Here is a 144,179-nt window from a genome sequence, read left to right as displayed (position 1 = left end):
AAAATAATCATAAACACAATGTAGTTACACGAATGTCTGAGCAATATCTGTTACTTTTTCACCTGTGTACAAACAGATTTTTTCACGAAAATATCGGACATCGTCACTTTTTCTGCGACTAACACAAAACTCTGCTTCACATGGGGTTCTGCCCATTGAACATGTTAGTTTCAGAAAGTTGCTGCCCCGCCATTATTAAAAATTGCAAAACCAATGTTCTACAAACAACTGTTTTTCATCAGGTGCATCGACACTGAGATAACCCTCTCTGTGTACAAAAATCTCTTTAATATTCTTCGGTCGTTCACTTTAAATGTTCCCTCCTTCAATAACACGGCACCGAGCCAGCGTTAGATACTTTTTATTAACAGAATATTTTACTTATTATAGCACCTACACGTACCACCATAAGGTCGAATATCACTCAATCTGTGTTCGAATTAATTCAGAGCATTTAGCAGCGAGACTTAATTTTCATCTGAATTGAGATTTCTCTTTACATTTCAAGACGATCTCAAAAACCTTAAGACCGATTTAACTGCGGGGCCCTAAAATGGAGCCCTGAGGCACGCTAACTATAATTGCAGCTCGGGGTTAAAGGAGTGGTATGAAAGGACACTCCTCTCATAAAGGACCTGGAAAACCTGTGAATACCCATGGGCAACGCTATCTTAGCCGTCTGATACTCCTTATTGCAACGATCGAAAGTTCATTTTGAGAATAGTGAAGGCTGAATTAAGTTTGCAAACCCACAATGTCTAGTTTTCTGTCTGGATTGCTGCGCAAAAGGTTAAGCTATTCAGCGTTGTAACTAAAATGGATGAGCGGGTTTTAGCGTCGATATTAATGTTTTGCACTTTTCAGATTAAAGTTCTTTGAACAAAGATGAGTTAGTGAGTTATTTGCTAATGGTTCGGACTAAGTGCGTCATCAGGGTTGTTACAACCACTAAATGATTAAGAAGGACCAATAAAGACTTAGCATTTTCTATTTACCCGACATCTGGTTTCGTTTCATAAATCAACCAGAAACAATACTCCTGTTTTGTGATGTGTGTACCTAGATGTGTTCGGGTCATACTATAGTAGAATAACAATCAAAAAGTAAATGTGTCTAGCAAAATAAAACGTATTATAAAGTAGTTAGAAATAACAATTAGTCCGATGTCGGAAGCAAGCCTCGTTAATGCCTTCCAGGCACTAAAAGAGGTTATTTAAACAATTCATAACTCCGTCCCAGTCGTCAACCCTTCGGCTGCTATGACGGGGATGGACTGGCCACCGTTAATACGTAATGGGGTTCCGGGGGTCTTACCAAGTGACTTTATGACGAGTTTTATGAAATTATATTATAGTTTTGGCGAACTCGTGTAAAAGTTACTCGTTTAATAAGTATCAAAAGTTACTACAAATCTGAGATCTTTATAAATTTATATTATTTTGTTTAAATGATTTGGAAAAAATTTAAAATGGTTCAGTGGCTGTCTAACATGACATGAATGTGTTCTTCTCACACAGTAGGTTGAGGGCCTTTTTAATAAGAAAATGGAACTGCATACTCACCAGCTTGGAGAAGCCTCACTTACTCACACTTAAGGGAAAAGTGTTTCCGTCAAATTCTAATGCCCGTTTTCACTATCAATCCCTAATTGTTAAGTGACCCCTACGGTAACACGTATCAGGAATTTTGTTTTCATAGGGAGTCACTTAAAATTAGGGATTGATGGTGAAAACGGCCATAAGTCAATCATTAAACTTTCCTATTTTTTACACCAAAAGAGAGACATCAGTAGTGATGGACCTCTGTATTTATCGTCATTCATCAATTATAATGAATACCGCATATGCAATGTTTACAAAATATTACTTTTCCAAACTGACCTGCACCCATGGTAGGGGCATTGAATGTTCGACCAATAGCCCCTGTAACTTTGTCAAACCCGACTGTCCGTTATAATTCATTTTTAGGGTAAATTGCTCGACCTTTATTTTAGTATATTCGGGGAAAATATTCAATTTTTCGAAGATACTACCGTTATGGTGGTATTTTCCAGGTTTATGGGTTTGAGTAAAATTTTAAAAGAATTATTCAGTTTAATGTTCCCGGTAGATAATAATAATTGATTGAAGAAGAAAACATTTTTTTTAAATTGGAAACTTATTACAATGAAATAACTACTAAGTGTGCACAATAAGTTTGAAAGAAAGAAAGTTACGCGGTATCCCAATGCGAACCTTTGCGAACGCACACTTTTTACTGAAGTACCTCCTAAATGTTTATTTTTAATCTTTTGTTTTTCTTATGTAATCGAGAGTCTTTTGTAGTATGTTTGTAATCTCTGAAATTTTTTTAATATCATCAGAATTAATGAATGTCCATTAAAAGTGTCACGATGCCTTCACAAATCACAGACAACAGATTAGAGAGCATAATATCCCTAATATGATAAATGCGAAAGTAAGTCTTTCTGCCTGTTACGCTGTCACGCCTAAACCACTGAACTGAATTTAAGATCGTTTGAGTCTCGGGAAAGGACATAGAATAACCCTTCATCTGGCAGTGATGCTTTTAAGCACAAGCGGGCTAAAACGGACTTAAGGTTCGGCCAAACCAACGCGATCACCCGCGATCAGCCGGCGTGCAGCGATGGCGACCAGACTTAAATGAATTGATCGCCATCGCTGCACGCCGGCTAATCGCGTGTGATTGCGTTGGTTTGGACGAACCTTTAAATGCATTGATCGCCATCGCTGCACGCCCAAGTAACACGCAAGCTGTATATTCACTGAAGTTAAGATTGATTTACGTTTTAAAGTCAGACTATCACTTTAAATCAGTTTTGACTTAGTTTAAATGCTTTTGAGTANTATACAGTGTGAGTCACGTTAAAGTGTACATATGAAAATAAATAAAACTAGACCTGTTTTTATCGACAAAAAAGAGGTCAAAAATGGCAATGCCAGATTTTGTATGGAAGGTGGCGTCTTTTTTTTTTCGCGCGGCCATCGACCAAACTTTGTTTTTTGATTACAAAATAGTGTAATAAACCAAACTTACATACTTACCTTATGATAAATTATTTTAAATAAAGACATTAAAACATCTCCTCACAACACCATTGCACTGCAATACTCTAAACGAAAAATAATCAAATCGGACAATAAAATGCGATAAGTTTTTTCGAATACTTTCAAACAAACAAAATAAAACGTTCAGCCTTAGAATAAAACGTAACTTTGGCATTGTAATTCTGAAAGCTGTTTCAAAGCTGTACTAACATCTAATAAAATGCTTTTTACATTAGAATATACTGTCTAACAACTTTACTAATGTCTGTCTTCAATAACATTATAAGCGCTGGTTAGCAGCACTAATAATATTTAATAATGCTCAAAGCCGTATTATTTGGGGCCCAAATTGCGCTTACAAGACACTTATAGACTTTTATACGGCTGATATAGTGCTACATATGCTGCTCATATACTGCTCTGCACGTAGGTTCATGCTGTTGTACGCTTCTTATAATTGTGTTTTGTGTTACTTGGGCGCCGGCTAATCGCGTGTGATCGCGTTGGTTTGGCCGAACCTTAAGAAAGAAAGAAGAAAGATATTAGGTACCTACTTATGACAATACGATACCGCAGTTTTTAGCTGGATTTACCTTCGTACAAAATCACATTGTAGATAATGTTTTCATAATTGACAGATATCTAATAATCCTTCGCCCAAATAAACGGCATTCAAACACAATTCAATTTAACTCGGAACAGAGTTATTTCACGTCCAATATATCGGTGGTAATTATTTCCCACGAATCATTGGGGATCATAATTGCTCGTCAGTTTTCGAATCACGTGGGTGGGTAATTATTGACCACGTCACAGGCGTTTTATGCATTACTAGATGATCTGGCGTACTTCGTAAGCCAATACGAATGCTGCTAGAACATCAGACAAAATAACTTTTAACTAGAGCCTTATTCGAAAGTCAACTCATAACGTTCAAAATCAACTTGACAAATTGACATGATTGATCATTGGGCTGAGTGTGAGTTTACGTCAAACGCGCTCACTAGTGAGTGTGTTTAAAAAATGTATGAAAATTTTCGTTTTTGAACGTTTCCCGCTAGGGGCGCTGTACAATCCTTCATATATTTAATGTCATTTTTTGACGCGCTCACTAAACTCACACTAGGCCCTCAGGTTAACCTGCTCTCAACTATACTCGTGCCTACAACTACACCATCTCATTGACTGCTATTACGAATTGACATAATATTTCAATGGAATTCCGCAAATTCAATTAATTTAGTGTCAAACTTATAATTAACCGTGATTAACCCACTTGTTACGGAATTCACTTTTTCTATCACTTACCTTAAATCAGTCATGATAAATTTATCTCAAAACAATCGCTCCAAAATTGTATAGTAATTTACGTCAGTGTACTTATAAGACTTGGACAGTACTGCGACACACCTCATCTTTCAAATGTTGCATATAAAAATTGTTTATACTACCCACATTAGTCAAAATATTTATGTAAAAACTAGCGTTCTTTTAAAAGAACGCTAGTAACAAGTGGGTTAATAGGTAATTGATTCAATAGAATCACTGAATCACACACATAAATCAAAGGTCCCATAGCACAATTTTATTGAAAATCTTTAATTTTAGCCCAGACGTTGCCATCAAGTATTAAAGCGACCTAAATTAAAGCAATACAATACAAAATTCCTTATAAGACAACACTCGAAAATACAAAAAATATTTTCTTTCCTACTTGCCTTAAATTGCCAGCCTTAAAAATTCCTGAAGCCAAAATTAAACATTTCTCGCAGCCTACACAAAGAAGTCTAGATCCAGTCCAAAATTAAGGCTAGGTTACAGAGAAAATGTCTTTAATGAAACCAAAACATCTTCGTGAGCCGCTATTGTTTAATATTTTTGTGCCACTTGAGCTACGCCAGACTGCCACAGTGTAAGTGGACAGTAAGCCTAAACAATTTTAACCACAAGGTCACTTATAATCTGGATTAATCTATTATTTGATATGATTTAAGGTAGACAGACCTCAAAAAGTTTGCAAGAAGCCAGCGCCTTACTGAAATCATTGCGGGGGGCCTATGTTCAGCAGTGAACAGCAAAATTTAAACTGAAAAATATGTCTATTGAATCTTAAAATGTTGAAGCAAGCATACAATAAGTTTTAACAGGTTACCCTTTGATGAAACCTCGTCTTTTTCGCATCATAGATTTTTCTGTTTTTTTATCATAAATAGAAATGCCTTATCTGATACCTACTGAAGTGCACTGAAGTGTTAAGACGCTTCTCAGAAAAATTCAATTTACTGCATACAGCTTATCTGGTATCTGGCCCAGTTATTTTAATTGGCCTACTACGAGTACAAATTTGCATCAAAATGAATTTGCGATTTATGTTGTGTTGCGTGAAATTTAATTAGCATTTAAACCTGCGTAGGTTTAGTAAACAATACGCGTTATTAATATGCCTGGCGAGTCGCGGAACGTCATCAATAAGGGTGCATGTTCACTAGGAAGCATCAAGCGCCGCAAGTGGAACTGGATTAGCCACACTCTCCGAAGGGACCCCGATCACATCCCTAAGCAGGCTCTGGATTGGAATCCCCAAGGAAAACGCAAACGTGGTCGCCCCAGGCAAACTTGGCGGCGCACTGTAGCGGACGAGGCGAAGAAGATCGGCAAGACCTGGAGCGAGATCAAGCGAGAAGCTCAAGTCCGAACGAGATGGAGGACTGTTGTGGACGCCCTCTGCCCCACCTAGGGGACATAGGACCATAAGTTAAGTTCACTAGGAAATCCAGCGACGTTTCATCCCCTTTTTTCATAAAAAAATAATGAAATTGGCTGTACTCTTCATCCCCTATTTCACCCTATTCTTTTTCTAGTCAGCCCAGCGTGAAGATTCAGGTCGGAGGATGTGACCTTCACTCCTCACGCTTTTGCTCTGGTAGTTTAGAGAGGTGGTTCGGAAAATCCAGTGACGTTTCATCCCCTTTAAAAATTAAGTTGATTATGTGCTTTTCATAGCCTATTTCACCCTATTTCTTTCCTAGTCAGGCCAGCGTGAGGAGTGTAGGCCATTATCTTTTAATTGCTTTTGGTAAATTAGAGAGGTTTGTCCTCCTGCAGCGGAGATTATAATGACCTGATTTCACCCTGTTAAGCTTTTATTATTGTGGCAAAAAGTCGCAATGTCTTTCTGCAAAGTTTATTGTTTAATCTACCTCACCAAAATTGGTTCTTCGGTGTATTGTTTGATGTAGTGATGAAAAAGTTACAGATAACCAGACCAGTTACTTTCGCATAATATTTGAGGATGAAGAATGTTTTCGTATATTTTTCGACCATGAACTTAATGTTTAATGTGTGATATCACTTCCATGACTGATTTATGCCCGTTTTCACCATCAGTCTCTAATTTTTAAGTGACCCTTGTGGTAACACATACCAGGAATTTTGTTTTCATAGGGGTCACTTAAAACTTAGGGATTTATGGTGAAAAAGGACATTAGACAAGCAAATCTACGGAGTTAGCTAATCATCCACTTAATGCCCTAGAATTACCAGGAAAACTTAGCAAAAATCACTGCGCTCCAGTATCACGATTCAGCAAATTCATTATGTGCAATTTATCATGACAATCCAAACCCAGCCGCCCACTAATGTACGGTTAACCAACTCATTAGTGCACGTTAGATTTCCGAATTATGTTCGATGCTACAACGATCCACTGGAAGTGGTTGGTAATCGATTTTCGAAAACCTGATAAAATGTTTTAATAAACCCCTCAGCATGGATGCAAGCGGCGCAGGACCGGTCTTTGTGGAAATCCTTGGGGGAGGCCTTTGTCCAGCAGTGGACGTCTTTCGGCTGAAACGAACGAACGAACGAAACCCCTCAGCTAAAGGGCACCTTGTAGGCTATGTATGTAAAGCCGCACTGCTAGAAGAAAAGGGATTAGATAATCATTAAAAATATCTATGCTTTCAGGAGCCATTTGTGAGCGAGCTAGAGGAACTAAAGAGCTAGAGAACTACTTCTATCTTGGATTTATTTGGATAAGGACTAGTAATTCTGGATTAAAGCATAATTAGGAATGTCGTGTATTAGGTCTACAGTGATTTGAGATAGCATTCGTTCTACAGTTATTCGGGATTTCGTGCATTTGGACATTTTGGACTAGAGTGATTCAGGATAGCGTGAATTCGGGTTAACGATATCTGGAATAGCGTTATGAGGAAGAGTGGATCAGGGTTCAAATTTCAAGAATTAAGAAGTTTCTTTTTTCATTCATAATTTGATTCATTTTGACTAACACTACGAATTTTATATTTTACGGTCTCTTTGGTTGTATGAAAATTCTTAACCTTTTAGAATAATGGTTAAACCATTTGAAATAAATGTCACTTACATACTTAGGCTGAGCTGAGTTGCACCACCTAACATTAACCACGGTTAACTATACGTTAACCGATGTTTTAGGTATGGAATTTGACAGATTTTTGACGTTTGTTAAAGTCAGTTTGTCAAACTCAGCCTTGATGTCTACAGTCTCATAAGCCACTTCCATTCCACTCACATTTTGTCTCCGTTCTGATAGCAGAATGTCATTACGCATCTGCTAAGGGATTACGCCTATTCGCCGATGATTAATAGTCCAGCTGGTTCAGCTGCCTATTGGACACCTGTCGCCAGTCTCGTAGCATAATTAACTTTAGCCGAGACATTCTTAGTTAATTAAAAAAGCCAACGCACCCATGTCTGAACGAATCTTGTAACATTTTCTACGATGCTTTGCGAAAATTACGTTTCAGCCTGCAACAGTCCAGTGTAGTCAGCGTGTAGTTCGTGACACCCAAAGTAGCTAAAAGTTTCTTCAAAAATCAAATATAATTAAAAATCAAAATCAAAACCTTATTCCAATTGTAACAATGACGTGTTGCGAAATATTAGCTTCTTTGGGTGTCACGAACTATATGTAGATATATTTGACGCTGACTGTTCAATGTAAACCTCTCTATGGAATGCCACAAAGTTATGAACTTCATCTTTATCTTCCAGCCACTGCCAGTGATCTTCTTGAGGTCGTCGGTCCATCAAAAGTTAGGAATTCTAGTAGGTAACCGTAAGACACTACATTTGCCAAGATATTATGATCTCTAACTCTAACTGTTAAGTGTTACACCTTTAACGAGTTGGACATATTGTTATTAAATAACATAATAATAGTTTTGAAAATCAACTAATTTACGGCTAAAACCAATTTTAACATAATATCGATCGACTGCGGCCGATACAAATATTATTGTTTGATGTTTGCGCCATCTGTATATTCTATACGAAATTAAATTTCTACTCCCTCATGAACGGGACTGGAGTCTGGAATTCTGTACAAGCGGGCACGTATTGTAGAGGTTCCCGTTATATCATACAGATGTCGTTGTATTGTAATTTATTTTCATTTCTTGATTTATTTACTTGTTTACTTGGACCAGCATCAATAGATAGGCTAAAAACAATAATTTTCTAGAATCTAATTTGTATGCATAAGTACTCCATCAGCCTAATTCTTTTTTCCTAAAATTTTGGGCTATTTTCGTCTGTCTTGAATTCTTAAAGCGATAATGGGAAATACCTTTTAAAGATAATGAAAGTCTTGGAATCAAATCAAATTAATTAATTACGTAAATGCTAATCTCTGATTTTATCAACAATTTCCGAAAACAAATTCCTTTACAACAATAATTAATTAGGCAATAGTCTAAAATGGAAACTCTTATTTTAAACGGAAACAGATATAAATCTTAATTTTCCTACGTGGATGTATTTATACGTATTTCTTTATTTTAATCAAGAAAATAATTTTAAACATCCATAATACTGTCATTTATAAATATTTTGGGAAAACCCAGATAAGTAGATACAAATAAGATGTAACTAATGAAATTTGAGGTCACAAGTGTCGTCAGAGAGGTTTTAAGGGTTTTGAAATACCTGTAATACCTTACCTACCTTAAGATAGAAATTGACGTATACAACAACTGATGATAACAAGGAAAATCGAAATCCTAGAGGTCGTAGACCAAAATTGTCAAATTAATGGACTCTAAATAATAAAAAAATAACCAAAGGACACATAGGTGTGTAATAACTTGATCATTTCTCTATCACATGTGTACACGTGATTTAGATAGGTACCTATATGAAAACAAAAACAACAAGTGACTAATAAGTAGATTATTATGATTTAATCGAACAAATACAATATTTCTTACTACGAGTAAATTAATACGGAAAAAGTTACCTCTTGCTACATAGGTAATCAAGTACACATACATAGATTTGATGAAGCGATTAAAATTATAGAAAAATCTGTACAAAATAGTAGAAACCTTTATGAAATTGCAATCGATGACGACTTTTACCAACTAAAACTCTTCATTGTAGTCAATTGTCTCTCTTACACCCTTGACAAGCTTAAATGAGTAAGAGAGTAAGATGTACTCGTAGATGATAATAATATGAATATTGATAGTCTTTAATATTTAAGTGATACTATCTATTTGAGAGCTGTAATTTCCTGTGATAATGCCTACAATAATAGCTTAGCCGTCATTAATAAGCTTGATAATGAGCTTAATATCTAATCAGACGAATATGACTTAATTAATCAAATTATTGTTTGTTTCAAGATTATGATGCAAATTTTAATTGCGTGCAGAAATATCGCAAACCGGATGTTTTCTCATCATCATCATAACTTCAACCATAGGACATCCACTGTTGAATACATGCCTCTCTCAATGATTTCCACAATGACCGGTTGGTAGCGCCTTTATCCAGCGCTTTCCTGCTACCTTTATAAGGTTTCCTGATCTTAGAAAATTCAAAACATTCATCAGTCTTATCGTTCGTATAAAAATCACCCATAGAACGCAACAACATGCGGTTTTGGACCTATAAATTAATTACCTATCCAGCAACAGCTTTCAGAAATCATAAAATAATATGGCGTAGTATGTCGTTGGGATAAAACACGTCATCAAAAACTTTGGCATTCTTTGTATTGGTTTGATTAGATAAATACGATTTAGGAAATTACACGAATTATATTAGAAAGAAATACTTAAGCTAAAAAATACGAGACAAAGTTTGTTCGTCGAACTACAGATTTGGACCCAGATCTGTGCGTTGAACAGAATTCAAAGACACCAAATCTGTGCGGAAACTGGTACAACTTATACAGTTAAATATACGAGTAAATGCAATTTTGTAATAAGTTGTGGTGTGATGTCTGTAAGTCAAATTTCTATAGGTGCAACTGTGATGATTGTTGATCTTTCACACAAAAAACATGGTATCAATGCGCATCCGTTAAATAAAATTATTTTTTCCATTGAACACAATAAAATAGATGGAATCAATAGATTTCTAGATAACATTACCTATTAAGAAATGAACGGACAACGTCGCTATAGATAACTAGTGTTATTAACCTAAGATATTAGAATTAGACGATAAAAGGATTGAATGGTATAAATTGCCGGATTTGTTAAGCACTGATTTATTAGTGATAAATCATCAAAATGAAGTGGACATGGTTACTGCCGTTGCTCTTAGTGGCCCTAGCTGCTTCTCAGGATGAGTCAGTGGAGGAAGAGTTGTCTTTAGCTGAGAATTGTGACCAAGAGGCATGCCAGCTTCCCAACTGCAGATGTTCGAGCACGGATATCCCTGGGAACCTCCAAGCGAGGGACACCCCACAGGTTTGTTTAGTTTTATTCTACCATCTCTGTGATTGTGAAAGGATTTGCAATCACATTCCAAACAGTTTACTAGAAAACATGTAGGTTGTGAAACGGTGATGTCTAGTGAAAAACATAGGGATTCACAAGTTAGTGAATAACTATTTCATCCATAACTAGCGTGTGAGTGAGCAGTGGTGCTAAACATAGGCCTCCCTCAGCCAGTGTGGGTCACTTGAATTCTTGTTAACACAAGATTGGGATAATGAACCTTCCCATGTCATGCGTAGGTTTTCGTTACTGAGTTCTGAAAGCAACCAGTGGTGAACTTTGAAATCGCACTTTAAATTTTAGACCCATTTTGTGCTAATTACATGAGATCCTAAATAATACTAGATTTGAAGCAATTATGTATATGGTTATAAATGCCACGCTCTCAGTCATCGACAGAAGGCAGGGAAAGTCTTTGTTTTCCGTAGCTGACAATATTGCTTGGCAAAATTAAATTACGTCGCACTTAAATTAAAAATAACATTTTGCTACGCAACAAACAAAATCTTGATTTTCCTTTATTATCGTTACTAACGTCCATAATATCATCGATTACTAATAATCGGAAACTTATCTAATCAGATATTTCTAAATACGACACATATTTGCTTATTTTATGAACCAACCATAAATCAAATCTAAATAATTATGACACCAACTTTATTATTGGCATTATCAACGTCACAGAACAACTTAGCTTGTACTAACAAACATTAAATAATAGTAGAAGCCCGAGTAAAACCTAATTTTTCGCAAATGAAAATTAATCACATTGAGTAACTAAACCTTCAGAATTATATCACTGTTTTTTCCCTAAAAATACTTACCTTATCATATAATTTACAATAGGGATCTGGTTACACAAAATAAATATTTATAATATGTTAGAATGTAAGTAGTCAACGTCAAGTCAGTTAAAAATGTGCGTGCTCGACTTATTCTTAATTACAATGCAGAATTCAAAATTACACCTAAGAATCACAATTGCATTAGTGATGTATCTCTATTTCTACAATATTCTATTTCAGTTCGTCCTCTTCACTTTCGACGATGCCATCAACGTCCTCAACATCGAAACCTACCGAAGCCTCCTCGACAATCGTAGGAACATCAACCAATGTCCCGTCGGAACCACGTACTACGTCAGCCACGAATACACTAACTACCAACTGGTGAATGAACTCTACAACAAGGGTCAAGAGATCGCCCTTCACTCCATCTCCCACAGAACCCCTCAGACTTACTGGCAAGAAGCTGATGTCGAGGTGATGAGAAGGGAATTTGGAGACCAAAGGCAGCAGATCGCTCACTTTGCTAATATTCCCACAGACGCTGTAAAAGGTTTGTTAATCTTAATTTTGCAGTTAATTTTGATGGAGTCTCCCCAACTGGTCTGCCCAGCAGGGGAATGTAGGACTAATCCTCAATTTTTCCTCTGGTAAATTTTAATTTACCGTCTGTAGAGGGTGGTCATGTTGCAATAGAAACTAAAACACCTGATAATGATGATGATGGACAGTCTGATGTACAAAATTCATTCAAGTAAAGTCACAGTTACCTACATAAAATATGACCAATGCAACATCAATTTAGTTTATCAATCATAAATTAATTAATCTTTAATGCAATCAAATGCTTAAGATGTCTATAACTGATTTCCCACAACTTTTTTCCTTCAGGTGTCCGCATGCCTTTCCTCCAAATGACTGGAAACGCGACATTCCAAATGATGACCGAGTTTGGTCTTGAGTATGACTGCTCTTGGCCAACTGTTACCTACATCGACCCTGGTCTGTGGCCTTACACCCTGGACTACGCGTCGATCCAGGACTGTGTGGTGCCTCCTTGTCCCTCTGCTTCCATTCCTGGGAAGTGGGTTCTACCAATGGTGACATGGCGTGACTTGAACGGATCTCCCTGTGCTATGGTCGATGGATGCTTTGCCGTGTAAGTATTTCACCTAAAGATAAATGATTAACGCTGTTAGGTAGACACCTTGATTTTGTGTTTCAAAAATTTCGATAAAACAAAAAGTAGGGCGAATGAAGCGAAGTTACAATCATTAATCATGGTGTCATTATAATCTAGAAATGTATAATACTCGCGCAATAAATAAAACAAACTCAGTGTGATATTTCGAGGGAATACCCTTGAACTTCTTAGCTTAATCGTTCATAATTCGTTACAATTATACATTGACATGTGCCGATAATTCCTAATCCCATATCGATTAACGCTGTAAAATACGGAAGCATTTATATACGAGTGAGTCACCTTATTTGACGTAAAGCTTAATTTTTCAAGATTAAGAAAGTTTTTTTAAGATAAAGAAAGAAATGGTGATGATGATGATAGAATCATGAAAGTAGGTCATAATCAAGGTCTTATACCTACATTACGATTAAAGAAAGACAGCCGAAAATATGTAGTTGGGTATTACAAATTTTATATGAATTTACATTTTTAAATGAATATGAATATGAATTATGGGAAGGAAAGAGGGGATTCAAATTGCATTGGACTGGTGTTTAATAAGCCGTGTTTTATTCCCAGTCCTCCACTGAACGACGAGGACGCCTGGTTCCAATTCATCGTCAGCAACTTCGAGAGGCACTACCTCGGCAACCGAGCACCCTTCGGCTTCTTCATCCACGAGTGGTACCTGGCCACCAACCAGGCTGTCTTGAGAGCCACTGTCAGGTTCATGGACATGTTGAACAACCTGCACGACGTTTTTATGGTAGGCTATTTCAATTTAATCAAATACTTATTTAACTTAAGTTGACGTGTAACGTGCATTAGACGTTGCATTTTTTTGAATCTTTTAAATTATTTTAATATTAAAATCTCAACACTACTTGTTTTCATTTTCTCCTTAATTTTTTTATAAAAAGCCAACCTCAACTATTATAATCAAAAATATTTGCAAGTTGCATTTTACCTATACTATTTCTTCTAGTCTTATAAAATCAACATCTTTAGACTCATGGACATTTTGAAAACTGTAAATTATGTCTTTTTCTTTATTTCTTTCTTACATACAACTTTATCATACTCTACTAAATACATTTTCGTCATTTCAAGGATAAGTTCCAAAATCATCATCTTCACCATTCTTCATTCCAGGTGAACTCCGCCGACGTCATCGACTGGGTGAAGAACCCAATCCCAGTGGATGAGTACGTCAAGCAGCCATGCAAGACCATCCAGTCCAGCCAGTGCTCGGCTACCAGCTGTGGACCTTTGCATTCTGTGCATAACTCGGTAAGGAAATTAAATATTTCCATCGTATAAGCCTTCAGACGTGATATCCATCAGACTTTTGATGATGATGATGATGATGACACAAAGCCATATCAACCTGACTGAGCCATGTTATACGTATACAGGGTGGAAACGTTAAGTGATCTCACTCCATTATTTCTAAACTATACAAGATATCGAAAAATTTATTACTGATTCTGAAAGTACTTCACAAGCTCTTTCAAACGGTAACAATAATAGGTTACAGAATAAACTGGATCTATCCGAAAATTCAATGTTTCCAGCTTCCATACATTTAGTAAAACCACCTAATATTAAAAACTATACAAGATATAAAAAAACTGGTTACTGATCCTGAAAGTGCTTCATGAGTTCTATCCAAAGGTACCAATAATATGTTACAAAATAAACTGGATCTATTCAAAAAGTTAATGTTTCAAGCTTCCATACATTTAGAACAGCCATAGTCATGGCACTCATGTCTTGTTAATATTATAGCAAGCAAAGCCTGAAACCAATGTTTTCCAAGAATAATTTAAAAAAGAATACAATTAGCGAGTTCATTTTAAGTGTTTATTATTTAATAAAAAAATATACTTCTATTATTGTTTGGCTGGCATACATTTAGTATGGAGGTTGAATGGTGTTAGTTATAAATTTTATAATAAATAATAAAATTAGCTGTTACCTAATATTAGTACCGTTGGATAGAGCTTGTGAAGTACTTTCAGGATTACTTAGTAATCAGTTTTGCGATATCTTGTATAGTTTAGAAATAATCGAATGAGATCACTTATCGTTTCCACCCTGTATGATGACTCACAAGATGAATTCAGACTTCAAGCGGTAGGTAAAATAAAAACAATGTCTTGTTATGACAAAAGTGAAAAACATTGTAAAATTTTGAAAGTTTTGGAAAACTTACTCGTAAATTAATATGTTGACTTTGATTTGAAATTACAAGGTCAGAGAAACTTAAAAGATTCTTTTGAAATGAATTTAGGAATCCTGAACATTCCGAATGTTGACCAAGATAATTATCATTTAGTTGGATTAAGGATCCTGTATACATTTCCATGGAAATCCTCAGAAATCTGAACGTGGAGAAATGGAGACCCAGAGATCTGGGTCTGGGAATATATTACGCTTATTAAACACATTTTCTATTGTTCCAGATGGATTATTGGATGCAGATCTGTACCTCATGCCCTCAATCGTACCCATGGATCGACAACCCTCTTGGACAAAATTAATGCATCAACAACAATAATAATAATAATTGTACATAATAATTATAATAATTTATTACCTACCTCAATAAAATAAACATACTTTAAATACTATTCAACACTTTTTATTTTCACTAAAGAAGACTAATGTAAATAATTTAATCGCCAACCAGTTCATAATAAACGTTTACCTTTCCACACTGTAATGGTTTTATTCAAAGTGCTTACTAATTTAGGACCTTTTTAAGCTGTTATAAAATAGGCACAGCTAAGGCATGTGTAAAATAGTTGGAATAATATTTCCCATTTTTGCAACAATTTTGTTTACTGCCCCTATTGGATGTAGAGCATAGGGTGACATTAATTTTTCAAATCGGACTAGTAATTTCTGAGATTAGCGGGTTCAAACAAACAAACTCTTCAGTTTTATAACATTAGTAAGTATAGATGTCCCTTGATAGAAGAAAAAAGTTATGTCATGAAGACCAGACTTGCTACTAATGCAGTATTAATTGTTTTAGTTCTTTCCGTTCTTACGTTCCAAATATTAGGGGAGACTGGGGCTGGTCCTAACAAATTTTGATTTGAGCGTAATATTTTCTAAACTGCTTTAGCAAGAAACATGGTTTTTTGGTACGTGATGTCAAATTTAATGAGCTTTACGTAAAGTACAATAAAATGTATATAATAATTACCATATCTGAGAAAAATCGAGTTTTGCCAAACAAGTCACTTGTTAGATCTTACCCCCGGTTTGGGGTTGGTTTTAACATCGCTGGGGAAAGTTTTAACAGCGGGGGTAAGAAATGATTTATAGTTGGGAATGGGATTTTGGCTAAGATAAACAACAAAATAATAATCAATGTTTATTAGAAACACTAATAAAATTAAATGCGGTTCCTTACCGTTCATAAAATAAACAGAAAACTTAAATTTTATTAGTTAAATAAACTGACTCACTCAATCAGCATTACTCAAATCAAAGAACAAAAAATAATTTTTGATCATCAAATGATCATTGAAATTCGGCTCCTTACTGTTTAAACATGTGTAATAAACTTAAAACTTACTAAATCTATCTTTATCAAATAAAATAACAAAAAAAATACTCATCTAATAAATCAACATACAACTTTGGTTATAAAAGTCAGTCTTACTCAATGTTCGAGGCAAATATTAACGCGTTAGAACCTACCCCGTGCATTTTGTTAAAACCAACCCCACGACCTCATTTTGCACAAAATTATTGTTTTTCTTTTACCGGTTATATTTTCGATTAAAACTTTGAAATTAATGAAAAATACAATAAATTCGGATTTATGCAATACCAAAGCCAATTTTCTACGATACATATTTAAAGAGTAATGCAAAAAATTAAACACGTAAAAAAGTTCATTTTCCTGTGAAATTGGAGGCGTCTGACGCAACCTGCTCCCGTGACGCTTGGCCGGCAACTGACAGGTCGAGACACGTTCGCGCTTATTCGTAGGCACAAAGTGCGTTGGAATTAGCGTGGTAAGTCGAATAGGTTCTATGTAATTACGCTGTTAGTATTTACCCCTGTTAAAACCAGCCCCAGTCTCCCCTACAATTCCTGTATGACCAGGATTTACAGTATGACTAGTACCCTACAGTAAGGAAAGATAGTGTGAAAGTAATAAGTAAAGAAACTAAGAAAAGTTTGAAAGTTAAAGTGGAGGTTAAATTGTACGAGTAGTTGTAGTTACTAAAGTTACTTTACTGTAGATTTATAATTTTTGCGTTAAGAAGTGTACTCGTATTTCAAACTCAAGTCTGCATAGCCCAAGGTCAGTGTAGTCGCCAGGCAAATAAATTATCAATTCCCACCTGAGGCCAAAGATTTTGTCGATTTAATATAATTATAAACATTTCCGTTTTATTAATCAGACTACATCTAAATAAATAGGTGCTAGAATACTTAAATTTTCCACATTCTTATCTACAGATTATAACAGATGATTCATAATAATTAAAATTAATTGAATTAAAGACAAACTGAACTCGAAAAAACAGTGATGTTGTTAATATAAGATAGGATATGGCAAGTGAATTCTATGAAAGAAAAGAAAACAAAGATATCCTAAATATGATCCTAGATTCTAGATGACCTGAGCAAATAGAACAATAAAGAAAGAAAAGAAAGAAAGAAAAAATATTTATTTGGTGTAAAAGATAGAACAAAATGTATCCATAGTTAAACTTAATAGCAAGTTAGTAACCTACTCACAGGAAGATTGATTCCATATTCAAAGATGAAAAACATAGGAAAATGCATATTTGATTTGCCTGATGATAATCATTACCTGAGTAATGCTTCCCACGCACATATTAACTCCTTTTTTCACTTGTTTGTGGCTTAAAGTTAAATTAATTCTGGTACCTACTAGATGTCAGGCCCTAACTTTTGTTCTTCGTCCTTGGTCCCTCACTGATGAGGATCGCGACCACATAATTTATAGTCCTAACTTTTAGGCAAATGTAAAAATCCCTCAATTTGTGACTCTCGCTGTCTTTTTCATTATTGGTCAAACATTAAACTAATCAAGTATTATTTGATTTGGTTCAGATTTTTTAGAATTTGATAAGATAAAACGCAGTGAAGTGCATAAAGAAAAAAATGTGCTATCGCAAAAATCCCCGATTAAAATCATATTACGGAGATTAAAATCGTTTGATATAAATAATGGCAAGGAAGCGTTTGATTCACAGTTTCTGTGAGAAGTGTCAGGCAAAATGAAGTGGAGTTGGTTGTTAATAACGGTGCTAGCTGCAGTAGCAGTCGCTGATGACTCATCAGAAGATGTATTGTCTCTAGCAGAATCGTGTAACCAAGAAGCTTGCCAGTTGCCAGAATGTCGGTGCTCCTCCACGAATATTCCTGGAAACCTGGAGCCCAGGAACACTCCACAGGTTTGTGAATGTTACGTCTGGCATACTTGATAGACTGTATTAAATTAATTAGACAAGTTAACTTTTGAAATGAAGAAAGTAAAAATGTACTACACAACAACAAAAATCAAAACTTAAAGAATATTAAATTTGATTTATTAGAAGTTGTGAAATTCAATGTGACACAGTTGACAAGATTATTTTTCTAGTGCAGACTCGTGTGTTTAATAGTGACAATGTAGTGCAAAGATGTTCTTCAATTTGTAAGAATGGTTACAAAAGAACTCTAAAATTGATGACTAATTTTAAATTAGAGGTCAATATTATTAAAAATGGATCGATGGGATTAATGTGACTTGTTTTTAATCCGAGTTTTTTTTTAATTTAATTCATTTCCTCAACTCACACAACATTTACTAATTCCATAGTTACAAAATAATTATGATCATTTCAACTTCAACTTTATCTTCTAGTTCGTCATGGTCACCTTCGACGACGCCGTCAACATCATCAACATCGAGACCTACCGTGACCTGCTCTACGGCCGTACTAACGCCAACGGCTGCTCAGCCGGAGGCACCTTCTACGTCAGTCATGAGTACACCAACTACCAGTTGGTCAATGAACTGTACAACCGAGGATATGAGATCGCTCTTCACTCCATCACCCACAAAACCGACCAGGAGTACTGGCGCACTGCCACCACTGAGGACATGATGAAGGAGTTCGGAGACCAGAGGAAGCAGATGGAACTTCTGGCGAATATTCCTATTTCTGAGATTCACGGTAAGATATTATATGACATACTCGTAAAATAATGAACAGTTCAGAAAAGTTCACGTCATAAAACTAGCTTCATTTTCCACCACTTTGGGACACATCGGTTGATGTTGAAACTCAATCACTATTGTCAGCCTCTACTGAATTTAATGATTTTTCGCAATGAGGTGAAAAAAGTGTTGTGTCCTCTAAAACTAATGTCATTACTATACATCTAAAAGATTAATTTAATTGAATGTAAAGAAAAGTAAATAAAATTAAATTGATGTGTAGAGCTACACCAAACTGATCAAATTGTATTTCCTTCCGATCCTAGGTATCCGAAGCCCATTCCTGCAACTGAGTGGTAACGCCACCTTCCAAGTTATCAAAGAGGCTGGTCTCACCTACGACTGCTCGTGGCCAACGATCTCCTTCGTCAACCCTGGTCTGTGGCCTTACACCCTGGACTACGCTTCAACTCAAGACTGTGTCGTGCCCCCTTGCCCGACTGCTTCCATTCCTGGAGCCTGGGTGGTGCCCATGGTCAGCTGGAATGATCTCCAGGGCGTCGCTTGCTCGATGGCTGACTCGTGCTTCTTTACGTAAGTTTTTGCTACATACCTACACACATTCAGGTACCCAAGTATCTGCAAGGTGAATCTAATCATAGATCCTATGCTCAGAAAAGATAGCCCATATCTTTGTCAAGTTGTTTTTTAATTGTTAGGTTACACGCTTCGTATTAGTGCATAAATATTATGCTTTGCACTCTGAAGGCTTTTTTGTTTCATTGTTATGAGTTTATTGAAGAGCCTATAAAAACACCATACGGCGCAACGAGTTGAAAGCTGTTAGAGCCAAATACTGCGTCTCAAATTAGTCAAATGAAACTGAGGGTTTAAACCTTCTCCTTGATCGTAGTTAGTACCATAGATATATAGAGAAATACCAATTAATGCGCTGAATTCGAAACTCAGTGTCGCATTAGAAATTCACACACAAAGAAATCAAAATATGTTCTCATTATCCACTGCGGTATCAGTACTCAACGTTCCAATAATATTTAATTTAATACTATGCAAGCAATGTAAACTGTTTACATTATGACGTCGCTGCTGTAACGAGCAAAGCAAACTGTTCTGTTTTTGGGCATATTGCTGCGACACCGGCACCGCCCCCTTGTCATATCTCCCTTTAGTTTCTGTGATCTGTGGTTAGTACAATATCTGTGTCTTTACTTGCAGTCCTTCGCTTACTGACGAGCAAGCCTGGTTCGAGTTCATCGTGGGCAACTTCGAAAGGCACTACTTGGGCAACCGTGCTCCTTTCGGCTACTTCGTCCACGAGTGGTACTTGAGGGCCTACCCTGCTGTCCAGCGCGCCGTCGCTAGATTCCTTGACATGATCAACAACATCCCTGATGTGTTCATGGTTAGTATTTTCTTTATTATATTTCATAGCTGTTTAGATCAAAGTTTGAATAGTGAGCTTATGGAAGTACTCATCATTGCCTAAAAGCAGCTTAATTTTATTGTTATACAATGCGATAGAATTTTGTAAATATTACAAAGTAGAGAGTGGCGCTAGATGAAGCCGCTACTAACCGGACAATCTTGAAAATCATAGCGCGAAGCCTATGTTCAGCAGTGGACGTCCTGTGGCTGAAAATACATAAATGATACGTACCACTTTCACGAAATTATCTACGCCCGTATTCACAGACGATGATTGTTTAAGTGAAGCAGCAAATCGAACGTACAGCGTTGAATAGAGCTTTGTGATTGGTTCGTGTGTCACCCTGGGTCCACGCACACTGTCCACTGACCTCATAGTAATGTTTGTGAATAAGGGCGTTAATTATTGAAACCATGTAGAGCACCACTAATACTGAATCTTCTCTCTTCAGGTCAACACCAACGAAGTGGTAGAATGGGTGAAGAACCCCATTCCCTTAAATGAATACAGCAAGGCCTGCAAGACCCCAGTTGCCACCACCTGCCCCGTCTCTGTGTGCGGGCCCCTGTCTTCTGACCACACTGAGGTAAGGAAATGGTGTCTACAAGTACCACTACTATTGCAAACAATAGCACATCTAACTTACAAAAGTTCTGATAGTTAAGTTTTGTTGTGACAAAAGTTTTTGGTCTAAGTGGGAGTTCGCATTTTCTTTAGCATAGTTACAGCAAGGTTAGTTTCGTATTCATAAATTAAGTGGGTCTCACACACATCTTACGGAATAGAACCGTTCTTCAGAATTAATATTCAGATAGAATAATAAAGTCAAATCTCTATATCCCCTTTATTGCATAATATAGTAATGAAGTATTAGTCAGTAAACTCCCAAAATAAATCCCCAATCGACGAAGTACATGATGTCGTGCCCTGCGTGCCCAAACAACTGCACGCAGGAAGATTTAAATTTAGGCTACTGACAACGCCATTCTTGTGGCGGAGTTTTTGGCTGACGCTGTGTACTTTTGTTGTCGACACAACAAGAAGAAGAAGTCAGTAAATAAAACTCAAGCTTATCACTACAATACCTGAAAGAGCAGCAATCGTCAATGAATTCGTAAGAAAAATTACGACACTTAAACAATTTAGCGAAGAGGTAGCTATTGCACTAAGTAATAATAATATGGAGATTAAGATATTAAATTAAAATATCGTCGATTATTCGAGATCACTATTCTTTAGATAACGGTTCTTTTTCATCGATAAAATAAATTTGATTATAATCCGTACAATTAGGTACAATAATTTTATCTATAAATAACTAGATTGGAAACACGTCATTTTGACCATGACTCCCTATCACAAGTATATCCGTACATTGGAAGACATTTAAAGGACAATGGGCAAATTGGTACCCGGCTCCAATAGATATGTGTCTAGTATCGTTTGAAAGGTCTTACCAAGATGAACAACTTTTACTATGACCACCAGCCTCAGATCTGGTTGCGTTCGAAGATAAAGATACTTTTTGTGTAACCTAAGTATCATACAGTATGAAGGGGGACGCGCTCGGGGCAGGGCACTGACGATAATAATATGGTCGGACGCGGTGAGGAAGACGGTGGGCGGGAGTTTGCATCGTGCGGTCCACACAGCTTATGACCGCAGCCTGTGGAGGAACACTATCTGTGGTCACGATCCTGGGACCGAGGAAGAAGAAGAAGAAGTATCATACGTGTCCATCGTATGGTACTTAGGTTATGCGAGGCAGGAAGGGTTTACTGCTCCAGCATCCTTCCTTAACTCTATAATTATTGATGGGGATAATTGTGAAATAAATATTTTTATTTAAAGAAGTACTACCCCCTTATTAATAAAAAGTTACACCTAGGAAGAACCTTGGATTGACACCAAATGACAATTAAGCCAGAGTTCGACTAGGGTGTAACTTTTATTAATAAAGGGGTTAAAGTTTTATTACTTCTTAAGGGTTTTATTATGGGTTGCTAAAGCGAATTAACCCACAAGACCCAATAAGTCCACCCACAAGATGGACCGACGACCTCATAAAGGTAGCGGGAAGGCGCTGGATGCAGGCCGCCACCAACCGGCCATTGTGGAAATCATTGGGGGAGGCCTATGTTCAAATGGACGTCCTATGGCTAAAATGATCAAGATGATGATGATGAAAGCGAATAAAGGGCTAATAGCTTGGGTAGTTCATCGTAGATATAATCCTTTCCTTTTCAATGCTTCTTTTAGTTATATTAATAGATTGTAGTCATAATACATACTCGTATACATGGATGATTGTGTTATACTTTCATTATAATACTTAGTGGAATTACTGCTTTCAAAACGTGAATTAGAACTGGCCCCATAGCAGACATTTTCCTACATCTAAAGGCCTTTTAAAATATATATTGGTTATGGCTATTGGAGCGGGTACCACTTTCCATACATTTTTGCCCATCATCCTTTGTCTCGGCTGATACCACAAGATTTAAGACTTGCACTTTTTTAATCCAGTTAAAGGTATCTCTTGATTTAATAACTTGAGTTCTTGAAGTTAAATATCCTTTCAAGTATCAGTGACTCTACCACAGCTTCGGCCAAACCAATGCGTGCACCTCGTGTCGGCGATATCGCGTGTGCATAGATCGCCGCGACCAATGACAGGACGCGTTGATCTGAACTCATAGCTACAAATTCATACACTTCTGATCGCCATCGCCATCACTCACGCTGGCTGCACGCGTTGGTTTGGTCGAACCTTTAGGGTTCCAAGAGATGTGGCGGTTTATTGTTAGCACAAATGAGTCTATAGTTATTTTACTTTCTTCCTTTGTTTTTACTCTTATTAATAACACTTTCATTTTTTTACAGATGCAATACTGGATGACGGTGTGCAGCAGTTGCCCAAACACCTACCCATGGTTGGGCAACCCCCTTGGACTGTAATTCTATCTAGTATATAATTAAGTAAAACTATTTATTACAAAATAATAATGTAATTTAATTATTTTGTTTTCCTTTTTGGCCTCAGACTTATTACCCCGATTTTGAAATAAACTGCAAATTGACAATGATTTTCTTTTTCCCAGATTTAACTGAAAACCTTAAAATATAAGAAGTAGATAGTTCACACTTTTCTAATCTTGAAAATAAAACCGATATTTCCAACCGTTCGTACTTCGACAATCATCATTATTTCTGAAGAATAAAATGTAGAAATTAGGTATCAGTACGAATTTAAGTGGACTGGTTACAACAACTTATTATAATTTAGGTACTTACAATAATATTGTATAGGAAATTGGTCATTTTATAGTAAAAAGAAATAAAATAAAATAAAACGACATCGTTTATTTTCTAGGTACGGTACATTAGATCTAACAAACTATGGCAGAATTATTACAACACCATCTACAAAGCTAGAAACATCTCAATAAGCTCCAATCTCTGTCACACGCATCGTCGTGACTTCAGCTATTTAGAGTAGGGACAGTGACCTTTCATCATCATCATCATCTTCTCAGCCATAGGACGTCCACTGCTGAACATAGGGCTCCCCCAATGCTTTCCATGCTGCCCGGTTGGTAGCGGTCTGCGTCCAGCGCCTTCCTGCTACCTTCGCTCGGGTTGAAGAATGATGTGCCCTACGTAGATATAGGTGGGTGGAGCATAAGCTAGTTCTTACATAAAAACGTACGAACGTTGTCATAGCAAAAAAGAAATAACTAATCTGAACTTCAGACTCTGAAGTTCAGTGATGTTGCTAATCTGTAAACCAATTCAAGTGTTATGTCACCTTGGTGGAAAAGTTCTCGAGTGGCAACCATTGACTGGAAGACGCAGTAGGCAGGCCTCCTACTCGGTGGACCTACCTACTATGCAGGTGGCAGAAAGCACGACTGTGGGCAGCGTAGGACCAAAGGAAATTGTCATTGATAGAATTTTATATTTATTTATTTATTTACACTTTTGCACTTACATATGTACAGTGGCGGACTTAATGCCATATTCCATCTACATAATATTTTATGTCATCGTAACGTAGATAACCATATCAAAAAGTGAATTGAGACGGACATTAATTTCATAATTATTGAGGTACTTACATAAAACTTTGAATACTTATTAATTTATAAAAATCAAGGAATACTTATTAGTAGGTAATACCACAGCAATACCCAGTAATTTATTGTCCGTGGTGCACATCTTAAGGTTTAATAACCTTATTAAACATTTGTCACCTGTCATGCGCTTTGCAATGGAGAGAAATCGAACCTTAACGTACTTATTATTGTTCTGTGCCTTAACTTCGAAATCCTCCTATGTTCTTCTGATAATTTCGATGCGGGTCCAATGACAGTTTTAACTTTCTCCCAGGACAAACTTGATCTTCATTGGTTGGGTTTTTGTGACGGTCAAGCTGTAGGCTACACAGGAGTTGCAGCGGTGGGAACGACAGGTGGAAATGGTCCCGTAATATGCCCAGGCCCCTCTTTCCCACTGGGCACTTTGGGCACGTGCCCAAGGCCCAGTGACTGATGAGGCCCCCATCTGCTAATAAGATCTTTTTTCCAGATGATAAGATCCTAGGGTTGCCAGGTGTCCGGCTTTAGCCAGACATGTTTGGCTTTTTACGGTCATGTCTGGCCTAAAATTGTCTTGTCCGGCCTGTCCGGCTTTTGTTAGGCTTTTTATGTGGTTGCCGCGCCAGGCGAAAGTCGAGCTACAGAATAATATCAAGCGCACGCATCAGGATGTTGGGCAACCGATGATGATAGAATTCACTCGTAAGCTATGACACTATTTTCACCACAGACGTCCAGCTGGACTAAGGTGTAGGAATAATACAGCTTGAATTATAATACAAGTAGGTAGCATAAAAATAATAAGTCTTACACAAGCCTAAGAGTTTTCACTTTTCGCTAATTTAAAATTTATGGCATCATTTTTGAATTGTAAGTACAGAAATTGACGGTATATTACCTACTCGTAATTTCAAAACTCTCACACGTCGTTTTAGTACTAACTTGCGGCCACCCGCGACTTCGTACGCGTGGATCCCGTTTTACCCCCTTCATCTATCTTACGCAATTAAGATTTTTTCATACAAATGTTTTTCCCGCTAACTCCCGTTCCCGAGGGAATTTTGCAATATCCTGTTGTAACTAAGCTTTAAGTTTACTAAGGTACCTGCATGCCAAATTTCAAGCGTCTAACTTAAGCGGTTTAGATTTTTTATACAAAAGAATTTTCCCGCTAATTCCCGTTCTCGTGGGAATTCCTAAGATACTATAACCTGCCCAGGAGTATGTTGAAGAAGTATGGAGTATGGAGTATTCGTTGAAATCCGTCGAGTAGTTTTCGTTTCTATAAGGAACATACAGACAGACAGACAAAAATTTTACCGATTGCATTTTTGGCATCAGTATCGATCACTAATCGCCCCCTGATAGTTATTTTGAAAATATATTTCATGTACAGAATTGACCTCTTTACAGATTTATTATAAGTATAGATAATTCTGAAGTCTAAATTGCAAAAAAACCCCTAATTACACATTTTTTTTGTAAAATGATAAGATAAATGCAAAAAAGCGCATACAACAATAAATGCACCAGATACCTTAGTAAGGGACATTGATTATAATATTGATAATAAAGATTAAAATCATGCGATATTTATACAGCCAAGGAACGAATTTTTAGAACAGTGTCGCAAGGATCAAGCCAAAATGCGCTGGTGTTGGGTTTTACTCTTGGCTGCAGTGGCTCTCGCCCAGAATTCTGAAGAAGAACTTGATTTGGCAGAACCATGTGATCCGCAGACCTGCCAGTTGCCAGAATGTCGGTGTGCATCCACAGACATCCCTGGGAACTTAGCTCCAAGGGATACCCCACAGGTAAATCATAAATAATATCTTTGTAGAAAATCTTTCATTTATCTTTAACCTAAAATATTTATATTATATCTCTGATATACCAAGTTATAACTTAAATGGCACAATAATCCGACTATGCAATTTGAAATCAATCTAATCATTTAATTATTCTTCTTTTTAATAATCACCAAGCGTTAGTTGGCTGTAGTTAATAACTAATCTGTTTTCTGTACCTATTAGAATGATAAATCTGCGTTTACTTTAATTCCTACTAAAAATATATCCATCATGTCTTTTACACTTTTATTTTCTTGAATGCCCTTAAAATCAAAACTGCATTTCAGTTCGTGATGGTGACCTTCGACGACGCAGTCAACGTCATCAACATTGAAACCTACCGTGAAGTTCTATACGACCGTAGGAACAGCAACGGCTGCCCAGTTGGCACCACATTCTACGTCAATCACGAGTATACAAACTACCAGATTGTCAATGAACTGTACAACCAAGGTTTTGAGATCGCTCTCCACTCCATCAGTCATAGGACGCCCCAGACCTGGTGGCATGAAGCTGGCCTTGAAGACATGAGGCAAGAATTCGGAGACCAGATCGAGCAGATGGCGCAATTTGCCAATATTCCTCAAGACGCTATCCATGGTAAGCCTGATCACTGCATAGTATAAAACAAAGTCGCTTTTTGCTGTCTGTCCCTATGTATGCTTTGATCTTTAGAGTAGGCGCACACCGTTGATTTTTAGTTGGCCGATAGTTGTGCCCGATTTCAAATTGTATGAAGAATCGGCCAAATCGAATCGGCGTAGTGTGCGCACTCCCATACATGCCCATACTGATCAACAGCCCGACTAAACTATCGGCCGACGAAAACGGTGTGCGCCTACTCTTACGCAACGGATTTTGATGCGGTTTTTTTTTAATAGGTAGTGTTATTATGTATACTCAGCATCTGTGCGAAGCTGCGATGGGTCGCTAGACCGCTTAGATTTTGATGGGTTAGTTGTTAAGTTACGTCAACGTTCATTTAAGAGAATACAACAAAAATATACTCTCTGAAATCGTAATCCTAATCAGGTCTATAGAGTCTGCTTTATAAATGTGTGTGTGTGTTGATTTTGCATTTTTTGTTTATTTATTCAGGCATCCGAAGCCCATTCCTGCAACTGAGCGGGAACGCCACCTTCCAAGTCATCAAAGAGACTAGTCTCACCTACGACTGCTCGTGGCCGACGATCACTTCCCTCGACCCTGGTCTCTGGCCTTACACCCTGGACTACGCAAGCACCCAGGACTGCGTCATTCCCCCCTGCCCTACTGCTGCTCTGCCTGGTGTTTGGGTTGTACCTATGGTCTCCTGGAGGGATCTGCAAGGTATACCTTGCGCGATGGCGGATTCTTGCTTCTTTACGTAAGTTTTTGTACTTTTTGTTTCATCATCATCATCATCATTTCAGCCATCGGACGTCCACAGCTGAACATAGACCTCCCTCAATGATTTTCATGTTGATCGATTGGGGCGTCCAACGCCTTTCTGTTACCTTTATGATTTCGTCGGTCCACCTTGTGGGTGGACGTCCCACGCGGCCTTCACTCCAGTACCTTGCTGCCCTATCGTCCGTCAGTTCTCATTGCGTAGAGATTGCAATCCGGATTATTCGAAATTCGAAAATATCTGAAAAATCCGGATATTGAGGCTTTAAAAAAATCCGGATTTTTACTTTGAAATACGGTTTTTTCGAATATTCTTACCCCAAAAATTTTATCATAAAATCATAAACCAAAATATCTATTGAATGCAACATGGATGCAAAACAAGCGAAGTTTTGATTGAACGAACCCGCACTTCGTCGCACAACACTCACACCTGCACCACTGTGCCTGCACAATGACGCGTCATGCCGCATGCGTAAGTGAATTCGCTAGTCGGCCAGTGAGTTTTATACGAGACGCTGATTCTGAAACACCTTATCGCTGAGTTTTAAAGTGTAAGTCATTATCATCATCATCATCATCTCAGCCATAGGACATAGGCCCCTTTCCCAATGCTTTCCATGTTGCCTCGTTGGTAGCGACCTGCGTCCAGCGCCTTCCTGCTACCTTTATGATGTTATCGGTCCACCTTGTGGGTGGACGTCCCACGCTGCGTTTTCCGGTACGCGGCCTCCACTCCGAATTCAAATTATTTATTGCATGTCACTCCAGAACCTTGCTGCCCCATCGGCCGTCAGTTCTGCGTACTATGTGCCCTGCCCATTGCCACTTCAGCTTGTATCCGTCGGGCTATGTCAGCGACTTAAGTTCGTTTACGGATATCCTCATTAATTTGTCAGTCAGTCAATAAGTCAGTGACCTTTCGTTTTTATAGATAAGAGTATAGATTTGTGGGTATGTTGTTCGTTGAACAAATGATGAAGTCCGTTCGTTTCAAACGAAATTATTTATTACTTTCCACAATCAATTTACGAAGGAGAAACAGAGCACTTCAGTTATATTATGTGACACAAGTATAAAGTAAGATTGATCGAATAAAAAGATCGTTACACAGTTCGTACTACGTTATCAGTTAGCGGTCGTCGCGAGCCGCACGGGTCTCGCGTAGATAGCAAAAGTCGTGACTGGCGCGCTGGGCGGCCTGCGCATGTAAGTAGCGGTGGAATAGCAAACCGGTTCTCCGACGAGCCGCGCGCCGTAAATATGCAATATCTAACACAATACGCGTAGTCTATTTGTTTGTGTAAGTTATTTATTTAGAATATAATATGTATTAGGTATTTATTTATGTTTGTTATTAAAATATATGTGTAGTGTATTTATGTTACTGTTTATCAAGTGTGTTTGTAAATATATTATAATGCTATTGATATTATCATAATTTATGTAATGTACTTAGGGTTTCTGATTTCTCGACTTATTTTTTTTCTCGAGTTTCGAGAATTCTCGAGGCCAAAGTCTCGAGTTTTCTCGGGTCTCGAGTCTTTTAATGAAAACTGCTGAAATCGGTTGAAATTTCATTAAAACACAAGTTTTTTTAATCTAATATACCTACTTTTATGCACAACAATCAATATTAGAATTTAGTACCGCTTATTTTGGTAAGAAAAGAAACAAAAAATAAAATCTTCTGTCATAATTAATATTTACTAATAATCATAACAAAAGTTATAAAGTCGCATAGTACTATAAGGATAAGGGTCATTCTACCGGCCAAGAAAATCACGTGTCCGGGGCCAAAAAGTACCCGAATATCATAATATTTCAGTAACAAATATTTTTATCTAATAGTATAACTTTGGTTCTTGTTGTTAAACCACAGAGATAGTTAATAATAGTTAATTAAGTAATTTAAAAAAAATCGTAAGTCGTCAAAAATTGATTACCACGACGTGTCCGCGCTCCCGATTTCAGAACAAATTTGCTCGTATAAATTAATCCGATATTATTACCGCTTTCAATGCTTATGTAATCGATTACTGATTAAATAAACATTGATAAATTAAATACGATATAACTATATCACTAAAAGGTTTTGTAAAATAACTATTTGAAGTTGTGTCCGGGCGTTAACCGTGATTACCCCGACACGTCGCTAATGTGCGCCTACGTCCCTAGCTACGCAATTTAGAAACGAGCTCTATCCTCCCCCGTGAACCTTTAGTGGTAATGTACTATAAATATATAATGTGTTTGTATGTAAATATTATAAATGTTATGTGAGTTCCCCACATCACTCCCCCTCGAGAGACCTTGCCTAAGGTCGATAAAAATCCGGAAAACGGACTTGACGACCAGAGCGCGTTGTTCTAACCGCTGGAGTGGCACTACTGGGTTCTGTGGCTGTTGTGTTACATTGTTCGGTCATGATGTAGGCTGGCTTCAGTCTGTCTACCGAAACTGTGACTTCTTTACCTTTGACACGAATTTTGTAAACCTTTTGTCCTCTGTCTAACACCTCGTATGGGCCTGAGTAAGCTGGTTGTAAAGAACTTCTCAAGGCATCTTCACGGAGAAAGATATGAGAACAAGAGGAAAGGTCTTTGTAAATAAAAACTTTTTTAGTTGAGTGGTTTGATGTGGGTACTGGCTGTAGGTTGTTGGCAAATGATCTGATTCGTGATACGAAATCTGTCAAATCAGGGGTGCATTTGTCAACATTAGAGCCTAAAAATTCCCCTGGTAGTCTTAAGGGCTCACCATAAACAAGTTCTGCCGATGTTGCTTGTAGGTCTTCCTTAAAAGAACTTCGTATGCCAAGTAGTACTATAGGCAACGCTTCGGACCAACTGCTATCACTGTGACACATAATGGCGGCTTTTAGTTGACGATGAAATCTTTCAACTAGGCCATTGCACTGTGGGTGGTATGCAGTGGTTCTGCGGTGTCTGAAACCTAATGTTTTCGACAGTTGTTGAAATGTTGCACTCTCAAATTGCCTGCCACGGTCGGTTACGACGTCGGTAGGGCAGCCGAAACGAGCAACCCATCCAAGGAGGAACGCATTGACCACAGATTCCGCTGTAATGTCGGTAATAGGGACAGCCTCAGCCCATCGTGTAAAACGATCGACCGCTGTCAAACAGTACCGATATTCTCTGGAAGGCGGTAGTGGTCCGATGAGGTCTAAATGTACATATTTAAATCGCGCTGTAGGTAAATCGAGGGTACCTAAAGGTGATTTAACATGTCGATTTACCTTAGTGCGCTGGCAGGCTAAACATGACATAGACCATTCTCGGCAATCTTTCCTTATCTGTGGCCAAACGTATCGCTGGGCTACAAGTTTGGCGCTGGCGTTGGCTCCAGGATGGCAAAGAGTATGCAAACTGTCGAAGATTTGTTTACGCATGGGTTTGGGTACGAATGGCCTGGGGGTTGATGTGCTGACATCGCAGTACAATTCTACGCAACTCCCAGGTATTTTCATTTTCTTTATGCGCAGGGAAGACTCCTCATTGATGTAATGAGATAATTCTGGATCTGACTTCTGCAATTTGGCCAATTTCTCAAAACTTACCGGTTCAGTTACTTCATCTACACGAGAAAGAGTATCAGCTACTGTATTATCTTTCCCGGAGATGTGCTGGATGTCTGTAGAAAATTGAGAAATGTAGTCCAGATACCTGTACTGACGCGGAGTGCAGTTGGTTTTGCGTTCACGAAATGCAAAACAGAGAGGTTTGTGGTCCGTGTATATGGTAAATTGAGAAGCCTCGAACCAGTGGCGAAAATATTTTATATTCTCATATATTGCAAGGAGCTCTCGGTCGTATGCTGAGTATTTCTTTTGTGCCGGGCTCAACTTGCGTGAGAAAAATGCTAGTGGTTGCCAATGACCGTCCTGCAACTGTTGTACTACTCCTCCCATGGCTTCATCAGAAGCATCAGTAAACAGTCCGAGTTTAGCCTTGGAGTCCGGGTGAGCTAGCATTGCTGCGTTGCAGAGACTTGACTTGCACTCCTCGAAAGCTCTTATTGCGTCTCCATCCATGACAATTGGTTGAGAGGCTTTGATAGACCCAGTCAGCAAGGCGTTCAGGGGAGATTGGATCTGGGCAGCTTGTGGTATAAATCTCCTATAGAAATTAATCATCCCCAAAAATCGCCTCAACTGCTTGGCTGTCTGAGGTTGTGGAAATTCCTTGATAGCCTGGACCTTACCTTCCAGAGGCCTGGTTCCGTGTTGTGAAATATGGTACCCTAGAAATGTGACTTCGGACGCCCCAAAAACGCATTTTGAAGTGTTGATCACCATACCGTAGTCTCGCATTCTGGAGAAGACCTGTCGGAGGTGATCTTCGTGCTGGGCTTCTGATTTTGAGAAGATGAGGAAATCGTCCAAGTATGGGTAGCAGAATTCTAGGTCTCGGGTCATTTCATCAACAAATCTCTGGAAGGTTTGGCCTGCATTGCGTAAACCAAATGTCATGTATGGAAACTCGAAGAGTCCGAAGGGTGTAGTGATCGCCGTCTTTATGATATCCTCCTCGTGCACTGGCACCTGATTATATGCCTTGACCAAATCAATGGTAGAGAAGACAGTACAACCAGACAGGCTATGAGAGAAATCATGTATGTGGCGTATCGGGTACTTATCTGGTATAGTTCTGGCGTTGAGTAGCCTATAGTCACCACAAGGCCTCCAGCCGTTATCTTTTTTAGGTGCCAGGTGTAGTGGTGACGACCATGGCGACTTTGATGGACGAGCTGTGCCATCTGCCAACATTGCGTCGAACTCAGCCTTTGCAATCCTTAATTTGTCGGGGGCCAACCTGCGGGGTGAACATGACACAGGGGGGCCAGGTGTTGTGCGAATGTGATGTACTGTATTGTGTTTAGGTGTACGCGGTGTGCCTGGTGGTTTAATAATTTCAGGAAATTCAGAAAGCAAATTATGATATCGCGAAGTTCCAGTCACAACTTTTACACTAGGTATTGAGTTATTATTATTAACAATACACGCTACAGTAGTTAAATTAGTTGTACCATCAATTATTCGTTTATTACGTATGTCAACGAGTAAATTAAAATACGACAAAAAATCAACACCAATAATCGCTTTAGTTACGTCAGCTACTACAAATTTCCAATTAAAGTCCCTACGAAGGCCTAAATTGATATTAAATTGTACATAACCATACGTATCTATAGTCGAACCGTTAGCCGCGCACAGTTGGTAGTTGGTCTTCTCACGACGATCACGGAGTGCAGAACGAGGGTAGACGCATAAATCGCTTCCGGTGTCAACGAGAAATTGAACTTTCGATCTGCGGTCCGTTACGAAGAGGCGACCAGTGGAGGGTAGGCAATCTTCAGCCGCCATTACAGATTGCCCTGAGCGTTTCCCGATTTGTAGTCGCATGGCTTCACGCACTTCTTAGCTTGACTGCCGAACTTGAAGTGGTACCAACATTGTGGGAACTTTCTATAGTTGGACTGGGAACGCGTTGATGGAGTCCGCTGTCGATTCTGCTGGTTTGACTGCCGGTTACGAGGGCGGGAACGGCCGTGAACATCTGCACTTAAAGAGCTGACCTGCTTTGTTAGTTCCGCTATGCTCCGTGCCATCATTTCTAATGCGGACTGCGTACTCGTAGCGCTGGTGGCTGCTACCTGCGGTGATGATGGCGCGATGTCATGCACTCTGTCAGCTAGGTCTGCCAGTTCGTTGAGAGACAGGCTCATTTGTGATGCAATCACTGTTTGCAGGTTGTTTGGTAATCGGCTCGTCCAAATTGTGCGAAGAAAGTCTTCCGGTATGTTAGGGCCGGCCAAATGCTGCAGATGTCGCAGGAACTGCGAGGGCTTGCGATCACCAAGCTCTTCCGATTGCAAAAGTTGCTTCACTTTCCTTTCACTGGACGTAGATAGCCTCTTGATTAACTCAGATTTTATCTTTTCGTATTTTCCGCTACTCGGTGGTGAAGTGATGATGTCTTCAACTTCAACAGCGAATTGACGATCGAGGTGCGAAAGTACGTAGTAATATTTCGTGTTGTCGTCGGTAATTCTCGCCATCGCAAACTGACCTTCGATTTGTGAAAACCATATTGAGGGTTTTTCAGGCCAAAACGGGGGTATTCTCACGCCAACTCGAAATGTTTCAGGTGCTGGTAACGTATAATTTTGTTGGGGGGTAGTTGCGTCCTCCATTTTATCTTGTTCCGTCGTTATAATACTTGCGTCGAGATATTCTTGATCGCTCATCTAGGATGCTTGAGTCGGGGTCACCAGTTGTGGGTATGTTGTTCGTTGAACAAATGATGAAGTCCGTTCGTTTCAAACGAAATTATTTATTACTTTCCACAATCAATTTACGAAGGAGAAACAGAGCACTTCAGTTATATTATGTGACACAAGTATAAAGTAAGATTGATCGAATAAAAAGATCGTTACACAGTTCGTACTACGTTATCAGTTAGCGGTCGTCGCGAGCCGCACGGGTCTCGCGTAGATAGCAAAAGTCGTGACTGGCGCGCTGGGCGGCCTGCGCATGTAAGTAGCGGTGGAATAGCAAACCGGTTCTCCGACGAGCCGCGCGCCGTAAATATGCAATATCTAACACAATACGCGTAGTCTATTTGTTTGTGTAAGTTATTTATTTAGAATATAATATGTATTAGGTATTTATTTATGTTTGTTATTAAAATATATGTGTAGTGTATTTATGTTACTGTTTATCAAGTGTGTTTGTAAATATATTATAATGCTATTGATATTATCATAATTTATGTAATGTACTATAAATATATAATGTGTTTGTATGTAAATATTATAAATGTTATGTGAGTTCCCCACAGATTCGACGAATATTTTATTGACCTACTGATACATCTCAACTCCCAGTTAAATAAAATTGTGACTCATATTTTCTTCTATTTTAGTCCTCCAATGAACGACGAAGACGCCTGGTTCCAATTCATCACACGGAACTTCGAGAGCCACTACTTCGGCAACCGCTCGCCCTTCGGCTTCTTCGTCCACGAGTGGTACGTCCGAGCCAACCCGGCGGTCGAACGCGCCTTGATCAGGTTCCTGGACGTGATCAATAATATTCCTGATGTGTTTATGGTAAGAAATTATATATACCTAATATTTCGCATTTACTCTGTTTGTCTGTGTCTCTTTCACGCCTAAATCTCGGTTTTGGGTGAAGCTCGCTTCCACCTTCGGCCTGATCGTCACTTACCATCAGGTGAGATACAGGTCAAGAGCTTCCTCGTTGTGAATAAAAAAAAATCACTGAACCGATTTTAATTAAAGGCATAGAGATAGTTTGAGTCCCGGGAAAGGATATAAGATTTTTGGAACAGGGACGCGCGCGTTAATCTTTTTCTGTCGTAGACAAAATTCCACGCGAGCGAAGCCGCGGGCGGAAAGCTAATTAACTATATTTAAAAAAAGTAAATTCAAATGTTTTGAGTGGATATAATTATAATATGTGATCCATCACTTAATCCGTGGGTTAAACTATGTATCACTTAGTAAGTTGGATCCCTAGGCTCTAGAGTTTTACGCTAGTATTCACAAACATTACTATGAGGTCTCACAGTGCGCATAGAGGCACAGGGTGACACACGAATCAATCACTGAGCTCTATTCAACGCTGTGCATTCGATTTGCTGCTTCACTTAAGCAAGCATCGTTTGTGAATACGGGTGTTAGAAAGGGCCCCCTTTAGGGAATCTTTTACCGTATGCAACTACTATTGAGGTCTGATTTTGCAGAGACTCTCACTAACGTGAAAATGTACAGACCATAGAAATTAATAAAGTTACTGGTATTATTTCCTCAGGTGAATACCAAAGATGTGGTGGACTGGGTAAAGAACCCCGTTCCTGTAAATGAGTACAGCCAGAAGGCTTGCAACTTGAACCAACCCACCACCTGCCGTCAAGCTGTTTGTGGGCCTCTGACCGCTGACCATACTGAAGTAAGTTAACTATTTTCTACTTTTAAAGGGCTGCTAAAGGTAGTGCTACACTACAAGTCATGGAGTGTCACCATGTCAAAATATTATTTCAGTTATTTTGTAAGACGTGTTTCGTATTTGGGTGACACAGTAACATGCAGTGCAGTGCAGCGTAGCTTCTATGCGGCCCGACATTTGAGCATTTTGTCTGTTTATAAATGGCCGCTTTTAGATGGCGCTGCATTGCACTGCATGGCGCGACACGCGGCAAAATATTTGGTTTTCTGTAATTAATTAATTTGGATTATTGTTTTTGTATTTCGTGGCGTAAAACCAAAAGGATTGTGGTTTTGTCACTGAACTCTATACACACTGGACTGGCTGCTGTCATAATATTTTTGTGCCCATTTGATTTTCGCCATTTTGGCGCTGTAGGCCATACTGTAGGCTGTACAGATACGTGTGTCCATGGAACTAAAATGAGTGATTTTCATTCTCGCTTACTCCTATGGTTACTCCATATAATGTAAGTACGTCAAAAATAGTTCTCGGTACACTCGTAGCACGTAGCACACAATATTAGCTGAGACAGCCGGTCCAGTGTGTATAGAGGTCAGTGAGTTTTGTAAATATTATTAAGTACTATTAAAAGCCCTTATGTCAGACTGACAACCTGCATGACATCATCATGGCATCGGAACCATAAACCTTGAAAACTAATCAAAAGTAGATAATTTAGTTGCTAGGAAGTGGGAACTAGGTATTTTGACGTATTTAGATTTATTTGATAACTGTTACGTTCAAATGACAGTGTTTTGTTTACCTTGTCACGAACCTGATACCAAAACCAAAGACGTGCAATTTATTGATAGCACCTATCAGAAGTTATTAAGCAAAACATTTTGTTCGGAATTTACCTAATTAACAGATTCTGATAATCTTGATTATAATCTTGTATCCACTTTTAATTTGTGTCTTGCAACTCAAGTGTTTTTAAAAAGCAATTTTACAAGTCCCAAATACCTATATTTTAACTCTACTACTATGGAAATAATCTAGGCCATCAACAACTGTGTTGCTTCAACCACACCAACGCGTGAAGATCGCCATCACTGGCGCGATCATAAGCCAATGACAGGTTGAGCGACCCATGACAGTCCGTGCGATCTGTCATTGGCCTATGATCGCCATAAAAAAAGTCTTAAGTCATTGATTTTCTGTAAAAAAGGCTTACACGTCCTAGTATTACTTTAACCCTAACACTGCTTCGGGACAATTAAAACAACTGAATAATTAATTTAAGTATTTGCACAGTTTTTTTTACTCAACATTTCATAAGAATAATGATTAAGATCGTTTCATCCACGAAGACGCGCTCCCCTAATGTTTGGTCGAAGGAAGCGCGGGGTGCGGGGAGTTTGATCCGAGCAATCCGAGCGTCATTATTATAGTGTGTGTGCACTCATAGATACCTAATAGCGTGTACCGATAATACTCAAAGTAAACACTAGCAGAAAAATGGTGGGGCGCGTCTTCGTGGATGAAATGATCTATACCTATTTTTATTTTTACTTGCAGATGCAATACTGGATGGCCGTTTGCAGCCAATGCCCGACCAATTACCCGTGGATAGGAAATCCCCTTGGGAACTAGTTAAGATTAACACATTAAAATCGTATTTATTATCACAGCAAAAAATATTTTATTTTACCTTTTATCCGTCAGTAGAAACATGAATATAGACCAAATTCTCCATTTGGAAAATCCTCTGGAAAACTATAAACCGGCCAAATGCGTGTCAGCCTCACCAAGGGTTCTGTACCATTGATTTATATTTTTTTTTAATTTAAATTATTTGTATGAAAGATTAGGCGGTAATAAGCGGTTTACGATTTACGAGGTATTAAAAAAAAACTAATTACTAGATCTCGTTCAAAACAATTTTCGTTGGTAGTTTTTATAGTAATGTACAGTCGCAGAATGAAAAGGTTCGTCACCTTAGTGTCGGTTTTCGCTTGCACTAGGTACTGTAAGAGTCAAACCTGCCAACATAACAGTGCAAGAAACAGTGCTGCTAACATTTAAATAAATATGACGTTTGCTAACGAATAAGGTTTTGCTTGTTTATTTTTCTATCCCATCAGTGCAATGCAATGATGACATTGACCAATTGACAATAGTTTTTTTTATTTAATAGAAATAATAATGGCAGGTTGAACCAACAAGAAGGTTTTAGTTTATCAATCATAATAATCTTCTTGACAAGATAATCGTCAAACAACTTTGATCAATAATTTTGAACTTTACTGACGAACAGTTAAAGATTATTTTCTCTAACTCGAGATTGTTCTGTAACATAGTTTCAAAAGGTAATATGTGTTCGCGATTCGTTAAAGGAATCAATTTGAAAACTGACGAACCTTTTCATTCCGTGACTGTACATCATAATTATGTTTTATTAGATTTTTCATTTTCTTATTTTAGAAGTTAGAGGGGAGGACCAACTTTTTTCCACTTTGGAAGCGTCTGTCACGCAAACTATTCGGTTTGGAAAAAAAAAATTTAGAAACCTCGATATCATTTTTGAAGACCTATCCATAGATACCTACCCCACACGTATGTATTTGAAGAAAAAAAAAATTGAGTTTCAGTTCTAAGTATGGGGAGCCCCCAATATTTATTATTATTTTTTTATTTTTGCATCAAAATCTTAATGCGGTTCACAGAATACATCTACCTACCAAGTTTCAACAGTATAGCTCTTATAGTTTCGGAAAAAAATGGCTGTGACATACGGACGGACAGACGGACAGACAGACATGACGAATCTATAAGGGTTCCGTTTTTTACCATTTGGCTACGGAAACCTAAAAAGGTTGTGCATGAAGTGGAGTCTATTTCTTCAAGATTGACTTGCATTGATTTTTTTTATTACCTATCACTTTAAATTTTAAACAATGATAACGATAAATACAAAAGATAATAGCGGCACTTATTAAAAGATAAAAACAAAATATTTTCTTACGTGGAAAGTGACGTTTTGATTTAATCTAAAAAGGACATGATTTTATCTTTTCAAGGTTAATGTTAATTGATTTTTCCAATAAGATATAGACTGCATATTTTACATTGGGTTTATTGTATGAAAATAATTACCGTAAACTGGGTTTACTTTGTTTCACGGGATGAATTTCATCGAAACTTCCATTTCGTATAAAATCACGAATTGCGTAAAACGAAACTCAATTTGCTAGTTATTTTTTTCTAGATTAGCAATACTGAAGAACTGTCAAATCCTTTTCTAACCTAACCTAAATCCTAACTATAGTTCCAAAATACTGGACTGTCCTGTCGATGACATTGACAGTGGGGCGCCACCGTCAATACCGGATCGCTGGTTCAGATTTTTGCCATGTTGGAAACCATATAGTTGAACGATGGTAGCGCCCCCCTGTCATTGAGTTTGGTGGGACAGTTCAGTGTGGGTCATCTATACACCATAATTCGGTATTTTAGTCGCCTGCGGAAGCATGACCATCTCTAATTTCGTTCGTTTCAGCCGAATGACGTCCACTGCTGGACAAAGGCCTCCCAAGGACTTCTACAAAGACAGGTCCTGCGCCGCCCGCATCCAGGCATCTCCCGCGACCTTCACCAGATCGTCGATCCACCTAGTGGGAGGCCTGCCCGTCGGTCCAGGTCCACCTAGTGGGAGGCCTGCCCACATGATGTGTTCCGGTTTTCTAATTTACCAAAAATGGTAAAACTAATGTCAAAAATGGACCGGATTATTCAGTGGACTACACAAAAAATAAATACAGCCGAACGAAGAACCTCCTCTTTTTTTAAGTCGGTTAAAGAAAACAAAATATGGTTTCTAATACATTTATTTTATCCCATTTACATCAAGTAGTAACTATTTCATATTCAAAGTGGTAATCTACAAGTCTTCGCTCTGAGTGTCCTAGCCAAGTAAAGTTAACAGCACATCAACCTATTTTTATTGTAAAATAACTCTTGTTACGAGTAGATTCACTGTGTTCAACTTGATGTGCTGTCTTCTGTAAACAATTTATCTTTTGGTTATTATCAAGCAGATAACTTATATTATTCTAGAACATGATTTCTTAATTAGAATAATATTTTAATCTTTCGCCTTAATTTCGTATGCGACATTAAACGAAAGGTTCTATCTATAACACGATCGAGCTAACTGCGCACCCAGTTACCCCATCCCAACTAATATTATAAATGCGAAAGTAACTCTGTCTGTCTGTCTGTCTGTTACGCTTTCCCGCTTAAACCTCGCAACCGATTTTGATGAAATTTGGCATAGAGATAGTTTGAGTCCCGGGAAAGAACATAGGATAGTTTTTATCCCGGTTTTTGAAACAGGGACGCGCGCGATAAAGTTTTTCTGTGACAGACAAAATTCCACGCGGGCGAAGCCGCGGGCGGAAAGCTAGTAGTAATATTATATATATATATATATATATAAATGCGAAAGTAACTCTGTCTGTCTGTCTGTCTGTTACGCTTTCCCGCTTAAACCTCGCAACCGATTTTGATGAAATTTGGCATAGAGATAGTTTGAGTCCCGGGAAAGAACATAGGATAGTTTTTATCCCGGTTTTTGAAACAGGGACGCGCGCGATAAAGTTTTTCTGTGACAGACAAAATTCCACGCGGGCGAAGCCGCGGGCGGAAAGCTAGTGCCCCATAATTCTCCACTTTCGCCCTGTCCATACTAGACCGCCGATGTGACGTCACGGCATCAGCTGGTGCGCAGTTAACGCGACCGGGTTGTAATTGAATATTTAATGTACAGTCGCGGAATGAAAAGGTTCGTCAGTTTTCAAATTGATTCCTTCAACGAATCGCGAGCACATATTACCTTTTGAAACTAAGTTACAGAATAATCTCGAGTTAGAGAAAATAAACTGTTCGTCAGTAAAGTTCAAAATTATTCAGATCAAAGTTGTTTGACGATTTATCTTGTCAAGAAGAATATTATGATTGATAAACTAAAACCTTGTTGGTTCAACCTGCCATTATTATTTCGATTAAATAAAAAAAACTATTGTCAATTGGTCAATGTCATCATGGGATATGTCACTGATGGGATAGAAAAATAAACAAGAAAAACCTTATTCGTTAGCATACGTCATATTTATTTAAATGTTAGCAGCACTGTTTCTTGTACTGTTATGTTGGCAGGTTTGACTCTTACAGTACCTAGTGCAAGCGAAAACCGACACTAAGGTGACGAACCTTTTCATTCCGCGACTGTACGTTTAATTTTGTGTTATCATTATCATAGTTTTGGTATCAAATTATGATATCTATAAAGACAGTCATAATCACTTGCACAACAATTTCAATCAATGCTTATTTAGTTTTGCAGTGAAGACTGTTTATTATAATTATTATCGTCAGTAATGAAAGACAAATATTACAATTACGACATTATGAAATATTTACAAAATGGCAATAGAATTTATCCTAGGTTCTGAGATTGTAATTACGCCAATATGAAAAACTACATCATAATTTCGATCAACTAACATCTAAGAGGAATAAATCTATCACAATCTAATTTAAATAAATTACTAACGTTAACTTACTAGAACATTTAAATATTTACAGCGATTCTTAGAACTAAATTAATATAAAAAGCATCGAAATAATATTTGTTTCATAAAACAATATCAATATGGCTTGAACGAATTCATGTCCATGAGGTAGAAAATAAAATTAAACCGCTATATTTAAGTACCAAATTATTTACAAGAGAATTCGATTAAAATGAAATAACCATCTAATGAGACTTAAATCTATAACATCTTTCATCAAGACTTAAATATTATATTTATAAATTGTATTAACAAAAGCGCTATTTACAATTTTTACATCAAAAACACAAATAAGTTAGTAGGTAATACTGTAAATACTTTAAAGCTTATTATCAGAAAATACATAATCACTTAAACTAAATCAGTCCATTTAAAACATAGAAGAAATAATTTATTTGACAAATTAACAAAAGCAAGGCTAAAAGAATACTGGCAAGATACAAAAATGAATTTAACAAAAGAAGGTTGATTGCAATTTGAAAATAGAATTCCAAATATAAATCCAAATATGTTTCCAAAAGTTCCTATTCCAGATTTAAGGTTGTTTACCTAATATTATGGGACTTGGACTTGGAATAGTCAATTTAACAAAAAATTAAGATTAATTTTACAAATTGTCTCATACGAAGATCATAATAATATTATTGGAGAGCTAACATCTACAGTCGACAACAGAATTTAATAAACAAGAGCATTACAAAAGTTTAGTAGAAGATACCAATGAAAAATGGCGATAGATTTGGTGGTTCCAAAATTATTCAAGTTCATACTTGAGACAATATCATACTCAAATTGTCAAAGAAAGGTCAGACGTTATAAAACTACTGGATCCTATTCTGTAGTCGTATAGATGGTTTCATCCACGAAGACGCGCCCCACCAATTTTTGGTCGAGGGAAGTTTGATTCGAGCAATCCAAGCGTCATTATTGTAGTGTGCGTGTGCACTCATGGATAATTCAGCGTGTACCGATAACACTCAAACATTAGCGGAAGAATGGTGGGGCGCGTCTTCGTGGATGAAACGATCTTAGTCAACATTATCGAAATTCCTCCATTTATCGAACAATATCTCAACGATGGTAAAGCATTTGGTCTCGTTGTATGTAGCCTCCTAGTTGCAGACGTGGTGGTCTCTCTTGGAGCGGCAGAGCTCGCAGTGCACCCGACAACACCAGACGAACCTAAAAAGACAACGAGATTTGATTTAAACCTTGTAAAATAGGCTTTATCTTTATACATGACTAGCTTTCCGCCCGCGGCTTCGCGCGCGTGGACCCCTGAACCCTATGTTTTTCCAAAATTTAATTTAGCCTATGTTACTCGTGGATAATGTAGCTTTCGAATGGTGAAAGAATTTTTAAAAACGGTCCAGTAGTTTTTGAGCCTATTCATTACAACCAAACAAACAAACAAAGTTGTCCTCTTTATAATATTAGTGTAGATACAGGATCACTTTCAGCAGCACCTGTAAGACCATCGTCATTGACCTCCTCGCATATCGTTACCTCCTCGTTAAAAGTACCTAAGGTAACACTAAAAATTAGGCTGGGTTGCACCATCATACTTTAACTTTGACAAACGTCAGAAATCTGTCAAACTCTATACAAAAAACACCGGTTATCGTTATAGTTACGGTCAAAGTTAGATGGTCCAACAAAGCCTTAGTATGGAATTTTCACATCGTAAACGCAACGCTGCCCAAACGTCTTATACTTTTGGATAAAGATGTAAGCCATCAATGAATTTGTTTTTCTTCAAAAAGTCAATATGAGATCGACTGTCAGCATGTCAGCTTACCGAGTCACAGTTTCCATTCAAGTACTTAGTTACCACAGATATCACTAATCCACTGCCATCTGTTATGTGTTTTGCCGACGATCTCGTGAAGATAGCGTAAACCACCTGAACCCGGACAGCACAGAACCGGTCGCTGTAGAAATTCTAGCTAGAGGAAAGCCTTTTCCTAACAGTGGACGTCCTTTTGCTTAAATAAAAAGGCATTTCAAGCCTCAAGGATCAAGTTTACGGCCAAAGGGTCTCACCTGCAGCGGCACTTCTCCTCATGATCGCGCACGCGCGTCTGGTACCCACGACCGCAGCACAGCAGCCGGCAGCCGTCAAGCCCTGCTGATGTACGGTTACATGTACGACCACGCGTGCCGAGAATGCCGAGTCTGGAATAGTCACAAGTAATGTTATTAATACACGAGATTAGTGATATACCTGGTCATCACAAAAATCGACCCTCCCGCGACAAGCACTTTCAAACGTATGCATCCCCACTTCCCACCAATATTACTTTACTATATTACCATTTAAAAGCCTTGTTCTAAACTTCATTTCATTAAAGGAAAGGTTTTTACCCCGAAAATGTGTCTGTAGAAGAATCCAGAGTCACTTTGAGCCAACTTTTATGGCTATAAAACTGTTAAATTGGGATTAATCGCTATCCATCTGTTAAAGAGGACACGTGAGATCATTATTTGGTTTTATAACCATAAAAATTGGTCTAATTGATCCCAGAGGTGAGCCCAAAGTGAGGTCTTTTTTCAAGTTTTTCAAGTCACATTTATTGTATAATATGTTAATCGTTTATTAGGAAATTAAATGTGTTTTTCTTTAAGGATATTTATTGGGCTTTCAAATAAAACCAATATTGTTGGGGCACCATGATTGTGTCAGTAGAAATGAGTTTTCCTGTAAAACGTAGGTGGGCCGATTTTTGTGATGACCAGTGTAGATGAAGATGCCGACACATTTACAGAATGGAGTTAGCATAGCACTCCTGACAATATCAAGATCGTGTCACGAATTACTTATGTTATAGGTACATACGAGTTAATGACTAGCACATATAAAATTGTGTGGAAGAGAACATGAGGAGAAAGAACTAGAAAGAAGAAAAGCATAATATGAATCTCTTCTCTAAGAGAGGCAAAAATATGACGTATACTTTGATATTGGGTACGATCTATTACTTGAAAATGTTTACTACACACATTTTTTAGTCTTTACCTCAGCACATTCTACACCAAAATGACGATTAATTTTCATCACAGTCTGCAGTTCGTTCCCTTACGCTTGTGAAAAAGGAAACATAGCCATAATGGACATAATGTCTGAAAACTTACTCGTCATTAGGTTCGCAGTAATCAGGGGAATCTTCCAAGTACACCAAATCCGTTTTGTTGGGCTTCTTCATGTCTGCGTGAAGTGGTCGCAGTTTCCGTATGTTCTTGCCTCTCTTCCGTTCTACTATCTGAAAAGTTAATACAAAAATACAGTTGGAAAATTGCTAGTATCCTTTTTACATGAAAAAATGCATCTGGACAAGCGCAAAAAATACCTGCAGTTATAGAAGCTTGCATTGGGCTAGTTGAGACGTAATCATCAACTGAAAATTTGCATACCAACCTTAAAATACGAAGCGCTCTCATATCTAGTGGTGAGTACATATCGCCCATCTAAGAATAAAGGTTAGGAATGGTGACTCTCTTTCTCTGACTTTCGAAAGGGTAGTTCAACACTGACAGCGTTGGGTATGACTACTATGATAGTACCAACCTTGACATGCGAAGCGCCCTCATATCTGGTGGCGAGCGCGTCGCCTACAAGTCGCAGCTGCGGCAAGCGACGCCAGCATACTCGCACTGAACATGAGCCTGACATGCCGTGGCACTTGCATACGCGCTGCATTCGGCTGCGGACCGCCTGGGGACAACAACAAAAGTATAAAATTGCAGAGATATGGAATAAAGACTTAGAGACTAGGAAGCCACGAAAACGAAGCTAGAAAACGCAATTTGGTGGACCAACGATTTGATGAAGTTCGTTAAAAGCAATTGGATGCGGGCATCGTAGGACTGGTCGTTGTAAAAATTCTCAGAGGAGATTTAATTTGTCCAGCTGTAAACTATTGTCAACTATTCGCTGTAATAATGATGATGAAGAAGCGACTGAATGCAAACGGTCTCTCTCTTCAGTCGGACCCTCATTGATGGTAACTTTCCTTATCATCATCACACTCGCCTCTTACGACTCGCCATTGGAACAGTAGGAGTGGTCCTATTCTACTTGAAAGAACTATTACAGGGCAATTTCTTGTCTCCACTTACTCCTATTTTCGGTTTCGTGGAAAGATGCTGTGAAAAAACGATATCACAAATGAATTTCCAACTTACTCTTCGCCCAGCCTCGTGGTTGTGCAGATTCATCAAGCCTTCATCTGAGTTCTTATCTTCTTTCGAATCCACGAAGTCTCGACTGTACTTCTCGCCGTATCTTATATCCTGGAATTTGTAAAAAAGAATCGTTAATTTTATTAATATTATTATTGACGAATAAAATACCCATCTTATACGCTATAATTTAAAGTATAAAGTCATGATTCTAGGATTTAACTTCATAAGTTCTTCATAGTCACAAACAAATCGGTTTTTACTTACTGAAGAGGAATTATTTTACATAATTAAATAAATAATAATAAAATAATGTCCTCACTGTGCCAGTGGTGTTGTTCGCTTACGAATGCTCGCACTACACAAACATTTATTGTCTACCTCTTCATGACATTACACACTCCAGTTACTCTGTGGTAGATAGACAGAAGAAGAGTTAGCAATGAAGAAACAAAAGAAAGAAGCATTTGGTATTACCTCCGAACATCCTCCCCACTGCCAATGGCGCGGTGTTCGCTTGCGAACGCGAGCGTCGCACGAGCATTCGTTGAGCTCGCCGCGACTGCACGCGCGTGCTACTGCGTGCGCAAGCGCGGCGGCTGACAGCGCGTGCACGAATGCTGATTCACGGGACTCTGGAAATAATTATCATCATAATATAAGAGCTTCAACATACAAAAAAAATACGAATATGTTATTAATATACGTATTGATGGCGAGGCAAACACTATTTTTATAATTTTAACTACTGTGTCAAGAATAAAGTTCTTTACAAGATTTCCACAACAGCTGGTCGCATCCAGGTGTTTCCCCCTAAAGGCAATGCGGTGCAAATGTGCAGTATAAAAAATTATAAAATAAAATATCAATTGATTTAGTTAGACTTTACTTTCTTCGATAGATCGAATTCGCTCAAAACCGCGGTCTATATGGCTTTGGCTAAATACTAATTATATAGCTTTAAAAACTTGTTTTGTGTAAAGAGTATGTACCTACTGCGTCATACAACTGTTCCCACTCCAACTTCAGTCTCCCTAAAATAGTTTCAAAAATCGGTACACTAGTTCAATGTCCTGGCGCCGGTTGACCATTCCCAAAGAGCTCTGCCCAAACCAATTACTTTTGAAATTCCTTGGAAACTATCGATTGTACAAGACTTTAAAAGTCAGGTTATACTGGTCAGCCGTTCCTGGTTTATCTTACACGCTGAGCTGATCAGTCAACACTGACACGCGTGATGCCAGCAGCCGACATTAGAAAATAAACAAACATGAAGATATTCCTTGAATAATTCTTGAAGTGGAGATGAGCCATGTGAAACGGATGCGGGGGTTCTAAAAATCGTTGGCAAGCAAAAGTATTGGGATAACAAATTGGTGAATCGTTTGGAAAAATAGCAATGGCATTTATCATAATTGAAATGGAAAAACAGCCACTCTGTTCTGTGTTCTTAAAATATCTCCTCTACTTAGACTTGATATTTAAAGTTGAAAATGTTAGATACTTGTCCGACAATTATTAAATTGTCAACTGTCCCACTTGCTTTATTTGAAAAAATCTCTTCTTAAATACCAATAGTCCAAGTTAGAAAATCCGATTTTCTCGGTACGAGTGTGTACCTACTGAATCCTTTCAAAGTTAGAATTAGTACAACAGACAGGCAAATTAGTATATTCTTAAGTTTTCTTTTACAAGCTATCACAGCTTAACTATTTTGTCACATAAAGAAAAAAAATGATCTTAATTTAATATTTTTACTTGATTTGAGGTTTTGCAAGTCTTATAACCTATTTAGTTAATAAATAATGATCAAACTAACAATTAAGCTAAGGAACACATGGTAGGTACTTATGCATTACCAAATGTAACGTAAACAGTTTATTTCGCTGATTGATACTTAAACAGCTGGTCCCAAGTATTCAGTAAACACCTGTCCACATCTGCCTGTGTTTAGAGTTCTGAATGGCATGGCAAAGTCGAGTTATTTGTACAAAGCTTTACGATCAACTTCAAAGGTTTGTGGCGTGGTGGCGGCCCTTTGACCAAATGTTATTTCGTTCGGTTTCAATATGTGAATGCGCATCGTATGTGTTAAGGTATACCTATTCATATTTAGCCAAGTAATATGAAAGTGCATTAGTTTAGCCCGCGGTTTTGCTCGCATTAGCACCGGTCAGTCACAGATTTTGTTTATTTCATGTGTTTTTTAGGACTTATAATATGTAGTTTGAAAAAGTAGGATAATCGTTCTTACTGACAACTAGTTAACCTGGTGAACTTCGTACAGCACAATGTTCATCAGAAATAATGTGAAAGAATTTTTCAAATCGGTTCAGTACTCAGATCATATTTCTATGATCTGAGATTCAGTAGTTTCGGAACCTATTCCCTTCAAACAAACAATCAATAATGATTCCTCTTTATAATACTAGTGTAGTTAGACTGATGTTTAGAAGTCCATCAATATTCCCTATTTCCATCCAAAAGTCTAGGTGTGATAAAACCAAATGACAAATCTATTGGAAGAAAAAAAGCTAGGTAAATAAAATATCACAGAATTTTCTTGGCTTATTAAATTTTGCACTTCGCACTCAGTTCCAGCGTAACAAAGGCCATACAAATGCATTGAAATCTTCAAACACTGGCACTGAAGCGCTAAGTGGGGCTACACGGTCTAAGAACAAACAGTGCTAACTATGATTATGTAAATAGCACAAACTAATTACATAGACAACAGCAACACCTATCCTAAGGATAAGTCAAGTCACATGAGATTTATTTACGAATACTAACGCCCGTATTCACAAACATTACTATGAGGTCTCACAGTGAGCGTGGACGCACAGGGTGACACACAAACCAATCATAGAGCTCTATTCAACGCTGTGCGTTCGATTTGCTGCTTCACTTAAGCACGTATCGTTTGTGAATACGGGCGTCTGTCTTGTAACAATTATTATTCCAAGATGTTCTCTACAATTTTAAAAAATTCGTTTATTTTGTTTGGGCTGATATTAAACTTTTTGATTTCTTCATAGTGAGGTTTTTAACCCCTTTTTTCCATCGGAGGTTCATATACATTCTACGCTATACTCGCACTCTTTCGTTCGAACTCCACCTATTCTTCGAAATATATTTTTAAGCCTTCGAGTTCCAAGACATTTAATTTTCCCCAGTTCTAGTCACATAACCTATTTCAAACGGCCAAGTTGAAGATCCTGGCAATTGCAGTGGAGAGAACGAGAGGTAGTAAGGTCGCACAGATAGGAAGGTTATTATTTTAGTAGTTACTAAGATTAGAGAAAGAATGAAAGAAACATTTATTGCTTTGGACATCACACATGGACAAAAAAGGTAAGTTATAAAAGAAAGACAGAGGTAACACATAAATATTAACAATGGAAGAGAATGTGGACTGAGTAGTGCCACCTTGTCGCAACAGCGATGCCCATCGCAATGGGACCCCACTCAGCATATGCCGTGGCCCACGGTGAGGAAGGCCACGACGCTGGTTTTCAGTGTGTCCCATGCCGAGTGGGTATCACGGACACTAGGATTAGGTTAGTGTACCACTGCACTACGTAAAATGTACGACCTTCGGCCGTCTTCCGGCTCGTGGTCGCCACTCAAGAACTTTCCTGCCCCAGCGGCCATCAGCGTGGCCAATGCGGGAGGTGCCTGAGGTGCCATACGAAGGTGGAAATCTTTGGGGGAGGCCTTTGTCCAGCAGTGGACGTCTTTCGGCTGAAACGAACGAACGAACGAAAATAGTGCGCGAAGATTAGTCCCGTAAACACTTACTGAACTTCAGCACGCCGCCAAAGATGTCTGAGGAGTTGGCGTTGGTGGTGGTGCTGCAGTTCCACCGGCTGTGCCTGAACTGGTGCTGACACTCCTCGATGGCCTGGACCGCCCCTGTCTGGAGCACCTGAAAGGTTTTAGACAGTAATTAGTACCATCCTAGACTGGAAAAAAAAGTACCAAAACTTGTGAGCAACCGTTACTTAGCTCTCGCATTACTTTGGGTCTTTTAGGCGAGTGAGCTTTACATGTGTGGTGGCTCGCTATTGTTCGTTTTTTTCAAAAGTTTTGATAGACGTATAATGACATTACATTATCGTTTTGTGCGTGTACACGTACACATACAAGTAAAGCTCACTCGCCTTCGTAAGTTGCAGGAACTTAATAATGAAAAGTAAATTGTTTCTTTTTGTGTATTAATATTCAAACCTGCATGCTTCTTATGTAGCAAAACATGTGAACTTATTTTTTAGCTGTAACAACTGTGTACCATATTTTATGCAAATAAACAATTATTCTATTCTATTGTATTGTATTCTATTCTAAAAATTACGTTAATTGCGTAACAAAAATTCTGACCACGGTCTACATCCGAAAGCCAGCAATGAAACTTTTAAAATATGACCGAACTGGACCCTGATTACCCACACGTCCCTAAATTACTGTAAGTCTGGGATGCGAGATTGTAAGATAATACAAGGAAAAATCTGATAAAGTAGGTAAATTAATTACTCCCAAAATTAATATAACTTTTCATTCATTTATTTATTACATGGTATAATAGACTCTACATACATAATAACTGAGGAATGATATAATAACACACATTAATCTGAGTAGTCTGTCTATGGCACAGTCTTATAACAAAAAAAAATATCAATAAAATACATTATCATAAGCAATATACCTACTTATAGACCCAAAACTTAACAAATATTGCCTATTGTTTAAAAAACATAACTACGAAACTCTACACTTGACGAGATTTCCTTCAATGCCTACAAAAACAGAACGCATAATCCTACCGTCATATCCCATAGGATTACTGGGATTCCTCCAACATTGTCCTTTATGACCAAGTCCACCCAATCAACTTACTTAAACCTTTTACGAGCGCAATGATTTTAATGATGTCATTCGAAATCAATTTCCTCGAGTTAATAAAATGCATTTAATTACGTCGAGTTGATGCCTCAATAAAGTTCTCGTTTAACGATCACAATCGTGGATCTAGTAATGGGATTTTATCTGGTGAAAATACCCTAAATACTGCGTCTGGGGACGTATTTTTGAAGCGTTCGAATTTTAATTCGTATACGAATCTTTTGTTCTTCGAGAACGCCTTAAAAATTTTTCTTATTAGCTAAGAAATCAGGAATTTTAAGTTACCAAAAAATCCTAAGTAATTTCCATGAGACTAATGATAGACTTCTTCCTAAACAAAGTGACAAACTTGAAAATTAAAATACGGAAATCACTGCGTACGGCGTTTTTATTTTTTTGTATGCAGCGATCGAAATTAAAACTGTCATGGATATAATTTTGCCCCCAGGAGACGTACTTACTTTAAAGATTTAAATACCAATCCCGATAAAACTTCATATAATATGTAGATTCGCTTAAACGTATACGCTTGGCCGATTTTGCATGATTCCATAATCACAGCCTAAGCATTACCTGTATCATCTTATCAGAGAGCAGGCACAGCTGCTTCTGCCGCTCCACCAGGTACTCCAGTCTGTGGCAGTTCTCTTTGTGTAGCGCTGTGAACGTCTCAAGCGAGGAGTTGCCGGCCTCGCTCGGTGGTCGAGGTGCCGCCAGATTCCTGGAAAAAAAGTATAAAAGTAATGTTTTTGTCTCGTCAGCCATGTTACGGCACAAAGATACACAATATCTTTATTGCTTCCATAATAGTGCATTATAGATGTTACAGTTATAATACTGATCATTTATGGACTAAATGATAATATAAGATGATGATGATAAGATGTTGAATTGATGCTATATGAAAATGCGAGTTCCATCATCAGACACCCTCTCACGTTATGCTATCCAATTGACGCTAATTAGTACGCAAATGTCAACTGAAAAATTCTTAATTCAGTACAACAGAGCCGAAACTCTAATTTTTTTAAACATCAACAAAACTGAAAAAATATCTTAGTCTAATGTGGTGCCAACTGTACGTACAGGTACTGAATTTTGGCAAGATTTAGCTTACTATAACGAGATGGAAGGCACGTAACAAATCTTTTGTTCGTGAATTATGCGATTACCGATAAAATATTTCATAATTTATTATTTTATTTTTGCATTATGCATTACAAACTATGTAAGTATTACAAGTAATAGAGAGTTTCATAATATAAATCATGAACCGTTATAAAAGTCTGTAAAAAAGCAATGGCTGCAGTCGATCGCTAATACGGTAAAACAAACGCAATCCGAGGCCCTCAACGATGAGTATATTGTAAACAGCTTCCCCCATACTGACTGAATGGTTGCCACAGCCTCCATGCACGTGCAACACTCAAGGTCCCACTACCCTTGCACATCCTCTCATGCTTGCAATTAACACGAAAAACCGAGCGGGACACAAATACAAACGACCTAACAGCCAGAAAGAGACAGCGCGACTCATTTACCCGAGCACTTTTTATTTCCACTTGCAACGAAGGGAGGTCGTCGGCCAATCAACGAACTAAGCCGCGCCCGTTCCATTGGCCCGTTTGAATAGAGAATATTTTTTCAAAAATGGAACAATAGCGGGGGTAGGTAATAGCGAGTTTTGTTTTATTCGAGTGGTTCCTCATTCGAGTGGCCGAGGTCGCAGAGAGCGGACGTCTCAGGCATAATTGCCTTAGTATTGTTACTTGGAGGGCACTCGCGTGTAAGCATTTCATTTGCGAATGATGTTTAACATTGTTATTTTATTGCGGAACTCGTTCCAGCCTCTTCAGCGAAGTAGGGATTACAGTACAAGCAAATTAGCGTTGTTTATTTCCACTTAAGGATCGTCCTGCTTCACCGTGTTTGCTAGGAACAACTTATTACAGAGGTGTTTGCTTTCAAATAAAGAGATTTCGCGTCATCTTTCTGGATTTACGACGTCGTTTTCAGTTTATAACGTCAGTTGTAAAATGTCTGACACCTTTTGATATGTTTTATATGGGATGGGACTAGGAAAATCCTGTTTTGTCTTTTTATAACTTGAGAACCTTAAAGCTGTAGTATTTTCTTATTGACATAAGCTTGAGCATAATAATATATATATGAAAGATGATGATGCTTTTTGAAACCTTACTTTTATATTCAGGAAAATCTTGCAGCATTTAGTCAAATTGTGTGCTGAAAGAACTTCTAAGAGCTCTTTTCAAGTCAAAATGTTCCTACTTTTTGTAAGAGTCCCAGATTGCGAATTCAGACAGATTTTTAATTGTGTAGTCATACAAGGTGAGTTTTTTTCCACAAAATTGCACTAGAACTTGTTTTTCTTATCAAATATTAATTGCTCCTAAAATAAGGCACAAAGAGCGCAAAATTAAGTTCAACTTCTTACTAAGAAACTTTATTTTCTAATGCAGTTTTATTTTATGTCCTTTCACACATACTTTTAAAACTAATAGTGCGAATCAATCAACGTTCAGAACGTTTCTAAATATGAATTTAACCTAACTATTGCGTGTTTCCAGCCATCAGGTTGGTAGCACTGACAAATCGCGCTACCAACTTAGCAGTTTCCGGTGCATTTTTTTCATTTCTTCCTTTTTGGTATATTTTATTTCTGTTCCATTAGTGTAGTTATCCTAAAGTTAATTTATTTCACACCGATACCAACCAGGCAACATGGAAAGCATTGGAGGTGGCCGACGTTTAGCAGTGAACGTCCTATGGCCGAGATGATGATAATGAATCTATTTCACAATCGCATAAAATTGAACTACTATGAATAAAGAGCATAGATTTCAGAAAGTACGTAGAAAATTGCTCTATTTGTCTATGAAAAGTGCATTAAAGAATTTAGTGCGAACATTCATCGGTACGAGCATTGTAAAATAATTCCAAATGAGAAATATCATTCGTTGCACCGGAATATCACGTTCCATACCGAACACAAACGCATTCACGCACGCCGGGCTAACAAGTAATAAGGCATGGCAATCGCTCAAAAATCTCAACAGCCAATATTGACTTTGTCGTGTGAAGTGCCGCCTTTATCTGACGGCTAGTGATGTGTTTGAAATTATCGATAGTTTTCAGTTATCGACAGTTTTGTTTTTGTTACAGACTATGTCAGTTTACTACTGGGTAATGGGCATAAGTTCTATTCATCCGACTTGAGGTCTTCGGTCCATCGAGCAAATCTTTTTCGTCGTCATTACACTCTTGATAGAGTGGTCATGGTCATCAATCAAACAGGTAAGGGCATGTTTTGTTATAATAGGCTTTTAATCTACTTAGCAGTCCAAACATAAATCAGATCAGATTGAAACCAACGTTTTTATAGGAACAACGAACGTGAAAATCTGAAAATTCCCTTGTAGACAGACTTGTCTGATAAGTGACTGCAGTAATATCTACTATCAAAACCACTGAAGAAATGTACCACGCAAAACATGCAAAACATTTCACAAAATAAAATAAAATCTAATCAAAATTAAAAACATTTTATTCAATGTAGACCAATATTTTGTCACATATTTCCCATACCGAGATTATAACAAAAGGAAAATTTCACTCTTCGTTTAAAAGTTTTTCAATGATTAAAAAATCAGCCTTAAAGACAAGCATCTTTAAAGACATGTAAAAAAGGGCCATATCGATAGTTCAAGCCCACAAACATCGATAAAAAGACTGAGAATCACTAGTGCCCATATACGTCTCCATATTTGAACTTAAAAAGTGGTAATCGATACTTTTAACGTAAATATTATGAAGATAATTGCTTTGTAAAAGTTGCCCAATTCGTAGCCATAATCTACGGAAGAAGTACTTCATTTGTTAGTCGAAAATAAAGAATCTCTAAAATATATGACAGAAAAATTAAAAATATTTGACATGTATGAATGTTATAAATAAATTTCTTATTCTTAATCTTAAACAACTACTCTACTTTCATAGTTTGCACGCGGCTTTACACGCCTGAAATGCACTTTTTCAATGCCAAGCCTTCTCGTATTTGGCCTTAAAAACCTGCGATTATAAATTTTTATCCAAATTCTGCTTGAACAACTACTAATTGCACGTCAGTTTATATCGGTAAAATATTTTGAGGAAAACTCAAATGCTACGACATACATATTATCATATTACTTGAAACAACTCCTTACAGTTTTCATTAACGAAAACGTTTAAACGTAAGCTTGTTTTAAGAAAGAGTTCACAAAACAATCAAGGGGACAACGGGGATCAAACTAGCGAAATCTCGAATAGCTATTCAATACCATTTTGACTATTGCTAACTCAGAGATTTGTAGGTACCATTTGTTTTACAGAAACTTTTTTTACTCTACCACCTGGATGACCCTGGATGTAAACCGTTACTATAACATTTACATTCCTCATAAATCTCAAACTTACTGCTTTTTATTCATCGCAATTCGTTCAGCCTTTACAAAAAAGACGCAGATTCCTTTACAATGTTCTCGGAATCTAGGTACCCTCTTATATTTGTGTAACTTCTATGTGTTTAGTAATAAGATCTAGAATCGAATGTAAAAATGTTGTCAATCCGACTGAGGATGCGAATCTAAGGTGAATTTCACGGGCTATAAAATATAAAGGTAAACGCACACTGTATAAAGTAAACGCGTCGTACCTATTGTGAAACGCCACGCAAGAATAAATCGTTACTCAAGAATGAATTCAGGATTGCTATCGGCTTGAATATTTGAATTTAATAGTTAAAATCGAGTTATGAATGCTATGAAATGTTAGTTCACCATAACTTATTTTCATACAGTCATATTTCACCTTTTTGTTTAATATCCTAATAAATCAGAGCTGATCCAGTAAATCCAGTTAAATTCGTGTAATTTTCGATGCTAAAAATTAAGTAGATTTTGAAGTACCTAATTGCATAGAACTTACGGAACTTTTAAATTATGACACAAAATATTCCAACAATTTTACAAATAGCGCTAATTCCTTACGAAACAAACGTAGGCAGCTGCTCCATTCATACTAGTCATTCTTGTATAAGTGCATTCCAATTTAACACTTAAAGCCAGCGCAATAGGGTTCAAACTTCCGTGCATAGCAATGTAAGAGTGTAACTAAATGCCTCAAGCGTACGGGATGCCTTTATGATGAGCTGAGCGTGAAATCGCGTCTACCTGCCGCGATTGTCCGCGAGTGTGCACACTTCCTTATTATACGGGTTAAGGATAGGTACAGACAGACTACAGACCTTGCCGGTTATTGGCTTGAGCCATAATCCTAATGAGAAGTCTCTGGACTTGGAGTAACAATATTTTGAGTCCACAATTTTTTTTCTATTTTTTAACCAAAAAACGTCCACTGCTGAGCAAAAGCATCCTAAGATTCTTATAGCTGGTCTTGCGCTTAGTATAATTATGTTCCTTCGCTGAAAAACGCCGAGAATTTTTTTAAGTACCTACCTACTTATTTACTCAATTTACACAAAACAGTAACTTTTATAACTGTATTACCTATTAACATACCTGCAATAATTAATACAATAAGTAATTTAAATTGTGTAAAACGTTTGTTTGAACCAAATAAACTATTTTTCTTTCTTACTTACTTCAGTATTCACCACGTCATAACAAAACTGTTTTGTCTTTTTGGGTTAGTAGTAGTTTCGCACGATTTTCCTTCGCACGAATGTGCGAAACGTCCCCTTTCATTATTTTTTTTTTAGTAGGCGTTTCGCCCGGATGATGTAATAAAAGTATTGAAATCGCGTGCGAATCGACTCTTTTTTGAACTAGTAGTATGCGATTACTAGTTCTCAAAGGGGTCCATTCGCATTTCGCACCCGTTTTTAATACTTTTCATACATTAGGGCGAAACGCCTACTAAAAAAAAATATTATTAAAAGGGGACGTTTCGCTCATTCGTGCGAAGGAATATCGTGCGAAACTACTACTAACCCGTCTTTTTTTTCTAAATTGCTCTTGAATTATTTCTTTTCTAAAAGATTGATTCACAAATGTAATAATTTGAAATTCAACCATTCAACGCTTCAATTTAGCTTTGTGCTTAGACCAAATCTCTCCACGCAGCATAGTATTATTATAACTAAGACGCGTCAACCCAATCTTTGTAACAGCGAGCGCGCTAGCGTGCATAATCGCGTTTACCTGCCGTTCGCGATTGCCACGCTAGTGTGCGCGCCGCCTTACTTCACAATGACTAGTTTAGTCTAGCAGTATTACTAATATTTTACAGATTTAACTATGAGAATAACCCGTCTGGCCAGCGGCGGGAGTGTAAGCCAAATCCTCCATTTTCTGGTAAATTGGAGAGGGTCGTGTTCATACAGGGTGATTTTGTTATTAAAAGGATCCATTTAAAAAAAAAACTCTATAGAGCAATTTAATAATACAACTTTATCTTAATTATTCTTAATCGCGGTATTTTTCGCGATAAAAATTATTGAATTCTATTTATTTATTCCCAATTCTAATTCCCATGTCTTAATTTTTAAATGTTAAGCCTTATTTTTGTGTACCATTATTCTATTTTTCTATGAAAAAAGCAAATTTTCCACGTGAGCCAATTTTGAAACCGTGCGCAGCGGGTAAAAATAATTAAATATGAAAAAAAAATGTTTTCTTTACGTAAATCGATTAAGTTACTGATTCTGAGTCGCTCCTAAAAATTTGGATAATTACTGATAACAAAATCACTCTGTATAGTGAAGAAGACTAAATTATGGTAAATTGAAAAAGTTCTTACAGTGGAGACTAAATTATCTGATATAAATAATAATAATGGATGATCTATAAAAATGTGTCTACGCGAATATTATAGTCATGTCTGGTTACTTATAATTAATACCAACGAAACAGAAATTACCAAAAAATAAGAAGTAAAGTAGAACCTTCTTTCATACGCCTCTTTCTATTTTTCATTTGTTTTCCCCTATGAACTCAAGCCCAACTCTACTATTACATGCCATTCCCTTGTTTAATTAACGCAAAATGAACCCTATGTCATAAACTCCAAACTTGTAACTGCATACTCCAACTATTTTTCATTTTTCTTCTTACTCAGTACCATATAGACCGATTCACGGTCCCCAACTTCTGGAATATGCACTTTATGGATTCAAACTTAAAGTGCATAATGGTCTGAAGTGCATAGGACGTGACAAAACGTCATTTCATCACCGGACAGAGCATGTCAACAATCGCCTTCCGCTGATAAGCGAATTTGGGCTAATTACCGAATGCAGAGGAAAATTTTAGGAAATACAACTTTGAACCTTATCTCGTTAATGATAAGTTATGGAAAAGCACAGCGAAGGGTTGACGTATCAACATAAAGCAATGTAAAAGCTAGAAGTGGTACTTACTCTATATGTCTGAGCTATTTTAGGGAGCCGAAAGGGTTACTTTTAGTTTAAACTAGCTTCACCCGCGTGAAATTCAGTTTGTCACAGATCGTCATAAATTATAGCCTGTATTATGTTACTCTGAGTTATAAACATAATACTGTAAAGTTTAATCAAAATCCGTTCAGTACTTTTTGCGTGAAGAAGTAACACACACACTTCAAACTTTCGCCTTTATAATATTAGTGTGATAGAGGTGTCTGTTATAAGAATACATAGGATACCACAAAGTTTAGTAGATATGTGGTTGTTGTCATTCAAAAAGATGCAAGGAAAAAGGTATAGTCTAAAAAGTAGAACCGTACATTCACCAGAAAAACAATACATGTTTTTAGATTTAAATTTGAAGTCTATTGTTACTAAATAAGTTAAGATGTAAAATTGTTATTCACTAATCTAAAATTCCCGAACCCGACTCAAACAACAAAGTTATAAGTGAAAAGGGAGAGTTCATTTTAAGAAAAATACCTACTCATAATAAAATCGAAACGTGTACAGTCACGCACATAAATGTGGCATCAAAAATCCCCCACTCGATTTAGCATTCGTCACGGCGCGAATGACTCATGACGCACAGGTGGTACCCTCTAAAATTCATAGGAATTTCATTGCCTACTGTAGTTCCATAAATTTTTGATGAAAATTTGTGAGGGGTGAGAAAACATTTATTTAAATGAAACATCTTATATCTTTACAAAGACTGATCATAACCCTGGTAAAGGCATATGACTGAACAGGGTCCAAATGTTTCTTCAGACAGTCAATTTGATTCTTTAACTATTTAGTACTAGCTTTTGCCAGCGATCACTCGCGTGAATGTTTTGTCACTGAAACGCACGCAATTTTATTTAAAGTGATAGGACGATATTTTATATAGGTAAGTGATAGGAAAACGCATCGCATCGTATGGCATCAACACCGGCATCGGCCATAGCTTACTCTACTCAATCGTGTACCTAAGAGTAGGCGCACACCGTTGATTTTTAGTCGGCCGATAGTTTAGTCGGGCAGTTGATCAGTATGGGCATGTATGGGAGTGCGCACACTACGCCGATTCGATTTGGCCGATTCTTCATACAATTTAAAATCGGGCCAATCAACGGTGTGCGCCTACTCTAAATCACCACATCGATGTTTTATAATCATATTTTTATATGTAGTAAACATTAACCCATTTATTCTAACACCAAATTCAAAACAGCATCTCTATTTTCATCACGCAAGGAAATTATTAATAATTATCACAATAATAACATAACATTAACAGCAATAACTTAGTTTTATTGCTTAACGTGGGCTGTAATCGAAATACGTCATAATTAAATGTTTATAATCTCTAATGAGATTGCCATAAAGGTTAGTTTCGAACGGCTTTTGCGACACTAGCGCCACCGCTCAAACTAAGTAAGTGGTACAGTCAAAGACGCATGTGTTACGTAATTTATAGCTTTTATCTTGTAGTTGGCGTATTGTAATATTCGAATAAGTTTATGTGACATCGAATAGGGTTTATTTAAATGAAATCAGTTTTTGTCTTGCACACATAACTTTAAATTGCATCAAAAAGTTTACGCAAGGTTTTTTTATGCAGAACAAGGCAGGTATTTGACCCCAATCGCACCTGATGGTAAGTGAGATGCAGTCTAGGATGGCACATAATATTTTCCCTGTAAGTGCCTATTCACTCTCACCTTGAAAAGTCCCAGATTATAGTATCCGGGAAAGACAGCAGCAATCAGCGCATTCCAGTCTCAAGCTGTTCGCAATGTACAATTTGATTACATTTCGTTTGTAATAAAAAAACAGTTTTAAAAACGCTCTGTCCCCGCCATAATAAGTGTCAACGTCAGGCGCCAAATATTAGGTCAGAACTACATAAATCATTTTATCATGGAGGCGAACCTGCAATTTGAGCGTCTGAAATTGATATTTATGAGGCAATCCGAAAATTGGCGGTTTCTTTCGTCATCGCAAACATGAGGATTGTTCAGACTTATTCACGGATGATAAATGGACAGGTTTATTGAATGTTTTTACATTATTTACAAGCATATCTTAAGTTTGAGTTAGTGCAATCGATGAGTGATGCGATTGAGTTTAAAAAACATATAAGTATTTAGTGTAGATAAGACCCGTGTCTTTCTTATATTTTTTGTGTTGTAAGTAGTTGCAAATCGTTGCAATCTTTCAGCTGTTACGATATTAAAATCAATTTCTAATGCATTTATCTATCGTGCCTATTTAATGTAACATTTAGAAAAAAATATGAAAAATTGTTGAATCAATTTTGATAGAGATAAAGGTGACTCTTGGAAAATCATATTATGTTTTCGTGAAAAGGCGATTTTAACGGTGTGAAAAGAAGCATGATAAAAACTTTCTAAGTTAGTAGATTTACGCGCATAATAGCAAAACGATCTAGGGAACTGGTAAATTAGTAGTCAAATTCTATTTTTTCTTTTTTGGAAAACACGCGCCTTATCTTTTGCAAATTAAGCAATTTCGACTTTAATAAAATATTAAAGAATAACGAGAATTATTGAACTAACAGACTACTAAGAATAATTTAATCTTGCTCAAAGTACACTCGCGCGCACAACACAATACCAACTTTTTCCATCTGTCAAAAGTTTGATGGATCGTGTAAGGGACTAAAGATCGGGTTTCATAATTTGTTTGCCTCCATTCAATGATTATGCTCTGATTAAATAGTTCAAATGCTTTTTATTGGTTTTTTGTTAAGTTGGGTTTTAATTATTATTATGGCTTCCATTTCTTTGGTAGCTATCGATGCGTTAAATATTCTTTGCCTCTCTCTAGTCAAGAAGTTTAGAAAGTTGGATTAAAATAGTGGTTCGTTGGATCACAATAGGATTGCGGGTTTGGAACCCCCTGGGGTCAAATAAATATTAGGACGAAAAGTAGAGCTTTTAAATGTCATGGACCTTTAAGATATGTATTGGTTATAGGTCCAGCAGAGTAGAATAGAATCTTATCGTATGTCGTAAAAAGCGACCAAGGAAGAAAATTATTGAATCAACGAAAGGGTTTATGAGGCCTGAATGCCTGATGCCTTACCAACCCATCTAGCCAGTGCAGAGTGAGGACTTGAGGAGTGTAGGTGAAATCCCCTATTTGCCTCTGGCAAACTAGAGAGTAGTAGAGACTAAAGGGCGAAGCACACTTATCAACCCGGAAACGGATCGTAACCGTATCGACTCGAGGCGGTCAGTATTATTTCTATGAAACTCCGTACTGCTACGCACACTTATCCACATCGTAACGTAAACGTCTCGCCTTGCGGCCTGAAAATGATAATTAAAGTATCATTATTAAGCTTATTATGCTTCAATTACATAAAGCATATTTATTCGTTCTCCATTTGCTATAGCCCACTTACTTCATTTATATGACAGTAGAAACAATTTATAAAATTACGCAAATTGCTTTATGGTCTCAATTACCACTCAATATAAATTAAACTTAAATATTTGTATAAATCCTGATTGAGTTAGCATTACATTCAAATCCTGATGTTATAATACTTTACAGTCAAATTAAATGTGTCTGGACTCGTTATATGGCCACCATAAAGGTAACAGCTTATTTAAATGTGTTTACACAAAACGATCGTAAGTTATATTACTTGATAGAGGCCAAGTTACGTTTTTTTGTCCCCCTAAAATTGTCATGCAAACGGAGAATGCGTTAGACTCGTGCCTACTAGTGTTAATGTGTAAATTATAAAGAGGTAAAGTTTGTAGGTTTGCTTTATGAAGTAATATCTGGAAATACTGGATTGATTTTCAAAATTATTTCACTAAATTATTCTTTCATAAAGCTACATTATAATCTAGGCGGTAGTATATTAGTAAAAAGAATAGCTTAATAAGATCAGTGTGCTTACCATGAGTTTAGGACGTTAGTTGTGGTTAGGTGTGCTCGCTAGCGAGTACATACGTCAAAAAATCTATGAAGAGTTTATTTCTTGAAAGCGCCCCTAGGCGCTGCACAATATGTCATACATTTAATGTAATTTTTTTACGCAGTCGCTAGCGAGCATACGTAACGTAAACCCATGGTAAGTACACAGAACAAGCTTCTCATGTAAAAACCAGGAAAATTATGTTAACGATTTCGACACGATTATCTAAAGAAAAAATATCGTTTAGTGTAAACGCCGCATTATGAAGAACTCCAAGGTGGGTTTTATTACATCCTCGCCAGGACGTTGCATCATTATTGTGAGGAATGTAACGATAGCACATCAGACTTTACATTTTCGTTGCAAAATAACTTCTATTCCAACCACATAAGGTGCTAGTGTTTACCTTGATATGCCGTTGTCGGGGCATAATCTCTAAGATGCTACGATTACGTGTTATTTCAAGATAAGCTTCAAAGTTGACCTATTTAAAGAAAATAAGTGTCATTCTAAGTATCCTTTAATAGTATTTGAAGGTTTTAATTAGTGGTCCTAAAAGAGAAGATCCCTTTCTAAGATACAATGCATATCTACTCTCCGAAACGAAGGAATCATAGTTATTTGATTTCAAACAATCTGATTGATCGATTAGGGATTGATCTTAAAACCTCACAGTTGACTTTGAAGACAATAAGTATCACTGTAGTATAATATTTTTTTTGCCTCCTGTGCCATAAAAAAAAGATATAGCCCGGGTGAATATCAGTAGTGTTGACAGGAACAGTTTATTGCACCCTTTCAAAAACCCCGGATAGAAACTATCCTAAATTTTGCCTTGGATGTCAAACATTATTATACCAAAATTGTATTTATTTAAATAGATTAAGTGGATTAAGCATGAAAAGCTTTCAGACAGAGTTACCAATTATTAGTACTATTAGGTTTAGATGGAAGTAAATTAATTGAAAGAAAGAAAGATACATTTATTACAATGGACATCACACAAATACAAGCAATTACATAGACATGACAGTGGCACATAATAATGGAAGAAGAAAAAATAAAAACAAGAGTAAACTGAGCAGTGCCACCCATTCACCAACAAGATGCCCACTGCAATGGGACCCCACTCAGCATATGCCGTGGCCCACGGTGACAAAGGCCACGGCGCTGGTTTTCAGTGTGACGTATGAATAAGGATTTTTTTAGATAAATTATTTTACTTTGCACCCTCTCTGACTCATTCACAGAAATGTGTTGGTGATAGTTAACATTATACCTTTACCAATGTTAATTAAGGGTAACTTTTAAACGTCGGTATAATAAAGATGACTATCATGACCAATAAAAGGGAAGATCAATCATGAGATTTAAAAGCATTTAATTTGAAAGGTAGCTGCGGTTTTATTTGTATTTGTATTCAGATGTCAAATGTCAACAATCATATCGGTGACCGAAGAATGTTCGTACAGTCGTGCAGAAAAGCGAACTTTCCCAAAAGTAAAACTTTATAAAATCGGTAAATCCTAAGAGCTCAATAGCAAATCTTGCATTTCACATAGTAGAAAAAAATATTCGCTTAGAAGTCCATACAGTCAAATAACTACGATATCTATTAAAATTCCTTTTTTATCTTTATCTACAAAAGCGAAAAGTCACTGACTGATTGACTGACTCACTCACTCATCACGAAATCTCAGAAACTACAACTAGGAGTCTCAAATTTTGCATGGGGGTTCCTTTTAGAACGTAGGTGCTCATTAAGACGGGATTTTGCAAAATTCAACCCCTAAGGGAGTAAAACGGGATCCACGCGTACGAAGTCGCGGGCGGCCGCTAGTATTAGGTACATAAAACTATATTGGTAATCATAAACATTGGAGAATATGTTAACACTCACAGAATTTGCTTTCTCTTGAGAAAGTTGTTCGATTTATTTTTTTCTTATATTTAGAACGCTTCGATTTTCTATGATATCGTTATTGATACCTAGATAGCCATTTTATTTATTTTGTATAATTGGATAGTCAGAGAAAAGATTTGAGCTCACAATAATAATAGGTATCCTAAAAAAAGATTTTGAACTTTTCTCCGCGACGATACCTCGAGCACACAAATGTCATCAATCTCCTTGTGTCATTAAAAGTATTTGCTTTTTGTACAAATATTTTACCCGGGACGTTGAAAGCAGGTGGTCGTCTTGTATTATTTAGCCCTGGGTCTACCTTAATTTAGTTTTAATTCTTTTTTTAAGTTCGCTTTAGTTAAAACGGTGTAATAAGACTATCATCAGTAGTTTTATAAATGAGACTACTGGTACTAAGTGTAGCAACTGTTTTGAACAGTAAAGTAAGTGGTGGTACTTGATGATTCTATGATGGCTACAGACTAATATTAGAGCTTACTGGTATATGTTTTGGCAAACTTAAGTATCAGCCACGATTTTAAAATCTCGATCAAACGTACCTAACTAAGTATTCTATCATGTGATTGGTCAAAATATTTGAACTAAATATGCAATGCATGCAGTTTTAAGGGACATTTTGTAAAGGAAACATTGAAAGTGCTAAGAATTTATCATTTAAAGTCAGTATTTAAAGTCCAACTTTTTTTAATAAAAATTCCTTCGTAAAATGAAATATTAAAGTAAATATGGAATGGATTTACAATTTACACAATCAGGCTAGAATATTTCACAAAAATATTACAATAATAATGTAATGTATTCAATGTTTGCTTTACATAATGTACAGACGATACCACAAGCTAACAATGTAGTGCCTTATGTATTTGTAATAGAAGTTATTTTGCAGCAAATTTGTATATTCTGATGACGACGGTACCTCAACATTATGGTATTGCTTTAATAATAACATGGTTGCATTGCCGGTAATAAGAAATGTAGAGTTACGGATAAATACGTAATGTTGCGAAAACTTTGCAATCCCGGGCGAGTTATTTACCTTATCTTTCGTTTTCACATTGCTATCAAGATAATTTTGATTTGATAATTTAAGCTTTATAGACAGCTCACAGGTATTTGCTGTATAAATAAGGCCGTTGATGCAGAAAAGTTTTCGAGTGGCGACCACGGGCTGGAAGACGTAGCACTAACGTGGGCACTAATGGGCAGGCCTCCTACTAGGTGGACCGACGATCTGGTGAAGGTCGCGGGAAGAGCCTGGATGCGGGCAACGCATGACCGGTTGTTATGGAAATCCTTTATCCAGCAGTGGACGTCATTTGGCTGAAACGAACGAACGAACGAATGTAGCTTTTTAGAAAGTTCACAGGTATTTGCTGTGTAAGGACACGTTCCCACGGCGATCCAGTTTCAGGGATCAGCAGGATCACACAAAACTGGACTGTCGTGTGGACACACGTCGTTTTTGAAATTCAAACTACATATTCGAAACGATCGGTTTTTTGCGGGACACTGCAAACAGGATGTTCGTGGGAACGTTAATATTAAAACACGTATACTATTAAACAGGATCCTGCAAAAACTGGATGTGTCTGTGGGAAAAAGCTCAAACAAAACCCTTAGTAATTTCAGCGCGACGGTGACGTTTCTATACTTACTAAAAGTAAATGATTGACAAGTAAATATTACTTATTGGCATGACTATGACACAGTCCACTATTTGCACTTTATGTGCAACAAAGAGAAAATAAATAAATCATCCTTTACGCATTAGAGTAACCAGCTGTGAGTGAGAATAAAATGTTTAAATGCATTTTGAGAAAAAAACTAAACTGGACTACGTTACAACGGTAAAAACGTAGACAAAATGTCTGCAGTAACTTAGGAAAAACTATATTTCTGAAAAATGCTTGACTTTAGACTTATTTTAAACATAGAAAATAGACAGTTAATACGTTTTATTGTACACAACACAAAATGAGGGAAGAAAAAATACAGAGGCAAAACAACTAAAATAAGTAACAGAGAACATGGCAGTTCAAGTATAAGGCTGAGTTGCACCATTAAGGATGAGTTGCACCATCTTACTTTAACTTTGACAAAAGTCAAAAATCTTTCATAATCCATACAAAAAACACCGGTTATCGTCATAGTTACTGTTAAAGTTAGCTGGTACAACTCAGCCTAAGATGGTTAAAGTAAGCTTTAACTTTGCCAAACGTCAAAAATCTGTCAAACTCCATACAAAAAGCATCGGCTATTGTCAATGTTACGGTTAAAATAAGGTGGTGCAACTCAGCCTAAGAGATACAAATAATAAGTAATGTATAGAATTTAAATAATGTACCACAATTTTATATTTAATTTTATCTCCACCATCAACAAATAGTCGTATATTAACCGTTTAAAGCTCATAAATAACAAATTATTCCGGACACGTATAATTTTATGCAGTTCACATAATTATAGTATACAAATTAATACAACGATAGTCAGTTTGGTTGATATTATAATATGAATGATCACTATGCAAGTGGAGCGACAAAATTGCAAAGCTGCCTAAGTTTACATAATAACTTAGTGAAGAGCGGAGCGGGAGCGGAATTATAAGCAACGCGTTAATGTTTCGCCAGATAAAACAAAGCAGCAAACAGATAGCAGCTCACATGATTGCTTAGATGCCCTTAATTTATGCCACATTTTTCTCTCATGTAGAGGTGCATCTCATTGTTTAAAAGGGATAACACATTTTCAGTTATCTGTGTCTGGCTTTGGAATGGAGGCAAGTCAATTTTATTTTCAAACTCCTCGAATCCGTCAGACACCATCAGCACCTAAGTCCAGAATTTACACTTATGGCTATCGAACAACATTGGAAATACTCTATGTACTGTCTCAGATGGGAAATTGAGATTTTCCTGGACTTATTAAAAAAATACAATATTTCGTCACATGCACGGATAGCAAAAACGACTGCTCGTATTTTGATAAGACGAAAAAAAATCAATTTCCACTTTTCAAAACGCCTAACTGTATCAGTTAAATCAAAGTCAATAAGCAACAAGAGCGTTACAATTACAAAAGACTCTCCGCTACCGCTACCGCTCCGCTTCTCACAATCAACTCTCCGCTAACGATCGATAAGCCTCAGGTTGTTTATGACAGGTTGTAAACAGAACTGTCATTAACTGTAATAATATCTTATGACGCTGTCACAGTCATTAGGTTGGTAATATCGCGCGCATAACGTTTTTATATTGACCAATAAAAGTTATCAGGTTTTCGTGAACAGTTTTATTGGAGATTTTGTTTTTGCTTTATAAAAGCTTTGGATAGTATAGCCAGAACATCAGGTACATTTTTTGTTGCAAATAACCATTTATTACAACTATTAAAGTTGCTAACATAGCCCGACGGATTAGCAAGCTGAAGTGGCAATGGGCAGGGCACATAGTACGCAGAACTGACGGCCGATGGGGCAGCAAGGTTCTGGAGTGGAGGACGCGTATACCGGAAAACGCGGCGTGGGAGGTCCACCCACAAGGTGGACCGACGACATCATAAAGGTAGCAGGAAGGCGCTGGATGCAGGCCGCTACCAACCGGGCAACATGGAAAGCATTGGGGGAGGCATATGTTCAGCAGTGGACGTCCTGTGGCTGAAATGATGATGATGATGATGATGATGAGGTTGTGACTTCCCATTGCATCTTTGAATGCTTTCCAAAGCATAAAAAACTAAAACAAACTTAAAACTCAAAAGTAGTGAGCATACAACGCACATTATTGCACATAATTTGAACTCTACATCCACTATACGATCGTGGTCGGCCCATAAAACCTCGCTATGGAGAGGGCGTCATTTCCAATTTATTTTTTCCCTCACTCTACAGGGATGCACTAAAGCAAATCGTAAACTTGCTGTCTGGCCCCTGCTCCCCTTACTATGTTAACGTGTGTGATTCGGTCAATTTAATGCAAGTGACTTTATAGCGGTTTTTGAAAAAAGTGTCAGCAAAAAGTCTTATGTCAACTAAAAATAATTATACCTACTTTAAAAATGTAATTTGATTGATTAATATCTAAAATGTAAAAAATATAACTTTTTTATGTATTTCAAAAATCTAAAAATAAATAATATTTTTTAAGTAAATAAAGTTTTTGCATTAATAAATAAACTGTTTCTTTTCTAACCTAATAAATAATATTGCTGGTATTGTTTGGTGAAAAATTAATTGAGTACAGGTACTCAATATTTTTTTTTAACAGATTTTTTAAATTTGTAGAAAAAATTTTTTTTTAATGCCAATCAATGGCGAGCTAAGTATCAAGTTCCTGGGAAGGTTACACAATATATTTTAATTTTTACACACATTTTGTGGCTTTCCGTTTATTCAACACAATTTTTTTCTGTACTTTCTACGATTATAAAAAACATACAACCCAATAGGTACCAAGAAAGTGATAGATCACAAAACTTTCAAGCGACATATTGTGTCTCGCGTCTCATGGTACAGGGCGATACAATAATTTAGTGAGGATAATAATAAAGGTTCATTTTTCACTAGTTCAAATTGGACACGCTGGTTGGGTAGGTGAGTTTTTTTGCTGCATTCTGGGAGGGGTTGCTTCACAAATTACACCTTGGGAATATGTCGGGCCTCAATGATATTGTAAAAAAAGTTGATACTTTGAGGAATGTTTGCTTTTTGATATCAAATCTTGTGAAGGATTTTTTAAACGAAATAGACTAACTATTTAATTAATTGGAATATAGCGTATTAAATTGGAAATAATTAATGTATCAACAATTTAGCAATAGTAATTAACCTCTCGTAGGCAAAAAACTTTATCTAAGTACTATAGGTTTATGATATGGTAAAAAGTCAGTCGGGGTTAGGTATTTCATTTTAGATTGAGACAGTATTGCCCGTTTTCACCATCAATCCATATTTTTTAAGTGACCCCTATGAAAACAAAATTCCTATTTTTGTTACCATAGGGGTTACTTAAAAATTAGGGATTGATGGTGAAAACAGGCATATGTCTACTATTTTTAATGTAGCCCTATACATAATTGCATCGACCCGTCCCTTGATTTCGATACTTTACAATCAAATGCAGATTCACATTAAGAAAGTCTTTCGATGTTAGGTAATCGGCTTTATTTGTACGGTTTAGAGTTAGACATATCATTTTCCCAAAAAAAAAATGAAATATAATATTTTCTACCATTTTTAATAACTTTGAAAGAAATACTCTTCTATTCAGAAATGCAGCAAAATCGCTGCACATACATCTCAACTTACGCTACATTATTGGCAGATCCTACCTGTCAGCTTAGGCTTGTAAATATTAATGTGACGATGAGCACTTACCGTCAAGTTGCCTACATCGTGGCTGGCCTATACAATAAAAACCGGTCAAGTGCGAGTAACTGACGCGAGGAGTGTTCCGTAGATTTGTGAATAAAAATCATCCACATTTCCTATCTGTCGTAAAACTGTTAACGTCTATAATTAATGCTACTGATGTCTAATGATATTTTTACGTAAATTTGTTTATTTTGATCATCATCATCATTATTTCAGCCATAGGACGTCCACTGCTGAACATAAGCCTCCCCTAATGATTTCCATATAAATTTTGCCAAATAACTTCTCATCCATACTTACGTATACTTATTTTTTATGACAGTAATCATGAAAAATTATTCAATTTTTTCTAAAAAGATTTTTTGGAAAATTATTATTTTTAGTTAAATAGTATAGGTTTTGTTTTGTTGTTAGGAAGCCTTTGGAAAAACTGTTTAACGTATCGGCACAGTATAGAGATTTACTACAACTTACGTTTTGCAAAACTCATTCGGGACCCTAAAAAGATCATAATATTTGCTTGTCGTAATCTAGAATTTAAAATAAGAAACAGATAAGCTTTGCTTGTACTTACAATAAAAGGAAATAACTGTAAAAATAAAATGCACAACTTTTATAAGTAGTACTTAGGGCACAGTCAAGTGCAAAAGTGTTTGGAATTTTTAAACTCCATTCTTAAAGTACACGTTGTCTTTATTGCAACAGCGGAATTGTATCTTTATGCCTGTGTGCTTAAGGGTCAAAATTGCCGTTTGTTTTTTCGTTTACCTATGCAATTTATTCTTCAAAAACCATAAGTCCACCCCTCGCATGCTGCGTTGAAACTGTAAAACGAAATTGATCGTAAAACAACCCTAACATAACTTTACCCCAGCAGTGGGAGTCCGACTCAATACTTTGCCCATCAAATGTTTATTATTAGGGGAAGACGATCTTAATTTTGGTTGAGGTGTTACAAGCAGCTGCCGGTGAGTCATTTCAGATTTTTGACGTTTCTAACTTTATGTCGTGATTTTTTTCTGTATTTTTTTTTGTAGGATAAAGGCCTTTGCCTTTATCCTTGAGTTGTTCGAGGGTACTTTTTATGCCTTTGCATAAAATTATACAGTCAAGTCTTCACTTGTTTTTAAATCATAGATATATTTTACATGACATTAATTCAAGTTTTTTTTTCGAGGCTTGTGGCATCAGCCAGTATTTTGTAAATTCACAGTCGCGTTAAAAAACTTAAACAGTAAAAAAATAAAAATAAAAATGCAGCCAGTTGTGTGTTAAATTTCGAACGTTTAAAACGTTTTTTAACTAGTTTACGAGGAAATCGTTTACAGTTTTTACACTGACAAATGAAGATCTCCCTTTTCCACCTTAATTACACATAATGACTTGAAGAGATTCCGGGTTTCGCGAGAGCTAAAGTATGCAATTAAGGATTATATTCTCGGTTTAAAGTTAAGACCATGTATTTCTTGATTCCACCAATTAGCCTGATTTAAGTAATTACAAGGCACAGTCCTGGGAATGTTTATTTGTTTTTCATTTTATTTTTGTTGGTGAAAAAAGTTTTGAAACTCTTTGCAACTAATAAAATAAATATTATTTCTAGATTTGCATTATTTGTGGCCTTTTAATCGCGTTGGAAGTACCGTCAACTTGCATCGCTGCAAGCCTATTTTAAGGGAATGTAAGTTACCTACATTAGATAATTTGCTTGAAAAAGGTAATAACAACAATTATGAAATAGTTTATATTTAATAACCCACACAAGACATCATTTTAATATCTAGGAATTCAAAATTATACTTTGAATATTACTTACACATTTTCAAATTTGCTAAAATCACTGAAAGTATCTCAAATGGTCCACAAAAAACTTAAAAACTTTCGTTTCATTACTATTTCAATCTAACACTTTTCTCCGCGACTGTACTTGCGACATGTTGTTCAGCAAAAGGTTGCGGAAATCATGATAAAGAACAGCTTAACTTATTCGACTTAACCTTTATGTTAATTCAGCGCTCAGCCTGATCAGTTCAGCTTAAGGCGGGTCCGGGGTTCGAGTACAGTCGGTGACACAATTTCAAAAATAACTATAAATAATAATGCACTAACTTTTGCATAGTAAAAAGCGGTCGAAAACATTTCTTTTTCCAAAGTAATTGTTTGAAAAGCTCTCAGTGGTACGGTAAACATTTTTTTTTATTTGCTTAGACTGTACTTTACAGATCATTGTTTGATTTTAAAATATTTAGAAAAGTAAGTACTTTATGATTCATTTTTAAGCAAATTAAAAAGGAAACACTTAACTTACTTGTAATCAGCCAGTAGGTTTACAGGGAAATATACTGGTACTATCAACTCCAACTTACCTGAAAAAAAAAAAGAAAATTCAATTAATATTTTTAATATTTTTTCTCATTGTAGGTTTTTATGATGTTAAAGAAGAGTTTAATAAATAAATAATAATGCAATTTACACAATTCAATAATAATAACAACAATAATGAAAAGAAGGGACAATGTCACGTGTAAGTCAAAGTTTTAACTTTTATAAGATTACCCTAAAACAAATCTCAGTTAAAATGCGAAGTCCCTTCTTCATTTCTGACCTCCATTAAACAATGAAGACAACGTTATGCGGACAGACGCTAAGACCCAGTGAACCGGCCTGGAAGGAGATCGGGCCGGCGGGCCTTTTAGTGGCCCGGGTGTACGGGCACTTGGAAAAGTATTAAAGAAAAATATATTATACTATACTAGCTTTCCGTCCGCGGCTTTGCCCGCGTGGAATTTTGTCTGTCACAGAAAAACTTTATCGCGTGCGTCCCTGTTTCAAAAACCGGGATAAAAACTATCCTGTGTCCTTTCCCGGGACTCAAACTATCTCTATGCCAAATTTCATGAAAATCAGTTCAGTGGTTTAGGCGTGAAAGCAAGACAGACAGACAGACAGAGTTACTTTCGCATTTATAATATTAGTATAGAATAGAATAGATTGTGAGTTCTGTGATGATTTATTTTACTCTAGAGCACCACAATTGGGTAATCATTATTATAGTAATAGATATTTAAATATTCACAGAAATACTCACCCCATCTTAAATACTAAAAGTCTCTAAAGACAAGTATGTTTAAATTTTTGAGGCAGTTTGAGTATTTAAATTTTTTTTCTTGAAAAGGTAACAATAATTCTACATTTAGTTATCAATATCAGATTTAAACTTTAGGTGATTACTATTTTGTAGCCGATTGTACCCAGAGTCTTTCTATTATGATATCTAGACATAAGCCACTTAAATATTTTTATTAAAATCTTGTTTTTACGCAATATTTTAGGATGTTTTAAAAAAAATATCGATTTCCTTTTCAAAACCTGTGCTCACATACGAGTACTACTTCTTTAGCAATGTTTGAGGCATTTGAACTCCAAGATTAGGACTCAGGCGAGCAGGATAAAATATTAAGTAATAAGGTTCGATTCCCAAATGAGCCACACGAAAGCGAAAAATCACGTACAGTAGAAAAGTAGTTAAAAAGTCTCGCATTTGCTGTAAACTTCTTAGGCTTAGTTGCACCACCTAACTTTGACCGTAATTATAACGATAACCGGTGTTTTTGTATGGAGTTTGACAGATTTTTGACGTTTGTCAAAAGTAAGGTAAGATGGTGCAACCCAGCCTTAATAAAGCTTTAATAATACTACATTATACATTTACAATCATGTCAGTCCAGTTCATTAATGATAATATAACCTGTAATCTTTTCTCAAGCTAACGGTAGACAACGTGGAAGTGACTGGACCGCATCATTGATCTATAGATCAATGACACATCATCATCATCAGACTGAGAGGCAGACAGCGACGGTAGTTTAACGTAGAGACAGAGGGCGTAGTGTGAGTTTACATCAAATGCGCTCACTAGTGAGCGCATCAAAAAATGTCATTAAATGTATGACGGATTGTACAGCGCCCCTAGCGGGAAACGTCCAAAAACTAAATTTTTCATACATTTTTTAAACGCGCTCACTGTTATAGTGATATAAACTCACACTCAGCCCACATGTATAGTTCTTGCAACTCACGAAGGCGAGTGAGCTTTACTTGTGTGTGTACGTGTAAAGCTCGTGAATTGCAACAACTATGAGCGGAGATTCCCACGGAGACAAGACGTGTGCTTCGTCCTTTATTGTCCCGAAGCAGAAGTAGGCAGTAGCGGCGTAAGGAAGGGGCGGTGGGGGCGGTCCGCCCCGGGTGCCAAGCATCAGGGGGTGACACAAGTCGCGCAGATTAGTACTCACTGGCACATCTGCATGGCAAATCTGCAGTCTATGTCATGATAGTCATGATACGGGGGGTGGGGGGTGCGGTTGTCTTTCAATCTTCGAATCGGTAGNGGGTGACACAAGTCGCGCAGATTAGTACTCACTGGCACATCTGCATGGCAAATCTGCAGTCTATGTCATGATAGTCATGATACGGGGGGTGGGGGGTGCGGTTGTCTTTCAATCTTCGAATCGGTAGGTAACCCCAAAAATCCTGGAGGGGTACCAGGGGGTGCCATAGGACTTGTGACGGGGGGGGGAGGGTGATCGTCCCGGGTGCCAACCCATGCTACGCCGCCACTGGAAGTAGGATTAAGTAAAGTAATGCAGGACGTGCAAAAGCGCTTTTTAAATGCCTATTTACAGAAAATAAATGACTTTTAACTTTTTAAGTAACCCGTTACTAAGTGGACACAACCTGAGTTACCCATGTCCGATTTAAAGCGCGAAACCAAACCGGTTCACGTCCAATTAGGCGATACAAATGCACTAATTATAAAGTGCTCGATACGTTACGAGTACGACTGTCAAAACTGGACGCTGTTTATGTTTAATGTCGTGTAATGATGATTAATAAATGATCGTTCGTTCGTTCGTTCGTTTCAGCCAAATGACGTCCACTGCTGGACAAAGGCCTCCCCCAAGGTTTTCCACAATGAACGGTCCTGTGCTGCCCGCATCCAGGCTCTTCCCGCGACCTTTACCAGATCGTCGGTCCACCTAGTAGGAGGCCTGCCCACGCTACGTCTTCCAGCCCGTGGTCGCCACTCGAGAACTTTCCTGCCCCAACGGCCATCGTCTCTACGAGCTATGTGCCCCTATAAATGATATCAAGATTAAACGACCCCTAGAGGCTGGTAGTGGCTAGATGGAGCTTCGGGCTTGATCGCCAATAAAAAACCAACCAAAGAAGGTCAAGTTTGTCCCGGGGGAAGGTTAAACTGTCATTGGACCCGCAACGAATTATTACAAGCACATAGGAGGAGTTCGTAGTTTAGGATCGGGTTTGTAAGATGTGATTCTCTTTATGAGGGGAGGCTTCAGCCCAGTGACCATCCACTGGGCTCAAGCCTCCCATTCATGACGTGACCAAGGGCAATGATCATTATTCCACGAGCTAAAATGAATGAACTTTTTTGTTAAATTACCATCAAATCCATAGGTACTTTCGGTAAATGACCAAATAACTTTCAATTTAGTAAACAATAGCACCATTAAACTCGCCTTAAATTTGCATTAGGCCAAAGTTCAAGTGACGCAAGTCAGATCTTTGACAAAATGACTGTTTATTTAACATTCAGTTATCAGTTAAATCTGGCGGATAATCGTGAGAAATCAAACTTCGATAAATTGAGGAGTTTTGGCCTTAAATCAGCCTTTAGTTTACTATTTAGTGACGTCGAGCTTAAAGGTAAAATTGCCAAATCTCAGTGATCCTGTGTCATTGTGTGCAACTTAGTATATGAATACGATTGTCAAAATACACTGCGGCATCTCACCACAGCGTAAAGCTTAATAATATGCCGTCTGCACTAGTACCAATTTTTTTATATATTTTTCTCACATTATACACCCTACACTGTCACACCGCCCAGTGCGCCGAACCACCTCGAGCCCGGACAAAAACATCCTTATCACAAAAACTTGAATAATTTCACTGGTGAGTTTGACAAACCGCATTATTAACTGTTAATCGCCGCTGCCACAAAGACCACAATGCGAGGGTTCGAGTGGTCGACCGTCACTTTGTCGGCGCCCGGTTTTTTGTAGTCATCGTGTGTTGACCAGGGATAGTGGTGGCGAACGGTTTTGATAGTTGAAACGAAAATATTATAATCTTTGTTACGTATTTTGACGAAGAGATAAAAACAATTAAGCATCCTTACGTTCTAGATTTTATTGCACATAGTTTAAAATAAAAAAATAAATATGACAACTATTTAAATAACTCTACTAATGAAAGATTGAATTTACGATTTTCGTAGATCTGATCTCAAAATCAACAAAGAACTTGTCGAAAAAAATACTGTAGTGTAGAATCTAAAAGAACATTTGGTGAAGACGAAAGTACACACCAGTTTTGTACAACAAACATCTTTACACTCTATAAAAACAAAATCCTAAAGTTTCACACAAAAGTATACAACAAACCATATTCTTTGATTCTTAAAAGCACGCTAGCTGGCCCACTCTCTTATTCCCTTTCAACAGAATATCAAAATCACTCGACTTAACTAAAACTGGCATTTGCGGCAACAATGGAAGCGTTTTAAGGCGTTTTTTGTCCACATCCGCGGTACCACTGTGCTTGAAGAAAGTTATGGGCAAATATCACTGTTGCCGCACCACTGTGTGCTTTTTATTTTAATACCGCCGCACTAAATGTTAACAATTGTGTAATATCTTTTTAATGGATTTACAGAACTGCTTATCCAGGGTCCCGCTTGAAGTATTTTGTCATTTGATTATAGAGAACAGTTCGTATATGAGCATATTTAAAGTTGTCATTATAAGGACGGGGTAGTCTAATGATGTGTGCTTTAAATTACAAAACAACAAATGCAGGTTTGAATCTCGGAAGGGGTACACAATGTTCATTATTGTAAGTACCTATTTCCAAGCATTATAAGTATTTTTCTTTTAACACTAAAGATATTTTTGCATAGAGTTTTTCACTCTAATGTACCTTATAATAAATACTAAAGACTCAAGCTCGCTTTAATAAGCAATAAAAATTCTAAGCAATTCTTGCTTCTACAATGCAAATAAGTGTATTTAACAAATGTAAATTAGTTTGTATTATTTAGTCAAACCCGACTCAGACCCTGCTCTGCTCTGCTCACAGCACGAAAAGGTAATGTTTTAAGTATTAATCGTATAGCTAACTTAGGAAAGAAAGAAAGAAACATTTATTACAATGGACATCACACGAAGTCAAAATAGTAGTATATAAAAATATTGAAAGAAAAGTTACCTTGTCGCAATATGCATATTATTGCAATAGGGTACCCTATTGCACACTTGCACAATTCATTATCGTAAACTAATTAAGTTTAAAAAATAAACCACTATAAAATTAAGGTCACAGCAGACTTATCAACTCGGAAAGGGATCAACACCGTATCGCTTTTCGCGAGCCGTCATCGCCTTTCGCGCACTGTCAACCTCGAGGTGAGGCATTTACGTTACGGCGCGGATAATTACTTAATGTTCGTTGCCGTATAAAAATTACATACAAAGAATACTGACCGCCTCGAGTTGATACGGTTACGATCCCTTTCCCGGTTGATAAAAGTGCTACGTCCTTTAAATTGCTTCTTCTCTAAGCAATCGTTTTAAAGAGATCTAAAAAATGTCATGCTTTTGGTAAGGAATATGTGTACAGAATGAGTGTCCTATTTAGGCTACCAGAAAGAACCACACTCTTCTCACGACCATATGACAGTCTGACCAGCGTGGGAAGTGTTCTAAATCCTCCATAGGCCTCGGGAAAATCTCAGCAAATCTTCTGCAGTTGAGACTAATTTATCTGATGATTATGACGTTAAGGCACTAATGATTTTATCTTAAAATCTAATGAAGACGTTATGGCAGACCTAGATGTAGAGCGACAGGTGTAGTAGATGCATAAGTACACTGACCACTATACATAAGCAATCACTAACGTAGATAAAATACCTACAATACTCGGTCAATGACGCCCGTATTCACAAACATTACTATGTGCACAGGGGGACCACATGAGAACCAATCACAGGGCTCTATTCAACGCTGTGCGTTCGATTTGCTGCTTCACATTTAAGCAAGTATCATTTGTGAATACGGGCGTGAGTATTCTGTCCAAGACTTGACAGTGATTGGACAGGAATTAGCCCACAAATCCCCGCAATTCCGAAGATAAATACATCCGTCCAAACATTACCATGCAAATACAGGAAAGTGCAATAAATGCAAATGTCTGCTTAATTGCTTATCTCAGGATATGAGGAAGCAATATGTCTTTCCAGTCATTTACCTAATTGTGGGTTTACGTGGATAAATATTTCTTGAGGCATTGACAGTAATCGGTGCAATTTAAAATAAATTAGATCATGTTCACGATTTGTCTGGCTCAAAAAGAAAGTAGATAAAGCAAAACCTAAAGAACGAGTGCCTAAATAAATACTAACTTGGTAAGCACATTATCACCCGTATAAATTCACAAACGATGCTTGCCTAAGTGAAGCAGCAAATCGAACGCACAGCGTTGAATAGAGCTCTGTGATTGGTTCGTGTGTGACCCTGTAAGTCCACACTGTGAGACCTCATAGTAATGTTAGTAAATACGGGAGTAAGTATAATTAAACCTACTCACTAAGTAACTCCTTTATAGTTCCATCACTCCATCTAAAGAGTAAAGCGGTACCTTTACTTTTGTAAATCTACATCAGTGAGTATTGTTAGAAGAAAATTTACCTAACTTTTGGACTTTTGGCGATACTTATCTTGAGTCACAATAAAACTAATAATCTATATTCTAATCGAGTGACTTATAATGATTAAAGTCTCTACTATAAGTACGTCAGCATACCAATAAACGCTCAACTTCCTCAATAATAAAGATTAAAATCTCATACTCCTGTACCAACGCTACCCATGGCCCATAAAACCAACGAATAATGTCCCAAAATTCCTGCCCTTTCAACGGTAGCGAGAAACCGAAGGTGCCAATGGACCACCATAAGGTCACTTAGCAAGGTATCTCGTGGTCCAATTCACACGTGCCACAATAAGTATATCACAACGAACTTTATGGCTTTGACTTTGGAATTAGCGGGAATTTGGAATGCAAAGTCAAAAATGTTAATTTGCACCATTTTTAAAAGAAAGTTTTTGTCCCAAAATGCAGCTGTATATTATGTTGTTATGATGAAAACAGCTTCCACCAAAAGCTTATTTGAAACAAATGACGAGTCAGTTTTCTTCACAAATCTTTTTCGTCACTTCAGTTCGTTTTAATCGAAAACCTGCCGTCCACTGCTGAACAAAGACAGCCCCCAAGGATTTTCACATCTGCCAGTATTGCGCTACCCGCATCCAGGTGCTTCCTGTAACCTTCATGAAATCATCGGTCCACCGAGTGGGAAGCCTGCCTACACGTTTTTCGGTCCGTGAACTCGAGTATTTGTACTTTATTTTTAAGCCATGATTTGCAATCTGTTGCTGTACCTTAATAAATAAATAAATAAATAATGGTCATTAGTTGTACGAACTGTGTACTCAAACTACCACTCTAGTAACTATTTAAAAAGTTTACCTACTCCTGTTAAAAATTTCTGAAGCTTTATTGGCCGACTGGTTTTTCTAAGGTCTTCTATTTACTCATTACAATCAAGACAAAATCAAAATATTAATTTAGTACTTAGGTCCTTTCCAGGGCACTTGTGTGTGACTTGTGCACGTCCCAAATACAGGGTGTGATTTTGTAAAGCAAAGCTTGCGCACTTGGTGGGAGCGGTAGTTAGTAGTTAAAATTTTATTTATATTTTTCATGTAATTACTTTAATGTGTACTACCACCCCTGAGATGGGCGTTGTTTACAAAACCACACCTGTATAGCTTGCCCTACCACCACTTTGGAACAACAGTACTTCTAGCCATAGCCCAAATCTTATTGTTTCTGTGGGCTGAGTGTGAGTTCATATCAAACGCGCTCACTAGTAAGCGCGTTTAAAAAAAGAATGAAAATTTTAGTTTTTGAACGTTTCCTGCTAGGGGCTGTACAATCCGTCATACATTTAATGTAATTTTTTGACGCGCTCACTAGTGAAGCTCACACTAGGCCCTCTGATTAATTGTTTACTGTTTCTAGGCAATTTACTGAAACCTGCAATCTTCTAGCATCGACACCTCTCACGTTCAAGTTGTCTGACACTGACAATTGACATGCGCCGGCGTCGGTTTACACAATGAACTGTGTGCGGAGTGGAACAATGGGATAGCGATGTTTATTGGGCTATTCAGGTTTTATTGAAGACTAGGTGTTGCCCGCGGCTTCGCCCGCTTTAATGGTTGACGGGGATCGCGTGCGTGTGGCGCTTATAAGACAATAGGTAACCCGGCGAACTTCGTACCACCTATGTTCATTAGAAATTATCATCATCATCATCATTTCAGCCATAGGACGTCCACTGCTGAACATAGGCCTCCCCCAATGACTTCCACATCGCACGGTTGGTAGCGGCCTGCATCCAGCGCCTTCCTGCTACCTTTATCGCCAACCAACATCGCGCCTACACCAGCCCGCCCCCCGGGCAACCGCCCCCTCCCCCGGGACCTCCTGCTGCCAGAAGCAGAGGACGCCGACACCACCCAGCCTGCGGCGCCTGCGAGACCCGTCTCCGCACCAGCCGCCACAGCACCAGCAGTCACAGCACCAGCTGTCGCAGCTCCGAAGCCCCGCTTCAAAATAGTATCGGCCCAACGCCCGCACTAAGAAAAACCAACACCCGAACATTATGTGACTGCCTGAAAGCTCCCTGGCATCCAGGAACCGCCCGCTCGCTGGTCGTTCACTGGGCCTCGACCAACGTCGACTCACCCGGTGGGCTGGTACCGCGCCGAGGGCGGGACACTGGTGCCAGGTAGAAGCCCAGGCAGTCCGTCGCCAAGCGACGTCAAACCACCGACTGGCAGTAGCCAGTCGAGATGCAGCACGGGCCATGAGCACAAGCTCGACGCCCGAACCGGCCAAGAAGGTCGAAGACCTGTGATCGATCGCTACCTTTATCAGGTCGTCGGTCCACCTTATGCTTCCTTTCCAGAAATTATGTAGGATTCTAATGGTGTAACATTTTTTCACATCGGTATAGTAATTTCGGAGCCTATTCAATACAAACTAAAAAATAATTATCTCCTTTTTGTAATATTGGTGTAGATGAGTTTCATGGTGGTCTATATGAGAATGATTATTTTCCACACAAACTTTCACCCTTTTTTCACCTTATCAAAGTATGATTTTTACCTTATCGAAAACTATCCGATGATGTTTCCAGAGTTGGGAACTACATATCTTCATACCAAAGTTTACTTTAAGCTAAAAAAGTTAACAGAACAGAACAGACAGCGAGTAATACCGCACTAATACTTTCGCATTCATGAAAATCTTTGCAATACATGATAGCCTTTTGCCCATATTCAAATGTGTCTAAACACTAAGGGCTTGTACACAATACTGCGAATTGGCGCGATGCAAATTCGCAAACGCAATGCAATAAACTGTGACACAAATTGTTATTGGGTGGGAGTTAGTAGTTTTTTAAGATGCGATGTCGCATCGCAGTTTTGAGTACAAGCCCTATGGTGCTTAATACTTTGTTTACAAAATTGCCAACTTTCTAAGCTTAACTATTTCACACCATCGTTGTCAAGTTACACCGTCTATTTTGACAAGTCCCGATTAACGGTTTAGATCTTACCCACAAGTAAGGCTTGGGCAATAATATCGGTTTTATGCATGGGCGCTCATTAAACCGCATGTTAATTGCTAGCACCGTAAAACATGCGATTAGTGCTGCCCGGTGCCAAGTGGTTCATAGTTTATCGATGATATAATCAGACATAAATGTGGTCTATAGATAAATTGTAGTTGCAACCTAACATCGTCCACTCCGGGATTAAGACCTCGCCGCGGATTTCCACAAAAACATAAACCTATAGATATGCTAAAAATTCGTAATAATCACTTCAATAATCAACCCAATTCGATACATATCCCTAAACGAAGCACAAACTTGTAACATGACAACTGGATAGCAGAAATACAAAATACCTAAACATAATACATGAAAGAATAAATAAAGGTAAAGACATAAATGTTCGTGGTAATGCAGCTGAGAAACAACATAATGCTATTTAAACCTAAGCACCTAATCAAGCCTATGATTGAATGGATATCAAAATTAAGACAAATAAAAATGACTGAGAAAAATAATGCGATTAATTTAGCCATTTCATAAAACTAATCGATAAACAATCGTTAGTGGCACATCACTATCACGCAAGTGACGAGTTTTGAGGCCGTTTGCATCGCCATCCAATATTTATGATCTCTTCCATAGAATACTAAGGTTTGTTTGGTATCTGAACATGCAGCTTGCTATTTTTCTTGCTTTAGAATGTTATTTTATTTAGCACTCAAGTAGTCAGAAAAGATGAGTTTGGAATGTGCAAAGGAAGATGGAGATAGGTAAGTATAACATACAAGTATTTGTTAATCGCAAACATATTCCTCTTTTTGCAAAATAAGACCAATAATAATTATGCTTGCTTAAAGAAAGATGTAATTTTGCGTTTAAAGTACACAACACATTTTCATAGTGGTCAATGCCCAAATGATACGATTGTCATTAATTTTTCGTTTTACAAAGTTACAGAATCGTATACGTAGCCCCTTTCACCGCCATTCTTACCTGAAGTTCGATTGAATTTGGCAATTTTTTAGCACAAAAGATGGCGTAGCACATCGGACTATACATACACACACCATATTGTTCTTAAAACTGCCATTTTGCGACAAAATTGTACAGGGTGAAATTGAAATCAGTGGCATCCTTTTAAAATAAGATTCATGATACATAGTACATTCTCAAAATATGACACAAATCCAAAGTCTCATTAGTAGAGTCTTACTTTAAAAGGATGCTATTCCAATTTCACCCTGTATACTAAACTTAGTCTGACGTTCTAAAGACTGAACATTAATGTATATTGCTCCTACCTATACCTTTAGAAACCGTATCTAAAGTCTCTTATAGTGTGCGGTGTATCGTATAGATGGGCCATCAAGTGACCCCACAGTTGGTCGTCACGGGGTCATAGCCCCGGCTAGCGATGATGGTAATGCACAATTTCATGGGCTACCCTAGACAGGGAAGCAAGGGATAGGAGGAAGCGGTATGCAACTGCCAATACTGGAATCTTTTTACGAGCAGTTCCTGTACGTAATATAGGGATGTCAGTGAAGGAAGTGCTCACGAAATTAAATGTCCCGAATGTTAAATAATTTGTCGAACAGGAAGACGCGATTCCCTAATTCCATTCGATCAGCGCCCAACCAGTGCCTGTACGTTACATAGGAACGTCTCGGAGCAATCAACAAATTAATTGTCATGAATGTCACGCTGTAAAAAGGCAATAAAAAAGTAGCAGTGCTTATAATCAATAAGCAGCACAAATAAACTGTTTTGTCTTGTTTCAAAATTGTTTAATACCAATGTCATGATGTCAAATACCAATGTCAAAATTGTTGAATTGTCTTTGAAATCAACCACTCCATCAGAGTTAACAATTCTTGCAAATAGTGCTAAGTAATTTATGACTAAAACTTGACCCTTCACATATGAATGAAATAATAAAGAGCTTCAAAGTAAACTATGGGATAGAAGAACTTAGAGCTTTGACATAAAGAGAGCTTTTTAAGAATGGAATTAACTTGATGGTACCATATCTACGAAATAGAGCCATTAAAGATCCATAATACTAATAATAATATACTAATTTCTACCAACGGACAAAGGGTTTAAAAGCCAGCTCCTGTGCCTTAGTCCACCTTGACGTATGCGTCGTCACGGCGCACCGCTACCTCCAGCATAAGTGCGTAATTCAAACTCAAAACACTGTCGGCTGACGTTGCCAATGCGCCCTGTAACGACTTGCCTTGTAACTAACTACTTGTAAGCTCATATAGGTAGCAAGAAATATAAAATCTGTTATGTAAAAGATAACTTTTACTGATCTATCAACATACAGCTAAAACAACTCTACGAATTGAACTTAGGCATCCGCTTAGCCTAGCCTAGCCCGCGCAGACCATCGATTTTTTTTTCGTCGGCTGATGGTTTAGTCGGGCAGTTGATCAGTATGGGCATGTATGGAAGTGCGCACATTAGGTACACCGATTTGATTTGGCCGGTTCTTCATACAAATTAAAATCGGGCACAACTATCGGCCAACTAAAAACAGTGGTCTGCGCCTAGTCTTGAAGAGGTTTTCCAAGATAAGTTAAAAGCGGGAGTCTAAAGTTTAACGCCAAGGAAGCTGTGGATAGTACATGAAATAAATAGTTAAAGAATGATCTCTCAAAGAAATTTCTCTAGACACTGGTAAAACTTATTACTTGATTATTTTCTGAAACCTAATAATTTTTATTTAATTCCCCAACAGTTTTGGGTTATGATTCGCAATGTAGTTTAAAGTTTTTCACTTCGTTCACTTTTCATCAGAAAAATCGTTTCAGCCAAATGACTGAAACGATTTATGATTTTTTATAGATTATCTAAGAGTCGTCGTTATCGAGTTCGTACTCGAGATAATTATAAAACCTACATATCATGGCCCATTTTAAATTAATAAATGAAAGAAATGTTGTCAAATTGCATGAGTGCATAATAAATAAAAAGTAATTTTTTTCTTTAGATAATTTTTTTCATTCTCATTAATGTAAGTAAATAAACAAGTAATTAAGAGTGAAATGAGTGCAGTCAATAATCACCTCTGGTCTGGAAGTGGCGCGTCCATCACTCATTGTAATTACTATAACGGGAGTGGTATAACAATTTAAATGATGATTGAGGCTTAGTTCAGAAGCTTCACAACTTCACAAAAAATATTAGCGATTTAAGAGTTTCATAACTTTTAAGATAAAATTAAGTTGAAATCTGTGTTTCAGGATTGAAATACGAAAAGCTTTATTCCATTTAAGGGCTGATTTTTGAATATCTTTTAACCGAAGTATAAAAATTAACATTTTGACATGTTGAAACATCTGCCCTTAGTTACTTTTAAATTCACGCATAAAATTACAAAGATTAATTACTTTTAAGATAATAGATTTTGGAAAGATAAATTACACTTATGCAATTGCTAATTAACATTCCATTGAGATCTTGAAATAAATAACATTTACTTTTTGAGCGTTTCAACAACCTTTAGCATGTAAATGTCACATAGTAAAAGTAAATCCACATTAATTGATTTACACAATGTCTCTCTTTAATTGCAATCGAATATCTGTTGTAATTATACCAAACATAAGATCCAAAATGCAAAAACATCGTCAGTATTTGAGATGTGGGCTAACATTTATCCAGAAACATCAAACAAGCGCTTGTAAAAGGTGTCGGGAAATCGTCTTTGTGATAACCAATTTGAAAGAGCTCTATCCCAGCACAAAAATATTTCTTTTCGAGTTCTTTTTATACTGGTTATAGTTTACAACCAGTTAAAGAAGAACCTACTAATACTAAAACTTGTAAAGCCACGCAGATCTTTGTAAAATAGCCGCTCTTGACGGGTCCATACTACAGGGATGGTTTTAGAGCAAATATTTCGATACAGTAGATCAAGTTAAACTGGTCCTTTCTATTGTTTACACTGTCCCATGGAAGACTAATGTGTAAACAGATAGGGTCATCTCGAGTGCATTTAAATCATACTGCAGTATAACGAAAGTAGAAACAGTAGTGTCACTTTAGTAGATTACCTATACGAGTTCCCCGTACTAGCGTTTTTTGAGAGTCGGCAAGTTAAAATTTTCCATCATTTTTGGATCATAATACAAGGTAAATAAGATACAATTCTTTAAAATGCCGAAATTCATCGTTCTTAACTTAGGTAGAGTCGAGTTGATTAGGTACATAATATTTTTTTAGTTCAACGTTGAAATAGGTTGAAATATGCAATTTATGAATGGAACAAAGTTCTAACTAAATACTCTCTGGAGTATAATGTGTAAATGACTCAACTCTCCAAAATCGATTTACGCCCGTTTTCACCATCAATCCCTAATTTTTAAGTGACTCCTATGGTAACACACAACAGGAATTTTGTTTTCATAGAGATCACTTAAAAATTAGGAATTGATGGTGAAAACAGGTATTAATCTCCTAAAATTATTTCCTGTCATTGACCTTAAAATATTGAAATTCAACCTAACAAAAAGCTACGGGTTAGTAGTAGTTTCGCACGAAATTCGTTCGCACGAATGTGCGTAACGTCCCCTTTCAATAAAAATCTCTTTTTAGTAGGCGTTTCGCCCGGATGCATTAAAATCGCGTGCAAATCGACTCCTTCAAGAACCAGTAATTACCAGTAGTATGAGATTACTAGTTTTCGAAGGAGTCGATTCGCACGCGATGTTAATACTTTTAATACATCTGGGCGAAACGCCTACTAAAAAATATTTTTATTGAAAGGGGACGTTACGCACATTCGTGCGAGACGACTACTAACCCAAAGCTAAATCAATGCTCGAAATTGGATCAAGTTATGAGCTTCTTTCCAAGACGTATACTGTACCTACTTACATTATAGGAAAGGTGGGATATAAGTTGTATCTCCGAGTTTGGGACGAGTGGACAGACGGCTGACACTCTTACTTTTATAAGTGAAACGATTTATTTTCCTGTTACTAATGTGTTTGTATCACCACTTACTGTATTTTGATATGATAAAATAGAGTAAACTATTTATTTCAATCCACTTTGTAAACTTTTTTTCGGTCTGTATAGTTAATTAGGTACCTTTTTTATTTTTCTAAAATGAACAAAAGATATCTTGGATTTTTAGAAATTTATCATCGAAAAGGTAAAAAAAACACTCGGTGTAGTTTCAAATAATTGTACATTATGTGTAACACAAAAATAATGTTGCATAGAAACATGTAAATAGGTGCTGGCGACAAAGACAATAATTTTCATTCAGAACAAAACAAAAAAAATACAAATAAAAAACAAATGAAAGCGAGCAACATCTTAAAATACCTAAAATTCGATTGCACAGATGCACTGGCCGAAGACAATCATTTATCGACGAAACAAAACAAAACAAAATGGCCGCTAACGGGATCGCAATAGCCGCAGTCAAAACAATCGTGCGACTGCGCACGTGTGCACAAAACGACACTGTGCGATAAATAGAATTTTAATTGTATCGTTTTGTAACTTGTTTTAAGATCAATGTCCTTTGACAATGATTTGTGGAGTTAGACCTGTTTTATGATTGTCTTTAATAGCGTTATTCTAGATGATAATTTCTGTCGCTCTCCTCGGCAGACAGAATGAATCCTCAGCACTTGCCAAAATTATTGTTGTAGGGAAAAAATATTACAAGGTTGTACGTTTTTCTTTTTATAGTCTTATTTTCTTGACTTGAAACAAACAATATTTAACTTTAACTTGCTTACTTTTAAGTGCCAAATGTAAAATTACTATTTCATTATGTACACTCCAGTCTTGAAGATATGGCCAGTAAGCTGAATCCTAGGCAAACTAAAATGCTTAGGGGTGGAGTTCCGTAAAATCCTTTCTTAGCGGATGCCTACGTCATAACATCTACCTGCATGCCAAATTTCAGCCCGATCCGTCCAGTGGTTTGGGCTGTGCGTTGATAGATCACTATGTCAGTCAGTCAGTCAGTCAGTCACCTTTGAGTTATTATATTTAGATTTTTACAGCCAATCAAAGCTCGACCATGAGAAAAGAACATCCATTATGGTCAATGCTTACTCGCCTGTCTTGCTATCGGCAGGTGCGGTAATACGACACCCTATTATGTCTGCTATTAGTTAAAATCATAGGTAGACTAATTGGTAATTAGTGGAGCGTAATGGATACTCGTGTATTTAACTAGTACATGTATGTTGTACAGTCAGCATCAAATAGTTTGTGACACTCAATGTAGCCAAAAAGAACACATCTTTGTTACAATTGGAATAAGGTTGCGATGTCCATTTTTTAGCCACTTTAAGGCTAAGTTGCACCACCTAACTTTGACCGTAACTATGACGATATCCGGTTTTTTGTATGGAGTTTGACAGATTTTTGACGTTTGTCAAAGTTAAAGTAAGATTGTACAACCCAGCCTGAGTGTTACGAACTATTTGACGCTGACTGCACCTATTTATGTAGAGATATGATTTTTCGAGTGTAGAGTCTCCAACCTTCAGAGGAGTGGGTGCAACACGGACATTAGACATGATTTTTGTCTTGTCCATGTTCATTCTGAGGCCCACTTGTTGAGAGGCTATACTGAGGCCATCGAGCATTGTGCCTAGATCCTCCAAGGTCTCAGCCATGACTACGATATCGTCCGCGAATCGAAGGTGGGTGATGTACTCGCCGTTGATATTTATGCCAAATCCGTTCCAGTCCAGAAGCTTGAAGACATCTTCCAGGGCGGTGGTAAACAGTTTTAACTTTTGGCTAAGCAAGATCGGATTGACTTAACCATGGTTATTTTATTTAAATAACCGGTGATAAATAACAATTGAAAGTACGTAAAAGGACCAATTTAGAACTAAATACATAAGAATGTCAAATTAAAGGTGTTGTCTTACCTAATTAACCTAAATCATTATGGTGTTCTTATAATCTCAAGTATAATTAAGAATATCTATTTTTTAAAGTTCAACAGGGAAGCTTTTGACGTTATGGAAAGTGATGATCAATCAGAAATAATGTTTTTATCTTTTAAAATACATTTTTCTTCATGTAAGTACGCTCTTTGCCATAGTGAATGTTTGTTAAACCCCTATGCACCTCTCATCAGAACTTTTTTCACTTTTAATAATAAAAATAAAAAAGCTTCATTTCATTAACCACTCAACAAAAGCTTGGGAAGCTGATCTTCTGTCTCCCTCGCACGGGGGCGTGGCTTCGTAAACATTTAATCACAACAACCAGGTATTAATTGTGGGTTGCAGATAAAGAATGGCCGATTTCGGGGTTGCCACATGCATAAAATTATTGAAAAAGTCATTTGATGCGTGAGCAAGATTAAGCAGTATAGTATCTAAAGTGTTAAAAAAATATTAGTATAGATAGACGGAGGTATTACTTAAAAGAGAGTTTATTTTAAGCTAACCCCTCCAGCTTAGCTAGAATATGCTGTTGTGGGTTCATCACAATTAAAAAAGTCAAGCAGTTACTGACGGGGATCGAAATAAGTGAGAGCGACCTTCGAATTGACCGTTCAACACCGACAACGTTGGGCTATTTGTCGCCTAATTTATTAATTACTTATCTTTTATAACTAGTAGGTAATAGTAGTACCTAGCACTTATTTAATTTTTTGTTTCAATCTCATGTCGTCCACTGTTGGATTAAAAATAAAGGTCTTCCCCGTGGATTTCCACAATGACCGTTCCTGCACTGTCCGTCTAGACTCTAGATGCATCCTACGACCGTCACTAGATCTTCGATTCACCGAGTGGAAGACTTAGTTTTTTATAAACTATTTTTTAAAAACATCATTCTAGTTGCTTAAAATCTTGTGGCAGCCCTAGCTAACGGCCCTCACCTGCGATTAAACCATACTTTACGACCAGTTGACCCTTGAGATAGATGGGTGATCGCGCTTAACTCTGATGCAGATAATCGGTTAAGTTAATTTTGATGGATGCAGCCGTGCGAGAGGTTAAATGAAATGGAGATGCGCTTTTAATTTTTATGCACTAACTACATTGTGTTAACTTGCTTTGTGAGATAAAATAAATAAATAAATAAATGTTTATTTAACAACTTTAACATACCATTAAGTTGTACATACATACATTTCTCTACATAAAGACCAGTGTTAATGCTAAAAAGAGAAACAAATTTTAAAAATTATAAGTAGTCACTTTATTTAGTTTTTTTTTTAAATAAATATAGATATTCTAAACTAATTATAAGCTAAATTACTATATTCATTCAAATTCAGATTCAAACATTTATTTGCGTAGAATAGGTATTATACATATTATGAGGTCTTATAATATAATTTACACATTGCTTACTATTCTGCTTACATTTTTAGCAAGCATTTTTATCATAAGCCACCTAATTTGATATAGAGGAGAAGTTCACTGTCTGTAGACATCTTGAAAATAAATTAAATGTAAAAATGTTTTCAGTAAAGCTTTTAAGCAAGTTTAAAAGTGATTGACGATTGTATTAAAAATTAATATTCATCTAAAAACATCGCGGCAACGAACCCAACCCCAACCCGATTTCATAATTATATCGTTTAATTAACTAAACAAAGGATATGCATTTCCACGACAAATTCCTCCAGAGATTGGGTTCATAAAACACGCGTGTTCGGCATTCGGTCTCTGCATTCTTAGGCCGAACTTTTGGGCCGAAAGCCGAAAAAATTCTCTGCCGGGATCATTTGACTATCTTAGGTAGGCATTCCATTGAAATGTTGTATTAGAATTTATTTACAGTCGCTAGCATTATCAGACTATATTTTTATTGCAATGTCACTCTTATTCTCGCTCTAACCGCCTCTGTGGTCTAGTGGTAAGACTACCTGCTTCAGACGCAGAGGTCCCGGGTTCAATTCCCAGTGGGGGCAGATTTTTCTGTTCGGTTTGGTTGGTGGTAGGGCTTGTTCTAAGTCCGCCTGGCTAGCTACCACCATCTTACCTAAGTTTGTCGCCATAACAACAATGTTAACAGCATTATTGTGTCCCGGCCAGTTAGAGGTAAGATAGCCAGTTCCTCCGTGGTTGAGGATTCCGGGTGAAGCTTGCTTCCACCTTCGGCCTGATCATCACTTACCATCAGGTAAGATACAGGCCAAGAGCTTCCTTGTTGTGGATAAAAAAAAATCCAACTGCTTATGATACAGTATCTAACTTGATGGGCCGTCGTTCATCACTAAAAGCACCTACAAGTAAGAGGACATACCTATATGTATCACCATTTCTAGCCCCAATATACTTAGGTATTGCCTATCGCCCGTATTCACAAACGATGCCTGCAAGTGAAGCAGCAAATCGAACGCACAGCGTTGAATAGAGCTTTATGATTGGTTCGTGTGTGGCCCTGTGCGTCCACGCGCATTGTGAGACCTCGTAGTAATGTTTGTGAATACGGGCGTATAACTATTTCTAAAATGCTTTATCTGTACAGTTTATCGCACATCGGACTTAAAATGTTTGTATCAAAATAACGTCAACCACAACTTAACCACGACATCATCTTGTTTAGCTTAACCCTCCGTGTACGAGGTGACTAAAAGTTACGTCCCGTACCAGGTGGGGTATGACACACCCCAATATACAAAGTGATAAAATTTTCATTCAACATTTTTTTTAGGTGGAATTTAATATTTAATATTGATTATTTACGTATGCTAATTAGGTTTAAGAAATGCTCTGAGCTGAAAATATGTATTATAACATTTTTATCATAAAAAAACAAAAAGACACAATTTCCGTTGTTCTTGTAATTTAGGACTCAGTTTCCTATGTATAATTTTTAATTAGTGCCTTTAATTATGACAACCGTTTTTATTTAACAAAGTACAAGTATTTACTTGTAATTTAAAAGTAAATTAAAAACTGGAAGGGTATAAATTTGTTTTGATCATCGGTTTTCAATTTACCAAAATTCTGATGAAAGAAAATGAGTATGCTCAATGCATAAAATGGGAGCGTAACAATTTTATTTATTTATAAAATATGTTATTCCATTTCAGTAGCCCATAAATTGTATCACCAAGTATAAAATTGCAGCCCATAAGTGTATGTTCACATACATCTTCGGATCTCAGTACTAAACTTCCAGATTCGCACTAAAAGTCATCTCATTTGACTAAAAGTGCTTGAAAATTTCAGATACCGTAAAAATCACGAAAAATAATATTTGTATTGAATTTTATTCAATTGACAAAGCTAAAAATATATAAATTACACCAAAACTGTTAGATTTTTTTTAAAACTTTTTAACAACGTCCCGTACCAGGTGGGGTGTGTGACACCCACACGCACTTTAAAGGCATGTAACTCAGTTGGTAGTCACCGCTGGATTGATTATGCAACACTGATCGAAGCAGCAGTGTCATAATTCCAGCTACTGAGAATTACAAATTCAGCACTTGCAAATTTTTAAAATTGTGGCTATTTTTAAAGGACTGGGCTGTGTCACACCCCACCTCGTACAGCGAGGGTTAATATGCAGTCGCCTGTACTGCCAAAAACGTCTACCATCTACAAACTAATATACATTTTAGTAGTATAGTGGCTCTACCTACAGTATGAAAGCACAAAAGTTACTTCACAAAATGGTATTTAATTTGTAAGAATAAGAATTCAATTAAGCCCTTGATACTGAAAACACTAAGGAGGAGTATCAGAGCATCTTTTCTCAGGGTGTCTCAAGCATAACAGCCAGCACATTCACCGGAAATGACGTCCAAGCACTAATAAAAAAAGTGGGTATTTCTGTTTCAAATGCCTTTCGTTATCATCAAATATTTTATGTTTGTACTTATGGCAGGACAACTCCCGCGGATACGGGCGGCGAGGGACCGGTCGTTGTGGAAATCCTTGAGGGAGGCCTTTGTCCAGCAGTGGACGTTATTTGGCTGAAACGAACGATCGAACTCGTAGAGCGTAATATAGAACACGCGCTCTACCTAAGTAGACCGATGAAGTGTGAAAGTTCGCTGGCAGAAACTGGATGTGGACACACCGAAAACAGCATAAAATGGCCTGTTTACCTTACCACCAGTGGCGTGAAGAACTACTTATTCGTTATCGCAACATTTTCCATTTACTCTGCTATTGGTTTGCATCTTCTTCATGACGCGACGTGTTGAGATATGCTGGCTGATCTTTTTGAGCTGCGCCATCGGTTAGCCCAGTTTAATTACGGTTTAAAATTAACCAACTTAGGCCGAGATTATCGCGCCTTCGCGAACTCGCTTTTGGCTCTTAATTAATAATTGTTTATTTGCGTTGTTGGGAGATGACTCATTTACAACCTGAATATTGCACTGATACTTATATTTGGTTGTATGAGGTTCGATTTAATTTTGTATATTAAAATGTATCCGAAGCCCCGTTGGCACGGATTTTAATGCAAAGCAAGGCTTTTACACACCACTTAGATTTTATCGTAAAATAAGTAGCTTAAAGTCTTCCTTCTAAAATTATTCATTAACAACAAAATAGCCTCTAATTTTATAAAAATTGTAAAAGGCTCTGAAACTACTGGATCGATTTGTAAAATAATTTTACCTTTAGTACATTATTTCTAATGAATATAAGTAGGTGGTACAAAGTTCGCCGGACCAACTAGTTATTTTATAGGTATAAAACTGATAACTACTACTTTAAGTACAACATAGCTCTCATCTCATCTCATGATCAATTACACCTCTTTGTGTATTCTAATAAGATAACCGATCAGACTCGTAATCACGTTTGTATGAGGGGGTTTAATCCGACCAAACAAATGTTATTGGAACATTAGCCTAATGTTGTTCAGTATTTGCTAGACGCGACGGCTGCTGTGAGCTGATAACGCTGCACTCTGCAGGGCTGGCACTTGTGTCAAAAGACGCCATCTTAACGCCACAGATAATAATATAGATCGTTTCATCCACGAAGACGCGCCCCACCAATTTTTGGTCGAGGGAAGTGCGGGGTGCGGGAGTTTGATTCGAGCAATCCGAGCGTCATTATTGTAGTGTGCGTGTGTACTCATAGATTTTTGACGTGTACCTACCGATAACACTCAACCATAAGCAGAAGAATGGTAGGGCGCGTCTTCGTCGATGAAACTACCTATAATCTAGATCTAGATTTTTGGAGGCAAATGTCAATTTGGATCAGCATGATTCAACAAATGTTATTGGAACATTAGCCTAATGTTGTTCAGTATTTGCTAGACGCGACGGCTGCTGTCGTCTGATAACGCTGCACTCTGCAGGGCTGGCACTTGTGTCAAAAGACGCCATTTTAACGCCACAGATCCTAGATTTAACATTTGCCCAATGTTGTTGAGTAGGGGAAGCCCGGGCAAGAAGCATAATGTGGGTAAGAAGAATAATCGATTTTACTAAAAACCTACAACACATGGCGCTACTGGACGTTTGCGGGTCTGTAAAACAGCAACACAGCCACGCCATGATAGTTCCACCAAAACAATACGTGCGTGAACTTTTTGTCAATTCGAAATCAAAAGTTTTTGGCTGTTTTCTTACCATTTTTGCCAAGGTATGTGTGTTGATTTCTTGTATTACGTATTAAGTGTTGACTTATAGACTCTGTTTAGTTGATTGCATGTTAAATTAAGTTTAATTTGTGTGTGTTGCTTTTTTTCACCGGTAGAAATTTAACGGGTGGGTATACAACTTTTAAATATTGGTACTTTGGGCAAGACGGATATGGGCAAAACGGATAGGTAAAGACAGCCATAACTGAATAGCAGGCCCTAACAAAACCACACATCTGAAAACAAGAACTTCCAAACAAGACTTGTCAAGAGGAAAAATGACCAAAAACAAAAATCAGATGGAGAAAACAAAATATTTATGTTGTGTGCTCAGAAGAATACACTGAACCACCTACCGAGGATTGGATAGAGTGCAATCAATGCAAGAAGTGGGCACACGAGGATTGTACCTTATATTCAGGCATAGGTAGTTATTATTGTGATGATTGCAATGATTAAAGCAGTTATTAATGTACATATCCGTCTTGCCCAGGGGGGTCGGGCAAAATGAATAATTGGAACTTTTTTTTTAATGACATTTTTATTGTAGAATTTGTTTAAGTTTCTAAGTTTATTCTTTACAATTCCAAAGATGATTACCTAAAATACAAATTATTAATTAATAGACTGTTGTTGATTGCATATTTATGTGGTTTTTTTGCCACTTTTCTTAAGGTATTCGTGCTGCCCGGGCTTCCCCTAGGTATTTTGTTAGACCTGACGGCTGCTTATGGACGTTGACGAGTGAAAACCTCGTAGTCGAATTTTTACCAAAAACATTTTAATGTTTAAGTAAATATTCGAATACAATAATTTTAGTGCCATCTATTGCATTCAATGAAAACCTGGTAAAAATATTCAGGAGACAGTTTTATATCTCTCCTGAAAAAAATTGTTCTCGGTACTCCTGAGGTTTTCACTTGTCAACGCAATAAGTATGTCTTTTATACGCCATATTTACACTACAGACAAAATAAAACTTGATTTTGTGGTTGCAAATGTCAATTTGGAAAAGAAAAGACGCCATTGTAACGCCACAGATAACAAAACTTGATTTTGTGGAGGCATAGGCTCGGAAAATGGGAGTACCTAAGCTTATATAAAAATAGTAGCTTTATAAATATCTTTTTTTTTTCGACAATCTCACACAGCGCCATCTAGCCCCAAAGTAAGCAATTAATATGCTTGTGTTATGGGTGCTAGCTTAACGGATATACTACTTATATACTTTTTTTTTAAATACATACATATTATACATAGTAACACCCAGACCCGTCACAGAAATTAAAATTCATCATTTCAATTTCTGCCCGGCCGGGAATCGAACCCGGGACCTCTCGGCATAGTAGTCCGTTCTGAACCACTACACCAAACGGCCGAATATTTATAAAATAGTAGGTACCTACTACATATTGAGTAGTCACATTTTATTCCCAAACTCTATATTGCTTTTGTACTTTTGTATGAATATGTTTTTTACCCACAACAGGGAAGCTCTCAGCTTCGACCGTACCTCATGTAAAGGAATGTGATAATCAATTTTGCTGTGAAGTTTCAATTTGCATGTGACTTACACACTTGCCAGTTAAAATCTCAAAGCACTCAACCTCTAACTACAAATTCCTAACACAATCGTCAATAAACTACGTTGCCAAAGTGCCAACCCTATTCCTAAGCACTCTGCAAGCGCTTTAATAAGTTGCATTGTATGAGAATTTACATGCCATTGTATGACTCGGATTAAAGGGGGGAGGACCTAGACGACAGCACGTCAAGGTGTACACTGCTGCATCTTAAGTCGAGGTGGTAGGTGTTATTTTACAATAAAATGTATGTTTTTTATAGTCACCAGCACAGCAGACTACTTATGTTTCTGTTGCAAATAGCATCGATTACCTATAACTACATAGTAACTACTCGTACATACAAGAAGTATATCTCATCGTCATATCATCAACTCAGCTATAGGACGTCCACTGCTGAACATAGGCCTCCCCCAATGCTTTCCATGTTGCCCGGTTGGTAGCGGCTTGCGTCCAGCGCCTTTCTGCTACCTTTATGATGTCGTATGTCCACCTTGTGGGTGGACGTAGAAGTATATCCACTTGATTTAAAAAAACTTAATGGACACTGTGCAACGCGTTAGATCACCCGGGGCGAAAGCAACTATGAGGCTAAGTGTGGATTCGACCAAATAAGAGTAAATATTAATTTCAGAATAAATCGTCAGTTCTGACATATTTCCCATACTGAAACCACGGTAATACTATCTATACAGTATTCCAACTCGGCCATATTTTTTAAATAAATGTCAACAGCCGCGGGGTACGTCACCGTATGACAACATCCGATAGGGCTGCCCACCTGTAGACCCTATTTTCATTACATCTGCCTACTTAGAATTTCTATCTAGTTTTGTGATTGTAATTTTTTTNAGGCACCCATCGATATCATCATTTTAATAATTTTCAATTTTTATACAAATCTGATTTTATAAAATGTATTTTGTAGGGAAATTAAAAAAAATAAAATGATGATATCACTGACTTCACTATACCATTTATATGCATATGTTAACATGGGCTAGTATAGGCTTATAAATCATTTACCTAACACCCTGTATAAAAAAAAGAGCGCTTACTGTTTAAAAAACAACACATCGTCCGTTTATTACTGTGGCACATTCGCGACATCCCCAACTTTTGCATGTCGAGCGCATACCGAGATTTGAATTTCGAAGGAAAGCTCGCATTTCGTCCGTTTATGAAGTTACAATACTGTATGATAGTATTACCGTGCTGAAACTGTCAATGTGCCAGTTACACCAGGAGTTATTCTCAGATAAAATTTTGGTCGAATCGGGCCTAAAGCTGAAGCGACTAATTGGTTTTATTCTTAATCTGATGGATTTTGAACAGTGTTATATGTTGAAACATAAAAAAAGCAATGATTGATCTATGTTTCATCAGATGACACTTTTTGATTTAGGATGGATGATATTGATTACCCGATTCATAAAAAAAACTCAAAATTTCAAGAAATCTATGCTTGTAATACGAACAAGTCTAATCGGTGAATTTGTTGTATCACTTGAGTACATTTATAAATACATAAAGGTCCAACAATTGCTTAAAGTCTGGGCTGTGGGTACACCCTATCTAATTGATATTTAAAATTACCCTGAACAGAACATTCTAGAGCCTTTATAAGGCAATTAAAACCACGTGGGAGTGGGTAATGGGCGTAATAAAAATGTGATTGGTGCGTATTTATGTAAAATGCAATATTAAATATTTTCTTGCGAATTAGCGTAAGAGAACTTTTACATTAGCTACATACACGGGGTCTAGTGGTCATCTTCAGTTTCATTCATCACTTTGAATTTTTATCAACTGCTGAATAAAAATCATCAAATTCTTCTTCAAAATGGATGTAGATTGTATTCAAAGCCTCCAGTCTCCAGTTGCCTCTGGTTAAATTGCACCAACTTACTTTAACCGTAACTATGACAATAACCGGCGACTTTTGTTTGGAGTTTGACAGATTTTGACGTTTGTATAAGTTAAAGTAAGATTGTGCAATTCAGCTTAAACGAAATAAGCAAAACACTTTTATATTATTCAAATTCATTAGAAATTCCCGGCTCAAAATCATATGATCATATAAAATCTGCAGTCTCACTCAAGTATCACAAACTTAACCCTTAACTGGTATCGTAAATTGGACATACGTAACTAGTATCGTGGGGGCCGCGCGGCCCCCATACTATGTTTGCTTCTAGCAAGCATGTTTTACCTATATACTTGAATAAATGCTCATAAATGATATATATCAGGCTTGTTCTATGTAATAATTTAGTTTTTATTGTATTAAATCTTCTTACTTATATACTTCAAGACATTACATAATAGTAACAACTTTTTACGTAATATTTTTTTAACGTTACAAATATCTATAAAACCTATCGTTTAGAAAGTTATAACCAAAATTATTATATTTTAATTAATCCATATTAATGTGAACTTAATAAAAAATAACGTTTTAATATAATATTTAATAAAAATAATAAGCATTTTATAAAAATAAAAACATAAATATTATGTTGACAAACATTAGCAGGTCCTGGTGGATTTTCAGAGCACTTGTATTTATATTTTCATAGTAGCTGGATTGACTAGGTCCTACAACATCTTCATTTTCACTCTCCGAAGAAAAAACGTGAAAATCAGAATCAACATCCTCATTATCGACCGAATATTGGTTATTGGGTCTTCACAATGACCTATAATTTTATTATCACTGTATCCTTCTTCTGACATGCTACTAATCACTAATTTGGAATCAAAGACTTCGTTCTAAGTATCTTCTATTGTTTTATCACTTATAAGCAATCAATACTGCAATAAAACAAAAAACAAATAAAAATTGCCATGAAAAAAAACTAACGTAACTGGTATTGTGGGGGCCGCGCGGACCCCAACACGTGCATATCTTCGTCCTGGTGAATGATGCAGTGCTGAAACGCCTGCACCAGACGCGAGTAGTGCCGAAATGAGAATACCAAAAATGTTGGCTGCCCACGATGCGTAGCTTCTTAGAAATCAAAGAAAACGTCATGCGTGGGGGCCGCGCGGCCCCCACGATACCAGTTAAGGGTTAAGCAAGACATTAATTTTTTTCTCAACCACTCGTTATCCATGTTTATGCATATTTACATACTTCCCAAGAGTATCTATTACAGACCCATTTGAAAAACTTGAAAGTAAAGACTAAATTTTTGTTGCAATATCGATCTTATTACAAGTACATAAGTGCCAGTGTTTCGCTTGATCTGTCGTCTGTATCTCAGTAAACATAATATAGTTTTTGAATGCGATTATGTTTTGTATTATGAACTTACGCGTTAATGCCAACTATTTTTACTACTAACTTAGGCCCGCCGCACACGATCGTACTTAGCATGTCACATTTAAAGTATTTTTATTCAAATTGCGCGCTGATATAGCTAGGATTATTACAGGCACACAGATTACCTTAGTTTGAATTTTAATATACTTTTTGAGATAAAACTATGTAAGACTTCAAAAATATTGTTAGCTCTCTGTATCTTTTTGTCATCTTATACTTTTAACTTTTAATGTTAGTCTTAAACTACATTTCATTAGCATGTACAGGTCATTTACATGGGGAATATCGTGAATATTTTAATAAAACAGAACAGTGGTCACTGGTCGATCTTCTTACATTTACAATTTACCTTTTTCAGTAATAACAATGAATTACAGGGTTTTTACAATTTATCGACTAGATTTTCTGAATGTCACATTCTCGTGCGTGATCCTCATACTATTTTGGCGGACTGTAACATAGACAAAATTCGTACTTTAGTATTCCTTTATGCAAGTGTGAGCGAGGCCTAAGACGTCACGCGCTGTCGTTCCTCCTCAGATCTGAAGGCTCCTTTACAAAACCAGTTGCGCATCGTAAAGCCGAGTTTTAAAGGTATCGGCGAAATAACGACCGAACACTTAGTTCTAAATGCACATATTTGCTCAGCATAACGGTGTTCGGTTTCAAGCGGGGCTTCTCAAACGCACAGCGGTAGGGTGGCCAAAATTTTAGTAATTTACAAAACTATAAAAAAATACCTTGGATATTTTACGCTCTATAGTCCCAAACTAGACAAAATTTTGTACCTACTTAGGGCACCAGTGTGATTACCACACTGCCGTGCCCCTAGATTAAAATGTGTGACAGATTATACAGCGCCCCCAGTGGCTGCTTTCAAGAACTAAAATCTTCATAGATTTTTCTGACGTACCTACTCGTTAGCGAACCTAACATAAACTCATGGTAAGCAAACAGATATCAGCGGAAAAACATAGTAAATGTTTTTATTACAAGTAACATCCAGAAAACTACAAAGAGATAATGTTCATTATTCATGAACATTTATTATTATGAATCGATGCATCTACGAACTACGACGCTACAACGATTGAAACTCAGTATGTACTTTTATTCTATTTTTTGCCACCAACTTCCTTGTGAATAATTGGAGAACGAAGTTTTTCAAGTTTAAGATTCTCGAGTTTTCCTTGTTATTAAAAAAAACTGGACAACAGATCAATATGCTGTGGAAAAGCTCTTTGAAGGCCGCTCTTGAGCTTTCTGAAGGCCGTTTATGTAATAAAGATGTTATTCAGCAAAGTAATGCAGTGGGAAGCTGAAGGCACTGAAGTTTATGTTGCATTACATAATGATATTTATAAAAGCTTAAAGCTTTTTCTAGAATGTAATGTCACATCAAAAACAAACAAGTAAGTAATACTCTTTTAAATAAACATTTAATTTTCTTGACATAGCTCCTGGACCACACAGTTCAATTACCATTAAGTAGTAAACAGTTTTCAATATGAAATCAAAATTATACAAATATCCTACTAAAATAAGATGTCTGGCAACCCTATGGTGTCGGTAGGCGCAAATGACCAACCCAATCCGCAAATTAGGACTTTAATGCTTTGCAATAAAACTCATTCAAGTTTTAAAATAAAAATTCATATATGAAGACCACACTGTTAGGACAGTGTTGACATTTTTATACCTTGTGGATTTCTTAAGGTATTTTCGTTAAGGAATGCAGGGTCCGGGCAAATTATGGAGAATTTATCTGCGTTCTTGATTGGTGAGAACAGGATTCAATGAGTGCGATCTGAGATTATGGGTTTGTTGAAACGGCGCGTTTATACATAAAGGCCCGGGAGATTTGTCGTTTAATATCTACTTGGATGGTTACTGTTGTAATAATATTTAAGTATTTAGAAAAAATATATTTTACCTTTTTTAAACATGGGTAAAAAAACTAGCTGTAAAAGAAGTCCGGAAAATTCATACTTTTGACAGACGACAGGAGTTTCTTCGATAACCTGCAATAATTGTAAGTAAAAAGGACTTCCTTGGCAATATTTTCGGGTCCATATTGGCTCACCTAAAGTTATTTACCCGAAATTGTTCTTCCTAACGATTTTAAATCCGAATGATCACTCTTCCTAAATTCATCCTAAAGTTTTCATTCATACTATTTGTAGTGCTACCGGCGATGTTCATAACACTCATGTTTCCGAAAATTGTAATCAATAATATCATTTATGTAAATATATTTAAACTCCTACTGTTTTTTATCATAACACTTTTATCCCTAAACATTACCATACTATTTTCACTCATACCATAGAATAATATAAATACTACGTACAGAAGTACGTTCTTCGCGAATGAAACGTAAGGCCACAGTTCTTACCTAACCTAAACCAATAATAATGAATAGACCGAGTCGTTTCTGGAACTTGACTGAATGACTGGAGCGGGACTCTGGCTTCGATCGCTCGGCTCGTGCGTTGTAGTCACAGTTCTGACCTAAACTAAACCAAGAATTATGAATAGGACCGATTCGTTTCTGGAACTTGACTGAATGACTGGAGCGGGACTCAAGTATACGTGCTAACGCCAACAAACTTGAACTTTAATATATCGTCAAAGAAAGAAATCTAAACAAAAAAGATATGACTTTGAATAATAGTGTAAAATATGGATATGTTTAGAAAATCTAGGAGAACAAATAAAAGTATAATAGATGTTTATTGCTAATGACATTATGAAGTTGAATGATTCGGAATTATGAACATTAGAGACAGAGTAGTTAGAAATTGTGATTGTTAGGATGAAAAATTTTAGGAAGAACATTTTCGGACTTCCAATTTTCGGAGTTGAAAATTTAGGTGAACTTTGGCGCACCCAATATTTTCTTTTCAAATTCATTTTTCTTTTTTTTTTGCCAGAAGGTACCTACTGGGTAAAAATGGAGATCGTGGTCTTTGGCTCTCCTTACGAGATAATGAATGCTTTAAGTTCATAAAAAGGTTTTAAAAAGTCGTGAATACCTGAATATTGATGTACTTTTAAATCCGATATAAATATTAATTTATGAGAGTTCACAGCTTAATCTAGCAAAACCTCATCGTCCAGTAATTACTTGTTATATAGCCAATTTGTCATAGTCAATTACATTTAATTAAGGGTGCCTTTTATGAGAATATCTTGAAGAAAATCGCCTGCTGGTACGATTTTGTGCTATAATAGTTTTGACATAGTGTAAAATTGTATGAAAAGGTAGAACCTATCGTAACCTCTATTATTAGTAGATCTATTAAGGTTATATACGTTTATAGATGAAAGGTATAATACAATAGAAGTACTTATGTAAAAAAACTGACCAATCTGAAAATTTTTGGGGAATGTCTATCTATATTCAGCAGTGAGTGTCCTGTGGCTGAAATATGATGATGACCAAAAAACCCTGTCTGATAAAAAGAGTTCATTATATTTTTCTTGGTGATTGATTTAGTTAGTTGCGTACAAAAAAATATTGTGGCTATTTCAGTACCCGGAACCATTCCCATTTTTGGATCAAATAGGGTTGAATTAATATAATTGTACAAACTCTAAAATAGAAGCAAATATAGGAGTCCAAAAGATATCAATTGTACCTTCTACAGCCTACTTTACGATACAACCATACCTAGACGCTAATTGGGTATTTAGTTGAAGTAAGCCTACCGTGGCCCACCTCATTTGTGTCACCGATAGCATCTTGCTCTATCAGTATCGGAGATCACGAGATGTACAATAATCTTCATAACTTCATAGACTGGTCAGCGGTCGGCAACATTTTATTAATACTCCGCTAATTGCCCAAGCTTTAACAGGATTAGCCGACATAGGCTTAAAAGGCATGCCAATAAACATCTTAATTAAAATACTTGTCAGTAAAATAACCAGTAATTTTTTTCATGATTTTTATACATTTAAATTGAAAGATTCTTGCAATAATATAGCCTATTATTATCGGAGTTTTCCTAATGCTCCTAAACTTTTTTGAAAATATTCTATCGCCTATGTTCATTGGAGATAATATAGGAGTCTAATGGTGAAACAATTTTTCAAATCGGTTCAATACTTTTGGAGCCTATTCAATGCAAATGAAACAAACTAATAAACAAATTTTCCTCTTTATAATATTAGCGTAGATGTACTTTTCTTCCATTCTCTATGGACCCTTACGAAATCCGAGTGATTAGTACCTACACTAAAAATATGATGTTATTTAACATTTTCTCTACATAGAATAGTAAAACAGAAATTTCCACTACTGATGGAAAAATACGGCGAATTACTCGTAACTATTTTCTAGTCGCTTAGGTACAACATTTCACTAGACGTTTAATTAAAACTGACGTAAAGTGAGCTAAGCTTGTTACAAAACGTTTCTGGTCAACATTGTCAGTATCGAGGAGCGAAAGGTAGCTGAATCACAGCATCTTACTGATAAGCCAGCTCACTTCTCTCGACGTGTTTGTAAAAATACCAAGTAACTTGTCAACCAGAGTAAACTCATACTTGAGACAGAACAGAATACAATCTACGGTTGAGTTGCACCATCTTACTTTAACTTTAACAAAGGTTAGGTGGTACAAAACTCAGCTTAAAACAATACTAAAAAGATAGATTTATGTAACAACATTACTGTGGCCCACTGAGCTTGTAAATGACCAATGCTAGTCACTTTATCTAGGAATTAAATGTACGAGTATGTGAAGGCTCGAGGCAACAAAACAACAAGACATTTTACGTAAAACTTTATTGAAGTATGTGAATCAATTTAACAAAATCACGCCATATTTTTGTCATAAATCACTTATCTCCTAAACGAGATGGCCGCACTCGTCCAGCTTCGTCTAAATTAAGTATTAAAATTCACAAGACGCTGTATTAATACCGAGTGCACAATAAATTGTGGGGACCGATGCTATCGGGCTAATAACTTCTTTGGTAGTCGCAGCTCCAACGAAAAACGACAAAAACCACAAAAACTTGATGGAAACTCCGGGAGTTTAATGTTTTATGAGATGAGTCTTTTAACGCAATAGGATTACGCGAAGAAGGTCTGTAAAATGACAGGTTTCAAAGTTTGACAGCTATGGGCAATGGGCTTGTTTTATAGGATGTAATGTTATGCTAGGAGAGACATAACATTACATCCTATAAAACATAATAATCATAAATAAGAAACTCCATAAGATATTTTTAAGTATTATTGCTTTACATCAATCTATATTTTACATGGGGAATACCAATTGGAGGCTGGTTCGTGACTAAATAAATAATATCGCTTCTGTAAACAGTGTGGTGGTTGAAATAAAGGAATGACAGTTATAGTGAAACAAGGTGGACAGTAATGACTTATTACCGAATGAAGGAATTACAGTAATATTAATGATGTCAATATTACTGATAACATCTGGATATATATCGCTTTACAGCTACCATTTTGTGTGCTCTCAAAATGGTTGATTCTACTTATCCTGCTTACACTGTGGCAACGTATTATGTCTTACATATAATTCACAATCAAAACACATAAATCGCGTGAAATTATCGACAAAAAAATCCGGGTCCAACTGTTGACAACCGCTGCCATCACTTTAAATAATGACGGTCGTGCGTTATTGAGCTCCCAGAGTTGGTGGTCCACCCTTTTATAATGTTTCTCAAAAAATACAAAAAACTATCAANAATCCAACGTAATATTTTCGTAATTGCACTGTCAAATCGGTCCTAAGTATTTGCACAATTTGCACCATAAACACAATGCAATACACAGATTTAAACGTTATTTCACTTATAATTACATAAAACAGTAACAGTGATGAGTTTAGAGACCTTTTATGATATTAAATTAAATAAAAATCAGTAAATAAATTGGGACAAGTTCAAATCCCCTGAGGTGCCAAGAGGTACAAATATGTCCCCTGAGGTGCTTCACGAAATACTTGAACGTGTGAAATATGTGGGTAATTTAACTTTATTATTGGTGTCCTAATCTGAAGTAGTTCGATGATGGTTTTATTTTATTTAAATACAGTGTAAACTCTTTATAACGACACTTGATAAAAAAAAACTCCTTAAAACGTCGACATTTCTTGACACTCTTGGATCACTTTGTTTTCGATGCACTTTATCGTTTTACTCCTCTTAACGATCACTCTCTATAACGTCGAAAAATGCTCAGTTCCTTGAGGGTCGGCATATAAAGTTTACACTAATGTTAACCTTATCGTTTTGTAAGTAATGTAAATTATTAATACCCAATATTTTTATTTATTTACTGCGTAGTGACTCGCGTCTCGGATTACAAAGGAAGCAGAGGTCACGGATTCAAATACCGCTAGCCAAAGTTAGTGTGATGAACTCGATCAGTAGTAGGCATTCTTATTTTTCATTTTATTATTTACTTTTTATACTTATATCTTAGTAATTTAAAGAATAAATCATAAATTATCTAGTAGTCATATTATGTTTTGGGATAGGAAATGATTTATGTTGAAAAAATGTTTTCTTTCCATGATATTTTTAGTGTAGATTGTCTCTACATTAATTGGTTAGCTAAAAACTGAGTTTGACTCCGAAATTAGTTAAATTAAAAAATATGAAAAGCGCTACTTCGTACGCATGGACCCTATTTTATCCCCTTAGGGGTTGAATTTTGCAAAATCCCGTCTTAGTGAGCACATAGTTAATTACGTTCTAAAAGAAACCCCCATGCAAAATTCGAGACTCCTAGAACTTGTAGTTTCTGAGATTTCGTGATGAGTGAGTGAGTCAGTCAGTGACCTGTCGCTTTTATAGATATAGATTTAGAATTTACAGCGTATACTCGTATAGGTTTCAAAATTACTTCATGGTGTGGTGTGTTTGTGGTTACAACAGAACCACACTGCGGTCACGACAGTGTGTCCAAAGATTTATACATTTTGTTAGGTAGTTTGAGTTTACATTACAGATATTTAAACGTTGTACGTACATCATAATATTTCCTTTAAAATTGGCTTAATCAAGTTCCTTGATTCCCATTTCGTGGTAAGTTTATTTACTGCCTCGGATGTTATGATCAATCAATATTGGGTTGAATTTCAATAAAACATAAACAGTAAATTGTTAATAAGTTATGGGTAATCCCCTCTACTAAGTAACTATCTCAAAACTAGCCCGAATCAAAAACAAACAGAAATAATACATGGATATTAAAACCACAACAAAGCCTATATTTAAGCAAAGAACGAGAACTATCTATAATTAAGAAAGTACCTACGAAGTCCAGCAGTGGACTGCACTAGATTGATGAAATGAAATGAAATAGTTTATTCAGTACATAGTCCCTTTCCAGGGCACTTAAACTCGTCCCAAATATAGCTTGCCCTACCACCACTTCGGGACAACATATAGGCTGGTGCTGAGAAGAAGTGGCGGAAGAAACTCAGTCACCTTTGTCAGCCAGATGAATTAGATACGTTATTACTGATGCGGTAAATAATACTTGCACCAACGTTTTTCCCTCACCAAAAGTCTTTCTTAGGTATTTTATAACTCTAGTGTTTCAGAATAGTTTATAAAAGAGCAAACGCTCGCGTTCGATTCCCGGTAGAGCACTGTTTCCCTGTACGATCGACTCCGAAATTCTGAGAATGCCGTGGGAAGAGCTCGCCCGATTATTTGTATTGTAAGGAATCTATGGGAAACAATATTATATTTTCTAAGTTCTGGTAAAGGTCGCGGGAAGAGCCTGGATGCGGGCAGCGCAGGACCGTTCATTGTGGAAAACCTTGGGGGAGGCCTTTGTCCAGCAGTGGACGTCATTTGGCTGAAACGAATAAGTTTTAGAGTGATACTCTATGCAAGTATGCTATGAGCACATTGCTATACCTACTGTTATACAAGTATAACGAGTTCTGTGGTTTCATGAAAGTCCACTGAGGAATTACTGACCCTGATAATAAAATTTCAAAGGTTTTGGGAGTCAGGTGTTCACTTTTTTGTGACTTATATTTTGCAAAACCCTATGAAGAATTACTATGGGTTACAAAGAACATCAATGCTAGCTATCTATAATTGCCTTTATGCGAAATATTCATCTTGTATGAAGGGCATTATATTTAGAAAAAGGCATTATATTTAGCCTAGCTCGCATAAATATTTATAACTTTGTACATTTTAAAGCATGTAAACCTTTGAAAAAGAGGCTGACAATAGTGACTGAGTTTCTTGCGCTGCTTCTTCTCAGCACTAGCCCATTTATTGTCCTGAAGCAGTGGTAGGGTTAATACTGGGACGTGTAAAAGTGCTTTTTTTAAGCCTATTTACAGAAATAAATGAGTTTTAATGAGTTTTTAGTTTTAAAGAAAAAAAGAAAAAATATTTACTTGGTATTATTTAATCCTTCACGCACCAACTGCAAAATTGATTTCGATTGAACACTACAATAATGTCCTCACCCACGACAGGAGGCCATTCTACGTTGCATTTGTGGTCTTCTCAACATACTAACCTGTACAGGTTTCTTTAAATTCATATTCGTAGAACAAATCCAGCATACCAGGAATCGAACGCGTGACCTTACGGATGAGTAAGCGTAACCGGCAGTTCACGTAAACTGTGCCAATTTGTTGTAATAACTATTATCTTAACATTGTAGTTTATGGCACCGAAACTGGTAATAAAGCCTATATGGGTATTTAACACTTAAGGACATTGTAGGAAACATTGTACCGTCACACGACGCTACATAATATTTTATACTTACTAAAGTACCCGCGACTTCGTACGCGTGAAAATAGTTTCAATAATATTTCCCGTTTTTGCAAAATTTTTCTTTGTGGGATGATGAGCCTTTTAATCCTTTCAAACCAACACAAAAAGAATTTTTCAAATTGGACCAGTAGTTCCTGAGATTAGCGCGCGCGTTCAAGCAAACAAACTCTTCAGCTTTATAATATTAGTAAGTAAGTTAACATAGATTCGTTTCAACCAAATGCTTTTCAATGCTGGACAAATGCCTCCTCAACAACCGAGGAGGGCTCCATGAATGACCTGCCTGTCAGGCAGTGCCTGATGCATCTTTAAAAAAATCATAATTGCGTACAATATTTGGTAGCTGACAGCACAAAACTTTGATGCCAAATATAAGGTGACACAGTGTTTACCTAGATGTACCGTAGTACATAAAATAAGGTAAGATAACCCCTTTATTTGTTACAAAAGATGCTTCAGAACAGTTAAGCAGGGAGAATGCCATAACTAATATTCGTCCAAGGACATTGAGGTAAAGGTGAGTTCACACAATCTGTAGTAAAAGTAATATAATCTTAATGTGGTACTTTCTTTACTATTAGATAATATAGTTTTTTTATACCTTTTTCTCTTTATTTCCATGTAACTTTTATAACATAACAGAAGTATCAAATAACGTGGAAATTGGCGAGGATAAATTTACTTTTACACATAAAAACTGAGAAAGGCACAAATTGACTTGCACAAATCAAAATCAAAATTTATTTATTCAGCACTTCTTACATTTCCAATTCTAGGGCACTTAATGTCCGTTTTCACCATTCCACCAATCCCTAATTTTTAAGCAGGGCCGGATTAACCATCTCGGGGCCCCTAGGCACAGCTCGTTTCGGGCCCCCCCTTTTTTTGTCGCGGAGGAAATGCTTTGCGCACTTTCACCACTGCCGGGGGACAGGGTGGTATGTGGGACTCCCGGCGCCCTAAAAAGTGAAAAGGACGGGGTATACCCACTAAAACCTCCGCGGCGTTCCGTCGTAGCCCGAGTGGGGGTGTGGTGAGTATCCGGCCGTAGCCTTAGACTTCCGCGACACCACGCTGCAGCGACAGCTCGCCTACACGGCGGACCCTACACACCCCCCTTGTGGGGGTCCGACGGGAATGCCCGAAACGCCAAGACGTTCCCGTCAGACGAAGGTGACAAGGGTGCCCCCGCACCCCCGGCCTGCTGGCCGCCACCTGGGGGCAGAGTAGAACGGTCGTACAACCGCCTTCTCCCGCCCCCTTCTCCGCCTGCGGAGCGATGAGGCGAGAGGATCCTTCTGAAGGATGACCTCTTCGCAAAAGGAGGCGACCGCCCTCCAGCATCCTTCGTTTTCCAGCATGGCGTTGACCAGGCTCGGAAGCGAAAGATCCCGGCCCACGACCGCAGTGAGGACACGGCGCTGCTCCTCCCAGCCGGGCAGCCTGTGCAGCCCGCGAGGGTGTGCTGCACCGTGTCATCCGCCGCGCCGCGCATTTGTGGCACACGGGGATTCCTCTCACCCGGTTCTATGCAGTTACGAACCGAAGCAGCCATGCCCGGTCAGCACCTGCGCCAGACGGAACGTGAGGAACCCGTGCGGTCGTTCCAACCATTTGTCCAGAACAGGACCAATGGCGTCCAGAGTGCGGCGGCCAAAATGCGCGCGAGTCATGTCTTCATAACGGCGCCGCACCGCTCCGGGGCCGGGCGCCTTCCACGCGCCTTCTGGTCTGCCATCCAGTGATAGATGACAGACAAGACCCCAGTTTCTAGCTCCCAAAGAGGAGTACCAGCGAGAACGCACGCCGCAGCGTGCCCTACCGAGCGGTAGGTCCTTGCGACCCTCGGCGCTATGGCCCGCTGGGGTCTGCGCAGAAGGGCAGCATTCTCTCTCTTATTGAGTGCTCTCTCGCAGATTGGAGCGCCATACAGCGCCATGCTCCTCAGAACGCCGGCATAAAGTCGACGACACCTCGTTTGTGGCCCTCCCACACCTCTTCTTCCTTCGGGAGAAGCCAACTCAGTGCGCCGGCTGCCTTGAGAAAGCGTGGCGCTAGCCCGTTGAAGTGCGGGCTAAAATGCCACCTCCCGTCAAGCGTGAGGCCCAGATATTTTATATGGCCTTTGACGTCAATCCTAACGTCCTCAACGCGTCGGGAGGGGCGCGCTGGCGAGGCCCCGGAAAGAAGAGGGCCTCAATTTTCTCCAGCGCGACTTTCAGGCCGAGACATCGTATTCTGCGAGCGACTAATGTGCCGCCCGCCGACGCCAGCCGTGCCGCGGCCCCAAATGTCTTCCCCGGGTAGTGACCAGAGCATATGACACTCATGCCCGCGAGTAGGACGCCCCGCAGGAGCCAGTTGAAGCCTAGGTTCCACAAGAGTGGACCGAGCACCGAACCCTGCGGAATCCCGCGGGCTACGCCGCGCCGTTTGAGCTGGCCGTCTCTGTTAACATACAGGACTTCGCGGTCCCGTGAGTAATCGGCCAGCAGCGCTCAAAGGTACTGAGGCACTCTGTGATGTTGAAGTGCCTAGAGTATAGTGGAATGAATCAGGTTCCACAATATCGAAATATGACGATTGAATGTGTAAACCAAAATAAGGCGAAGTTTTGAGGTGGTTTGAGTTTTGTTGAATAAAAATAATCTTTAACATTTTTTTTTTAATTTTTTAATCGGGAGTACTGGGCCCCTGGTCATAGTGGGGCCCTGGCCATAGTGGGCCCCTAGGCACTGGCCTAAAGTGCCTTATGGATAATACGGCACTGTTTTTAAGTGACCCCTATGAAAACAAAATTCCTGTTATGTATTACTATAGGGATTGATGGTGAAAACTGGCAATACTTGCTCATTTCTGAAACTTTCAATTTATAAAAATCTAGAGTGCTAAAGTACAAAACGTGGGTAAAAATCTCTGAAAGTTCGTGTATTTTGCGCCTTCATGGAACCCGACTGTGTGTACATCCCCTCACAATAACTCCCATAGACAAAAGCGATACCAATTTCTCGCTCCAGTTGCAATGAATACCTATAATAATAATATGAATAAAAACGAATCGCCTGAGAAACTAACATTATTTATATTACCTTTTGACCTAATTCCGTGAGGCCCCACGACATTAGATGTTATAGCAACTTTGGTATGGACTAAAGCTGTCACAGTTCCAACTCTATCCATAAAAATACCTGTCCTTTATCATTTAGGAAATTACTATTACTTTGCTGTGTAATTCTATGTTTCGCTCATTGTGTATCTGTGCTGTAATTGATTGTTGGTCTGTGGTTTAAATTTGACAAATGACACTGACATTGCTTTCGCGCTCTTTTTGGCGGCATGTGGCCTCGTGTGGAGGATCACGTTTCGACGCTACAAGATGATTACACTAACTAAACTTATGCCTGTCGTTCAATAAATATTTTTCAGTAACTAAACGTGATACGATCGGAAATCGTACCTGGGATTTTATAACAAGATCTTGAAAAAGCTGATTTAGCAAAAAAGCTCGATATAAACTCACAATATCAAGAAGTATTCTCTTGGGAAAATAAACGTTTTAGGCTGAGTTGCACCACCTAACTTTGACCGTAACTTTGACGACAACCGCTGTTTTTTGTATATGGTTTGACAGATATTTGACGTTTGTCGAACTTAAAGTAAGTTGGTAACAACAAAATGTCCAAAAAAGAAATTAAATCTATTAGGGTCATTCCATAAAAATCTGTATATTTTCGACGTCATTTTGTCCGTAACTTTTTTAAGATGCTTTTGAATACTCTATTAGTGTAAATTATAGTTTATTAATTAATTATGTTATGTCTAAAAGGGCCAGTCACTTTATGCTTTATTTTAGGAGAAAATATAATTTTTAATTCTTTCATACTACATTACTCCTATATGACTTCTAATAAAGTATAAAACATATAACCTTAACATTTATAGATAAGTTAATATACATAATGTAGTTGTTTTGTTATTATCACTATATAAAAAACATCATTCCCTAACTAGTAATTTAGTCCCAAGTGCCGTTTAAAGCTAGGGCCTGACGCTCTAGGGACTGACGATTTGGAGTAAAACTTAACACAAATGCAGATTAACTTTATATTATAAGATGCTTAATACGATGTGCCGAAAATAGCCAAAAAACCACACGTAAATACTATTAAATTATATACAATTTCCTATTGTAATCAATAAAGCTACTCAACTAGGGACTGACGAAGTGACTGGATTAACACATGTTTCCGCAACAACTGGCACGTTTGCACTAATTCAAAAAACGGCTACCGTAAAGCCAGTATGGTCTGAGGATAACTTCGTATCATACTTTTAACTCAACTAAATGTCATTCACTCTAAATACATATTAAAGCGCAAAATTATAAAATCAGTGCGTGGCGAGGGAATGACTCCAAAAGCTGTAGACTCTTTTTCAACTAAAGAAAATCAAATTGTTGTTTATTGAAACCGCAAAACATTAATAGAATTTGGTGTAATATACATTTAAATAGATTATTCGTTAATTAAAACAAAGGATAAAGTTGATGTTTTTATAAATGTGGGTCCCAAAACACAAACTTTTGGAGTACGGACATGCCTAGGGAATGACGTTTTGGGTCATTCAAAAGTAATTTAAGATGTTTTAAAAATAGTTTCAAAAAATATAAATGGGTGATGAATAAAGCACATTGCGAGCTGTTATTTAACAATTTTGGAATAAAATATTAACAAATATTTCATGTGAAATGTGGCGCGGACTAAGAGTTGACATATTTTTGTGGAATGACCCATTAATGCTTTTAGGTGTAGGTAAATGTCATTTTGAAATCAGTTTTAAAGGATACACTCCTTTAAACAAAATCAGTAAATGAACAGAAACATAGGAAGAAGAATAAATCACATAATTTACTTATTATACTCGGATTATAAATTAATTATTACCAGATTATCTCTTTAATACTTTCAAAGTATTTATCAAATGATCAACAATATTTCGTACCAAACCTCTTAACCCAATCCACAGCTGACCTAGGACCCTTATCTCTATCAAAAAGTTATAAGCTACCGACTAAACGCTTGTCAATGGCCAATTCGTATTCATTATATTGCAATCAGCCATAGAGCCGTCGTATAAAGCTGTATAATATCTCTATTTGACAGTTCTAAATGCTACGAAGTTTCAACACGGCGCTAATTTACCGAGCTTCGATATATCAAAGGTTATTGGGATACACGAATGACATTATAGGTAATTGATACCTTAGACGAGAGACTAACTAACGAACCTAGACCAGTGTGCCTACCATGAGTTTACGTTAGGTGTGCTCGCTAGCGACTGCGTAAAAAAATGACATTTAAATGTATGACATATTGTGCAGCGCCCCTAGCGGCTACTTTCAAGAAATAAAATCTTCATAAAATTTTTTGACGTATTCGCTAGCGAGCTCACCTAACGTAAACTCATGGTAGGCACACTGATAACATTATTGCGTTTTAATTTCGAAATTGATTCGTCTTTTTTGTAGGTAACTATTTCGCTCTAAATTAAAAAAAAACATTTATTTTCAGACAAAAGTAGTCCTTAGTTTGGTTAGTAACAATTAATTTGATCTTAGAGACTGCTCTGTAAACTGATCGCGTAATTGACTCACGAATACTTTTTCAAGTCGGCTCCTATAACAGCTCCACCTTATGAGGGCATAAAGACCCTCATATCAAGGTGGTAGCGTCGTGTCATGTCGCGTAGCGTCTCATCACGTCCTGTCGCTTTCGTCACTGTCTTTAAAGGTCTTGGGCAGACAGGTATTGTTGGATATTTTCTGAACCCGAATACAGCGATTGGTAGCAGCTGCCGCTTCGGCCTTTGTGGAAATGATTGGGGGAGGCCCATGTCACGCCTATGTTCATTGTTCAGTAGTGGACGTCCTATGACTGAAATGATGATGATGATTAATCCAGCGAAAAACACTCCACTCGCTTGTCGAAGAAATGGACACTATTCGGGAGATCCAAACCAAAATCCGAAATAATTAAAATTACGCGATTCAGCAATACATCATGGACCCAATCGCATTGACTAATAGCATAATGCTAAAGTTAGCACGTCTACTAAGGCCCTAAGACAAGGCATTCAAACCGGGTTTGACGGGACCTTTCACACTTAAGGCTTGCCGCAATACTTGTGAGACCATATGCGGCTAACACCTCATGCATGTCTGAGTAAAGCGATTCATGAGAATTTGCTGAATTGATGTTAAAAACTAATGTCTTTTAAGGGTATTATTTTTTTACCCATAACGAAAAAGCTCTATTTTTTTACTCACAGCGGGAAAGCTCTCTCACCTGATAGACAGCTTTTATTTTCTTAGCGATTAGAGTCGCTCCTCAAAGTAAATTTTACGTTTTTGTCCTGATCTGATGATCAGTGGAAGCGAGCTTCGAGCTAGGAATCACAGAGCTCTATTCAATGCTGTGCGTTCGATTTGCTGCTTTACTTAAGCAAGCATCGTTTGAGAATACGGGCGTTAATCTGATTTGTTAAAATCGACGATTTCGAAGAGCATTAACTGTAGATCAAATCAAGGCAAAGTTGTATACCTATCCAGACAAAATACAATATTGTGTTGTGCCACTCCCATCGTAAAGTAAAGGAACGTGATGTGTCAAACTGCTCTGACGGTAGAAACATGGCGACGACGCAAATTATGAACTCTTTGAAACAATGGGAGATATTCGAATTAAAACCAGTATTATAAGTTAGCGTTGCTTCTTTTCCGCACTGGCCTATTTATTGACCCGAAGCAGTTGTAGGGTTAATACTGGGACGTGTAAAAGTGCTTTTTAAAACCCTTTTTGCAAAAATAAATGAGTTCTATGTTTTATGAGTGTCTCATTCTCATACAGAGCGAATTTATTTTACTTCACCTAGGTATATTGTATTTTGATAACTTGACGTAGTTAAAGCTTAACAATGTTGTAAATTATAGGTAAGTAGTTGTAACAGGAGCTCCTGCCACAAATAAGAAGTATTGTACTATTACATAGAGAAGCAGACATTTCATTTAAAAAATCTTCAAAAGTTCGCAATTGAAATTCAACTTCTTATTATTTGTTTGTATATTTACGGAAATAGGTACAAGTTATTTCAAACAACATCTGAACTAGAAATCCCGATATAAATCACGATTAGCATAACTTCCATGAATTGCGTTTAAAATCAACAGTCTTCAGAGATGAAAATCTTCAGTTTGCTTTACCCGACGTATTTAAGTTGAAAAGTAATAGCTCGTTGATTATTCTAAAAGTCAGCTATTTGCCTCAAGATAGTGATGCCACGCGATACGCAAATATCGATATCGAATCCCTACGAGAAGTGAAGTTAAAACGACTCTTTCTAAATAGTTTTACATGCCATAAATAACACCTTACACGGTACGTAAGAGTGGTTGGTAAAAATAATACAACCTGTATTTCAACAATGCTTACCTATTTGCTGTATCTGTCAAAGTGAATATAATAATTTTAAAACTAACCAAACATTTAATTAACCTAAGTACTAATTCTGGAACTGTAAACAGACGTTCTAACAACTGTTTAGATACTATTCTAATATTTGTCAAAAAATACCCTGCCTTCACATAACGTAAATTAGGCATTCAATTAAATTTCATCGACTCTATCGACTCTTCCATACCTTCGATGCCTCAGCTATCGACTGGACTTGGATGTCTCTACCCCAATCTTTGGTTTCAACTCAAACAGTTCCCACAAACACTGGGAATTATATGAAAAGTTTGACATCTTGCTAGGAAACTTCCGAAAACTAATATTTTGAAATCGGAAACATTTGAAAAGGAAAAATAATGCTCGTTCCAGCGGAAAAGGAACGCAAACACGCCATAAATTAAAATGTAATTTTGTATAACTCTATATTTATTTCAATTCTTTGATATTAGATGCATATTAACACAAAACGAAGATTGAAACTCGATTCAACTTTAAGTATGGATTAAAACTTGTTTGGTTGAATTGCAATATTTAGACCAATGATAGTGCAGACAATAGTGCTTAATCTATGGTCTCAATGTTGAAATGACTATCTCAAGGAGTTTTCAAGATTTCTGCTCATTATCTACGGGGTTTACAACAATATGCCTCTAGATAAACGAGAACTTCTACTATGTAAGCATTTCTTTAATTAAAATTAATATTAAATTAACTAAGCGTTTTTAAAATGTACTAAACTACTTGAACCAATCTTACAAACACAATACAGTTATTTCTTCACTAACTTAACTACAGTCGCGCATTTATGATTGCTATTCATAATTAAAATGTTCACAAACCAATCAACTCGGAACATTATTAACGAAAGCTGTTTATTAAACATGAAATGGTAACCCTATAACAATCTTTGTTATTTCATTATTTGGCCGTGTTCGTTATTCGCTCGTTATTAGTGAACGTGTTGTCGATATCAAGCAGTGATGTTTATGATGTTATCGAGTTACCGAGCTTTATGTAGAGTATTGTAGAGAGAGCAGGGGGCGTAGTGTAAGTTTACATCAAAAGTCCTCACTCCTCACTAATGAGTGCGTAAAAAAATTACATTCAAATGTATGACGGATTGTACAGCGCCCCTAGCGGAAACTTTCAAGAACTAAACTTTTTGTATTTTTTAACGCGTTCACTATTGAGGATGTTTGATGCGTTTATATTGAACGTCCTAAGTCCTCAGAAGTGCAAATACTAAAGTACTTACTTTTTTAGATGTACTCAGTTTTTAAATGTCGATTCTACTGATTCTGTTATTGGCATTCATCCACTATTTCTACTAGCACTTGCATTTTGAAATACGAGTGAGTTGGAGCAGTCTTTGCGGAACCAATATAAACAGTTTTACTTCGCTTAATCATACCCCAGGTAGCATGAAGAAAATATTAATAGCTCTAAGTCGTACAGAAGCTTTGAGCATAATATTAGTAAACCTTAGATTAGCATACTTAAATTAGCTATAATGTATTTCTTTACCAAACTTACGTTACGTACGCGTGTTTTGATTGCCATTACAATATTTAACTTTTTTTATACCAAATTATACTTATTCCAAATGGGAATTTAATTAGTCACCGAACCCAAAAATCTGTCTATAAGAGTAGATTGATTTTTCGGTCGATAGTTTGGTCGGGCTGTTGATCAGTATGGGCATGTATGGGAGTGCGCACACTACGCCGCGATTCGATTTGGCCAATTCTTCATACAATTTGAAATCGGGCACAACTATCGGCCAACTAAAAATCAACGGTGTGCGCCTACTCTTAATCGATGTCGATAAAATTATAGAATGCTAAAAAAATATGTGGGCTAATAAAGAAACAAAACCTGAATTAAACATCAAACTTCACCGCACAAGAAAAACATGCATCCATTCCACGTCTCGAATCTTCCAAATTGCCCATCTCTTTCATACGATTCGGCTTACACGAATACAATGCAATAATCGAGCCCTAGCCAGAACAGTAACGTATGCAGCCACCCCGGGCTATGAAATATACGACCAATAAATAAACAAGGGCCGAAAGGGGTGAAATTAAATATTCATATGCAGTGATGAGGGGAGCTTTAGACATATCGAGTTTCTTCGTTTTAAAAATCACGTTTGTGCAGAAAATACTTGTTGTATTTTTGTTTTATGTTTTGTCGACTTCAGTCGAACGATGCAGGCTGCTACCAATCAGGCAATCTGGAAAGCATTGGGATAGGCCTATGTTCAGCAGTGGACGTCCCATGGCTGAGATGAAGCTATATGGATATAAATTCAGTTTAGTTTTGCATATTTTTTAAGTAGAGTCTACTCTAGAATCCCAAAATGTTAAAGAAATTCAGTCACAGCAATATTTTCAAAATTCAGATGAAGATATTTTGTTTAAAATAATTTCACTTCTGATGAAAATATTGCAGATGTTATTGAATAGTTTTTGCTTTATAATCAACCCATTTTAACTTATTATTATTATACATTTACGAGAAATGTAGTAAGTAAAAATGAGTAATTTATTCACCAAGAATATTATTATATGTAATTAACTTTTATCGATGTCGATAAACAAAATAGACATCACTAAAGCAATGCAATATCGTAATAGGCAGGCTAAAGAGTGAGGCGACTTGTATAACATCACCAAATTAGCCGAGCGATGTGCACTAGCCCTTAGGCGGTTATAGGGCTGCCCAAAACTGGTTTTATTTAAAGTTTTGTTCTTTTGTATAGTTTTGTTATTGAAGATCCGAAATCTTTTATGAAGAACTAGCGGCCGCCCGCGACTTCGTACGCGTGGATCCCGTTTTACCCCCTTCATCTATCTTACGCGGTTTAGATTTTTTCATACAAATGCATTTTTCCGCTAACTCCCGTTGCTGTGGGAATTTCGCAATATCCTGTTGTAACTAAGCTTTAAGTTTACTAAGGTACCTGCATGCCAAATTCCAAGCGTCTAACTTAAGCGGTGCAGATTTTTCATACAAAACGATTTTCCCGCCAATTCCCATTCCCGTGGGAATTTCTAAGTATCCTATAACCTGCCCAGGAGTATGAAGAATAATAGGCTAGTTGCCTAAAAAAATATTTTTAGTCCGTAATGTTTAATATCAAAAAATATTGGACACGTATATTTTTATTTGTCAATCTAACAAATAATTACATAGTTATGGTGCGTTGAAGTTGCGCACGACGTCACAACGTGCGGCATTTTTAAGCAAGCGTTGACGTCACGGGCCTCTTCTTATGAACTTTGGGGCGCTTTATCTCTTTAAATTTTCATTAGTTTGAAAAAGTGAAAAATACGTGTAGAGTATTTTTTGATAAGTTAACTGACGGACTAATTATAACTCTTGCTTTTTGACCCAGGCAACATCCCCATTGTAGCAAGTTTCGTTAAAATCCGTCGAGTAGTTTTTGTTTCTATAAGGAACATACAGACAGACAGACAGACAGACAGACAGACAGACAGACAAAAATTTTACTGATTGCATTTTTGGCATCAGTATCGATCACTAATCACCCCCTGATAGTTATTTTGAAAATATATTTAATGTACAGAATTGACCTCTCTACAGATTTATTATAAGTATAGATTATTAAAATGGTTAACAGCTGAATTAGAATTCTCATAAATATGTAGTATAAATAATGTTGCTTTTGGATTGAAATAACAACGTAAAAATACTGAATGTAAGGAATAGGCTCTGCTATTTTCTTGGTTTGTACTCGGAAGTTTTTTACGATATGAATTATTGTTTATGAATTGTATACCATCAATTTCTTTATCTTCCTTTCTTACAACCAGACATCTGCGGATATTATTCTCCGCGAAACAACGTCTCTATAATTTGAATTTCAAGAAATCCAACTAATTGTAAGCGAATTTAAACTATAATGCTTCGAAATACGCCTCCCCTAACTTGCACAGGTTTAAAAAAAACGTATTTTGAATATGCACAGCACAGTTTTGAAAAACAAAACGCGGTATATTTTTTTTTGATGATTTAAAAAACTGTGCCAGCCCTAAACCCGGCAACGACATGTAAATGTTTTGTGACGCCTTTATAAATGATTTTACTCGTATCTGACGTGTTTTGTGTGAAATATTGCTTGGCGGAATTGAATTGGACGCAATCTCGACATGCATGTCGCACCCTTAATAATGAATGGGCACAACTCCAAAATTCAGTTTTTTGGGAAAAGCCAAAAAACCAATCGGCGGATCGCGGTTTTTTACATATTTGGCTCTAAAATCTTTATTTTATCAGCTACAACTTTCAAATTAAGCATACTTCATCACTGGTATCTGTTATATAATTTGACATGAGACATTTTTGAAAATATTGATTATGAGTACGTAAAAAAATTGTTTAAAAAAATATTTCAAAGTTAGGCCTTTATTTCACTATTTGTGTTGTTGTGATTTTGGGTATTACTTGTACTTGTGCCCATCTAAACCTTAGGCTGAATTGTTTTATAAGGCATATTCCCTAATATTGCTCTCTACTATTTAAAAATAAGTGTATTATTCGATTTTTATATTGATTTACGCCCAATAACATTAGGGACAGTTATTGTGCGGTATAGTAGCTTATAGCCAATTCAGTATAAGAGTAGGGTGCTGAATACTAGAAAATTATTAGATATGTCGAATTAGATTAAAATAAAGATTNAGTTGGACAAAAATTAAAGATAGAAATATTCGAAAACTTCAAATATTTCTATCGTTGACTTTCGTCCAACTCTGTAATCAATAGATTATCTTCAGCTTCAGAGGCCAAAAATGGTATTAGCCTTAGTCTTTCGTGTTTTAGACATGCCCCTAGTGAATGCATGGATTATTTATTATTTACAACGAGGTAAATAAAGATGAGACATTGAAATCTAGAAAGATTTCAAGCGTAGGGTTTTTTCTTGGATAAAAACATCGGGAGGCATGGCAAGCAAACCTGCACCAGGTACATACGAACGCCTTTTACAACCTGTGAGGTTTGACAATATGATCAATATTGACGACTATATGACGAAGAGGGACAAATAGAGGCATCACCAGGGAGAAGATTGTAAAAAAAACTCTTATTTTTTGCGTTAAATGTGAAAAAAACACTCTGCAGTGATTGTTTTATACCTTACCATACAAAATAAGTGCCTAAAACTTTATGTTTAAAGCTGTTTACGGACAAATTTTCAAATACTGCTAATTTTCTTATAATTCTTATCTTTTATTATTTCTGATCACATGTCCCCACTGTCATATTTATAGGACAGGCTGACTCAGCATTAAAGGTACAATTTTTTTTATTTTTTTGTTTTTATTATTTTTTCTTAGCCTATTATGAACTTAGTTTCAAGATTTGATCAAAAAATTCCAAAGATTTCGATGCTTGGGAAGTAATGGGTTAATGGCAACAGTAACTGAAAACTTCATTGACATGTCACCTTGCATGTCAGTCTATTGTTGTCAAAGTGTAAACAAACTTTATTTTAAATGTGTGCAATTGATTTTGTGAATTAAATTGCTAAAATATTTTTATAGTCGTGAAAGAAAAGTGGTTCACGATGTGTTAATGTATTTGTCGAAGAGAAATACTAAGGGTTCGGACAATATTTTCATTGAATAATGTTTCCGACAAAGGTTGTCAAATTGACTGACATGTTTATCGTATAGTACAGTCCACTATGAAAATTAGCTGTAGTCTGTTTCAACTACCTATTTTAAAGTTTTTTGTCACTTTCTAAGTTTTGAATTTTATGGAATTGGGAAAGAAGTACCGAGTTTGAAGCGTTCATGAGCAGACATTGCAGTTGAATATTCAAGTTCTGAATTTGATTATTGATGAATAATAAAATAAATCCTACTAGCTCGATTGATGGTTTCATTTAATTTATTTAAACCAGGTTACCTTTAATAATATTTTTCGTTCCATCCATGGTCCGCCTAACTAAAGTTAAAATTATATTTTATAATTTTCTATGATTAACGGGACTTTATCAATGTAATAAAAATGAAAATGTAACATATTATTAGAAATATATGGAATTAATTAGACTTAGCTCACTAACACTTACTTAAAAGTTTGTCACACAAAGGCACAACTCCAAATTGGACCACAGTCGCGGGGGCCGGATTCGACAAATATCGGCATGTCTCTGATTCAGCCCTTCTAGCGGGAAGATAGATGAAAGTATGGAAGGGGCACAAAATGTAGAACTCTTTAATCTGATCATTGTTTTCGATTTCTGTGAAAGCCATCTTGTAGAACTGACGAAAATATGCCTCTCTAGTACAAAAAGTAAAAAACCAAAAATTTTGAGTTGTGCCCCTATATTATTAAGGGTGCGATGTGTGCTAATCGCTGAGGGCGATGTTGGGGCCAACGTTTGATCAAACTTTTGAGGATCGTGCGAGATTTAAAACCGCAATATATTTCTTAAACGACCTAATATAGTATTTTGTGAGTATACAAACTCTATGCAGTTGTCATAGATTATATTTTGCAACTAAAACGTTATAGCCTGATGTTCTATTGACTGTTATACTTTAAGATACTGGTTTTTATCGTTAAAGACTAGTTCAATACTTTTCACTTATGATTTGTAATATAAATAACTTAAGCGTGCTATTCCTACAAGTTGTAACCTATAAATAGCTTACCTGCACTTAGCCTCAGTGGTGGTGTACACCAAATCTTAATCGTAACTAAAACGATAACCGGCGTTTTTTGTATGGAGTTTGACAGATTTTTGACGTTTGTTAAAGTCAAAGTAAAATGGTGCAACTCAGCCTTAAAGTGGTAAGTCACTGTTATCACTTTTCGGTTCTTAAAATTCTTATAAAGCTCATGTCATGTACCACCTTTATAGAATCTTAGGTTCTTAAAAGTTTCATATTACAGCTCGTGTAGCACTTATTCTTATCACCAACAAATTGGTGATATAGCCTGATGTACTGACAACTGCACATCAAGAAAAACACTCTGGGAGGTTATGAACTTGTATTAAGAGCGACTTTGCAACAAAAATGTATCTTCATCACGAAACATCAGAAACTACAAGTGCTAGGAGTCTCGAATTTTGCATGGGGGTTCCTTTTAGAACGTAGGTGCTCACTAAGACGAGATTTTGCAAAATTCAACCTCTAAGGGGATAAAACGGGACCCACGCGTACGAAGTCGCGGACGGCCGCTAGTAGTCATATGCTTTCGATTGTACAAACGATAGCACGTCAAGCTTGACACTGTGGCATCTTACTTCGTTGTAACAGGGGTGATTTTTCAACAAAAATGTAAGTCTAATGTGGTTTCACTTATACAATAGGGAGTTTTGTACAATGTCGGCGCCAAGGCAGCGCTCGCGCATGTATAATGTCAAATGCAAGCACAAGGGGTGCCTGTTCGGATTGTAAGTGGGCTTAATGGGTCAGCGCTATATTTGACTTGTTATTATTCGTTGAGTGAAATGTTATTGTAAACAACGCGATATTAAAATACTCTGTCAAATGTTATAATGATTTCGTGGTTGCTTTTGATCCTTATTTTTAACTCCAGCGTGTTATTTGAGTTTCTTATGTTTCATAATGTCTTACCCTACTTGCTTATGTTTCATAGTTTGTGGTAGGTACGTAATTACTATATTCTTTTAATTTAATTATTGCACATAATAAATAATCCCTTGATTAGGTATGTCTTATAAATTGTCCTTGTAATTTTTTTATAGAAAAATAGCTACCTTATTAATATGTCAGTATACATTTTAAAAAGCTAAAATGTGACAAAAATTTAACTTGGGGGATTGTCAAGCAAGCAGCTAATTCCGTTATATTTTTGAAACTTCGACAAACTAAACCGAACAAGTACGCAATATCACTTGTGGCAACCCTCAATCTAATTAAAGTAGATACATAATAATTAGGCATTAAATTGTCGACAGGGGCGGCGTCGGCTCCACATTGTTTGCACTGCTTTATGCCTGGGGTGTCGTCTGCTGGTGCCATGTAACGCGAGTCTTGCAATGAATGTGATAGACAATTTAGCGAGGTTCATACGAGACGCGGTGGCGCAGTGCTATTGGCGTTTTTGTGGCGATCACAGAAATTAAGCGACTGTCGCTGCGGTTGGATATGGATGGGTGACCATTCTGCCCTTCTATAACAATATGCCTGGGGTGACAGTCTGGTGCCATGTAACGCGAGTCTTGCAATGAATATGATAGACAATTTAGTCAGGTTCATGCGAGACGCGGTTGGCGCAGTGCTATTGGAGTTTTTGTAGCTATCACAGAAGTTAAGCAACCATCACCACGGTTGGTGATGATAGATGAGTGACCATTATAACAATAAAATTGTAGTTCGTTGGTTTCAGCTGAACGAAGTCCATTGCTGGACATAGGCCGCCCCTCAGGATTCCACATCGATAGGCTAGCGGTACCCGCATCCAGGTGCTTCCCGCAAATAGAATTTAATAATATGTCTTTGTATTGCGAGTACCTATGTATTTGTCAAACATTAATAATTAATTGAAAAACTTAAAAGTCGGTTATAGCGATAGTCAATCGACAATTTAGTATAATTAATTCACTTTACTACTGCTCTACAAGCAACTTCCTTTGTTTATTTAGTGAAAAAATACTATCGTTCTAATGACTAATTAGTATTATCATTAACTAGCTGACCCGGCGAACTTTGTTCCGCCTTAATGGCAATAAATAAGCAGACTTTTTTTTAATTTCGAACGGGATAAAAAGTATCCTATGTCCTTCTCCTGGCTCTAAACTACCTCCCTGCCAATTTTCAGCTAAATCGGTTCATCCGTTCTTGAGTTATAAGTGGAGTAACTAACACGACTTTCTTTTATATATACAGATTTGTTATGCAAAGTTTCACATGTGTGAAGTCGATTGATAGGAAACGAATTTAATTTGAATAATTTGTAAACCGTTACTTATTTTCTGTAACCTGTAAAAAAAGCAAGAGGTATTTCAAGTCATTTAAAGATAGGATCCAGGCTATCTTTTATTATAAACTAGCTAAACCCGGCGAATTCTGTACCTACCACCTATGTTCATCAGAAATAATGTGGGATTCTGATGGTCAAAGAATTGTTCAAATCGGTCTAGTAGTTTCGGAGCTTATTCATTACAATCAATTCTCTCATCTTTATAGTGTACACATTTTAGAAATAAGAGTGTGTCATTGCTCATGTAATTTTTACACATTTGGTAACATAAAATATTTTGATCAGGGACAAGAACTTTCTACGTTCTGTGGCAAACGCATGAAAACCCCACAGGCAGAAGTACGTTTATACAATACCGTTCAGTTTCTATCAAATAGTAACTAATTTTGTGTATTCTAAAACTCATTTCAGAATCTATAAATTTCTACTATGTAATGCTCATTAATTCAAATTCAAATTCAATTTTTTTATTGCTTATTAAGTGTTTACAATTAGGTCTTAATCTAAACAATGAGCTTATAACTTAATAACCCGTTAATGGGTATTGCAATATTACTTAGTGGTGAGAGAGGACTAGTCTAAACTTAGGTCTAGCAACTTACATTATGAGATACCTTATCTTAAAAGTGTTTGTTTACTATTAAAGAATTCATCTAATGTATAAAAGCAGTTGGTAATTAAATATTTTTTATTATTATACTATGGTTCAACCCTCCAACTGTTTCCTAGTTTATTTGTCCGCGGGACCCCAAAAACAAAACACAACCGAATAAACAGAGTTATTCAAATGTATTCACCTCTACAACAGCCGATATTTATCTACGATGACCTATTAGCACTTTAAATTCATTAGAAGGATAATAGAACACACGCGTTAATTTGATTACCATGGTGCTTTGATAGATAACTTCCTGTGTTAATTGTTTTACAGAAAGTATTACAATGGGGAAATGATAGTAGGTTATTTGTTAATTTGGAAAGTATATGGTAATTTTAATTAATCAGAAGGGACAGTGACAGCCCTAGGCCTAACATTAAAAAGTAATGTTTTCGCTACATCCATAAATTGTGTACAAAACTTTATAAATAATCACCGAGATGTGACTACTGAAAAAATAAAGTAACAACAATAAATTTCATCCACCCAAATATGAAAATCATTCTAGAATCTTGACATACATTTTGACTACATTAATTAAAAATTTGCAAAAATCCCAGAGCTGTAAGCTCTGAATGGGAGCTTTACAAGTTTTTGTAGGGCTTGTTAAAAAATTTGTAAAGCAAACATTTTCCAACTACCTACTCACCTACTAACAAGTAACTACAGGATTACTCTAGTAATTTTGAGAGGATAACCATCAAAAACTACGTACTTCAAGCGGTTTTACGACCAATTTTGGTGAGAATAAAATCACACAATCAAAGACGCAGGTTAGCGTACCGTCCCTATATTGTTTGACATGCCACCAGCTCGCACTAAGCGTTTCGATGACTCTTTTATAATGCGAACAGCTAGGGACTGGAATTCGCTGCTTGCTGCTGTCTTTCCCGAAGACAATAATCCGGGCCTCTCCAAGGTAAGAGTGAATAGGCACTTACAGGGCAGATATGTACCATCCTAGACTGCATCCCACTTATCATCAGGTGCGATTGTGGTCAAGTAACTGCCTTTTTATTCATAAAAAAAAACATTGAAAAAAACAAGTTTATCGTTAATTTCATCATCATCATCATTTCAGCCATAGGACGTCCACTGGCGAACATAGGCCTCCCCCAATGATTTTCATACTGACCGGTTGGTAGCGGCCTGCATCCAGCGCCTTCTTGTTACCTTTGACTACATAGGTATTTAATTGACGCTAAAATCTGACCTTTTTAAAGGTACTTGTAAGTAAGTAAACTCGTGCATTGATATTTTTTTATATAACCCTTAATTTAACCCTTCAAATAAAGCCACCTTGTAAGGGGGCGTCCATAAATTACGTGAGACTTTTAGGGGGGGGAGGGGGTCAACGAAAACCTCACTAAATCTCACGTGGGGGAGAGGGGGGGTCTCGGAAAATATCACGTAATTTTTCCCGCAAGAAATAGAGTAAAATTGCCAGAAAACTGGGTTATTGAAGTAAAAAAAAAAAGATTTTTTTATGATGATAGTGACAATTTATTCCAAACCGTCTAAATCAAATTAAACTAAAAATGCCACAATCTGCATTTGTGAACACTAAAGATGCAGAATAAATGTCGAAGTTAAGAAAATTCGAAATTAAAAAAAAACGTCATCGACATCGCTATTGCGTCAGAAGCAAGCAATTACTTCATCTAAAGTCACTTTTCACATTTTCTTCTAAGGAATTTTTACTGGTTAAGAAATTGTATAATACATGAGTCAAATGACTATTACTCTTAAACTAAGTAATGTATCTTAACCGTTATAGTTTTCCTTGAAAAAATTCATCCCCACTTTACATGCAGGGGAGCTACCCTAGAATTTTTTTTCTTCAAAATTTTATGATACCGTTTTGTCGGCGTGATTAATATACATACCTTCACAAAATTACAGCACCCCAGTGCCAATAGTTTCCAAGCGAAACCTCGGACAGACAGACAGACATATCGAAACTATAAGGGTTCCTTGTCAGGACTACGGAACCCTAAAAAATTACATTACATACGTATGAAAATATTATGTATTCGTAGTTAAAGTAACCAATAGTCAAATTTGACAGATGTCAAATGACAAGTGGTTAAATAACTTTTTATAACAATGTTTAACTTGACTTTTAGTACATTTTTTAACTATTAGTTTACATTTTATTAATATTTTACCATTAGTAGCAAAATTTAACAATTAGTTATTTTAACTATGAATCAAAAAACTGGTCCTAGGTTGAAGCAATTGCTTGTCTTACTAAACGACGGGAAGCTACGGAACCCTGCACTGCGCGTGGCACGACACTGGGTTACTGATTTGTTCATATAAATCATTAGATTTATATGAAAAATCTATTAAGACTCCAAGCATAGACATTGCAAAATAGGCATTTTATTAAATATCACGTGAGATTAGGGGGGTGGGGGAGGGGGTCAGGCAAAATCTCACCAAATCTCACCAAGGGGGGCGGGGGGGTTGAAAAATGGCCAAAATTGTCTCACGTAATTTATGGACGCCCCCTAACAAACTAAAGGACAGCTGTTCAATATTAATTAAGTTCTTATAAAGTTTCATTAAAGTGAATTTACATCCATATTTCGGAGTTGATAATATGGTGGCGACAGATGGGACACAAGTATCTATTCGTTATCTATGTTATTAGATAGAGACCATATTTTAGACGCGGTCGGAGGTTCGGTACCGTCGGTGACAAAGGTTCTATAATGGAAATTAAAACAAATACAAACAAAGTTGTAATAAATGAGGATGATAATCAAAAAACAAAAAACTAACATTTAATGTACAGTACGTAAAGCTGGCAGTCGAAAAAAGAACTTTAAAAAGTCAATAGGAGAACTTCATCCTCATCTTAGGCGGAGTTGCACCAATTTACTTTGACGGTAACTTTAGCAATAACTAGTGTTTTTTTGTATGGAGTTTGACAGATATTTGACGTTTGTCAAAGCTAAAGTATATAAGATGGTGCAACTCAGCCTTATTAAATTAAAATTGTAAATGATAAAGAACAATAATAAGCTTTTCAATACCAAATCATAAAGTATTTAAACCCTTTTATGAATAAAGAGATTATTTCATACTAGCTTTTGTCCGCGGCTTCACCCGCGTAAAATTTAGTTTGTCACAGATCGTCATAAATTATAGCCTACATGTTATTCTGGGTTATAAACAATATTACCACAGTAAATAGAACAGATGATAATACTGTAAAGTTTCATCAAAATCCGTTCAGCAGTTTTTGCGTGAAAGGGTAACAAACATCCAGACATCCATACAAACTTTCACATTTATAATATTAGTAGGATTAGTAGGATCATTACTATTTAGTTCCCTTCCTTTATCAAGTCACACTCCTACCAGTACACAGAGAAGAAGAAGACATACCTATTGGTCATATTTTGCACAGGAAAGTATAAATCTTAGTACTTAAAGGAGAACTCCCACACATCCAAAAGCAAAAGTACAAAGTTCCGAGTATAATTGTCAAACAGGACAAAATAAACTTCCCGGTAAAATGATTCCGTTTCGCTCCGTTTGATGTTAATGGCTCGAATATTCCCATCTGCTCACTTGCCTTGTAACAGAATGGTTAAATATGGGGTATTTTTGGTACTTGACAAGAGCCGATTCATGAAATTTTAATGAGACGTGCCTGCTTTTAGTTAATTTGATATTTGCAATGTGGGAAGTCTAGATTTTTTCATCATGGCAGCGCCACAGTTTCTGCTTGGAAAACGCCACATGGGGCAAAGGGTATGAACTTCATCATCGGGTCATTTGATCCTCATGCGTCACCACCCTCTCTAACTCAGCAAGAGGAAGAGGAGGATTTGGTCTTTTCTCCCCACACTGGCTACGTGGGTTTGGGAGGCCTGATGTTCACATATTATTAATTCTTTAGTAGTCTTTTACAACATCTAGGGAAAGAGCAATAAACGATTGAGTATTGAGTTGGGGGTTCCTATTTTACTTCACCGGAACCCCGCGGCTATGAACCTTTTCTCTCAATATCTGATATTGTCAGACTCTATAATTCTGTCTTCATAATTAGAGAATATGGTATATTGTTCCTATTAAAAAAGACTCAAAAGGCATCATCAAATTATTTGAGTAAACAAAACATGCGTTCTTGTCATAGAAATCCGACCAAATGACAATGAATTGAAAGAAAAATAACAACATTTGAAATTATATTTTAACAAGCTATCTGTCGTTACCAAACATCTTCTAGCCCAACTTTATTTGATACGTTAACTTAAAGTATAAAATACTTTACGTATAGTTGGAGATAGTGTAGTGTAGTGTAGTGTAGTACTTTACGTATAGATGGTCACACACCAATTCCAAAGAGCCGATCAGACAAAAAAAACGAACATTATTAAACAATAAAATCTTAATAAGGCGAAATGCAATTTAACATTATGGCCCCATAAAACCGTACTCTCGATAATTTCGGACGAGCAAATGTTGGTAATTAGATTTTAGAGATGTCATTGACACTTCATTTTGTTCGAGAAAGTCTTCAAACATCACACATGTCATAAAGACATCAGACACCGAATGACCTTCGAATTTAAGTAGCGATCTGTCAGACTCTATTTCGTTTAGGTACTATAGATTTTCTGAGACACGTAGGTATAGTGCGGGACCGGTCGAAATAGAAAGAAAGAAAGAAAAATTATTTATTTGACAACTAATAAAACAAAAGTACAAAAACAATAATGTAATAGCAATCCTTGATCCTCTTTGCTTTGGTGGAAACCGGGAGGATATTGGAGATATGAAAATAACGAAATCTGATTGGTTAATTACTCAAACAAAACTCCTCTCTATTCCGCTTTGTTGGAAACCATGCCTTATCCAATGATGGATATCTTCTGTTGAAAATCTATACTAGTCTTCTATACTAATATTATAAATGCGAAAGTAACTCTGTCTGTCTGTCTGTCTCACTTTCACGCCTAAACCACTGAACCGATTTTGATGAAATTTGGCATAGAGATAGTTTGAGTCCCGGGAAAGGGCATAGGATAGTTTTTATCCCGGTTTTGAAACAGGGACGCGCGCGATAAAGATTTTCTGTGACAGAAAAAATTCCACGCAGGCGAAGTCGCGATCGGAAAGCTAGTTATTAATAAGGAAGGAAAGATAGATTTGACTTTAAAAAGAAAACTTTTTGACTGAAAAAAATAAAGAGCAATATGAATAACCCATCATTTCATAAATTAGTTATCTTGGATAGGCAACAAACAGTGTAGTGTTAATTATGAAAAATCTAAAACGTTAAAATAGCGGTATCGTTATAGCCAATGAGCTGCTGTCATAGTGACATTAACGTATTGTCAATGTCACGCTAGCATCAAACGTCAGAATAGAGGGACGCGCGGAGACGACTCCGCGCGCTTTTGTGCTAAGTGATGAATTGTAATTAAAATACTCGTAAGGCAATATAATGTGAAAGATGAGTATCCAGTGTTTTATTTATGAGAATAGATCGACCGGCCTCTAATAGTAGGTAGACAGAATACGAGTATAGATGACCCACGCTGAACTGTCCCACCAAACTCAATGACAGGGGGGCGCTACCATCGTTCAACTATATGGTTTCCAACATGGCAAAAATCTGAACCAGCGATCCGGTATTGACGGTGGCGCCCCACTGTCAATGTCATCGACAGGACAGTCCAGTATTTTGGAACTATAGTTAGTGTGTTTATTCATATTACGTTGGTCTTCCGTGAGTTCCGTGACAGATCGACCCATATAAAACCGCGGGCAGAGGCTAGCAGAAACGATGGTGCATCAAGTGTGCAATGGACACTGTGCATCTTATGTAGTTGCAATAAGTGTTATTTTGCAACAAAAAATTATAGTCTGAAGTTCTGTGGATCGTACTTACTCGTACAACTTTAGTTTTTCAGTTTATGTTAGAACCGAATGGGATCGTTTTTGCTGACTTTCTAGTCGTAAACTATTATTACTAACCTTTCATAGGAGTCATTTGGTTATTGAAATAGTATACCTTGGTACTATTACTTATTCTGTGGTATAGTGCAATTTGAAGTGATTAAAGAAGAGAATAAGCCTAGGTAACTAGTTTTAGTTTAAACTGAAACGGCATCAACAACAATAAGTTGGGCTTATTGGTTCTTATGGTCAGTCAGTAATTTAAAGAGATGTGCTAGTATTAAACTTATAAGAAAGACATCTTTCTTTACCTACTTACTTCATGTTTAGTAATTAATTAGATTTTAAAGATGGAAACTTATTTATCAGCGAAAGCAGTTGATAATGAAATCTAATGATTGTTTTAACTTTCAGATGATGGAAAATGTATTATTTATAGCAATATTAAATGTTTTTTAAAAGTGAATTTCTATACGCCAACAATATTTTTGTACAGACAACACATCAGGCTATACATTTTTGTTCCAAAATCGCCCCTAATACAACCATATTTAAGATGCCACAGTCATCTGTAGTACAGAGTCTGTTCATAGTGACTGTTCTGTACATAGTGACTTTTTGGTAGAGAATAAAATAGAATAGAGACTGGACCTATACCTAAGACCAATCAACAAAGTAAACCAGGTGGCCGATTGCTTTTCAATTTTTATTGGCAATTGAACTTTGTTAGCGACCTCCGTTTAACCGACTGTTTACAAAAGGTAACAAAAGGCGGTGAAAGTTATTTTGCGCGTTCTAGCCGAGGTATAAATACATTTTACTGCCATGCGCGGACGCCGCGGAAATCGGCCGCAGATCAAAGCGGGATTAGGGCTACCATACGGAATTTACTGGACAATACCAAAATAAATAGTGCCAGAGATATCTAATGGATAGCTGGAGGGGACCACACAGGTAGGTTCTGGCCAAGCTTAAGTCAAGGAAGAAGTATTTAAATTAGGAGTCAAATTAAAAGTTAGGAGTCGAAGTAGTCGCCATCGAAATTGAAGTAGTCGCAATCATTATCATCATATAGAAATACTCAGACCATTGTTATTTCTGTAGCCAATGTGATGAGCCAAGCTTGATGACCAGGAAAATGAAGAAGTATAGAGAATACTCTCACCATTGCTACCTTTTGTAGCCAAACTGTATAGCTTAACACTAGAGTACACGCGCGGCGTACTATAGTAGACCAGGTTAACATTTTACGCTATAACTTTTTAAAAACTTGCGCCAGAGAGCTGGCATTCCAGGAAAGCCTCGTTTACTAAATTTGTCAAAAGCCAGTAAAGCTTGGGTTGCTAGCGCCTGCGCACTTTTCTAAAATTGGTCGTCAAAACTGCGGGTCTAGTCAAAAGCCCGAAATCACTCATCAAAAAAATTATGGAAGACTAGCAACAAATGGATTTACCACGTGTACCAGGCAGTAGAAAGTGTTGAATACTATGACAGATAAAAAATAAATCCTATTTTTCCAGTAAATATTTTTCTGTTTGATCCCAAATAGTTATTTAGATAAACTTTGATTATAAAAGAACTATAATAAACACTTTTATTATGTATAGCCTGACCAGGAACATAAAAACCCTGGCACAGAGGCGCTTCAATTGCATTTGATAGTGCAACACTGAGTACAGTCGTACATGTGTTAAATTAATAGGCTAAATTTATGTATCAGGATTCAGGATTACGGGCTAATTTGATATTTTCATAAATTAACGAAAAATATTATTAAAGATAACCTGGTTTAAATAAATTAAATGAAACCATCAATCGAGCTAGTAGGATTTATTTTATTATTCATCAATAATCAAATTCAGAACTTGAATATTCAACTGCAATGTCTGCTCATGAACGCTTCAAACTCGGTACTTCTTTCCCAATTCCATAAAATTCAAAACTTAGAAAGTGACAAAAAACTTTAAAATAGGTAGTTGAAACAGACTACAGCTAATTTTCATAGTGGACTGTACCATACGATAAACATGTCAGTCAATTTGACAACCTTTGTCGGAAACATTATTCAATGAAAATATTGTCCGAACCCTTAGTATTTCTCTTCGACAAATACATTAACACATCGTGAACCACTTTTCTTTCACGACTATAAAAATATTTTAGCAATTTAATTCACGAAATCAATTGCACACATTTAAAATAAAGTTTGTTTACACTTTGACAACAATAGACTGACATGCAAGGTGACATGTCAATGAAGTTTTCAGTTACTGTTGCCATTAAAAGAAATTAGTACCATTAGTTTTCCGCAACATGGCGAGGGTTTTTATGTTCCTGGTCAGGCTATAAATAGTAATTTTATTCATAAATTGCTTACAAACTGATTAACAGTGATTTTAAATTGGCTTACCAGAGTAGGCCGCGCGTGTATTGGTGTAAAAAAAAGGGGCGCGTGTACTGTAGTGTTAATCATCCATACTATGAAACCCAATTAGTTAAGATTGGCCTCAAGAAAATTTAAACTGACATTGGACCCGCAACAAGATTATTTAAAACACTTTAGTAGAGTTCGAAGCTTAACTCTATATAGGCCAGTAGAATTAGCTTTTAAATCGGAAATAATTCCTACAAAAGATTTTATTGCTTTAATGGCTTCATTGGTTGCCCATTAAGACTCTCCTAGGTTTTCGACTTTGACGGAGTTGTGCTTAAGTGGTGGGGGCCCCCGAAAGGGGCGCTTTTTCGGTTTTCCGGTTATACCGCGTAAAGGACTTACCCTATCGAAAAATGGTCTTCCTGACGGTTGAAGGGCATTTAATCCTGCATTAAATAAGACCAAATTCATATGTTTTGGACAAACCGTTCTCGTGCAAATGTTCGGCAAAGTAGAAAATACGTGTATAATTAATGACCCTCTCCACGTCCAATAGCTCGTCTCCCGTAGGCTCCAAAGCCTTGTAAAGGGTCGCCTTAACCAGCGTATCCCTGTCAAGGCTCACGAGTTGGATTCGCTTACCCTTGTTCGTCCCAGCCGTTCCTTAACTGCTGTTGCTGCACCTCTTCCTGGCACTCTCCTGAACGACTCTGTGTTACCTAATGTGGCTGCCCCTCTTCCTGTACGATTGCATTGCTTAGCCATATGCCTGGTCCAAGGTTCGACGCCACAAAATCAACTTCGTACGCGTGAAAATAGTTTAAATACTATTTTCCGTGCTTGCAACATTTTTCTTTACTGTTTCGCCTCTATTAGTCGTAGAGTGATTGTATATATCCTATAGCCTTCCTCAATTTATGAACTATTCAACACAAAAATAATTATTTCAATCAAACTAGTAATTCTTGAGATTAGCGCGTTCAAACAAACAAACAAAAAACTCTTCAGCGTTTTAATATGAACTTGTTGTTGTTGATTTTTGGCGTCGAACCTTAGACCAGGCATACGGCTAGGCAACGTAGTTGTGCAGGAGGATACAAGGAAGAGGGGCAGCCACAGTAGGTAACACAGAGTCGTTCAGGTGAGTGCTAGGAAGAGGTGCAGCAACCGCAGTTAAGGAACGGCTGGGACGAACAAGGATAGGCGCATCCAGCTCGTAAGCCTTGATAGGGTTACACTGGTTAAGGCGACCCTTTACAAGGCTTTGGAGCCTACGGGAGACGAGCTATTGGACGTGGAGAGGGTCATTAATTATACACGTATTTTCTACTTTGCCGAACATTTGCACGAGAACGGTTTGTCCAAAACATATGAATTTGGTCTTATTTAATGCAGGATTAAATGCCCTTCAACCGTCAGGAAGACCATTTTTCGATAGGGTAAGTCCTTTACGCGGTATAACCGGAAAACCGAAAAAGCGCCCCTTTCGGGGGCCCCCACCACTTAAGCACAACTCCGTCAAAGTCGAAAACCTAGGAGAGTCTTAATGGGCAACCAATGAAGCCATTAAAGCAATAAAATCTTTTGTAGGAATTATTTCCGATTTAATTCATTTTTGTGTTTAATTCTACTGGACTAATAGTGAAAAGTGGATGACAGATGAAAATCAAACGATTAATAACCACTTAAGAAAAAGATGCACAACAACAACACACTGTAGTCTGTATGTATGACAAGTTTTGCTCGATTTTAGGCAAAAAACTGATTTATGCACACCATGTTAAAAAGCGTTCTGCTGCTTGAATCTATAGTACAATTAAGCTTTTGTGTTTATCAGCTACACAATGATATTGTTACTTAAATATTTGCAAAAACAGCTCTACAAATTTCAAAAAACAGTTCTATCTAGTAGATATCGGTCTAAATGGCAGCTTCTTAAGATTCCTTATGCATAATTCAATCCAATCTGTTGGATTACTTCTATTAATAACGCTCAAGTCTGCATATCCTACCTAAAATTCCCGGTAAACTCTACAATATGTAGAGGGTCACTACACTAGCAACCCTATATAACTGCTGTAACAATACCGCTCGGTTTGTAAGTGAAAAGATCAAGACAAAACTTACACTTAAAATTAATCGGACAGATCCTTGGGATAGATATTTTAGTAGAGTCAGTGCAATGTACACCTTGACACGTTATTGGTGAGAATTTAGATCAATTCAACATGTCTTTATTTTGTTAGACATTATCTTATTCAGGTACTTTTGAAGATAACAAAAGATTCTAACCGACCGCGACCCTTTTTGTTTGCGGTCCAGTTTACCTAATTATTTGGGTATAAATGTAGCCCTGACTAAATGCCATTATAATGACCCTAATGTTGGTTAGGTCAACATAAACACCATGGTATGTTTCCACCCAATTTTACAAAAGCGACAATAATTACTTTGTGCGGTATGACAGTCTGGCAAAAGACATCAATGAACGTGATCTTTATCTAATCAGAAGTTTATTTCAATTGTATTATTAACATGATGTTATCACCTTATCATTAATCATCACCGTGCTTTCCAATCCGACTTTCGTCGCTTCAGCAACATTTCGCGCTTTCAACGAATCTTTACACTACACCTCGCCGTGCCCGTTTGATTTATGTTCTCAACTGATTTTCTTTAGCGCTCCAAACTTTAGACCACATGTCAAACAGCAATGTTGAAAAAATTCGAATGTAAACAAGAATATTTATGTTACACACTATTTTTAGTTGTGCATTATATTTGGGTAGCATTGTTTTAGTTGGTAGTGACGAATGACGGTGCTTGGGTTTATGTGGTGGTGGTGACGGGTCGCGTCATCAAGTTAGATCTTAGATCATCGCGCAGTAAGATTGGTTACAGATAATGTACTGTGATTTACAGATTGGATCCTCAATATTACAGAAAGGACAAAGAGCGTGTAAAAATATTACCAAAAAATAATATTTTCTCTGATGGCGATTCAACTTACTAAATCTGAATATTTTATGTAGGTAACTAATATACTTAATTGTTGTTAAGTTTATAGTAATTTTATAAGAGTTGCAAATATCATTTTATTCATAATCTTATGAACAATTTTCTTAGAATAGGTATTTTCTATCTAGTCTACATAGTTTAAATCAATTTTATTTCCTGAAGAAGGGTTTTCTAGTAGATTTTCCATCAAACAAAAAGGTTTTTTAAAGATTGCTTGGACAAAATTAAATGAGCACAATCATACTCCTAATATTATGTTTTCTCCCTAAAATCAATGAATGTAATAAGCTTACTGATTTATGTTTACAACTTATTATCACCGAGTTTAACTTTCACTTTGCTAACTTAATTTAGAACACTAATAAATGTACCTGTTTTAATTTGTTGTCTATCATCTACTATCGTTATTGCGGTAGTATTACCTACTTCAGTCATAATTTTACTATTTCATTTGGTTGTTTATGTTTCCGTTTCACGTTTTATGGAAGTTTTAGACCAGTCCCCTTTCAATAGAAATTATTGATCCGTACTTCCGGACACCGTATTTTATATATTAATCGTTTGCATTACATTATTGATGGTCACCTACATTCTAACTTGTACCGTTCATGTCAATTTTAATTTAAAGTTAAGCTATTTGATTGTATAGATGGATTTTAGCTGCAATTATTAACATAATCAGTATTTGAAATAGCATTTGCATTAAATTTATTTTGTCCCTTAAACTTATTGGTGTCAGTTATGCTTTTATTGGCATTCGCTTTTGCAATATCTGCCATTTTACTGTCACCGTGCGCAAGAGCACGCTTCTGTGGATGACGCTAAAAGTATTTGACATTAACGTAATCTAGTTCTAGTGTCAACGAACTCAGCCCGTACCTACTTCTATTAGCTTTAATTAAAAAAGGAACAGCGTTTTTTGTATTGACACAGTCGTTTGTTTTGATTAGTCTGTTGGGAACAAGATTTTGCTGGGTGATTTCATATTATTATCGTGTTATCTCATCTGAGTCATTCGTTTTAGCATTACTTAAATTTTTTTCTTTGTTATTTAAATCAGTGTTTAAGATTTCAGTATCTCTTTCAAAGTTATTGCCGACTTTGAACTTATAAATTACTTAAAACGTATGACACACGGCCTCCTTAGTATTTTTATCAACCGGTAGAATTATTTTGTCATACTACAAACTGATAAGTTAATTCGTTCTGTAACTCAAAGAAATGTTAATCCTATAGAATTATTTATGATCAATCAAACCGAATAACTGTTTAGATAAACGTTCCCAATAATTTTAAGACAGTTTAAAATATCTTTTCATATAATTTTAATATCCGTTAATAAGCAAAAAAGCAAATTATTCACCGCTGACAAAACTTTAAAATAAATTCGTTAATATTGAATTTATAATCATTTTTGGCATTCAAAATATCTTAATAGAATCAAAGATGTGCAAAATAATAAAATAAAGTAAATCCATTTATCCGTAAAGAGAAGAGCATAAGCTCTAAAAACACTTTCTTCAGGTAGTGGAAACCGGCTTATAACTTAGAAGATAGTTAAACTTAAAAATTATTTAAACTCACCACCAGTTTCCGAAGACGGCTTGCACTAGCAGCAGCAGAGAACACAGCACTTTCCAAAATAGCATCATATTGTTCCAAAACCAATACAAGTCACTAAAAGATGCACTTTTTAGCGTTTCCTCAAAAACACAAGACCACCGCAAAACTTGTACTCCAAACTTTTCCGTCCGAAACTCAAATTACAACAAAAACCAAACACCAAACAATAACCACAAAACCGAACAACATAACAATGTAATCACAAAAACATTTCTAAAGTGCAAATCGAAATAAATACGAAAAAACAAAACTTTTAAAACAAACTTTCTGTAGAGTTCACGTCGTCGGATCACAGAATATTAAAAACAAAACTGATGACGGCCAGCGAAATTTCAATAGAGGAATTATTTAAAAAGGTTGTACTCTTTTTCCGATTCGAAAAAAATATTTGGGATAGTCGGCGTTTAGGCGAGCGGCGCACTTACGACCTGCGCGCATGGGAAGCGAAACCAGACTGGCTTGCTTTAAGCCGCTGGTAAGTATTCCATAGGATTCGCCGTAAGGGGAAGGGTCTCTTGGAGGGCGTGTAAATGCAACACAGCGCTGCATGAATTCATCCTTCAAAGCCCTTACCACTGTAGCGACCACTTCGCCGATTTCGTCGCTCGGAGCCCACAACGCGATCAAACTACTCTGCACCCATCATCGGCAGACTAGTTGCGAAAACACATGGTACGGTCACATTTTAAAAATCATTTTCTTCTGAGAACCATCAATTGTAAGCTTATGTCGTCGTCTCATGATGTTAATGCGCAAAAATATTAACACTTATTTTGAAATTGATTTGCTTGATCGAATGACGGGGTTTAAATAAATTGATGTTGCCGTAAATGTATATAAAACGTTATTTATTGAGGAAATCAGGATTGAGATTCCAAACGTAAGTGAGCGTTTAAGCGACCTCATAAATTATAATTAATCTCACTTGATTTGTGTACTTACAGTTATTACGAACGCGCTAAAAGGATTTATATGGGTTCGTAGATAAGATTCGCGTTAAACTTTTACTAATCACTTTGTTCTGATTAAAATTTGGTTCACATTTTATTAAACAACTGAGGTTTTTTATTTCAGTCACAATTATCATTTAAATCAATTCCTTTTATTGACTGTGAATAAGGGAGTCATTCAAGGGTGCATTTTGGGTCCGGTTTTTTAATTGGATATAAAATTACAAAACCAATATTTGTATATCAACCATACATCAAATCTTTATAAAGAAGTACTCATCCCTGTCACAGAGTTGATTTGTTAGACTCCCTTCGAATGTCAGCGATACATTTCCTTCTCAATTTAATAACTAATTTCGGTTCCCGACCCCGGGAAGTAAAAAACCACTACAATAGGGCTTACCTGCGTCCCGTTCCCCTTATTTACGATAGTAGTAAACCTGTAATTGCAACACATCAAACGGACCGACAGATGGGAGACTACGGTCTTACTAAAATGCATTTGCATCTGGCAAAATACAAAAATCAACCAAACATCTATAGGAATAAGAACGATGACAAGGACATTGATAGAGACAATAAGTTTGTAAAACATGCAACAGAATTCCCTACAATAGAATGAAGATCTACAAGCGAATTTGAAGCATTGTCGGTGCCATTTTTTTGTCGGCGTCGGTTTCTACTTTTTGCCTTTTGTAATTTGTTGTTAATGGGAGTGTGTTAGCAGCCCTTCGATTCCAATTTGATCTATAAAAAGATGGGAGAGATCTAAAGTCGGCTCACAACTTAATATAGCAATTCTTGAAAATACCAGTCAATTGCCTATTCACTTTTTTGGATAATCTTTTTTTTTGTGTTTATAATCGTCAAACCAAACAAGGTTTGTAGCCTGACCAGGAACATAAAAACCCTCGCCATGTTGCGGAAAACTAATGGTACTAATTTTTTTTAATGGCAACAGTAACTGAAAACTTCATTGACATGTCACCTTGCATGTCAGTCTATTGTTGTCAAAGTGTAAACAAACTTTATTTTAAAGTGTGCAATTGATTTTGTGAATTAAATTGCTAAAATATTTTTATAGTCGTGAAAGAAAAGTGGTTCACGATGTGTTAATGTATTTGTCAAAGAGAAATACTAAGGGTTCGGACAATATTTTCATTGAATAATGTTTCCGACAAAGGTTGTCAAATTGACTGACATGTTTATCGTATAGTACAGTCCACTATGAAAATTAGCTGTAGTCTGTTTCAACTACCTATTTTAAAGTTTTTTGTCACTTTCTAAGTTTTGAATTTTATGGAATTGGGAAAGAAGTACCGAGTTTGAAGCGTTCATGAGCAGACATTGCAGTTGAATATTCAAGTTCTGAATTTGATTATTGATGAATATTATAATAAATCCTACTAGCTCGATTGATGGTTTCATTTAATTTATTTAAACCAGGTTACCTTTAATAATATTTTTCGTTAATTTATGAAAATATCAAATTAGCCCGTAATCCTGAATCCCGATACATAAATTTAGCCTATTAATTCAACACATGTACGACTGTACACAGTGTTGCACTATCAAATGCAATTGAAGCGCCTCTATGCCAGGGTTTTTATGTTCCTGGTCAGGCTATACATAAGAAAATTATTTAAAAAATATGCGTTAGTGAAAACATTTAACTGACCTTCTTTAGGGCAAATTTTTCAATCGTCTGATATTTTTTAACTGAAGAATAATTTTGTCATTTTGACATGTTTTCCATACTAAAACTGTCAATGTGTCTAACTTCTTCAGTTAGAAGATGTACGATTGAAAAATCAGCCTTTAGATACCTAACCGAACGTTCGCAAAGTTTTTTTACCAGCTTCTTGCTATATCCCATAACGACACCTAAAATAAAGTATGAATGTAATACAATTTAATATGAAGAATCATATGGCGGCAATGCATGCAAATCTTGTGGTGCATCAAGTTTGTTTAGCCACTAATAAATGCAATCAGGGTAGGCACGATGTTATTGGCGACTCTATAAAACTTAGTTTATAAGACAAACATAATTTATACATTTAGAGTCTTTTCTTTACAGTTGTGCAAATTGGTGGTAATTAATATAGCGGTAACCCAATTGTTTCTTATCGTTTCTGATTAATTTCGTTGCGACTCCAATGTTTAAATATCCCCGGTTTGTTATTTGGTCTTTACTGGTTGAGTTTTTACTGGCATCTATGGAAAGAGGTAGGGAATAGTCCCGTTATCGCACTATTATTTATAAGGACAATAGGTATAACTGTAACTGTTTTAGATGGCAACCCTAACTACAACTAGAACTGATATTGACTGCCCACGTCGCGAGAGACGAGTTAGCTCAAGGTTCTAGGGACATAGGTATACAAACATCAGTCTATTAGACTAAGATCGCTCTTGAACGTCTTCACAAGCAATGGAACCTTATGTCCTTGTGTCAAGTGCTGTTTTGCAACAAAAATAGTCTGATGTTGTTCTGCAATATCCAAAGAGCACCATGGTCTATCAGAATAAGACATATTAAACAACATAGTCTACATAATAGGTATCTACAGGGAATCTTTTACATTACACTAGGAAAAAAATCAGTAATTTATGTTAATTATTTCTTAAAATATGTACTGTTGGTTTGATATCAAAAACTGAAACCTTTGCAAATACTCAAAACTTTTTGCTTGCCGTTACTTAAAAGAACAACTCAGCCGCTACTAACCTTTTGTTACAGATGAATCTAAATCTTACTAGCGATGTCAATCCCATAAGTGTCCAATTTTGGTCAAAATTGAATAAAGATAGAGTCAAACATATTCACATTCCATTCCAGAATTCCACAATTCGTCACACATAGACAGACAGCGGCATATTTCGCTCAATTGCTCCGATTACCCCAGGGACACGTTAACACGTCAATTTAGATTGTCTGCAGTTTTGTTTGTCAAATGTAGAGTTCCCATTATGATGACATGAATGGAAAAAAAGAGAATAAATTAGTAATAGTTTAAAAAACTAAAAACACCCTTATTACTGCGCAAAAAGGTAAGTGCTCGAAAAGACAAATCCAATGAACCCAAATTCGATGAGATTTCGCCATTTGTTTAAGAAGCTCTTATGGCCACCTTCCAGTCCCATCATCAGACCAGCTCGATGGTACCATAATATTGTATTGTCATCTAATCTACATAGGTATTTCATGATGATACAAGAATTAGAAGTGGGTGTAATTCAGATTCTTAAATTCCATTACATAGATGACGCCCTAATAAAAGCGTCTTAAAAAAGGTCATCATGATCATCATCATCATCATAAATTTGAGTATCAGATTTGGTGGTCCAGGATTTCAACAAATTCTATGACATGCTATACCAACCCACGATATATCCAAACCTCTTTCTCATTTTAAGAAAAACAAAAAGTTTCATTTACATTCCACGTTTCATCTATCGATATGATCACAAAACCTTGTGTTATCAGGAAAGTTTAGCTCTAAAGTCGGGCCTAATAAGGGTATTGCTCCCAATCACCCAACCCTTTACGATTAAATTTCATCCCCTCATATTAGAAATGAAAACTTTTCCGATCTGAAACTGCGTATTTCTTTAATTTGCTGAACAGTCATTTGGAGGGTTCATACAATATACAAACTTATACCTCATCCAAAATAACCAATATACAGCTTTGGGCTCATAAAAATAAGGTTGACTGGACCCGCAAAGAAATGTTGTTAATCCGATAACTGCCAATTATGTTTCGTATAGAAAAGCAGCTGAAACGACAGCCAAACAATAACATAAAAGAGTCAATACGAAATACAAATGAATAATCTATAAATGCCTTAAAGACATTGATTGCGTAGAGTTTGAGATTGGTAGAGCGGGCAAAAAGCTAAAATAATAATTTTCTTACCTCTGGTAAATTATTAAGTAGTTAATATTATGTAATGTACGCACTGTTATTGTAAAATCAACTCATGTGCTTATCTAAAAACTTAATATCCTCAATTTTCTTTGGAATAAGTGCCTGTAAGTCATACGAAAGGCTCTAAGTAGTAGTACGACAGTGGATAAGTACGTCACTTAACAGATTTAGTTGAAACTAGTCATTAAGACTGTGTAGGACTTGTATTAACTTACTTATTTGAAAGGAAAAGATAATTTAATTACAGTTTACCAATTTACTACTAATAAAGTTAAATTTACTACTACTAAGACAACAAATTATGAGTATTGCCTGATATTAGTTAAGGCATAGGCCGTAGCAAAATTAATTTTAGCCAATTTCTAATATTAAGTATAATAAGTTAATAACCTATAAACTATTTCATTTTGATTGAGACAAAAATACCTTTTTTGCCGCCCGCTCTACCCGTCTCTCGCTCTACGCCCCAGCTAATACGATCCAGTTAGAGGACCATAATAAGTCGGCATATCCCATACCCCGAAGATGGTATCTCTACTATTTTTATTTTATGCATAGACAGAATCTTTATTCCTTTGTTTACTACATAGAGGTCGTGTGCTATAGTGTTGTGTGTTGAAGTTTGTGGAAGCTTGCATAAGTATCGTAGATGATACTTACCCACGGTTTCTGAATTAAGATTTATAGAAGTATATTGAGAATGCTCATCGTCTGCTTAGTTAAGAACTTATGTATTAAAACATAACCCTCCTTCTGGCTAAGTCGGGTAAAAATTTAATAGGCTTAAACAGAAAATGGGCAAGCTCAAGTTAAAAGTCATCATGCAGCACTGGACACGCGTCCATCTTACTAAAGACACCAAATTGTCGTTCGTTAATTGTGTTTAGGTTACTGTGTGATTTACTAACCATAGTTTATAAGACCTTTGTTACTAACACTTTTATGGGCTATGCCTGAAATAAATACCTTTTATTTTATTTTATTTATTTATTTAAAAATCTCAATTCAGATATTAATTAAAGATAACGTAGAATATCGAAATCTTTGCATACTACTACTACTTATAAAATGCTAAAATAGATAGATAGATGCTGTATAATAATGCACGCAAAAATATCATAGAAATACATATAAAATAGACATGTTGACACCACCAATCATTGAAGGACTTTTTAAAACTTTCAAAACGAAACTCTCCCATAGATTTTGTATGGCAAATGGCACTACAAGCAAGTGACGTCACTATTTTGTCAACTCAATCAAACTACTTTTTACAATTACAATGCGAACAAAAATCGTAATTTACAGGTAATTTAAAATGAATTAACTTTTTAAGACCAGAATGAAGGGTCTTTTTAAAAAAGTTGTGGTTTCGAATTATTCGGGTGTGGTGTCAAACTGTCTATTGAATCGGCAATCTCATCGTTAGAAAGCAATCTCTTCCAGACAACCTAGGGAAAGGACAGTTGTCCAAGAATAATTATTTGTTAAAAAAATCGTGCCACTTTATTCTTATCGGGTTTGAACGACCGCAACCGAAATATCGGGGTTCATGTCCCACCTGACACCTGAGGCATTAAAAAAGAATAGTTTTTTTTTTAAGTTAAGTAAAATAGCACCTTGACTTGTTAGATACCGTTATGTTATGTATTCAGTAACTATCTGAAAGTTTATTAGGAACTCTCCCATAAAAGTCATAAAAACTCATTTTATTTTTGCAAGTAGATTTTTAAAAAGCACTTTTACACGTCCCAGTATTAAAACTACCACTGCTTCGGGACAAAAACTCAATTACTGTTGTTAGCTTCTTTTCCAAAGATTTCATCATCATCATCATCATCATCATCATCTCAGCCCTCAGTCTCAGCCATAGGACGTCCACTGCTGAACATAGGCCTCCCCCAATGCTTTCCATGCTGCCCGGTTGGTAGCGGCCTGCGTCCAGCGCCTTCCTGCCAAAGATTTA

The 144,179-nt window shown here is 36.8% G+C and overlaps 4 protein-coding genes across 4 annotated transcripts; 3 read left to right on the top strand and 1 right to left on the bottom strand.

Annotated features, from left to right (window-relative positions):
• The first annotated feature begins 10,605 nt into the window (after window positions 1-10,605).
• Window positions 10,606-15,447, top strand: LOC114364961 (uncharacterized). The gene is made up of 6 exons (XM_028321324.1): window positions 10,606-10,810; window positions 11,869-12,181; window positions 12,520-12,787; window positions 13,394-13,580; window positions 13,967-14,104; window positions 15,280-15,447. The coding sequence occupies exons 1-6, from the start codon at window positions 10,631-10,633 to the stop codon at window positions 15,355-15,357; spliced, it is 1,164 nt and encodes a 387-aa protein (XP_028177125.1). The 5' UTR covers window positions 10,606-10,630; the 3' UTR covers window positions 15,358-15,447.
• A 2,582-nt stretch (window positions 15,448-18,029) lies between these two features.
• Window positions 18,030-23,546, top strand: LOC114364947 (uncharacterized). The gene is made up of 6 exons (XM_028321305.1): window positions 18,030-18,264; window positions 18,717-19,029; window positions 19,340-19,607; window positions 20,250-20,436; window positions 20,912-21,046; window positions 23,344-23,546. Exons 1-6 carry the CDS (start codon window positions 18,088-18,090, stop codon window positions 23,416-23,418), a joined length of 1,155 nt encoding a protein of 384 aa, XP_028177106.1. The 5' UTR covers window positions 18,030-18,087; the 3' UTR covers window positions 23,419-23,546.
• Window positions 23,547-26,168: 2,622 nt separating this feature from the next.
• LOC114364889 (uncharacterized) lies at window positions 26,169-37,469 on the top strand. The gene is made up of 6 exons (XM_028321246.1): window positions 26,169-26,371; window positions 26,695-27,007; window positions 27,506-27,773; window positions 34,744-34,930; window positions 35,655-35,792; window positions 37,350-37,469. Exons 1-6 carry the CDS (start codon window positions 26,204-26,206, stop codon window positions 37,422-37,424), a joined length of 1,149 nt encoding a protein of 382 aa, XP_028177047.1. The 5' UTR covers window positions 26,169-26,203; the 3' UTR covers window positions 37,425-37,469.
• Window positions 37,470-42,358: 4,889 nt separating this feature from the next.
• Window positions 42,359-137,769, bottom strand: LOC114364898 (protein Wnt-1). Its single transcript, XM_028321258.1, has 9 exons — window positions 137,291-137,769; window positions 51,062-51,209; window positions 49,385-49,511; window positions 46,061-46,218; window positions 45,587-45,694; window positions 44,970-45,116; window positions 44,537-44,664; window positions 43,448-43,579; window positions 42,359-42,586 (listed from the first exon to the last, which is right to left on the bottom strand). The coding sequence occupies exons 1-9, from the start codon at window positions 137,356-137,358 to the stop codon at window positions 42,517-42,519; spliced, it is 1,086 nt and encodes a 361-aa protein (XP_028177059.1). The 5' UTR covers window positions 137,359-137,769; the 3' UTR covers window positions 42,359-42,516.
• Window positions 137,770-144,179: the final 6,410 nt, after the last annotated feature.

This window comes from Ostrinia furnacalis, unplaced genomic scaffold, assembly GCF_004193835.3.
Source record: "Ostrinia furnacalis isolate ACB-3 unplaced genomic scaffold, ASM419383v2 OfSCF0440, whole genome shotgun sequence".
Classification (NCBI taxonomy): Eukaryota; Metazoa; Arthropoda; class Insecta; order Lepidoptera; family Crambidae; genus Ostrinia; species Ostrinia furnacalis.
Note: the sequence above shows the minus strand (reverse complement) of the source record. Positions and strands in the feature narration are given on the sequence as shown.

Bases quoted from the DNA above. Each gene is read 5' to 3' on its own strand.
- LOC114364889 (XM_028321246.1), top strand. From the start codon at position 26,204: ATGCGCTGGTGTTGGGTTTTACTCTTGGCTGCAGTGGCTCTCGCCCAG. The intron at 27,774-34,743 runs GTAAGTTTTTGT...CTTCTATTTTAG, and splicing joins GCGGATTCTTGCTTCTTTAC to TCCTCCAATGAACGACGAAG. The intron at 34,931-35,654 runs GTAAGAAATTAT...TTATTTCCTCAG, and splicing joins ATATTCCTGATGTGTTTATG to GTGAATACCAAAGATGTGGT.
- LOC114364947 (XM_028321305.1), top strand. From the start codon at position 18,088: ATGAAGTGGAGTTGGTTGTTAATAACGGTGCTAGCTGCAGTAGCAGTC. The intron at 20,437-20,911 runs GTTAGTATTTTC...TTCTCTCTTCAG, and splicing joins ACATCCCTGATGTGTTCATG to GTCAACACCAACGAAGTGGT. The intron at 21,047-23,343 runs GTAAGGAAATGG...ATTTTTTTACAG, and splicing joins TGTCTTCTGACCACACTGAG to ATGCAATACTGGATGACGGT.
- LOC114364961 (XM_028321324.1), top strand. From the start codon at position 10,631: ATGAAGTGGACATGGTTACTGCCGTTGCTCTTAGTGGCCCTAGCTGCT. The intron at 12,788-13,393 runs GTAAGTATTTCA...TTTTATTCCCAG, and splicing joins GTCGATGGATGCTTTGCCGT to TCCTCCACTGAACGACGAGG. The intron at 14,105-15,279 runs GTAAGGAAATTA...CTATTGTTCCAG, and splicing joins TGCATTCTGTGCATAACTCG to ATGGATTATTGGATGCAGAT.
- LOC114364898 (XM_028321258.1), bottom strand. From the start codon at position 137,358: ATGATGCTATTTTGGAAAGTGCTGTGTTCTCTGCTGCTGCTAGTGCAA. The intron at 51,210-137,290 runs GTGAGTTTAAAT...CTTTTTTTCCAG, and splicing joins GCCGTCTTCGGAAACTGGTG to GAATCTGGCGGCACCTCGAC. The intron at 49,512-51,061 runs GTAATGCTTAGG...AAAACCTTTCAG, and splicing joins TCTCTGATAAGATGATACAG to GTGCTCCAGACAGGGGCGGT.